A 144,179-nucleotide genomic window follows, 5' to 3' on the forward strand; every position below is an offset into this window, starting at 1 on the left:
GGAAGGGATTGGAAATGAAAGTAGAGAAATAAAGGCAAAGTTTTGGCCAACAGAAGAGAGAACAAAATATAGGGTAATCTAGTACACCAAAGTATTTAAACATATGCTTAAATTTTAATGTATGGGTAATCCCATTGACTTCAACATATGCTTAAATGCTTTGCTGGATCAGGGCTTTAATGTGTATTTGAATTAAACCGTAACATGATGATTTAGAAGTGAGCTCATTTTAGGTTTCACTGACTGAAGAGAGTTCTGCTCATCTGACATTTGGAGTAGAGATTTTTAATGAATGTCTAAGTACTTCAGAAAGCAATTAGGCTGTCACTCAGTAATGGCATTTTTTCTCAAAAAAAATTTTCCTCATTCCAGATTATTATTCAGAAAAAGCTTGCAGGACGTCGTGTTGCCGGTGCATAATTATAGTTAACTCACACACACACACATATACACACACATGTAGTTCATTTCCGGCCACTTTGTTAGCATCTAGATTCTTATCAAGAAGGTTTGAAAGTTTCTGTAATGATACATACCTCTGCTTAGTATTCCATATTAGAATATATGCAGCAAAGTTAAAGCAGACTGAACAGGAAAAAATCATCTAGAAATAAAACAGAACTAAAATTTAGACAACTGCAACAAATTACTTCATAAGAACTAAGATAGTGGCTTGTCCACTGTTTGGGATTTACCAATTGTCAAAATTCAGAGTAGTGTGGTTCACCAGATGGCATTAGTGGCATAATCTAGAGAACTTTGGCTGCAGTATTTTTACTGATCTCTATCCTTTTTGCCAGCAATTTGTTGCTGAAAGCAACTGGCTGTTTTAGCTGCATCTGGGAGCAAACCCAGACTTAATACTAAAGCCATAACGAGACCAACAAAAATAACCAGCTGGAATTCATCTATGGAAAGCTGGAGTTATTGTATCTGTTTTTATGATGCGCTGTTCAGTATTAAGCATGCTAGCCTCAGGAAGGAAAAAGTAACATGTAAGTGCACTGTCAGCAGTCTGATACACAACCAGCACACATACTGGGATAGCAGCAAGTAGACCTAATTCTCCGTCCTGAAGTGGAAATAAACCAAAGCAGATAAAATAAAAGGCTGAGCTAATGTAGGGAAACACATGGCTAGATATGTGGTTAGGCGTATTTGTTGCATTAAAACATTTTCCCCTGAGGCAGTCTTTCTGATGGCAACTGACATGACTGGTGTTTTGACAATGCTGCCTTTTCAAGAGAGTCTAATCAGTCCAGTGCTCGGTTCCTGGAGGAAAATGGATAACAGGTGCTAAATCCAGCTGGACTGTTTGAGCTAGCCTGGCTGGCAAAAGAAGCCTGTAGCCTAATGTTCAGCATGAGAGCAGTCGGGCTCCATGCCTCTGCTCAGATTGTAGTGCTGGGATCCAAACCTAGTGCTGAAGGAGGTACATAAGACTGCAGTGAAGTTTGCTATGGATCTGTGCCTACAAGATTCAATCAGAACTGAATGGAGTGAAAATAACAAGTAGCAAGAGCGTACAGTCATTTATAATATTGATCATTTCAGAAAAAAAGTCAATAAAAACTGGTGGAAAAATGGGCATTAGCAACATAATAAAACACCTTCTTCAAAACTTACATCCATTTAGAGCCCTCTGTCATTTAATTTATATACCTGTTATTTAGTTATCTTCTTAACCCCTTGATTGAAAAATGAGTAAATCATTATATCAATGTCATTTCAGGAGAAACCTTTAATCCTGTATTTGAGGATTCCTGTTCACACTTCTCCTGACAAGGGGACTTAATTTATGTTGTTTAATTTACATGTCCTGAATCCTTGTGTTTACTACATGTGAGAGTAGCAGACCACTGGGTGTTGCCATGTCCAGCGAGCTGTAGAGGAGGAAGCATTGTATGGGGTCAGCACAGAGCTCTTCCCAGCCCACTGTCACTGCTCTAGGGGACCTGTTTGGCATCTGGGGCCCCAACTATTTTCTCTGCAGAGTAATGCATCAGTGATGGACAGATAGCTTCTGGAAGGAGTTCTGTCACAGTGGTGCTGTGTGCAGCTGGATAGTGATAGCCACACTGAATCCCTAGATTCTGGTAGTGCTAATGCAGCCAGTCAGGATTGAAAAAAAAAATGTTTTGTTGGTTCTATGTTTTATATTATGTCGCATGTTGAAAGTTTAATGCTAGTCTTCTTCAGTGGCTGGACAGGATTTGCTCTTCTCTGCCTTTAGTGTATAGATCAGTTTTCTCTTTCTCAGAAGCTCTGGAGGCTGACTAACTACATTTATGCAGTGTAGACAGAGTTTACCATTGCTGCTAACACGTTATATTAATTCAGTCAATTCAGTGTACATGCCCATTGTGATTTCTAGATTCAAGACAGACTGCAGACTCTGGGGCAGGTGAGGGCTTTTTTTCTTAGTCTGATTGCCATGGGTCATGAAACAGTTTTTTTCTTTTTCATCTGACCGTGGTCACTACCTAACATCGACTGGCAACATGGTACCTTTTTTGATTTCTCCTGTTCTCTTCCTTCAAAATATTATAATTGTTACTTTTAAGTTATTCAATGCAGCTGCTGAATTTGTTGCAGGCTTCTGGTCAGTGTTATGTAGTAGTAGTATTTGAAGTAGAAATTCTCTGAACCCTGCAAAGGTAGAAACATATTTCATCACTATATATGGTTTTACAGGTCTTGACAAAATAACCAGCTGGTGCCTGTTAGTCAGACATTTATAGGTCTTTATATTTAGTGGAATTATCTACAACCTAACTTACTTATGGCTTCTCACAAGCTTAGTAAAAGGATCAAGTTCTGTTTTTCTGAGAAAATCTTGGGGCATTCAGTGGAATGCAAACAATTTTTTCTCAGTCCTTGGAAATTGTCACCAACCGAAACTACAGAGTAGTTTCTGTCTGTAAAAACAAAAATAATCTGTTTGCCTCAGTTTGTTCTGTTACTGGTGAAAAGTTAAGTAAAGGCATATTCTCAGTCCTGCCTATCAGCTGTGGCTTTGATGGTGCTATAGGCAAAGCTAGCGAGTCCCACAGTAATATCTCAGGGACCCCACAGTCCCAGAGTCCAAATATCACAGAGCAATCCTGATGGCATCAAGGTGTTGAGAAGACAATAGACACCCATCAGAAGACCCAGCTCATTGAAAAAACTGCCCACATCCCTTAACTACAAAGAGCACAGCATATCTTACCCTTAAGCCAGGGTGTAAAAGAGGAAACTGATTTGTCCAGATCTTAAAAATATTTCCATCATGTGATATACATAGAAACAAGCTATCTGAACTTTTTATTTTACCCCTGATTTACCAGATTTACCTCAAAATCTGACCAAAGCTTTGGTTTTCACTCTTTTTCCAGAATCTATGCTATATTGGTTGTAGTGATGACACACTGCCTCTTCCGTGTTGGAAAATTTGTTTCAGCTTGTATATCTTGAATAGAGGGATAATTCAGGGTGAAATAGGGACAAAAAAAGGATAATTACCTTTCAGTATCTGCCTATACCAACTAGTAATCTTAAAAAGAAAACCAATCCACAACCTCTTAAATCTTGGACTGATGACGACAGTTTCTTAGAAGTATCTATTCCTTATGGCAGAATACCCAGAAAGACTGGATATGGGTGGGAACTTGCAAGACAGGATTTTTTTTATAACAGATGTAAATATGCTTTCTTCCCTTAAATGTTAACAAATATCACAGTAAAACATGTTGACAAGTTCAACAGGACCTTATTTATACAAGGTGATAAAAATACAGCTTATCAAGTCCTATAAAGTCAGGTGCACACTTCTTTGGAGAAAAGAAAGCAAAGACAATGTGAGTCGAACTGATCAATGAGGTCTTCTTTTCAGAATCAGCTCAAAAGGAAAGGATACTGCAATAGTTTTTGTTCTCCAAGTTGGGGAACTGCCAAAATAGCATCTTTTTTTCCCCTCAATGCGTCAGCAACAGCAACATAACCATTTAAAATTACTTCAAACCATTGTTAAATCTCTACCAACATGTCCAAAATAATTTTCTCCAAACAGTTTTCAGCTTCCCTTTTGAAGTCACAGCAGCACTATAGAGGTGAAAACCTCTAACTCCTGCTTGTGCTCCTGTGAGTCACGCAATGCTTCAAGGTGTTTATTTTTCTGAGAAAGTATTTCAATTTGCCACTTACAGTTAAGACATATTTACCACCAAATTGTTGGAGCCAGAATTGAGATTCTTCAACAGCTCATGTCCCTAACAATCTAATAATGGAATTAAAACTGTCACCAATATAACAGGCTTTCATTCTGCTAAGGATTTATTCATAGAATTTGCTGTTAAAACATTGCAGAGGCGCTAGATATTTTATTGATTTTTCTTTAAAAATCACACTATGCAAACACAAAGACCTTAGTCTTAATCTTTAAAAGAAGTTATTTCAGTCATTGAATTAAAAAAGTATTTTGAGGAATGCCAGCCTTTTTTAATAACAACCCACAACCTGCAGGTCAGAAACAGCTTTATGTACTTCCTCTAAAATATCCATGCTGCCAAAAAAGGGAAAAAATGGTACTGAATGTCAATGACCATGAAAGTTAACGGTGGGATTTCTTTAAATATAACTGTCTAAAAATTCAAGGACTAGGCTAATGGACCTTTTTCTTTGTGCTTCTAGGAGGCAAGATACTTGTTTTACTGCACAGTGCAGGTAGCTCTAAATCACACGCAATGATTAGCAGTGGAGAGCCCTTAGACCATTGATGTTAAGTGGGTGACTGACTTTTCCTGCAGGACATGCATCTGTCCATGCTCTACTGACACAACACTGTTCCGGCAGTAAAACACTTTTTTTTAAATTTTGTCATAAGAGACCTGGTTGCTCCCACCCAGCTCTGTGTAAAGTCCCAGTGTACTCATGAGCAAGGCAAAGGCTGAGCACCACAGACCCCTGAGTATGGAAATGAGTTTTACATATCAGATGATACAAAATGCCTGTGGTGGCAAAAGCATTCATGTTAATCACAAGATTTTCATTGCCTACATTTCTGGAGGATGCAGATATTCACTCTCTAAGCAGTAAGATATTAAAAGGGAAGGCACTGAAGGATTCTGAAATCTATGCTTTTTCCTAACAATTTTCCTTTTCTAGAAAATCTTTTACCAATTCCATTAGCCACAAAGCAATACTTGCAACTACTGCTATTTTGATTAGTTTTTGTTAGTCAACAAGAGAATAAATAAACAACACAAGCAAATGTATTTCTCCACTTAACTTGATATGGAAGTTTTTTAGGTCACATCTGCTCCCATTGGCTTCTACCATGTTCAGATACTAAACCATCTGGGACATATTGAGAAGGATATACACAAGGGAATTCTTACAGAGAAATACCATAAAGTGGGTCATTCACTAAACCTCTTCAGTGGAAAACTAAGCAGCAATTGGCCTGTATGATAGAGGAGCATGAAATATGTTTGAATGAGTGACACTGCATCAGTGTGGATCTGAAGGTAGGAGTGTGCAGAAAGCATAGCTTGCAACCTCCTGTAAATAATTACACTGACTCAAAGACTGGTGGGCTTGTTTTCTAATTATTTCTTATATCGCATGGACTTACATTTTGAATTGTTGACTCATTCTCCACTTTCCCTTTTTTGTAGATAAAATTTGGAAGATTATTTTCCTTGCTACCTATAAGGTAGATGGATATTCACAGCAAACAAACATCTAAAACTGCCTTCCTTGTCATAGCAAACTGTTGCAGATGGAGTTGTGCACTTCCCTGCAACAGAGAAGCAACAGTAAACTTTAATGATATTAAAAAGTTCAGTGGTAAATGCAACAGTGTTTTAACAAGATTTGATGGCAATGTACACTCAATTATTTACTGCATAGACGACAGGGACAGACGAAACTCTCAGGGAGACCCTTCTATTTATTTATGAGGTTCACAAAGGACCCAATTTTTTCTAAACTACTTCTCAGAGGAGAGTTTGGGTGTGTCTGGATTCAGATTCCATTTCAGACTAGGTCAACTATTGTTTATGTTTATAAACTGTTGTTTATGTTTAAACAATTATTTATACACAATCAATCCTTTATATTGCTTGGCTAAGATTTCAGAGTTTCAGCATGCTTGGTCACAATTCACTTACTAAGTACCTGATGTGATAAGGAGTCTCTCAAACTTGAGCAGTAATCTTGAGAAGCATAGGGACCCCCTTCCCTACTCAAGGGGAGGTCAAGCTGGGCAGCCCACTGCTGTGCAGGAGAGCACACTGCCATGCCAACACTGACAATACACAAGAGATAATGCTCTTTTTATGTTCAGTAACAATGATACTGTTTAATTCCCAGGACTTCCTCAGTATTTAAGATACAAGGCAATTAAGAGTAAATAACAAATATGACAAATAAATATAAAAAGCCTGAAATTAGGGGAAAAAAGAGATAAATACTGCCTTGCCAATTTGTTCCGTGTTTTCAACAGCCATCAATCTGAAATGTCAATCTGAAATGAATTATTGGGAATCAAGCAAGAAAGACAAGCCAAATACAATTTTGAATGTGTTAGGCCTTAAACTAAAATACTGTTTTCAGTTCAAATAGTCTCATAGTAATCCTTGCTCATCCTTATTTATCATGCATATTCAATAACAGAAAACAAAAGAAGAATGTCATTATATTAGATATGAAATCTATCAGGAGATTATATCCTACTGTATTGCTGTAACAATTTAGAAAAATTGATGTCTGTAAAGTTATGTCTTATTTTTTAAAAAGCCACTGTGATATGGAGCTAGTGAGGGATATAAAAGGTGACTTTATTAACAGCAAAACTTAGGTGTAGATTATAAGGTGGGACCACTGCCACCAAGTGGAAGTAAGATCTATCTCAGTTCACATCAGAGGTCCATCACATTCTGTTTCAGGCTGTGTCATCCACTAGTCAGCATATTTCAAAAGCTAGTCCAAGTTTTAAACAACTGCAAACAGACTATCCCTTGGGGCATAGATACAGCAAAACTGTAAACAGTCTATCTCTTGGGGTATAGATATGAGATATGGATTCCCCAAAATTCTGTCAATATGGAGTTTATTTGCATAGGCAGACACATATCTATTTAGTTGTGCAAGTGTAACTGCCTTTCATTATCATACAATTAGTTTTAAAACCCTGCTCATTTCTTGTATTTTATTTCTTGCAACAATGAGTAAGCCTGATCAGATATTAAGCTTGTTAAATAATACTTTTGACCAATTTTATTCTCCTTCTCCTTAGAACTTCATCAAGTTTCATTTCTTGCATTAGGAAAATATCAACATATATTAAATTTTTCATTTCAATTTGCATTAATCACTGCATTGGTCAGGATTCAATTGCCTTTGTTAACATAGTGCCCACTCACATTGTTAGGAATGGTTTTGCTCATGCTGATCTGTAGAAATTTTGGGTTCTAGCTAGAATAACTTGGGAACATGTATATTACTGTACTGTGTTCTCCTGTAGACTCTCTTTGTCATCTTGGATGAATGACCTACTCTACTAAATTCATCACTTCTGTCAGCATTCATCCTTTATAAATTGGGAATAAAGTTTCCCCATATTAAAATGGTTGATGCCAGGATAAGACTTCTAAGTGGCAGTGAAATGTTGAGAGCCCTTTTAGTAGGCAAGAATTTGGAAAATCAGTTGAATAAAATGAATCAACTAATGAAGACAGGTATTTGGTAGAAGGATAGATGAACTCATAGACCTCAATATAATTTTCCTTTTCAAACTCATTAACTTCTTTCCCCATGAAGCCAGCACTGTAAAAATAGGACTGTTATCTAAATTAGTTTTTTAAAAAAAACCATCAGAAATTAACACGATTATGTTCAGAAGCACAGATGTATTTTCTTGCCTAAAAATAAAAAAATACTGATGTACTACTGGTACATACACAGCACATCTTGCTGAAACATTTGTATATGTCTAAGATGTGACAGTATTTTGATTCAGACCTGCTCAGGGAGTTAATTCATCCATGGCTAATCACCACTCCGTGCAGGTTGATCTACTCATTTCATGTTAAAGAGAGGGTCACTCTACAACTGCACAGCATCAATCCCTTTTTATTTCTTTCACAATCTTTTAAGAGCTGCGAATACCAGAAAGCTGAAATATTTGAGCAGATTATGCTTTTTTTACTCTTCCAAATCTTTTAAGTTGTAGTTGTAAGGAAAGCGCCTCTTTCTTTGTAGAGGCTGCAGAGGTTCTTCTACTGAGTAGAGTTGTTCTGTGAAACTTTTTCACAATTAACTCTGCATATGGACCCATCACCTTAATCATCTGAATTAGAAAAGTAAAGTGACAGAAAATATCTCCAATATGGAGTTAAAGGGGTCAAGGTGGAATAATTATCTTTGTATGCATGTCTAAACAGTTGCTTTTTTTCTGTGATTAAAAAAGACTTTAGAGATAGAAAATAAATTGAATTATTTTTCTTACTTTTCAGACATTCCTTCTAATTAGAGCTTTCCTTGGAAAGCTTATTGTTTAAAGTGAATTAATTGGCTGAATGTGAAATGAAGCCTGCCTCTAAAGCCAAGGTGTATGCACTGCTTTTCCACCCAGTGCGGGTTGACCAATTCATAGAAATTAATCATAAGTCATACAATATTTTTCCCTTATAGCCCTCCATTTTCAGGGGAACTGTAATCGCTAGAGAATTTCAGACTAAACATGGAAATATAAAAATGCAAGTCTCAAACACCACAGGCTTCAAAGAAACAAGGATGGAATATTTTTAGCTTGCATTCTAATCTAAGTCTGTGTGATAATCATTATTCTTAACAGTTTCAGATATTAGCAAAATTGGAACTGGAAATGACCCCAAGAGGTTCCACCCTTCTAATTCTGGACAGTACTAGCTATGCCTACAGCACTCCTGATGGATGTCCTTAAAAATAGGCAGTGAGGAATATTCTCTATATTCCCCTTCTCATCCAGATGAGTTTTCACTGATCTTCCCATTTAGAATTTTTTCAGTTTGATTCAGCTAGCTTAATTGCTATTATATCTTGTCTAATTTAATATTGGGCATTGTGAAAAAATTCTTCGCAGCTGACATTTTAAAGACTTGTAAACTAGCATAATTTTTCTACTTAATCTTATTTTGTCAAGACTAGAGACCCCCAGTTACTCCTGTTCCTTCTTAGAGCTAGTGTTTGTTAGATCTCAGCACATCATGGATGCTTTGTGTTTGACTCTCAGTTAACATCCATCTGGACAGAGAGCTCCAGCCGAGGTCTAACTGTGCTGGGCAGAGCAGGCTTGCAGTGTGCACTGAGCTATCTAATGTGCTTTGACTCCTATTCTATTTCTTTGCTGTCTTGACAGAACTTTGGTTCTGTTAACCCATGGCCAGTCTGTCCAGGAGAGACTAGATTTGCAAGGGTCCTTAGATCCTTTTCCTCAACACTATTTACTTGCCTAACTATTCTAATTTCTGATCTTGTCATTGATTTTTTTCCTAAAATTAGAATTTGGACCTTGTTTTCTTTGGATTGAATTATGTTGGGGTATTTTTCCATATAATTTTTTATTATTAGAATTATTATTATAGAATTATTATTAGAATATTCTGATTTCTAGTTCTGCAGCATCCTCACATCTGTTTCAGATCAGGGTCAAGGGCAGATTTCAGGAGATATTTTTCCATTCTATCTTCCAAGATATTAATGAAACATCAAGGACAGATGTCTCTGGATCCCTCCTAACCAAGCTTTTCCTCTTTTGTAGAGAGCTTGAGTACATTCCGTGGCCTCACAGCACCCAGTCTCTTGAATGGAAAGACAAACAAGAGGTATATGTTTCAGCTCAAAACTGTTAAATTTCTTACATCAATCTGTCATGTTCTTTTCCAGTTTAAAAATGCTGTCACTTAAACACAAAATGCACACTCCATATGGTTATTAAGTTCAGTATGCTTTTCCAAATTGCACATACTTCTCATCTTTGTCAGAAATGTTGGGAATTCTATTGTGTAGGCATATTTTAAATATTCTCAACATTTTCAATTTTTAGATTCACTGGAAATGGTTGACTGTTTTTCACATAGTAATAATTTCAATAATCTCTCAGCAGCCTTTTGAAAAGACACGTGTGAATATATGAACGTAACCAAATTTCCACACAATAATTTTTTTCTGACTGTACACAGATACAGTACTACATTGTGGTTTAGGATCATAAAATGCCCTTTAGTGATAAATCTCACTCCCCCTTCATTGTAAGAATTTTACTTTGTGCTAAATATCTAATTAGATTCTTTGTCATGAAAATTTAACAATTGCGAATTGCATAGTTTTCACATTGCTTTTGCATTCACCACCCTACATGCATATTTTAATTTTTCATTTTTCAGAAGGCAGTAACTATTCTATTAATATTACATTAAACATGAGTGTTCTACAAGCTTTTAGGAACACATTAGCCTTGTTCTTGGGCAATAGACTCCAGGGTCATATGCAGAAAATGATCCTGTCTTCAATATTCTTTTCCTGTTCTCATCTCAGGGAAAGCTGCAGCTTGCTAAACTAAACCTAGCACTACAACAAAAAGCCTCACTTTTGATCTTCTAACGACAGAAGACAAGTTTGTATTTCATGAAAAAGAGAGGTATTTATGTTGTACAGAGTAGGGATATGATGCTTTCAGAAATCAAACTCACAGCCCTATAGAAAGACAGAGGTTGACCATAACACATCAGTTTCTCCAGGAGGAGGCTGTGGGAAACCCTATTGAAAGCCTTGGAGAAATACAGGTAGACAATGACCACTGCTCACCCCACACTCACTGAGCAGGCTACTTTGTCACAGAAGGTAACCAGGTTTGTCAGGTATGATTTGCCTTTGGTGAACCCATGTTGTTTTTCCCAATCTTGGGCTTCATCTGACCTGTGATAGATCCCAGGAGGATTTGTTTAATAACTTTCCCAGGGACTGAAATAAGATTGATGGGTCCATAATCTCCTGGCTCATCCTTTGAGGATCCTCCATTTGTCAACCTAAAGACTAGGCGGACAAAAGTGTTCACTGGTAATCTCCTCCACATCTTCATAGGGTACTTTGAAATATGCCTAGGACTTCCTAGTCCCTTACACTGCTTAGTGGATAGCCAAACCTGACACCTGACAGTTTGCTAAATGAATTGCTTGGATTCACGGTCATGTCACTTGCAGAACATGATTTAATAGAGGTTGACAGATGACAAGTACTGAAGAGCAGCCTCTCCAAAAGATTGGTGGTATTTCTGCTTCCCTTAACTTTATCAAGTATCAGTGGTTATATCATTGCTACAAAGTGAGAAGACAGGCTCCACTCCTTATTCCTAAATTTTGTGTTGCTCAGATGGATACTGTTAACTACTGCCAGTGTTTCATTCTAGGCTGATTTTAATCCAGATGTACCATCATGGCCATGACCACTTATACCACCTAAATGGAGAGCTGTGCTCCTTTTTTCACTCTGTGTTTTGCCAGGAGATGCTGAAAAAACTGAAACTATATCTGAGAAGTCATCTGGGGAAATCAGTGATTAAAGTCAAATAGGAGAGGAACTGAAGCCAAGTCTCACCCAACCTAAGTTCTTACTTTGTCAGTAACCTCTTATTCGGTTTGCCATAGCCAGTTCCGTGAAAGTATTTGGGGTTAAGGTTGTTAAGTAAAGTCAAATATCTTTCTGTGGCCTGATTTAGTTCCTAATCATTCAGGAGAAACTAGCTGTGGAAGGCATGTACCTCCTTCTTGTTTTTGACAGAGAAACCTGAGTGTCTTAGTGTTCTAGCCTTCTTAAAGGAGATTTAAGCTGTAAGTTCTTTTTACCATTTACAGAGGTATGTATTCACAGCAGGACTACCAAGACTTGAAAATTCCAGCTATTTAGATAAGAATTATATATTCAGACATCTGCAGAATTTCTAAGTTGCTACCCTAAGTGTTGAGAACTGCGGTGTTCAGTAATAAAATACTTATGTTTTATTGACTGGGCTCTGGTGCTTCTCCATTTCATAAAAGGTCTTTTTCTATATAAAAACTGTAGCTAATTAGCTACTTTCTGGTTAAATTCATTTAATGGGAAAATGTTACTTAGTCCAGTTGCATCTTCCAGAAATATATTGTTTAACAAAAGTTGATATGGGGCAAGGCAGTTTTCCCACAGTTTCCTGGACTTCCTCAGTATCCCATACTTTCAGACAGATCTGCACTGCACTGAGATAATGGGATGATGATTTCAGTTTTCCCATTCCCAAGACATCTTCTGGTAGCCACAGGTCTCAGCAAGTTAGAGACTCATGTTAGAGACCTGGAGATCCTGATGTCCTTTCTCTACTGTTGTTACTCTGGTGTTTTTCAGAAAGACCTCCATATAGGCTCCTTCAACACCAGGGTCAAGGATCTGGCTCCAGCTATCCAGGGGTAAGGTGCCCAAGCCCCAGCATCAATGGCTTGGGTGCACATAGACATACCAGAGGTCTCAGTTGATCCACCATGGAGCCAGGATTTAACTAGAGACACAAACCACATGATCCCAGTCCACTGTTTAGTGACATCACTGTTCTTGTAAAGTTTAATTCTATAAATAGCAGAAATGGGCAACAGACAGAAATTTCAATTTCAGTGAGCATACACACACTAATAGTCATATCTGAAACAGTGTATCAGCATTTTCTGACACAAAAATTTCATTGAAATTTCTGGCTCCCAGGGAAATTAGGAAAATCTTTTGTCTAGATTATTTTCTTGTCCCGTCTATTCAGCTTAGACCAGAAGAAATTGAACAAATAAATACAACAGAAATTTTTGCCTCATTCTAGTATCATCTCCTTGAGCTTTATCTGGAGCCTAGACTCATAAAGTTTCTCAAAGCTATAAATAGAATTGACTGCTCTATTTGGATGGATATTTAATTGTATAAAACACATTCTTTAAAGGCATTCTAAAAGCCACATTACTCAGGAAATGACCGGTTTTGTTTTGCAACATTTTATACATATACATTAGAACGTTGTGTCAGTTCAAATGAGAAGTGACAGTGCAATTAAAATACAGTTTTAAAATAACTTTTCCTCATCGATAAAGAAATAATAAACCTGACCTCCCCTATTTCAAAAATACTAATTTCTAATTCTGTAGTCTTATACACATTGTTTCAAAATAATGAAAGTTGCCAGTTGCATCTTCCAGAAGAGCAAAAACATTTTTCTTCATATAGGTTGATTGTATTCACTTGAAAGAATATGAAGTGATTATATGTTCTGAAAGCCACAAATCAGAGCCAGCGTATGGAATGATGTGTCTGTGGTGAAGCAAAAATACAAATGTGCTATCATTTTTTTTGTGTTAAAAATATAACAGACCTTAAAATCAGGTTGCATTTATTAAAAAAGAAACCATATTAAAAAAGAAAATTAGTAGCTTGATTGAAAAGCATAAGTTTTCATTTTATTCTATAATGCTATTTTAAAATAATTTATTTAGCTATTTTATTTCTCAGAATGCAAACTAGATTTTTTTTATACCAAAACAAAACAGAAAATCATATCAGTTTACAGCTGTATTTTTGTAATGCCAGAAATTAAAAACTCACTAGAAAGAAAAAAATTGCCACATTTTGTACAGTGTTAGAAGGCGAGTTTGTTCGGCAGCCAAGACATTCTGCTCCCATCTACAAAAAATGTGCAGTCAAATTCTCCCCCATAAATCGTGATGAAAAGAATTATTACAATATCATGATTGAATAATAGATCTTAAAAAAATGTATTTTATAATACAAGAGTCAATTAATTATGAGGGATTTTTTCAAAATGTTGATGATCTGTCACTTTGCAGCACAAGCCTTCATTCAGGATGCTCTATTGGATATTCTTCCTTTCTGCATTGCAAGCAGAAATCAGCTGGTAATTCAGTCACTCTTCTAAAGCTTCAACAGACCAAACAGAAGGTAATTTGCCATCCCCATGGCACAGCTAACCTAAGGGAAAGTCTTTTTGACTTGAGACTTTGTTGGCGATATCAACAACTGTTGTAGTTAAACTTAATCCTGTTTATTATTTCGACTTCATAAAAAATCTAATACTTCTATTAAATTGACATTTTCTCCTGAAATTTAAACATTTTTTCAGTATTTTTGGTGTTGGAAGTCTGATGGGCTGGAACAGTGTCTGTGATATGGATGAGTATAGTCTCATTGGTTTCCCTGATCCAGTGTATCTACTTCTATTTTTTAGCTCTTATGCAATAGCTTACTTAAAAATACTTTGAAGCAGGGACCATCTTCTGCTCTGGCATTAGTACTGATCTCTAATACACTTGAGGCCATACTCAGACTCTCTTTTCCAGAGAGTGTGTTGCTGAAATTATTCTTACATCTGTTCAAAGTCTGGGAAGCTTAAGACTAGGCAGCCTGATTTGTTTAGCACTCTCTTGAACCTAAATGCCAGCACAATTGTAGATGAGCTTAACAGAGCTATTTGAAAAGGAATTAATTGAAGAGTTCATTAAGAGAATGGTACAAGGTACATTGCATCTGAAGACAATGATAACAGTAAAAAAATGCAAAATGCCTTCTTTATGTAGTATAAAATCTGTAGAATGGTATTTATTTTTAAGGAATACATGGTTTACTCTCGTTTGTTAGCTATAGAATGAGAAGATTGTTAAAATAATTTATAAGTAATTTATATATTATTTAAAGACTGAAAAACCAAAAGAGGAACTATTATCTTTTGATAACGATACCTCTTTTTCTCACTTTTTTTTTATCCTCAATTTATGGGTAAGCCTTAATGCCGTAAAAAAAATAAGCTGAAGGGAATAGATATAAGATACATTACAGCTCTAAAACTGGTGGGCTCTCAGATGGCTTGAAAGGAAATACAAAAACATACAAGGGAATTGGACATGGTATTTTTTTGATACGTTGAGCTGTGTGAAGGTTTTCCTAAGTAGATGCTATTCAGAAGAGTTACACTGAGAGTCACCGATCAGAAGAATCAGTAACATTTAGGATGCTAAATGCCTAATGCAGTATCATTCATGGCAGAAGCACTGGATCAGATCTACATTTCAATAAATCACATGAGAATCTGGTGCAATCAGAAGAAAGTGACACTCCTGAGTATATTCCACCACAGGCCTCTCTGTAAAGCAACTAAGCTTTACAGATAGGTATGCAGAAAACTTGTCACCATTCTGAAAAGCAAGCACAACTGATAGGTTCATTTTTGTGTGTCCCAAGAAGAATTCTGGAGCAGAATATGAAATCAGCATGGTTTAAAAAAATCATCTCATACTGATCCAGTGTAATGGCAACAAATTTACCCTTAGCTGAAACAGTCAATCTATTTTTTATTACTATCTCACACTGCTACTTATGTCCCAGAATTTTACTGCTGATGTTACTTTGGGGATTTTTGTTCACTTTGTGTTTGAGGTATGGCAAGTGCTGAGACACGGGGCTCAAAATTAATTCCAAATGAAATGGAAAGGATCTTAGTGTGTGTCCATTAAAAGATCTTTCAAGATTCATGGAGTGTACACCAAAACACAAGTACTAATACTAGCTCATTCAAACAGACAATTACAAACAAATCAATCCTTTAGTGTGAAGAGAGTTGCTGTGCATTATAATGAGCAGTTTCTTAGAAAGAGTAAAAACATGGAAAAATAAGAAATGAGTAATCAGTATTTAGCCCAAACAGAAAAACAGTACCATGCTGAAAGAGTAGGTAATAAATATCAAACCAATGATGAGACAAAAAAGCTGAAACACTTTGACAAGGCAAAAAAAGTAGTACAAAAACCGTGGCAGGTGTCTGTCTAGGAGATACATATTAGCCAAACCTGAGTTCCTTATATATTGTCAAGGCATAATCACCTACCAAACTAAACTGTTCATTATCTGGTTTTAGCAGCCTCATTCTGAACAAAAGAGTTTCGAGTTGTGCTGTCATTTGGAGTCAGTGCCGGTATCTGAAATGCAGCACAGGTATAATCCATGAAGAATCCTGCAGTCTTGACCCCCAGAGGCATGTTAATCCTCTCCCAGCCAGTGCTACCAGGTTTTCTTTCAAGAGGAAACAGACTATAGGAGATAGACTCTGATAGCTGAGCCTTGTCACAGCATGCATTCAGGAAATGTCCTAGGCCCCACAGATCCAACATGTCCAGTGGATAGTGAGAATGAACTTTAGGAAGCTGATCTGCATCACAGCTACAGATCTATTCAATGATGGGCACTGTAAGGATGATATGGAGTTCCTCAGACCTGTTTTTTTCTTTCTTAGTGTAATGTTTGCTGTGTTTCAAGACTTGAAATTGTGCTATCCCAAGGCAGTTCACAAAAATGTAGCCACATGTTTTCAATATCACTGTTCCTAGTCAGACACCAATACGTCTGCTAACTGTGATGATGTCCTCATGCTGGAAGTGTTCTGTTTTTCTCTACACCTTGTTTCATCTCAGATCATGGAGTGTAATAGCATTTTTGCCTTGTTTGTAGGGAAACCAATAAAGATACTTCCTCAGTGATGTGCAGCTAGACAGCACAGCAAGGGCAGCACAGAGGCCCAATACACCTGGCAGCAGTTGCAATTTCTGTTACCATGCCAGAGAGGAGAAACATGAGAAGCTTTGTCAGGAGGGAGTGAGTATTCTTCCCTTTTACCAGTTGTCTGGCAAGTGTGAAGGAACCAGACTCGTTTATTCCCACTGCCTGTGAGTACACGTGTGCGTTCTGTTGCTCAGTCATTAGACAGAGTCACAGTAAGCATAACTTACACACACTAAACATAATAAAGTATGGAACCATGCTGGAAATGCAAAAAGAAGGAATGTCCCTGACTTGAGATCAGAAAGCTACTTTCAGCAAGCCTTTCCTTGGGGGTTCAGTGTACACTTGTTTTCATTTGTTTAGATAGCTCCAAGCTGAACGTAGCATAACTTACAAGTTTGCTAGCAACAAGGCTCTCTCCTACCAGCATGTGCTGTGACATTGGAAACTCCAGACTCAATCTAAACTCCACTGGGCTATCACCAACAGGTTCTCTGGAGGAAGTGACCAGTAACTGCTAAAGCCCACAGCAGTCAATAGAGGCTGACAATAAACTAGTATCTGCACGGATGGGTGTGTATTCCTTTTCCCCAAGACTTTCATGCTGGGGCAAAGTAAAACCTACAGCTCCTAGATAACACACCTGACTATAGACCCTTTCATCACTTGCTTTTCTCTTCCAGGCCTTTTAATGCTTTTTTTCCTTTGTTTCTGGCCCAGAAAACTTGCCTAGTTAGGCAGAAAAGAAAATCTCACAAATGCTGCATTTATGCCATACAGTTTCATACAGATAGATTGCGCTATATTTAATTCCAAAGCTTTTAAAACTGACTACTATTCATTAGTGTCTACACAGGGGTACATGTCCCAGCTTGAACTGCTTAAAACCATCTCCTGAGCACAGGATTTTTTGCCGACCATCAGCATACACCTGTCATTTGTCTACTTATGCAGTGCATTCTCCTGTAATCAACTTACGGGTGAAATACTGTATATACATATCCAAATTAATTCTTTCTCAAGATTGGTCTTCAGATTCCACCATATCTGCCAAAAGCGGCTCTGCTCACTATCATTTTCCACTCGCTAATTAATTAGAGAAAGTCACAAGAAATACCAGCTAAGTATTTTTGGGGGGCTTAATGAATGAGTCTATTAATTTAAGAAGATTTAGCAATTATGCATTCTCTAATATTGATTTCCACTAAATCCTATCTAGAAATTAAGGAGATTGATAATAAAACCTTTTATTCAATTCCACTACAATATATCTAATGAATAAATTGGCTGCATGCACATCCTTAGAACTAGATTCGTTTAGTAGTAAATGGTGCAACACAAAGGAGCATTGTAATTGAAATTGAGGAGGGGGAAAAGCAGGTGTAGGCTGAACTCAGTAATATGCTAATCAAGCACAATGGAGAAAGGAATTTTTATTTCCTATATTTTTTCCTCTGGCATTCAAATAATTTAATTTTCCTACTTCTTTTCTTTTGTGTAGCCAGCTCCTGTTTCGTGGGTTCCTCAGCCTGTTGTTTCACAATGAAAAAATCTCATGTACACAGCAGGACGCTGTGAGCTGAATCCTGTTGGGCTAAAAAAAATTACAGAATTAATTTTGAAAGTTGCTGACAACACATTTCTTCTGCTTCAGATTGTTTATTTCTATTCCAAAGCCACAGAAGAGAGGGATGTTTTTCATTAATGCAGAAAATTCATCATGTTTTTTCTCATCAGAGAAAAGAAGTAGTAGATGAAAAAAACAAAACTGAAAGCAGGAAAGCTCAAATGCTCAGCCTCCATCTTCCAGAATGAACGCTATAACTGGTTCATGTAAGACTCATAGCTGTGGTCATTTAATTTCAAGTGTGGCTGTACAGTCCATTCTGATCTTTAGGGAGTGGTCAGCACCAAGAATCTCTCATAGACCAGTTGTAAATCCTTCTTTTCATTGCTCAGTAAACCTCACACATCTGAGCAGTCTTTGAGGATAGAGTTGAAACAGTATATTATCTTAACATTTCCTCTCCTAGGAAGCAGAAAACAATTTTGTTAATTATTTTGTGGCTTCTGAACCTTCAGTCAACACATCTTTTTTCTTTGAATTTTCTTTCTTTTTGATTCACTGTTCTTACGTGCCTGCTACCTCTTGACTGCACACATGAAGTAAAGTTCAAATATATAGCAGAAAAGATACTAAGGACCTGGCTTAAAATCCATACATGTTGATTCATTTAAGACTCCCACTGATATTAATAAAATTTTGATTAAGCAATGTGATTATTCAAATTAGCTTCTTAAATGTACTGTATAATGCATACTAATTTGCTTTATTGTGTTAAAATTCATCTCTTCATGCCCAAGAGAAAAAAAATGCATATAAGTGAGACTCCAGCCTTTTTAGACTGAGCTCTTCAGAAGAAAAACAATGTCAATATCAGAATCAGACATCAAACACCAGAAGTGCAAAAAAATGAAATATTGATTCCCAAATCATTCATTTCCATTATTTTTTTACTTATTATTACATTATTATTAATAGAATGGGTAATAAAAAAAACTGTCTTGACAGTAATTCATTTAATTTTAATAATAAAGATTCCAATAATACTAAATTCATAGGAACGATGTCAAAACAACTCATTGTGGCTTGACAGTGTATATACAAGGGCCACTAAAAGTTAATGATTTCATTCTCAGCAGTCACTTTGTGAAGTAAGAAAATATTACTGTCATTGTAAAGACAGCAGAAAGAAAGTAGGTCATTTTCTGGAGTACAGAGCACAGAATGATAGAGCCAAAATGAGAACTCAGAGAATTTTATAAGCTGTTCCTAGGCTTTCCCCGTATAGCCATCTAGATATATCTTTCACCATTTGATAGGCCTTAACTTTTTCAGCCCCGTATCACAATCACATATGAAGAGTTTTATCTTAAATAACTTACTAAATAAAACTACTGTAATCATAGATAACCTGCATCCTTAAATAAAATCTGAAATTTTGTCATTAACATGAGAGCTTATAACAGCAAATTATGTATGAGATGTGGAGACTATGAAGATAGACTCTTCCCCAGAAGTCACTCATCTTGTCCCTTTCTTTACAGCTTTTCTCCTTTCAGACCCATTACCATGGAAGTAGAGGCATTGACAGACATCTAAAGACAAGCTGATTGGAGAAAGAAGCAGCACAGAGGAATGGACACTGCTAAACATGGCTGCTAAGAAACCAAAGGGGTGGTGAAAAGTACACCAGAAAAGACGAAAGGCTGAGGTCTCTGCCCCAGGATGTGGAGAAGACAGAGAGTCAATAAAATCATACTTTTAGCAGTCTTATGCTCATACACACCCAGGTACTTTATCCTCAGTCTTTCCCTCCAACAACTGCAGCTCTCTCAGGGTGTGAGGAGGAGGGATAGCTCTTTCCCTTACAGTTGTTGCAGCTCTTTTAAAAGGCCTCTCAAGCACATTTAGTTTTGCATTTGCATACTCATACACCATATACGGATGTTCAGTCTCACATTTTCTGCAGCAAAGACATGAATATACAGTAATTCTGGGGGTAGTTATTTTGGTATGATGAAGTCAGCATAATACAGTTGAAAGTGAGAGAAAGCTGCCAAACTCATATCTTTGATACACCTGAAAGCAGTAATCTCAGAAGAGAAATTTCAGTGTTCTACTAAGTAGCTCAACAGCTAATAGGTTGGGTAATGTCTGCTCCCTCTGCTTGTTGTGTACCTCATCCAAAACAAAATGCATATGAAGCTCTTGGAGCAGGGAATCAATCTGACTTGCCTTTGGTGCCAGGGAATGCTCCATTAACAACCTGCAGAGTTAGGGTCCCTCTCCCTATTTCTCAGGTTCCATAAATTCTGTGTCACTTTCTGTGCAGAAATTGGCTTCAAGCAGGGGAAGGAAGCTGGAGACTTGCTTCCCTAGAGGTTACAGAATAATCTTGCAGCTAATGCGCTCTACTCCTCAAGCTGAGAACACATATTCCTAAATTTCTTCCTTAGAGTTTTGCTTATCAGGGCATGCATAATCCAATTCATGGTCCATTAGTCAGATCTGGCCCATGGCACTCTTGTGCCCAGCTTTCATTTACAGCTATGAAGTGGAGCTGCTCAGATAGTGACTTCCTCCTATAGCTGGATCATCCGTCTCCCTTGGTGAAGAAGTTCTGTTGTCACTTAGAGACAGACCTACTGCATGCCATATCCAAGGAAGATGAGGCAGGCACCAGCAGACATATGTCTTTTTATGAGTACCCACATAAAACCCGAACTGCCGCTCCCCTGGGCTCCAAGTTAACTGTGCACAAAGCTGCTCCTCCACAAACCCCTTTCAGATGAGGGCTCTGTGCTGTGAATCCTGAGTAGGAGGAGGTGTTCAGGCTAGTTGCATGTGCAGAGTGGGAGATTGAGTCTGCTGAACCACTTTGGCTCTGCGTACAGACAGCGGTGAGAGCTGGCACCTCTGAAATGAATTTCCTGAGAGTATTTGATACAGCACTTCATTGCCAATGGAGCAGTGAGTCCTGGCTCGGTATGTCACAGATAACTAAAACAGATTACAGCTGTGGAAAAGACAATTCATTAAGGAATTGAAGAACTCTGATTTATCATGAATAACTGAAAAACTAATAAATAAGTTATCTTAAATAAGGTCTCATCAGAGGAAGGAATTTTTGACTTAGAAAGAACCTATCCAGAAGTTAGTCATTCAACACAGCAAAATGTGCACCAGTTCAATTACAAAGGTGGTATTGTAACACATTTAAAAATGAATATTAATCATCTCTCACCCAGGCCCTATGAGATAAGATATATGATAAGAGCTAACACTTCATTTTAGAAAGATTTTTAACTTTTCTTTCCACATGATAGAGAAATAGCACAGATCTAAGCATCAACCATGGTGACCTTTAAGTTAATTTTTCATGGGATTTTCCACCACTGAAGAAAGAGTTCACAAACGTACAACAATACACAGATATACAAAGAATGCATATCTTCTTTAATTTTACTAAAGATCCAGAAAGACATGTGAAGTCTTTCCTTCCCCAGGACTGCCAGTTACTTTGGGCTAAGACAGTCTCCCAGAAGATGCTGGTTTTCAATCACATTAGGTGAAGGAGGGCATAGTATCTGGGACTCTCAATTGACTTCTGGCTTAGAACAAACTTCCCAAGTATATGAGTCACTGGAGTGTTGTATAGAAGGGGAAGAAACAGCAGGAAAAAACCACTGCCAACTCAATTTTTGTGGAGTCTACTGCAGTGGGTATATGACTAATGTTTCAAAGTATGAAACTAGGACTGAATCTCTCTGGAGAATGTGCAAAATTCATTGGTTTTTTTTAATCCTGAGTGGTCTTAGCTATGAACCAAGCTGTGTCAGAACTGCCTGCTCCTAACTGTGTTCCTTATTGGAATACTTTCTGTGCTTTTGGTGCTTCATCAGTGCTCTGTCAGTTGCATTCAGTATTTGAATATCCCAGACAGTATAGTCAACCTACATGTGATTGATTGTGAGAATGATTTATCATACTGCTAATGCACAGTCTGGGGCAAGCAGACTCAGGACTTAGTCTTTAATTCAGGTATTAGCAAAATAAGATAGTAATATGCAATTAACTATTCCACAAGCATATTATATGGCTTACTTGGTTAATGTTTATAAGGCACACTTTGGAAATTAAAATGCTACATGCACTGAGTATTGTACAGCAAGGAAAAATGTTCGACTGTTTAATTCAGATGGAATGCATGTAACACAAGGAAACCATGAGTCTTGGCCAGCACACTAGAAACCCTTTGCCATCTTTCATTTGATATGCAAACACTGGATTAAATTTCCTTTACTTTGGCCAAACCAGCACTCTCAGGAATCATACTGTGTCTCTCCCACAGCTGTAAAATATTCTTCTTCTTATAGAAGAATATCAGGTGGATTTTGGTAGTAAGGTGCCAATACCTGGAAATATTTTAGGTGTACTCTGGGAGCAAAAGTCTGTTCAGTTTGTTAACTGCAGAAAAATGAGAAAGAAAAATGATGTATCATACAGACTTGCAGGTAAACCCTTGAGACAGTAATGGAGAATTTTATTTTGCCATCCGTAACAGTAAAAGAAACTTAAGGTTCTCCACAGAAAAAGCAACACTCTTATCCCAGCCAACAAGCAGAGTTGAACCCCTGACACATGCCACTAATCACACAGGAATATCAGTGACATAAATGTAAAAAGAGAGAAATTTAAAAAATGTACCATATATAGATTTATGTTACTTATATACCTGGCTTGCTTTATATTTGAGGGGGTTCTCCTTTTCTTTTCTTTTCTTTTTTCTTTTTTCTTTTCTTTTTTCTTTTTTCTTTTCTTTTTTCTCTTTTCTTTTCTTTTCTTTTCTTTTCTTTTCTTTTCTTTTCTTTTCTTTTCTTTTTCTCTCTTCTCTTCTCTTCTTCTCTTCTCTTCTCTTCTCTTCTCTTCTCTTCTCTTCTCTTCTCTCTTCTCTTTCTCTTTTTTTCTTTCTCTTTTCCTTTCTCCTTCCCTTTCTTTCCTTTCTCCTTCACTTTTTCCTTCCCTTTTTCCTTTCCTTTTTCCTTTCCTATCCACTCCCTTTCCCTTTCCCTTTCCTTTTCCTTTTCCCTTTCTCTTTCCTTTTCCCTTCCCTTTCCCTTTTCCTTTCCCTTTCCCTCTCCCTCTTTTTATCTCTGATTTATGCTCTGGTCTGCCAATAGCAAGTTTTAGCTGAACATGAATCCTTAGCACTGTCGAGTCTTGTGAATGTGCATTCCTTGGTGCTCATTGGCCCTTAATATCTATTCCAATAACAGAAGAAGCAGAGCAACACAAGATGAATGCAGACAGCAACCTGTCAGCAGCCCTCTATTATCTGCTGACATAATCTATCAGAGTTTACATGGGGATTAGAACATGGGATAGAATAAAAGGGAGACAAAGAGAAGCCTGAAGGTGATAATAAAAAATTAATATGTCTCCTTGTTTTTTAGCTGCTAAAAATACACATTGACTTAATTAAGATAAAATCTTATTCTTTAGCAGTTAGAGTCTTAATCTTCCATTGTTTTATTAAAATACACCATGAATATTAAATAGTAGATGACTTCACCTCCCCACATTAAGAGCAAGCCATTTGTTTTGAACTCTTGATCCTCTTTGTTTGCTTTTTGTTTCATGTGTGTGTTTTCTCTGTTGACATTATTCATGATGCTGTGAGATATAATAGAGATGGGATTCATCCTGAGTAGTGGTGTCTGATGTCCATTTGGAACAAATTCAAACAGCCCAAACAGTCCAGGGAAAAATCCAGCTTCTCTTGTGATCACCACCTGCCAGGAAGCCAAGCCCAGCTGCAAGAGAACATCACAGTTTGGCAGATCTCCATCACAAGAAAGATATGATTTTTCTCAGATTTAGTTAACTCCTTAAAGATTCTGGCAATACAAGCAAGCAGATATGCTCCTTGGAACAGAGAAGGTTCCATATCAGCATCTAAGACCAAAGACATAATTGATGGTGTATTTTAAATTGCCTTTTGAAAAATCGGAAAGGTCAATTAGTTAAACAGTTACTTGCTTTGAAATACAGAGATGATACAGTCGAATTTTCACTAGAATTTACAAAATACTAAACTCAAATAACATGCACAGCACCACTTTCAGCCTTGATTCAGCAGACTTTTAGGTACTTATTTAATTTAATGTCTGTACTTCAGTGCAAGTGCTTTGCTGGAAAAAAGCCCTTGTGAGCATATACGGACTCTCAGAAAGTGCCTGAAGGAATCAATCTTTCTTGAAACTGAGGCAGATTTTATATCATGACTTAGTTCCTGGCTAGAGTAACTTCATATCAGAGAGCTAAAATGTTCAGTGGCTTAATGTGCTTCATTTCTACTGGCTCCTTGCAGCAGCAATGGACAATGAAAATTATAGGCTTGGTCTGATACCTGATGATTCCTTGTCCACATAGTTGTATTAGCTGCAAGCTTGGCCCAGCTGGGAGACAAAAGACAATGAAATTTAGAAAAGTGCAGTTGCTATCGGTCAGGGCTGATGTCTTCACATGACACTTGCTCACCTTTTCTTCCCCTTCCTTACCTACATAACCCATATTTCCTCTCTTGCCCATGGTCATGCTCAAAGACTAACAAATAAAAACTTTCTTTAGCCATAGATGTAATATGAATGCTTAGATGCCAACTATTGCAGCTGAGCTAAGCTTGTCAGCTGCTGCAGTTGTCTTTATATTGACATTCATTTTAATGGTTACTTATACTTTGAAGTCTAAACATTTAAGCTAATCACCTCAGTTACCTAGTAGTTGTCTGAAAATACATTTTTCATGCCTCTGGCACCTACCAATCCAGAGAGGAAAAGGTAAGCATCTTAAATTCACTTGAAATCTAATCAAAGAAATCTCAGTTTAAATGCAACTACCTCCTGTTTCAATGCTACACATGTATGGCTGACTCTCAGCTATGTTGTAAGCTCCTGCAATTGGAAAAGCAAATGTTTATTATCTGTGCAATTGGCCTTTTCTTCCATCTCTAAAACTGTGAAGTGGAAAGGGTTAGTCAGTCTTTTACCCAGATGTGACATAATCAGTGCCTTAGAGAGACAACTTCCCATGTGGACATTGCCTTCTCCTGAGATGCAGCTAATTAGTTTCTCAGAAGAAGCTATTATAGTCTATTGGATATGTACAAAGCATCTTCAGAAATTACATAACAAATTCCCAGTAGACTCCTATTTGTTGCAGTAAATTATACATATTTCTTCTCTGCTTAAAACTGAGTTGTGTGTTTATACCAAAATCTTGAACATTTTATTTTCTTTTGAGGAGTTGATAACTGTACTCATGCTCTTGATTTAAAACAAAACAAAAAATTTCATTAGTCAGGTGTGGACATACAAGTTTAGATGTCTGTAGCTGGAGCTTCAGAACCGCTTTACTCCAACATAAGGGAGAGTTGCCCATTCCATAGAAAAGCCTTCTTTCTTCCCTAATCTGAACCACAAATTCCTGCCACTCTTTTGCACCCGCACTGAATGCTAAACTGAACCAAGAAAATAATCAGGTTGAAAATCCTGAAAAGCCTGGGAAACGGAAGGAGTAATATTGGGTAATTCTTTTCATTCAGATTAGTTCCCTGAAGTAGGTCAATCCTTAAGTCCAACAGGAGGATACGGCTGGAGATGGGACAGAGGGTAGGATTGATTTTCTCATGCCATTTAGTTTGACTTAAAGTGATTACATAATTGCTGTCTTAACTAGATATTAAAAGTAGGGGGGTTTTCTGTAGCTTATGGTTTTCTTATATTCCAATTCAGCAAGATATTTAAATAAACACCTAACTTAAAGTAAAGCAATATTCTAATATTTCTGTTTCTTAGTTGACTTCCTGAAGTGTCAGATTCAGGGGAACTGTTCCTCTTTGCAACTGCTTCACTTAAAAACATTTATCTGTTTCAAAGAAAATATTTGTTGTTGCTAGGAAATATTGTTTATGACCTTTTTATTAAGCAGCAATAGCACCTCAGGGAAGAAAAAAGAGACATAAGCTTGGCAAAGAGTAAAATTCCAGGTAAGATTTGTGGTTTTGTTAGCCCCAAAAGAGTTGGGTGTGATTTAACAAAGTTGCACAATATATAAAGGACTTTGTACACAGGCCGTGGAGTATATTGGATGATAAAATTGGCTTCTTCTGCTTTTCCATTAGCGATGACACCATTGGATATACAAACTGAGACTCATATGTCTTGATGCCCAAGGAGGAATACAGCACATTAAGGAGGATGGAGGTCTCAGAAGTGCTTTCCGAGCATAATGTAAGATAGGATGCAGTTGTAATTTCCTTCTTCATCGTCAGTGGGAATACATGTGAGAGCTTAACGTGTTGTTGCAAGGAAGATATGCAGCTTCCCAAAGGACACCTCAGAAATCTTCAGAATCAGTATTTTCTAAGATGTTTTGCTTTCTTAATGGAATAGATGAATATTGCAAAGCTGAACACTGTGGGAGGTGGATAAACAAGACAGGGTCACGCCTGGACAGTTGCACACTTTGCATGATACGTAGTGCAGGGTTGTTATCCAGAAAGTAGATGAAACAGGACATATCTCCACCCATTTTTCTTTCATAAATACTTCCTAAAACAATCCTTTGAAACCAGTTGAGCAAGCAGCAGCATGGCAGAAATGGAAACTCAACGAGTCACTGCTAAGTTTGCCTTTCTAACCTTACTGGTAGCCATTTGCATGTATTTGCTGCAGGGTGGTCACATTCAACCACATTGATTTTCTCTCAAAAGATACATGCTGTGCAGATATTCCCAAAAGGTGTGCTCTATATCTCCCTTCTCCTGTTTCTCATCTCACAGATTTCACGTCATTGTTAGTGCTCTGCTCTTTTCTTGTTAAATCATCTTCTCCTATGTCTTCATCTTCACACATTTTGTTCCTTTTTTCCAAAGAAATTGCCCATGTTTATACTTATTTCTTATATTAATCATATATTATTCTATTCTTATCTGTTTAACAAATTAGACTATCCTATTTAGTACACAGGCACTAAACTATGCCCTGTCTCCCTTCCACAAGATAGTTGCTCTTTCCAACCTACAAGCACAACTGCTCCTTAACCTAGTTCTGTCAGAATGATTTGATTTGTAAAATCCTCGTAGGGAAGTGTTTTAGTAGGTTTTAAAAACCAAATTATTTTGGCAGAATCAGGCTGGGGACAGCTACGTGTGTAGTTATACCAGCAAATCTGAAGGGGGAGTGGTAACCCCTTCAGCAGGGGAAGCAGAAGGGAGAAGGGAGTGGCTGGTGATGAGCTTTGTCTCCATGCTTTATCCACATTATCCACAGATCTATCAACGGCCCTACCAACATCTGACCACACCCTGGCTAATCAAATTGCCCTAACTTTTCCTCTTTTTTCCAAAGTGACAGACCTGCAATATAAAACCACAATGCTCTCCATCCATTACACTTTCTGTCTAAACCTGCATTCTCGTTTTCTCAGCTGATTTTCCTTATTCCGTTCTTTTCCACATTCTATGGCAATTTCATTATATTTTCATACTGTCTAGTCCTTCTTTCCAAAAATGTGTGCCTTCATCTACATCTCTTCTGTAGTCCCTTTCTCAAAGCAGTTTCTCATCAAATCTTATTAGACAAGCTCTTTCTTTTGCCTTGTTCTAATTAAGTTGTGAACTCTTTGGGCCAATGAGCATGGAAGTGTGCAAAATGCTGTTAGTGTGCTGGTCTGCCCAATTTTAATAACAGCAATAGTCAACAGGGTTCTAAGTTTGAGCACAGGATAATATGTAATGCTGCAGAAAGTAAGCTGAAGAATAATTATTCTAAAAAATATAAAGGAAGAAGACATGCAGCACTGAGCAATTTAGGAGATTCAGAACAGCCAACAGTCATTGACACATGGAGAGGGCAAGGAGAAAAGACAGGTCTTGAGACAGAAGAGAAACTTCACACCCAAAGTGCCTGATGATTCAGGCAGAAAAGTATCTGCAGTTCAGGAAACTCCTAAACTGTTGTAATAGCCACAGAGCATACAGAGGAGAAAATTCCACCCTGCCTTATAGACTGAGACTATATCTATGGAAATGAGCGAGATCTGTGACAGAAAACTGGTTTTAGGAATATATTCCTAGATGGGAACTGTTGAAGACTTTGCTGGTAACTAAAAGGCCTAATCCATCTCTGAGCAAAGTAATTTCTGGTGCTGTTTTTTGAGGAGGAACAAAGTAATGGAAAATGTACTGCATGATGTTTATCTCAATACACAACCTGTGACAGACCTAGCTGGTAACCTAGAAAATGCCTTGAAGAAAAACATGGAGCAAGTGAAAAAAAAGTATGTACGAGAGAGAGGGAAAGGGACAGGAATGCTGAAACATAGAAGATTTCAAGTGAAGTACATTTTGTTTCTGCATCTGCACACATGCTATATAGGAAACAGTAGGAGCATTAATTTAGTGTTGGGGCATACTCTGAATTTGTGCATCTTTTCAAAGATACTTGAGTTTGTATAACTGCAGTGTAAATTTGTGATTTCAGTTCCCTCTCAAATTCAAATCTGAGCCCTATTTCTTCTGTCCTCCACCCTGCTTATGCACAGATACACTGTCATCTGCCAGGTGGCTTCCCAGGTGAAGAACCACAGGTTTAGACGTGGTCCTGATTCAAGCCCCAGCACCGCAACATGGAGTTTCATGGGCAGTAATAAGCAGCTGGTGCTTTGAGGCTTTTTTTTGCCTCTCACTCTTCTTTTCCCTGCTCCACTGAGAACCTCTTAAAAGCTTAAACTGTAAAGGTCCTCTACTTCTTGCTTCCTTTTGTTTTTTCACTTTTTTTTCTTTCCCAAGGATAAGTGAAAGAAGAATAAATTCAAAGAATGTGATGGGTTTAAAAAAAAAACGGCAAAAGGTTTTGCAATGAAGCTCAGCAAACAGTTGAACAATTGGCTTTGGAAGAGGATTTAGGCTACTGTGGCAAAAGAAAACTGTTGACCTGGAAAATAAAGATGCATTAGACATTTCAGGGCAGGAGAGACAAGGTTATGCAACCTGGTCAGGTGGAAAGAGACCTAGTAGTCAAGAGTTTAGTGACAAAAACAAAAAACTAAATGACTTTACTAAAATAAAAAGGAGTTTTGCAGAGAGGAATGTACAGAGAGATTTAAAAAGAAAGAACATGGCAGTCAAACCAATAAAAGTTGTATCTTTTCAAGGCTCAAATTGAATGGAAATAAATTTTTCAGCAACATAGAAATTAACTGTTTCAGACTTATTCATAGGACAGTAATCTGACAAAATATAGTGTTATCACTAAAAATTGTAAATACATTTCTTTTTACTATAGTTTATACACTCTACTTCAAAATAACAAATTAAATAAAACAACTTCTTGCATATGATGTTCTCCTTGTATTCCATGCTGCCAGCCTTGGTGGAGATCACACACAGACTGCTTGTCAGGCCTGCTAGTGATGGAGGTTCTGATTACAGGGAATACACATTCCCGAAGAGCAGGGGAGGGGAGCTGTCCAGTGAGGAGAGGGAAGGAGATTTAGTTGGTAGCTCCTTAAAAGCACCAAATTAGGAACACACTGCAACAGTGCAACATGGATAGATAACATTCTTTCCAGGGGGATTGATTGGATCAAGACATTTCTGAGTATGAAGGCTGAGATGAAAATAACTGAAAAGCAGAACTTAATACTGGCTCAAGTGGAAGAAAAAGACAGTGCCATAGATCCAAGTGTCAATAACCCTGAAAATGAGTGTGCATATTTAGTTATTCATATACTTGTGAAATCTTAGGTTCTAGCTTCACAAAAAAATAGAAGGGATGTAGATGTCAAGCTATCATCAAGGCACCTAAACCCTGCCTCAGTACCTGCTATCTAAGTAATGTTATTTAAACAAAAAACACTTACTTTGCAGCTCCTGTCCAGATGCATTGGCACTCCCAATGAGGCCCAGCAAATTAGCACCAGCTCAAAGACTGTGGACCTGTCAGGATCCACAAACATGCTTTTTGGTGCTGGGCTGAAGCACTTCAGCCACTTCAGTCAAATATGCTTCAAAATATGCAAACAGGTCCAGAAACAGCTGTAAAAAAACCTAATTCCACTCAACTCACTCCTGCTGTTGAGCCTTTCACAGTACCATGCCACCTGTGTTGGACTTGGTGAGTAATTCTACCACTATAAGCCCATCAGACTTGTACCACAAAAGTTTCCAGCTGTGTAAAAGCAGGCATTTTCAGCCAACTCTCACACTCACCTTCACCAGCCCTGGCAACAGAACCAACCAGCATTCATTTCACTGAAAACGTCCACCTATCTCTTCCTTTTGTCCACTTCTGGCCTCTTTCCAGTCTGAATTTGTAGAAAACACATGTTCAAGCCTGTTGCAGTGGGGATCCTGCAACATGCATATACCAAACCAGGAGTCCCGTGGAAAGGAAATATATATGGACAGACAGATTCTTGCTAGCTGTTTCAGAGATGTTTATTTCTCCAGCCGCATGGCCGGAGCTCTGCAGAGGAACTGTCCCAGTCACGGGACCAAGGGTCCTTCTGCCCGCGCAGGGAACACAAACCAACCAATGGGAACGAGGCTGAGCAGGGACAGGGAAGCCCCGTGTCTGTGCCCTCAGGGCCCCTCTGCCAGGGCTACACAGCGGGGGAGGGACCCCAACACCTCACCCGTTTTATTTTAATAAAAGGAGAATGAAAACAACTGGATAAACATAACAAGAACAGTTTCAAAACAAAACAAGCCACCCTCCTGAGTCTTTAAATGTCCAAACAGATTCTGTGGGACATCTTAGGGCTGACAGAAGGGAGACAGAATTCTCTGAGCATGCTTTGTGGGGAAACTGAGGCAGGAGAGGGTTTAACTTCTTCCCTCCCCCTTTTCATCCCCCACTCGGCATTGGAAAGGGATTTTTGGGGAAACAATTGGCAAAAGCATGGTTTTGTGAGGGAAACCATGGATGAAAAAACGGATTGGGAATACACTGGGGGTAATAGGACATAGGGTAAAAGGGAAAGGTGGGATTAGGAAAGGGAAACTGTAGGGGGGGCTTACAATGGAGATATTGTCTAACATGACTACGATTTTTTGCATATATACTGCCTTTTACAGAAACACCACCAGGCCCAGTGACCTGCGATGCTTGTAACCCTTTTCTCCCTAGTACAATATTAAATTCCACCACCTCTCCATCTCCCAAGCTTGGGATGCATTTTTCAGGGTTATTCTTTTTAATAGCAGTTCTATGCACGAATATGTCTTGCTGGTTGTCACACCTTGTTATAAAACCATAATTTTGCTTAACATTATACCATTTTACTATCCCTAAGGTCTTAGTTACTATGATCTTTTCCTTTTTCCGAGTGGCTGCTGTTTTCTGTCTCGCTGCGTCTTTGCTCTCTCCTTCGGTCGCTCCCATGTTGGAATTGTCAGGGCTGCTGGTGCCCGCGCGCTCTTCCCGGGGTCGCGTTCGGGGCCGCGCGGGCCGGGCCGGGCCGTGCCGCTCAGTTCTCCGTGCGTCGCCTCCTCTGGTCGCAGCTTCGCTGCCGCTGCCAGGCGCTGCACCCACGTCTCGGCCGGGCCCCCGAGCGACGACTCCCCCGCGCCCTGCTCCAGCGCGTGTTTCGGCTGGGCGCGGCTCCGCTCCACCGCCACTGCCGCCCGCCGCCGCCCGCGCGCCGCCCCTCTCGGCCGGGCGTTCACGGGGCTCGCTCCACCACACGCTGTGCTGGGCCGGGCAGGCACCGCCGGGCCCCGCCGCTCCTCGCTCCGCCACCGACACTGCGGCTCGCGTGGCTCCGCCCGCACGCGGGAACTGCCTCACTGCTGCTCGCAGAGCGCTCGGTGCACGTGGCCTGGGCCGCACGGTCCCTGCGCCAGGCTTCCCTTCGCCAGGACACAGCTGACATTGCTCAACAGTCTCGGTAACTAAATAATATTCACGAAAATATTCTTCCATCGGCATATATTTTGACTCCAGTATTAACTGTGTCCAAACGGTTTTCCAAAAGCCCTTGGTAAGAATTAAATCCCAAGAAACATAGAAAAAGTTCTTAAACAACCATGCCAGGAAGTGTTTCAGTTCTTTCTGAGCTTGAATCAAGCTAAAATTTACAAATCGTTGTTCAAGAATCATTTTAAGTTTAAGATAAATGTCCATATGCGGCTCTGAGAGCCAAGAGTCTTCCCACCGTTCCTCCATAGTTTAGATACGGAATAGCAAAGCAAAACCAAGAAGAGGAATCCAAAGTTTCCAGGGTTTACTCACACAAATCAGTTGCTTAGGGATCGGGGATCGTTCTGCTCTCAATTCTCCACCATTTGTTGCAGTGGGGATACTGCAACACGCATATATCAAACCAGGAGTCCCGTGGAAAGGAAATATATATGGACAGACAGATTCTTGATAGCTCTTTCAGAGAGATGTTTATTCCTCCAGCCGCATGGCCGGAGCTCTGCCCTGGAACTGTTCCAGTCACGGGACCAAGGGTCCTTCTGCCCGCGCAGGGAACACAAACCAACCAATGGGAACGAGGCTGAGCAGGGGCAGGGAAGCCCCGTGTCTGTGCCCTCAGGGCCCCTCTCCCAGGGCTACACGGCAGGGGAGGGACCCCAACACAAGCCTATGTGCTCTGTGGTGTAATTTGAATCTATGTATCTTTTCTCCTTTGTGTTTGAAATATTAGTCTATATAGGAGCCTGAAATGTCACATATGTAGTTGTTTGTGTTGAAGCATTAATTACAGCAATTTAAAGCAAGGGATTTTTCATGGCTAAATATTCACAGATTTCTTCTTGTTATCTCAGGTCTCTGAACCCTAAATCATCTTCCTGGCATTTTGCTGGACATGCTCCAATATGCTCATCTCCCTCTTTCACTGGGGAGTCAAGAGCTGGGCACAGCTCTCCAGGTGTGTCTCAGCAGTGCTAAGCAGAGGAGAAGGATCACCTCCCCCAGTCTGCAGGCAATGTTCTCCCTAGTGAAACCAGGGGTGCTTCTCACCTTTTGCTGTGAGGGCATATTACTGGTTCATGTTCAATTTGGCCACCAGGATCCTCAGGTCATTTCCTGTAAGGCTGTTTCCTGGTCAGCTGTCCCACAGCCTGCACTAATATAAAGGGATTTTCCACCTCAGGTGTAGAATTTAGCAATTCTCTTCACTGAACTTCGTGAGATTTCTGTTTGCTTATTTCTCCAACCATGCTGAGTGAATCATCTGAATGGCAACACAACACTGACACATCACCCACTCCTCCCAGTTTTACATTATGTCAAGCTTGGTGAGCGTGCTCTCTCATGTCGTCTAGCTCATCAATGAAGATATTAAACAGTAGAGGGCCCAGTGCTGACACCTTGGGTACAGACTTATAAACTGGCTTGCAGTGGTAGTGGGCTACTGCTGGTGACTAGTAAGTTCAAGCAGTTGAACTTCATGCTACTGTCACAACCAGTTCAATCCAGTTTTCAGTTAATCTCCCTATCTGGTCACATATCCAGCTGTTTCTCTATGAGGCTTTTATGGGATACTGCAACAAAAACCTTCTAAAATTGATATAAATAACATCAAGTATTCATCCATCATTCACCACACCAGTTATCTCATCATAGATAACAATCCCATTCATCAAACATAATTTCATCTTCATAAATCCATGCTGACTCCTCCCAATCACCTCCTTATCCTTCATATATTTGGAAAAGTTTCCCAGGATTGTTTTCTCCATCACTTTTGAAGAGATTAAGGTGAGAGTGACAAGCTATAACTTGAGAGTTACAGCTCGCCAGAACCTTGGTTTTTGACCTTCTTGAAACTAAAAGTGGCATTTTTTTTCTTCTCAGGAACCTCCCCAGAGCTCCATGACCTGTTAGAGTTAACCAAGAGTGTCTTTGCGATAACATCAACCCCCTGCTTAGCCTTATGCATCCTAATGTCAGTTATTCCTTGTTTTGTAGGTGTGAGGTCAAGCAGAACATCTGCCTTCTTCAGCTCCTTGTGCTGGTATCAATGTACTCCAGAAATGTCCTGATCGCTTTTGTCCTGCTCTTTTGTCCCTTCGGAGATATCAGGGTTGTAAAAGACTCCCCTAATAACCAGCAACAGTGACTAAAAGGCTTCTTTGAGTTAACTAGACTTCATCAACTTCATTTTATTGGCCAGGCAATCTGTAAGAGACATCCATACAACACCATACATGTTGGTCTGCCTGATAATCCCAATCCATTAACTCTCAAATGATTCATCATATATTCCCAGGCAGAGCTCCAAGCATTCCAGCTGCATTTGCATATAAAATTAAAACACTCATTAGTTGCCTAATTTCATATGCATCTGATCAAATCTGTTCTGCATTTCTTCTCTATTTTTCTCTTCTCCCCTGCTCTATGGATACTTTGATAGAAATCATATCAAAGTGAATATACGTTCACATGCAACAGAAAACCGTGTTTTCTTTTTCTATTTCTGTCCCTCTAATGCTCTATATTGAAAGTACAGAAGAGAGATGGAATGAGAGAGTTGTGTGGTTTCTCTTATGGCAAAAAGAAATTATGAAGGAATAAATTCACACTGCGAGTTTACCTCCTAGAGTGTCTGACTGTATAAAGCATTCTAGCAAAGACAGATAACTCACACAAATTTACTCCATTTTAGCTGCATGAACACCTACAGCTACAAAAATTTCCTATTGTGCTTTTGAAAACCTACTAAACTTTTTCTCCCTCACAAAGTTTAGAGGGAAAAATGTAAATTCTGGTTGAAATTTAACAGATTAAAGCTCCAGATATATCTGCATTATACAAAGCATGAAAGACATCTTCGATTAATGGTTTGCTGTATCTTAGGTAGCATTACAAATCTCGAGTGAGTAACAAGGACATTAATGTGTGGGATGAGTGTGTGGAGAATAGGATGCATACTTGGGTAACACTGCAGAATTTCTGTGGGCCATGGAGCAGAAATCTAACGATCTTCCTTTCATCAGGCATACTTTGTAAACGAATTAGTCACAGAAATACATGCAATATTTCAAAATAATTTACCTCTACTGCAGGACCCTTAATACACTGATGGCATTGCTTTGTCTCATGATGGCTTTAAAAGTACCCTTTATCTTTTTAAAGTTTTAATGTCTTATGCCTTCTTCTTAGAATGTGATGCTTTAGTTATTGGGTAAATCCACTATGGTCTCACAACACAGTTGCCAGCATTACAAAGGATATGCACAATGGCACAACTCGAGCCACAGAAAAACACCTATATAAAGATTGTTTAACCTAAATTATTTCAGTGTTCATATTTCTTTAATTGCTTTACACTTGGGGCATTATAGCTTTTGTTTTCAACTGCATCTTGAATTAGAATTAGATTTGAGGAACAGAGGCAAAGAAGCTTCATATTTAAATTAAACCATGGAAGAGTAATTGTTGAAACAATCAGCCACATAAAGAAAATACACAAAACAGGAACGAGAATTGACTGTGCAGAAATCAAAATGCAAGACAAAAGATGATTTCAAGGGACCTCAGAAAATTAAATAAAAGATAATACAAGCCTTAAAAGATATTCACAAGGAACTTAGTATCACATTGTGCATATGATATAGGAATAGTCAGTAGGTGCCACTTCACACAGAGTGTGAAAAACAGTTCTCAAATATACTGGGTAAATAAACATTCAGCCACAGAGTTTGGATCAAAGCCAGAAAACAGCATGAAACCTAGACTGGGGGTTCAAAAAATGAGTCTCTGATTTGGGCTCTCTATGGATATTTAAGTCTAAATATATGTTAACTTACTGGATATACAGAATCAGAAATCAATTTTTGACAGACTAGTCCAGGCATTTACACATCCTTTGACACACCCCACATCAGCATTTCCTAGAACCCTGGAATCTGGAGTTCACATGGCCGAATAAGATTTTATTTAAGAAATAAAATTGGGTCTTCAGTGATAATTCCCATGTTACATATTATCGCTAGGGAGTTCAAGGCAGCATGCACAGTTCCAACCCTTAAGCTCTCTGAATTCCAGATTTCTGCAGGAATTCTTCTGCTTCGCTTATATGATTATGATGAAGACTATCTCTTATGTAATGCAGTGCTTTATTTTTTTCTCAGAATTGTTGGATAGCAAGTCTAGAAATTTCACATTAGAGACAAAGAAATATCTAGCCTATTAAAACTTCATTCATACTACCATATATGTTTATTTTTGGAGTTATGGTTGTAAAATGCCCTCTTTCTTTCATGAACTGTTTTCTGTCTTAAGTGATCCCCTCTCACAGAGGCAATCTGCCTTTCACCTTGCTTTCTTTGAGTGACTTATATGAAACTTTTCCCTCAAAAGTAAACCTGATCCCTTGAAAGGTGAACTACCAGTTACTTTACACTCAAACCAAAATTGTGTTTGCAGATGGCTGGGCAACAAACCTTGCGAAGAGGAAACAAAAGGGTCTTCAGCTATCTCCATTTTTTGAATAAAGCCCACTTTGTTTTGCTGCATTATACATTCTGGCTGTAATTACTCTGTAGAATTCTTTTCCAGTCTGTCTCATAACATAGTCATACCACGCTAGTATGCTCTTTAAATTCGCCACAAAGCAAGAGTCGCCTTCTTGAAAGAATCCAAGAAAAAAGTGACCATAAAAAATCATTATGGTTTTGTTTGGTTGGGGTTTTTTTGTATCACAGAGGTAATGCTGAGACTTTTTTTTTCCTGTATTCTATCAAGCTTTTTATAGTATTGAAATCAACTGTACCATTTCTCCGGTGGAGTTTTACTGTCGGTTGGACAGGCCTCTCTGTTCCCTGAAGCTCATGTAATTCAGACTATAGTACCTCAAAATTTGCACATGCAGTCCAAAGTACTGCACCAAAACTATACTACGCATTAGAAAAGTTTATTGACACTGGTAAAAAACTCTGTTTGGTATTCCATTTAAGTACAGCTGATTTAGCTTTCACATTGCAAATAAAATGCACTTAAAATACAGTCAAATTATCCAAAAACAAGCAATCAGCTAAAGCATTGGACTCATCTCATGCATTCAGAGAAATATACCAAATCTGTTAACGATGCAATTTACCTTTGCATATCTGTTTGAGACTTGGCAGAAAACATTCCGGCAATACTAAGCTCAAAGTACTCTAGGAAGAGAGGTAACATCCATCATCAAATCTGGGAAAAATGGGAAATGGGAATGTTTTTTCACTCCTGGAATCTTAACTTGATGACAATTAAATTAGCCACAAAGGTTCCAGTGACCCTCTCTGGAACAATTAACACTGTTCTGCTAAGTCCAATACTTGATTCACTGGCACTTTTCCAAAGTCAAAATAAGGCAAATTAATTCCCCCAGTTAAATTCAACAGACACTTGAAAACTAATGACCATAAAGTTCTGAAGTAAAAATAATGCTATTGTGTCCTCAGTGATAACACTTTGTTCTGAGAAAGTGATTGGATCACTCATTGTGATAGATTTGTTTTCTCAGAGGACACAACTGAAAAAAAGTTTTAATTTACTCAATCCCTAAATCAGATCTTTCCGTGCATTACATTTTTGGCATGACAAGCAATTCCGCTTTTTTAAAAATATAACTACAATATCAATGAGAAAATTTCAATGAGTTGATAGTTCAGCAATCTTAGAAGACTATTTGTGTGTGTCTCCTACTACATGTCAGACTGTAGTATGGAAGACTCCATTTCTGAAATGCCTGAAGATAGGATTATAATTACATGCTTTAATATTCAAATAAAAATAAGCAAGTTTTATTGTTTTGATCACACTCAAGGTATTTATCATTTATGTATGAAATTAGTGGGCTGTATTGTAAAGACAGATTACATTTTTTTTAATATTAAAAATTATATCCAGAGTATGTTTTCTCTTATGCTCCCCTCCACTTAACACTGTACTAATCCTCTTTCCAACATAAGGAAATAATCCAAGTCACTGGGGGTATGAACCTATAACACTGAGATATTTCAATTTCTATTGATTTAGGGCTGCATAAACAAACTGATTCAAATAAATGAGTCTTTTAATTGCCTGAAACGGACTTACAAGCAGAGCCTTATGTGAGAGCTGAGTTTACTCAGCACCTCACAGAGTTTCACCAAAAAAAAATGGAATTATTACTGAAAAATCAAAATGCTTTCATTGGGAATGATTTATGTAATATCTTTGCAAGAAAAAAGTCACATTATGTGTGTCTGAAATGATTACTTGCTCTTTGGACTGAAAAATTTATGACATTTTCTCAAATGGCATCTAAGGTACTTTTCTCATAGACATTTAAGAATACTTGTAGGACTAAAGTTTTTAGACTTTGCTATTGTCTGCCAGAAAAAAACTGTATGAGACAGGAATAGGGATAGCAGATATATCCTTTGGACTACTCAGAATTGGTGCATTTTCCTTTCAATCTATATTTGTATGTATCTTCATGTTTTATCAATTTATTTAATTTTTTTTTAATTAATTTTTTGGGACTATATATCACGCATGGTTTTGAAACATATTTTCCATTATTTTTAGTTGTCGGTTTGCATTATCAATTCATACAAACAATATCTATTCATACAACCAACATGATGGTGGAACTAAAAAAAGCACAGATTTGCTACAAAAACAATATCAAATATGAATACATAACCATCAGAAGATCAGAAAATTCTGCACTGAATTATAGTTCTTCAAAAACAGTCAATGCAGTAATGTTTCCATTCCTATACATTCTAAAGTAAACATTATGAGACATCAGATATTCATCTTCCCTGGTGATTTCAAGTGTTTTCCTGGGTACTTTCAATTCTTTTTAATATCATACCTAAAATATTTTACAAGGCTTTTTTTGTAATCTGTCATTTCAACACAGCTCCTTTAAATTTAGCAGAGAGTTTTGACTCTAAAATATTTTTCTTAAAAGTAACCTTCTGTGTCATTTATCATCCTGTCTGACAAGTAGTGCTGTTTTCCAGCTTCCCATACTTTGGCAAAATAACTCAGAGAATCATAAAAACATAGAATTTTTTAGATCTGGAAAGACCTCTAGGATGATCAAGTCAAATTGTAAACTTATCCCTTCTAAGTCGACCACTAAACCATGTCCTAAGTGCCACATATACTTGTCCTGTAAATCCCTCCAGGCACTTGGCCGTGTTGACCCCCAAACAACTGGCTTCAGCCCATGGATCCAGCCTGTCCTGATCCCTCTGTAGTGCCTATCAACCATCAAGAAGGTCAACACTCATGCCCAGCTTGGTGTTGTCTGCAATTCATTACCATTCCTATGGAATCTTATTAAAATACTAGAAATTTGCTTTGCTATCTGAATGTGTTTAGTGCTATTTTGAGTTTTTATACCTCACATACCATTTGGGATTTTTTAAATGGAATTTTTTTGTTGTTGTCATTTTTTGTCTGTTGAACTGAAGAATTCCTATTCTGTAACATGGCTTACTTTAAAGTCACTCTCCACTCACCACCCCCTGACCAAGCTTGACCAAGAGTAGTTGACAAAGATAAGTGATCAGGTCGCTCTCATAAATACACAGACTTCTTCCTGACTCCCACAATATGGAGGGAGGGAAAGAACAAATGGAAGGAAGAGAAGAAAGGAAAGAAGCAGGCAACTCAAAGAAACTAGCAAATGTCAGGGTTATCTCAGAGCAGTGATATAAACCCTCAGCTTTCCTAATTCCTACTCCAAATATGGTCTTATTCAGTCTAAATTTGTAATGTAAATATGGTAAAATCTCAAATTGATAGGGAATTCGTGGTCATATTTTCTGAAATAAATCACTGCCCTTTGGATGAGATCAAGAAGCCCAGCGTTTTTCACAATCTGTTCCTAGTTACAAGCACAGAGCTCAACAACACTGACCACGAAAGACTGAGCTCAGAAGTATTAAGAGATTCATAGGAAATTATGTTAACCCTGACATCATGAGCCTACAAACAACCTTTGAATAAAAGATGAGGGGATTATTTTGAAGAATTAACAACCAAGTTTATTTCTGATGTGGCTGCTGAGGAAAGAGCTTGACTTTCCTTGCAAATGTGTTAAATATGTTGATATATTGTGAATTTTTTGTTGATTTGATTTTTATTTTACCAAGGCTGATATGATTTTAGAAATTCTGGCAAATTGCCATCAACATCCAGAAACACCAAGATGATTTAGAGAAACATAGCTGAAAAAAACCCAAAGGGACGATGGCCTTAGCTATAGTTTCCCACTGAAGTAATCATGTTTCCTCACAATAACACATATCTTCACTGCACCACATTCTCACTATCCTCTGTACAGCTGCATTAATTTTGAAGCTTAAAGGCCCAAGTTTCATTTTTCATGTAACACAGGGCAGAAAGGCTAAGCGAGCTGGTGCATTACCATAGCCCAATGAATCCTTGTGCAGAGGTAGGAGCTCAGGGTTCCTAAGTGACATCCCCAGGACACTGGACATCCATGTTTTTGCTATTTAGTTGTGTTGTCATGACTATGTTGCTTTCATTTCTGGAGCTTACATGATCACTGCAAGTTTGGGGTTCTTCATACTGAATTGTAGCATTAATGGTATATAGTTTGAACTGCTCTGGAAAGAAATATTTATGCATATTTCAGAATATTGCGATAATAGCCTAACTAAACTACCCATTTAAACACATATGAAGCATCTATACTTTAGGTATTTGCATAGTAGATATCAATCCACATTCAGTGTAAAATCTAGTCACATCTAATTTCTTTCATAAATGTGCACACCCTTTAACATTTTCATTTGAACTGCTATTGGCAAGGTGACCTTGGTCTGTTATGTAATACAGCAATGTGGCACTGCAACAGCTTACAGAATTTTGTCTTGTCTGAAATCTGGCAACCCCTTTCCTCCATCCCAAGCCATTAAGCTTTCTTTTCCTCTTCTTTATTTCTACGTCTCATCACAATAATACGTGGGGAAATGGAATGAATGCACAACTGAAGGTAATGAGCTGGGATTGTTGCTTCTTTAATCTGAGCTCTGACGTTAAAAATCACTGTTGCAAATTCTATCGGTTTTCACAATTAACCTTCAGAAACTACAGTGTCTATTGTGTTACTTGGCCATTAAGAGGCAATTTCAGTATTAAACACAGGTGCAATAAATGCTAAAGGAACTAAATGACCTTGATGTAGTTAAAGCAAAACATGCAGAGAAATAAAGAAACAAAGGAATATTGAAATGTATTTCCTCATGTAGTTTTAAAGAGTCTTGACTGTTTATAATAAATAGGTAGTCATACACCTGTTGGAAATGAGCTGGAAAAAGAATTCAATGTGAATTTAATACAGGAGTTTAGTGGAGGATTTATCAGAGACTGTAATCAGGAAAGGAAGCATGTTTTTGCCTTCCAAGTACAGAAGTGTTTGCCTAATTATGTAAAGCTGATTCTCCTAAATAGACTGATTCAGAATACTTCTGTGGAGGCATTCAAGCAATTCAATATGAAAACTGATGTAATTATTTAAATTTGCCTGCATACTAGTATTTTTATAGAAGTAGGTAGATTATTTCAACATCACTGCAAATAGTGATACAGCTTTATTATTATTATCATTATTATTATTATTATTATTATTATTATTATTATTATTTTAAGGGGGAAATGTTGTGTCAAAATACGTCAAATAAAGCAACAATGCCTTTTCACTAAAACTTTAAACATGGAATTTGGAGATGAATACTTCTAAGTAATCTGTAGAAATAGGAGAGCCATGAAAAGTTTTAATAAATTCTTTCAATAGACACCTAATAGATTGTATTATGTTTTTCTTATGTATGTGGGTGTCCTATATTTTTATATACCTCATTTTAAAAATCAAATATTTAAAGTTTATGTCAAATATTATTGAATTGTTAAATAAAATCCTAATACCCTAGTTAATGTCTAACTAATATCGCATCTGTATTTGATATCCAACAGCTATTAATTTCATGGGCGTATATATTATCTAAATTCCCTAAGCTGACATCTCTGCTCTAGAAATCAAGAATGTCAAGCCTATAATACATCTTTCAAAAGGTGCAGCAACCCATCACTGCAGTAGGCAGCTTGCCATAAATATTAGCAAAAGCTGGAGTGAAATTCCAGTAAATGAAGATTAAAGGAAACCACTTTGAAATTGGCTGAGCTGAGCAAAGTAAGGAATTCATGTACCTCCTAATGTTGTAAATCAACTTAAGATGTACAGTTCCTAGCTATTTAATTAACAGCTTCATATTCTGCTTGCAAAAGAAGGGTCACAAGGACAAGATATAGAATGTACAGTAATTTCACCAAGGTCTGCATTACTTCTAGGCCAAAATGCTGTTTTTTAAAATAAATGTAACTTCTGAGTTATAATCAGAAAGACTTTTCTTTTAGCTTCTTTTTTTTTGTTTACTATTTATTTAATTTCCTTTACCTCTTTATCTGTATGTTCATGTCCACTTCTCATATTCCTTCATAGTCTTAGTCCTGTGGTAGCTGATTAGGTCAGCAATTCTCCAGCTGGATGTACAAAGTGCAGTGAGGCCTGACAGCATTCAAAATGATAGTTTTTTAAGCTAAAGGCCGTCAGTTCTGTAGTTAAATGAGTATTTGCAATTGCAGCACATAAATGTAGATATTTATTCATTAGAGCTTTATGTACAAATAAGGATATGTTTCCACAGTATCAAATGTGCAATAAATCTTCATGGAAATATCAGAGGCTATTCTGAACCCCAGAAATTAAGCTGTAGTCCTTCATTCTGCGTAGAAAACAGAACTCAGAATGAAAAGTTCAGATTGTACGTAAAGCAAACCCTTTCCAGTGTATGACTTGGGAGAACTTCAACAAGGAATGCTGAGATTGCATAAAAAAAAAGGCTGACAAGAAAAACAAAAATGGGGAATAATAATAGGAAATAGTGCAGTGTTCTCACTCATAGATGGTATTTTGGGGAAATAGGGATTTGTAGATATGAATCCCTCCACCCATCTGAAGGAATTGTCTCTGCCCAAGTCTTCTAATAATAAAAATATAAAAGCAAGCATATTTTCTTCCACATATTTTCTGGGGAAAAAAAAAGTACAGAAAGAACCCCAAAAATGATCTTGTCCTATTTAGAAATGAAGTGGTGCTCTCCTGAAGTTTAAAATGAAGGACTACTTTATTGCTCTTACTGTTTTAGTGGGATCCTAATCTGAATCAAGAAGCTAGATATTAATTTAAGACAAATAAATCATACTGCATATTTGACAGAAGTTGGTTTTCCAGGAAATCCATTCTTATTATTCCTTTAGCATGCTATTATTGTTGACTGCCACATGCAGATGATGATAAAGGAAACTAAATTTTCTATAATTCAATATACTGAATTTTTATCTAAAATGGAAGTACTCTGGACTTTAACTGTTTCATGAAGGTTTTTCTACATAGTTAAAATGGATGCAAAGCTTATAGAAATAGATATAAAAATATGGCTTGCTACTAAGAAGCCATGAGAAGCACACCATCAAGCACCCATAAACTAATATACTGCCCAAATCAATGCATGAGGCTGAATACAACTGAATTAATCAATTGCTCCTACAAAATAAGATTTCTGCTTTAGACATAGTCATGTTTCTTTTTATTATTATTTCCTATTTTCTTTCAGTATTCTATAAAACATGCTTCTTGGCAGTACTGTTAGCAAAATTTTAAATTCAAACACATTTTGAGGAATATTCACAGAAATCTAACTTTAACTGGCAAGTCTGAAAATTAATTTTGCTGATTTTTATGGTCATTCAATTACCTAACATAAAGGAGATGCAAATGATCCATGCAGACCATTGAGCATAATCAAGACTGCTTACTTTTAAATAGTGATTTATAGCAAATTTCTTAGGATCACTCTACAGCTTTAGAATTATTTATAGAACCCTTCCTTACAAAAAATTTTTTTCTCAGTATTTCAAGAATATGTATGTAAAAAAATCTATGGAGAATTCTATGAGAAAATTATTAAAAGCGTAAAAGAAATAATTTTCTGTTATTTCAAAAAATAATTTCTGTATCAGATTCCTAGTCTTTAAACCAAAGTTAGACATGAATTGGCTTTCTGATTTTTATTGCTACTACAGTTGGCAACTAAGGCAACTTGCTTAAGAACAAACCAAACATCAGTAAGGCATTGGTGATGAAAACAAGGAAATTCTGAATGTTCTCAAAAGCTTGGGCAAAATGAGATCAAAGTATCCTAAAGTCTTCTTCACACTGTCTGCTCCTGGGTTTGGTATTTGTTCACACTATGCTTGTGACAGTCAGAGTTCACAGTAAAGTTCAGTGTAGCTGGAAATAATCACCTGAAAAGAAAGCTGTCTCAGGAAGAATATCTAGATACTTGCCTGCTGGCTTGCTTTCTAAATCAGTAGCAAATTATCTAATAGGATTTTACTTCAGCCCATAGTGAAAATAAGTCTGTACTTTTAGACCACCCATGACAGATATGAGGCAATATCGGTGTCCCATTACTTCTAGCCATGTATTGAAAGAAATACCCATTTCAGCAGGGGATATGAATAGATCAACGCCAATCACTTTTTCATGCTCTGACTCATGGAACATGTTGAAAGAATATAGGCCTCTTCTTCCCTGTAGAATATGTATGTATGGACATCTCTTCCCACCCTTCAGAAAGTCATTCTCTTAAACAGTATGTGAGTATATGACTAATACTTTTGGCTAGAAAGCCAAAAGACTTCAGTTCACTGACTTTTTTTTCTTTTATTAAAAAATATACTAAGCTGCAGGAATTGGAAGACAAAGAATAAAGAATTATCTGTAGGAACTGTGCCAGAAATCTTGTGTGTTTATCACTATATTTTATCATCTGTATTGGTGCATATATTTTCTAAACTGTCCCTAAGATTTACACAAGTTCTGAAGTAAAAAAGTCAGCAATAAATGTAAAAAAGTTGCTACCCATCCCCCCAATTACATCCCAGTGTAGCTATAATAAAAATCCATATGACAACCACTAAGTATATTTCTAAGTGTTACTGGAAATTAGCTCCCAATTAGTGACAACAGTAATTAAAGAAAACCAGAATTTTAAGGACTCCATCAGAAAGTCCAGCAGAGATTTTTCTGATATAGAAAAGATCTTAGCTTGTAGTTTCACAATTCAGGGCATTTATATTGAATGTGTAAGACCACCATTCACGTCATATTATGTCATTCATGTCAATATTATTCAAGGTAACAATTATGTACCACATTTCCGTGGGTTTATGGGCATGGACTTGAGTTTACCACAACCTATTAGTTTCCTAACAATCAGATCATTGATGTGCGAAGAATGATCAGTCTTCCTATGTATGTTTATCTGTACTGTTTTGTACATATTTATTTGTCCTTTATTTGTCTGTGGGTATATGTTAACAAAAAACAAACTAAAAATCACTCAAATAAACAGGTTAAAGAAATTCCCAGTCTTCAGAATAATATTTCTCAATCATGAATTAGCCCTGTGGTTTTGACAAATGGTAAGGAAACTATCTTTTCTTTTATTGATATTATTTTCTATTCTAAGTTGAAGTGAACTGTTTTATCTGGGTGTTTGTTGCTTGTGACCACTGAGCAAGTTCCCCAAGAACTTATTGATATTGACGTCATTGCAAGATGTGTTTCCATTGCAATTTCAAACATGATATGGCATCCTATTACAGCTGGAGGTGGGGTCAGTGGCTCTGACCCAGGAAGAGGTGACTGGTCCAGAGAGATGGTCCCGAAAGGAATCGCCTTCCCAAGGCCCGGTGTCTTCCCTCAGCTGCTGGCAGGAGGGCCCGTGCAGAAGCTGTCAGCTATTTAGTGATCATCAGCTCGTGATTCCAGCTCAGCTCTGCAGGGCAGCCTCCAGGCCAGACCAGACCAGAGAGAGAGATGAGAGGCTCGTGTGGCTGGTTCCGCACGGAAGATAGCTTTATTGGTCCTTACTCCAGCGAAGGGGAAAGCCAGGGACAAGAGCGCTCTCTGTCACAGGGGCAGAGGCCTTAGCTTTTATAGGGATACAGGGGATGGGTAAAGACCAATGGGTTACAGAGGATCTGGGATGGGTGAGGACCAATGGGTTACGAAGGATCTGCACAGTGTCTCCTAAAGGATTGTGGGTCTGTCTTTTCTTGCCGTGACCAACGTGTTTGCCTTTCCAGGGAGTCCTGCTGGGCGATTACGAAATCTCTTATCTCAGCAGATATCCCTCCAGGTCAGGGGCTGGGCATACCCCACAGCATCCAACATCCTCATGACCAGTATCACTTTCAGTATGCACTCTATTAAGCATGTTCTTCAATGATCTTCATTTTGTTATTTCTAATTTGAAACCTTCAAATAGATTACCTTCTAGATCCATACACAGCACACAATACATGATGTTACAAATTTCCTGCATGATGGTTACAACACGTTAACCCCATCTAGGCATTATAGCAGACTGAATATTTAACTGGGAAGTTACTCTGCATGCTGGAATGCACATGCTGACTTACTTCAAAAAGAGTAACTTCCCCACAAACATAAGTCATGAGGTGTTTAAATGACAGAATTTGTCTTCTGAGTCAGAAATTATTGGGGTACTGTGGACATTTTAAAACTCAGTTTCTGAGTGCAAAGATAGAGAAACTCAAGTATGACACCGCAATGTTTTATGGTATTTATATTTTTGTTGGTTGTGTAACCTTGACTTCACTGACCCTAATGAATTAAATTTCCCCAAAAAGGATCATAATGGCTATCCAAGTAGGATAAAAGACCACAAGTGATGAAATGCAGAGTTCATCAAAACTAGCAAGTAAATTCTGTGTGATATGTACTTCTATTTGCATTGCATAAGTATCCATAAGTAGTAAGTACATTATTCTTATGTAAAAATTTCAGTAACTGAAAGAAATAAGTAATATAAGTTTGATTGCTTTTGAACATATTTTTTATACTCTTGTTTCAGATTGCCAAGCTGGTTTCTTTCCTCAAGCTCTTCTCTTTAGTTTTCTCAGAAAAAATATTTATGCCAATACCCAGAAATTACTCCAATGAAAAAATCTGATTTCTCACTCCATCAAACTTTATTGAAGAAAGTTCCTCCTCACAAAGAAAATGGAGAAGTAGATATGAATTGCATTTAAACAGATAATCCTGAGGTGCCTTTTAATTTAAAGTGCTGGCATATCTTTTCCCAAGATATTTGTGCTTCATTGTCTGTCACGTTTTAGACTTGGAATACCATCTGACATTGGTCATCATCCAAACTGAACTCTGAGTATCATATAAATCATATAAAGGAAAGTAAAGGAAGAAAATTGGCTAATGCCAGAAGATACTTTTTGTTTCAACACATTTTTATTTTCAGATCTCTCTATTTTTCATTAAGATCCCTCCAGATTTATGTGTCTGTGTGTATGTTTCTTGAGCTTAAGTAGACTTTGCTGAACAGACTCCTGTGAATCTTTTCCAACTCAAAAACATTTTATTTCTGGAACACATGACAACTAACATACATGGTACTGAATGATTGAAAAACTTCAAATTCACATGCAGGTGCTCTAGACTAACAATGCACTTTGACTTTTAAGGGCAGGTATTTCAGAAGAGTAAAATACAATCTGTCATAGCTTACAGAGTTTGATAAAGTGTAGGAATTTTTGTTATACTGTTCTTTCATTACCTATCTCATAACAGGTCCTGTGAAAACACAGTATAAAAGGCACAGAAAAATATCAAAAGCAATGAGCATAAACGGAATGGTTTCTTCAGGACAAGTGACCCTTGGGAAATAGTAGAGAAAAGAAACAAGTTTTCAGTCTAATACCTGTTACAGTTTTGTGTATGAGCACTGAGAGCTGGGAGACTACCTGATGAACCTTCTGAATAGACCTTCTTTCCAACTTTCTTTAGATTATTCATCATCTTTTCACCCATAATTCAAAGGTATGTGTTATCTGAAACAAACTGAGTATGCTAACACTGGAAAAAATACACCAAGAGTGTGAGGACTACAGCAGGGATGGGGATTGAAGTTGTTAAGACGAGACCTCTCATGTAGGTCCTGGTGAAGAATTAATCTATTACAGGTCTTCTCAAAAAAGTTTGAATATGCAGGCAATCTACATGCAAAGGCAGCTGGTCAAAAGTTCTATTACCTTTAGTGGAAGTTTCTTCAAACTCTTCAGAAGGATTTCTGTGGCTGCTCCTGTGCCAGCCAGGTAGATCTCCCCAATCCTCAGTCCAAGTGTCATGTAGTTGTAAAGAAGACTGAATTTTATTTTCCTCCAGACTGTGTGTTTGCATCCAAACTGTCTAGTGGTGAGTTACACCTGTGACATGCTCTCCTCAAGTTGTGCCTCCTTGTGGTCTGGCACTGGCTGTCACTAGTGGAGATTACAGTGTGATACCAGTTTAGCAGCTCATGAGCCACAGCCCCGACCTGCTCTCTTAAACAGTATAGATTCAGCCTCTTTGCCAGCTGTTTTTTTGCAAAAACACTCTGTTGAAAAAATGCATTTCTCCTCTTTGTTTAATATGTTCAGGAGTGATCCTCTTATTCCCATCCTTAGCTAATGCAATCTTGTAATTTAGTCACTATTGGAAAAATATATTCTCCAAGTAGGAAGGCTGGGCCATTATCTCTTAATGAACACTTACCTTTTTACTTAGAGGCACCAGTGGGTTACCTTCCTTCCATTTCCTCAACAGCTTTGCTATTGTATCTAACTGACAAAACATCAAGGACCCATTTCAGTGGTCCAATGTGTCCATGCCATGTTTGTGCCCTTAATTCATAACTGACTTACCAACCCTTCACCACTCTCGCCATTGTTTCTAACACTGGAGACAAGGCACTTTAATTATAATTAACACACCATTTATGAAATGTCCTCCCTTTTCAACACTCAAGAGTGCTCAAATAACAAAAACCATTAATTATTTAACATTTGAGTATCAAGTATCAGGTATGATTAGTCCCTTGAAATCTGGAAATAAAAATGGAACCACAACAGGTAGATCAAACTTAAGCCAAAATCTCCAGTGTGGGTTGTCCCAAAGAATAATGCATGGAGGACTGACCTGATTCTTTTCCTTGCCCTTCATGGCTTTCCCTTTCTGGGGGAAGGAAGGGAAACTTTGTTAACACATTTTTTATTTAGTGAGTTGTATATTTTCAGTGAAGACATTTGTCAAAATAGTTGCCTAAGTGGAAGATTCCAGATCATTAAGTATTTAGAAAACCTGTGTTATACCATATGCTTCAAATTAAGATATGGTTCTCACCAGTATACATCTTTTACCAGATTAGTGGAGATAATTGTTTCTCATTGAAAGGAAATCCAGAATAGCAGTGGTCAGGCTATAAACATTTTCTGACATTGTGATTTATCTAGAGCCTCTTCATTTTATGTGAAAAAAATCAGTGAACTTCAAATCAGATGCTAATACTGCTGCAGTGAAACTGACAGAACTGCAATGTTAGTAACTGCAGTTTACCATATAATTTTCACTCCCATAAAAAAAAATGAGGAGAGTTTGAAGAGAGTAGGTCTGCTAGTCTTTAAAACAAAGCTCAATCATAAACATGTTAAAAGTGCATAACTTTCAACTTGAGCAAACAACAGAATTCACTTTGACTACAATTTCCAAAACATATTGATTAAAAAACTGCTATGATTGGGATATATTTTGGGAATGGAATGGCCTCAAAGGTGAGACAGCAGCAATACTGGTTTCTTTTCCTTATAGACAAAAACCCCATAACACTCAGCTGTTAGTTCAGCAGATATTATCTAAAATGTAATAATTTTCATCTGATGCAATTTTATCTTTTACTTCAGGGTTTCAGAGAATGGAGCTATAAATTCCAGAAGTTAGTGTAAAGTTAAAGTTCTCTAAATAAAAAATGAAATTGAGTCAAATGATATTATGAAGTCTAAGATTCATTTTAGATTCCTTATATCTAGTGTTAACAAATTCACAGTCACTGTTGTTTTGCAAAAGATGAGAGAGATTAACAATAGATTTGCACACAAATTTGGAAGCACAAATATCTTCACAAAATCACAGGATGTCTGAGCTTGAAAGAGATCACTGAAGACTGTCTGGTCCAAGCTCCTTGGTCAAGCAGGGCCACATAGCTGGTTGTCCAGGACTGTATTCCAACAGCTTTTAAATTTTTCCAAGAGTGGAAACTGTACAACTCGTCCTGGGCAACCTGTGCCAGTATGCGGTCCTCCTCAGAGTGAAAAAGTGTTTCCTTATGTTCAAAGGGAACCTGTTATGTTTCATTTTATTCCCATTGCCCTATTTTTGGATTAGAGAAATTACTTTTGAAGGAATATGATGCATATCAGATAGATCATGCCAAAAAAGGCAGAAGGACCTTAAATAGATTAGATGACCTCTGTTCTGCAGAAAGATTACCATAGAAAAAGGCCACTGACCTCTACTAGCAACATTATATTCTCCACCTTGTTTAAAATACTTTTCCCTTAGTCATAGAGGTTAGTATTATTCTGTCTCTGGATTACAAAAAAAACCTACCAATTTTGTGAAAATATGTGTTAAATAATTCAATAATAACCTTTCCTCTGACCCTTAAATACAATTATCAATAAACATGGATATTCATTTTTGTACAAAGACAGTTGTGATTTCTTACTTCAAAACATAGATCACTGTGACAGTCCCTCTGACAACCACCAAGCTTTGAAAACAGTGGGCTCCAAGGTCTGTTGCACATCATCCCTTCTAATTACAGAGTAGCTAACATTTCAGGCCTTAATTTCCAAAGGAGGTCAGTATAGTCAGCTCTTCTGCTTTATGCTTTTTTTCTCAGACATCTGTTTTCTAGCAGAGGTCAGCTTCATTTAGAATGTAGGTAAAGAAATGGTTTTATTTCACAAACATGCTCTTCCACCTTTTCTTTTCTTTTCTTAGTTTTCCTTTACAGAAAGGATGGGAAAGTACTACTCTTAAAAAAAAAAAAAAAAAAACCCAACTAATTTCAACTTCTAAAATATTTGACTCTAGTGAAAATTTTTAAAATATTAAATTCATATGCATGAAAACTAGTGCAGCAGTGGTGAGACAAATTGATGCAAATAGAAAATCCTTCTTTGTATATTCCCCCCACTGATTATGGAAAATGCCAAAACTTTCAAAAATATAATGTCACAGTACTGAACAATTTGACTAATGTTATTGATCATTCCTGGAGTCTCTAAAATAACATTAAAGTAAGTACATTGTATTATTCTAAGGCTCAGTCAAGAGGTGGAATTGAATTCAAAGGATTGCTTATTTGCAATGTGTGAATGTACCTGAGGATCTGGAGTTTAAACTTGCTTATTGTACATGACCACAATGGAGTTTTACATTGGACTTGTCCATTATGAGGTTTGGTATAATTTAATCAAACTGTTTTATGGACTAAATGAGTCTGAACATAATCAATCTGGTACATAATCAGTTACTGCCACCTTGCTGTTTTGTTCTGCTGCCCCCAGCATTGGTGGTTGCACACGATGCTGAGCTGCCAACTGGGTACTGGTGATGCTGCTTCTAAGTGTTGTCTATCTGCCTGCCATAACAGGATCATCTTCCTACAAATCAATGCAGGGCATACTTAGAAAAATTAGCAATGACTTTCAATTATCAGTGCAACTGTGAGTGCACAGAAGGTTCCCATATACTTAATACATACTTAGTATACTTTCCATTTTTTCAGGTAAAGTCCCCCAAGTTCAAGATGACAGAAACTGCCTATCACTGGCAAATTAACAAGTTTATAGCATATTGTTTATCTTATTTTTGCAAATCGTATGCAGCAGATAATTCAATGACTTCCCAACATTCCTCAAGTCCAATTTTACATAAATCATTTTACAACTGGTTTTTTCCTTCCTACCTGAGGCTGTTTCTCACTTATTCCTGCACAATGCCACGAATCTTGACTGATATCATATGTCTTAGCTGTAAAGGTGATCATTTCCTTCCCTGAGAACAATCACCATTAGAGTTGCTTATGCGACTGACCTGCTGATTTTTACCGTCTGTTTTTCTTGGGTTTAGCTTTTTATTCAATAAGCTTTCCATCTTTCTCTAGTAACATTATTTGGCAGCCTATCTCAGCTAGTGACTCTGTTAGTGTCAAAACCATTGCATATAACATGAAATAAAAAAGGCATACTGTATAATTTATATTTTCCTGTATACCTTGTAAAATAACAAAGATACAGTTTTGTTGGGGATGTAGTCAAGGCTAGAAAAAAAAAAGAGTGCTTTTAATTCTGTTTTAAATCATTCTAATCAAATAAACCCAAAAATATTCCTCTAAATCACCACATTTAAAATATTGACAATTAAGAAAATAAAATTAGAGAAGCATCTTTTAACAGTGGAAGGGATATTGCTTCAGGATTAAAAAAAAAAATCAAAGCAAAACAGTTTTACTTAAATGTTTTATTCTAAATTAAATTTTTAAAAATCAGATGAAAATTTATGAGTACTTTCCTTTTGCAATCCATGAGCCTAAATAGCTGTAAACCTAGTAGCACGTACAGATCTCAGGGTCTGGAATAGACCTTCTCTTTGTTGCCACGCTGCAGAAAAAGGAAGAAAAAATATAAGCTACAATCCTACAATCAATAACCCTTCACATCATGTATCTTTTTACTTCCCAGAAAAAAAGACAGAGACACAATTTATTGGTAGAGATGTAGTCCAGAACCATCAAGAAGGTATGCGTTCCCTGCAGAAATTCTAAATTTCTGAGTTCATACTACAATGAGAGCACGTTCTGAGTCTTTTCTGACAAGTAACTGACTCCTTTTAGCAACAGCTGGCAGAAGGAAGCTCTTAATACTTAGCACTTCTCAGTTCAACAGTTCCCAAACTAAATCCTGTCTATTTTTCATTTTCATGTGAGTAAGCACTGTACTGCTTGGAACGCACCAAATAGTAAAAAGCATTAAGCTTTTTTAATAAAATCTGGTGAACATAAATAAAATGTTTTTCTATAAAATGATATATTATTATATACAATGTGTTATGCATTTTATATTCTATTCTATGTAATATGTATAATGTATATTTTATATTCTCTATTGTGTTCTATCTGCTATGTTTTATTAGAGTGTATAAATTATTATATTGTGTATATATGTGTATATATTTATGTGTATCAAAAAATACCATCATAGAGCTAGAGGAGAATATATAATGCTAGAAATTGCTGGCTAGGAGTTTTAGAACTGCTTGAACACTTTTAGTCAGCTCCAACAACGACCTCAGTTTTGACTTAAAGCTGATGGGAGGCATTGGACAGGTCTTAAAATTCTTTATGAGACTGAGGGCCACCACCCTGCACAAGACTAACTCTCCTTTCTTGCACTTCTAAGCTGAGGAGATAGTCTGAAAACGCTGAGGCTCTGTTGGTTTGTCACCCATCTTTGGGGAGCATCTCTCTCTCTGTTATTTCAAAGAGCAATTAAATAACAGAGGTGTCAGACAGACAAAAGCATCAGGACAGAATACAGAAGAGTACCCCATGCTGCTCTGCATTGAAAGTTCTTTGCACTTTAGGTTTACAGGACCTAAATCTAAACTGCTGTAACTAGCACTGTAGAAAGGTCTAAGCTGATGAAGGGCAGAGGTGAGCAAACAGAAGGTAAATGGGTATAAAAAAGTTGTTTTGAAACTAATTAAAATATGTTCTTAGCCACTGCAGCTGCAATAGTGCTACATCAAAGGTTCCTAGGAAGACCTCACCAGACTTCTTACTATCCATCTTTCTGTGGCTTCCTCCCACTGAACCCCCAAAATCACACAGAGAGAGGAGTTTTAGCACTTAATCTAGAGATGCAACTTGCCAGTTACCCCTCTAGCACTGCAGGATTTATTCCTGCCCTACATATCTGCCCTCAACCAGAATGGCATCAGGAGAGGCCTCCTTGTTTACCCAACACACAAGGATATGACTCGTTGAAGGAACTTGAAACCTTCTTTGAAAATGCACTTAACTTTTCAGATCTTTAGTACTGTACTGGGTTAGAGAAGGCCTTGGGTTTGGAATCTGTGCATACTTGTGTTTAGTAAAACAAGGGGAATTCACACAGCCTGTCACTGAACATTTATTTAGCCTGCAATAAATACAAGCTATGCTCTATTAAAACAGGAAGAGTTAAACCTTGGTTACAAACATTTGGAGGGAAAATTACAGAAGTAAAACTTGTAAGGAACCATGTACAAAATGCACAGAAAGAGAATTACCTTAAGGTAGATCTCTCTTTGCCATCACTGGACAGTGCATAATTTTTATTATATCAACAAACTGTATGCACTGTCCTGTATGCCTTAAGGAATCTAAATTTGTGCTAGATGCTCATGTTTCGGTTATAGACTCCTACCCAAAGTGTCATGAAAATCTTATTCTAGTTGTTAGGTGCATGAACATGTATAAACATTTTATATGTGTGATTCTTGTATGAAGGAACTCTGTGTATGTAATATTTATATCATAAGAAAAATGCGAAAACATTCTATAAATACTACAGCACATACCTAAACAGAAGAACACTAAGCACATTTCTCTGAGAATACACTGACAGATTGTATGTGACATTGCTTAGAATGAGAAATGCACTTTTCCATTATAAAGGACTTGAGAATGTTCGTCTGTATCAGCGTGAATTGCATAACTTCAGACAATAGACAGAAAGGTGACAGGTAATTTAATACACCTAGATTTTATAATTTCTAAGTCATCAGTAATCTCACTCATCACTGACTGACAGTGGAAAAAGTGGACCTCTGAAGCTACACTGTCTGATCCACTTAGTTACATGAATTATCAGAGCAGCCATGGTAGAGTTGAACACTAAATATCAGAGAATCAAGGGTTAAAGATGATGACAGTAACAGAGACACAAAAGGAGATGCAATGTACCAGGCTGCTGGGGCAATTTAGCCAATAAAACTGTCTTTCTTATCTAAACAAGCAAAATTATCTGTCAGTATTAATCACTGTGGTAGGATCTAGACTAATGGAATCCTATATTGTAGCTTTTGACCCCTATAGCTCCATCTTGTTCAAAATGTATGTATATCTTCGCCCCCATTATAGACGAATGCTGTCAAGCTCTAGATTTAGTTTTGTAAGAACTCATGCACTTTTCAGGGACGAGGTCACTAATAAGCCTTTCTAAAATTTTTACGTTTACTTCCAATTAAAACAATTTTGGTCTAGGATTTAAATATATTCCTGCCATGTTTGGGCCTAATTATTGTAGTGTTGTTACACTGTGGTTGGAGAAACTTGTGCCAACCTCCTGCAGATTATTCAGGAGTGACACCGACCCATGTGTTTTATTTGTCCTTGATGAGAAAGATACAAGACAAACAAATGATTATTAACAGTGAGAGATAATTTGGGTTTAAAAATCCACTTATTTATAACATCTGGAGCTGTTGCATCACATAAAAAGAAACATATTCTAACAGAAGTTTTTTTTTACCTTGCCATTGTCCTTTTAAACAATGTTATGGTGGTAGCATAGCAATGCTCAAGCTCACTTTTTCTCTGTCAGCAAGAAAATGTAGAATCACTGTTAAATAGACTGCAAGTTCATCTTTTTACAAGAAACAGTCCTGCAAGTGATAGGAAAAAGCATGTAGGGCAGGTAAGAGAATGCATGTGGTATGAGAATTGTGATTGTCTTCAGTCCTTGCCCTGGTGTGGTCTGCCCTTGTTGCCTCTGTTGGGTCCTGTATGGTGAGGACACGCTTCAGACTGTAGGGTGGTCACAAGAAATCAACTGCCCCCATTCATGCAAGGAGAGGCTGCAACATGGAAGGGGAGCTCATGAAAAGATAAAAATACAGTGCCACTGTCAGAGCAGAGCACAATCAGAACATCACTGTTCAGGCTCATGAATACTGAGTTTATAAGTACTAAATGATGAGCATTGTCATTTTTTGGACACCTGCACTTAGTTTATTAAAAATATTTAATCAGCCTTACCCTCAGAAGTTGCCTCGTAACCTTCAGCAGAGCAAGCCCTTGGGCATATACTCCTTTAACCAGGAAAGAACATACTATACGAGCAGTTTCTGTAGTCTCGTGTAGTTTGGGAGGCTTCATGGAAGTCTTCGGAGTGGTAATTGTCACAAATACATGAATAATTTATTTCATTACATTTTGAACAGGTTGAGAAAGAAAACAAGAATGTGTCTCTTGGCTTAAAAGTTCTATTAGAAGGCACGTTTCTTCATTTTATCTGTCCCAATAACCTGTTATCTACAGATATCTGTTATCTTATTTTCCTCAAATAAATAGCTTGTCCTATTGAAATGCTGTTTAAGATGAGTCATTTTGAGGTTTGGGGTAACTGCTTTATATACAGTAGTTTATTATTCATGTGAGTGACTTGTGTGAGGAGCTGCACAAAGGAATAATTAATTAAACTATTTAAAAATCAAACAATGATTTTTATTTTTTTTTTTTTTTTTAATTCCTGTCATTCACTAAAGTGTCATTTGGGATTTAGGAGCTTTTGAATTCTGTCTTCTTAAATCACAATATCCAAAGGGGGTCATGATGAGATTTGTTCTTATTAAAATACCAGATGAGGGACTCCTAGAAATTGAAATATTATCTTAACTAAAAAACCCCATAAACATCCCAGTTATTTTAAATACCATTTAATTTTCTAAACCCAGGAAAAGGAATCTTTGCAGTAAATCCAGAAAAGAGAACAGGATTTTTCCTGTCTCTGAAATATGGGGGGAATTGCCTACCAAGCATATATTTCAGAAGAAAGCAATGTTTGTGGGATGAAATAATTTGGAATCAACTATCAAGTTTGCCTTGAATTTCCTATTCATTTGTTCAAAACTCTGAATTATAAAACTGTAATATGATTTAGGTAGGAAAGGACCTCTGCAAGTCCCTAATCCAACCCCCAAATAAGGTTAACTTCAGCTAAAGGAGGTTGCTCAGAGCCATGTCCAACTGAGGTTTGAAAGTCTCTAGGATGAAAATTTCACCACCTTATGTTCTATATTTGTTTGTTTGTTTGTTTGTTTTTAACTTGTATCTAAATGGAGTTTCACTTGTGGCAACCTGTGTCATTTACCTCTTGATGTTTCACTGTGCACCTCAGAGAGGCAGCTGGGTCCATCTTCCCTAGGACTTCTCTAAGTATTGGTGAGTTGTGATTCAACATCCTCCAAGCCCTCTCTTCTCCTGGCTAGTCTGCCCCAGCTGCCCCACTGACACTGACCGTGCCTTAATTACACCTCCCCTGATGGGGAAGAATTTTAGAGTCTTTGCCATGAGTCTGAGAGACGAATGGGACTATCAGTCTTCTCTGCTTTCAGATAGTTGTTTATTAAATCTTATCAGAGAAATAGAGCCACTTAACGTGACCCAGACATAGCACAGAGCAGAGAATGCAGGAGAATGCCAAATTATCAAGATTACACAGCCTTTTTAAAGGTAAATTAACCAATGGTCACTAAAAGCGTACATTATTTTTACTTTTCCACCAATGTATAATAAATCATCTAGTCACGTAGACAGGAACTGCGGAATTCTTTATCCAGTCATCCCAAACTACTTCTACTGCAGAATATGGAGTAGTAGAAGAAGAAAGTCTGGAGAACAACAATCCTCCATTTTGAAGTTTTTTGCTTTTATCTATTTACTATATTAACGAACCCAAATCCTCTAAATTTTTCACCCTGTGACAATCTTACATAATATTCTATCACCTAGTTCACACCAGTGTAGATTCTAATTCTTCCCAGAGGGTAGGCAATTTTCTCCAAGGACAAAGGTCAAAAACAGTGTTGTCCAGGGGGGTAGAACCCTTCAAAACAGTCAGAGAAATAGTCTCTGCACTCTGGGTTCCTCCACCCCACAGGACACAGGCTTAAGGCCCTTTGCCACCTAAGTGACCCTCCCTGGCCTCTCTCCAGTTTAGTGATGTCACTTTTGTTACAGAGAGTGGGTAATATTGGGCACTATATCCTGGATATTCCAGTCCTCACAAGGGATGAGCAGAGGGATCCTGTCACCATCCTAGGAGGTCTGCAAGCCTAGACTGGGTAAGGCCCTGAGCACCCTGGTCTGACCTCACAGCTAACCTTCCACCCTGAGTTTTCCTGTGTCCCTGTAAGTAGTGACCTCCCTTAAAATGCTGACTGCACCTCTGCTGGGGCAGCCCAGTGGAAAATTAGCCTTGGTCACCCCAGAGGCACATGTCTGACTCGTGCCTCTGCTGCTCTTGAGAAGCTAACAGGAGGTATAATATGCCCCAGACTCATTTGGGGTATATTCATTGTGTAGTGACACACTTAAATCTATGAACAGACACAGGGTTAGCTAAGGGTTGAACATTTAAAAATAACTGGACTGTGCAGCTTAAATATGACATATGCAATGAGGTTATTTATTTCTCATTAAAAAAATTCCTATTTTATTTTCCTGTCAACACTTATTAAAGCAAAGACAGCTTATGAGTGACAGTTTATTTGTGTAAAACAATACTGCTCTCATTCCCCTTCCACTTTCTTTTTTCTTACACGAAAAGCAAATCAAATTTTTTCAAGTGTCTGACCTCTCTGTGACCCTGTATTTACTTGCCAAACACATGTTAAGGCAGAGTGAAATTGCATTTATTTCTGATATAAAACGACACACTCTGTGGCCAAGTACTTTGCTAAGAAACAATACCTTGTCCATTTTTCACTTTTGTAAAAAGAAAAGAGAATCAGTTCATTTTACAGAAATGAAAAGTGGACTAGGCATTATTCATAACATCTGCCAAAATCTGGCCAGGCGAGCACCTCTAGCAGCTCTGGAGCAAGGATAGTGTTGGCTGCATTTTCTCAACTCCTCTGTGTACACATGAAGAAATTTCTAAATATACTGATGGCTTTTTGCATATCAGTAATAAAGAACAAGAGAACAAAATGGCAATTAATAATGTTATGTAGCCATGCGTTATTACAAGGCCACTAAAAATTTCACTGAGTGATTAATCAGCTGAATGGTTCATTTTCCTCGGGAGTCTAACAAACAATTAACATTGATTAATGAACCAATTTATTTCCTTTTGTAAAAATATAAATTGAAATGAACAAAGTTGTTGTGTGTCTGTCACCAGATTGTCCTAGTGAAACTAATGAAAAATACAAGCCAAAACTGGGGGAAAAAAGATGAAGATCAATGTAAGATACAGACACAGAAATTTTAGCAGCTCCTTCTGCCTAAAATCTATTACTATTTTAAAAAAAATCTTTATATTTCAAGTTTCTAAGCAGAAGACAGACATACAATACCTTGCTGACAACAGTGGATCCACAATGACCATAAAAATGTTAATGCACTCCCTTGCTCTATGACTTGAAGAATTTCTACTCTTACAGCAACATCCTAGAAAACTGTGAAACATCCTCAAAGCTGAAAGACAGTAAAGAAACTGCTCTGAAGTCTACAGAAGAGATGGACACCAGGATGCCTTCTATTTGATCACATCCTGTACAACCCTGGAGCAATAATATTAAACTCCAGACTGTCCTTCAACACACTCAGCTTTCTCACTATTTTTGTTTGAGAACCATAATAGTTAAAAGGCCAAATTACTGCTACTTTTATATAGAGCAGTGGGTAGATCCTGATTTAATTAAATCCCTCTTGAATTGACTCCCTTCTCCCACAATAAGGGACTCAATTCCAGTTCCCCAGTGTGAAACAACGTTCAGCCTAGGAATGACACAAGGAACCACTGAATATATAGGTAGATGCCAATCATCTGACCTCTGGACTCTAAGGGCATGATTTCTTCTTAGGGGGATGGCAGATTTTGGGTGGAACTCTCAGAGAAAAAGCAGAGAGATCAAATAATTGTTGCACAGCTCTATAACTTGGACTACTGCAAGTAATAAATATGCATTTTATTTGGAGAATACATTTCCTGTCCTTTTAAGAGTTTACCATGTTCCCGTGGCAGAACATTTACTTAAGTCTTACCACATACTTACTTTGCTGCAAATATCTATCCAAACCATGCAAAGATGATAATTATACTAGCATTTCTTGCCCTCTGGAAGAAAAAATAAGGCAAGATGCTTTAAAAACACCTTATAGAATAGTAATTTCATGCTGCTACTACATGAGAAAATACAGGCTAATGAGAAAAACTTGGAGACAGAAATAATTTAGGAAGAACAGCTCATTGACTGGTTGTAGTGGTTTGGTTCAAAATATCCATTACTTATTTTCCTTCTGTGAGATAAGAATTAGGGGAAAGCAAAGCAGGCACAAAACTTAAAAGAATATAAATAAGTTTATTAACAGACCTAAAAGAAGGAAAAAAAGTCAGACTAAACCTTCAGAACACTTCTCTTCCCCCACCTTTCTCCCTTCTCCCACTGACAACATAAAAAGACAACCCTTGAAATTTTCAGTTTACCACCTCTATAATAATCTTTTTCAGTTCACTTCGGGAGAGGAGTCTCTCTTGCTCATGCTATGGAGACATCTCCACAAGAAACAGTTCTCTCATGGCTTCAGTATAACGGCGAGACAGCCTCCCGGATTGGTTGCTTACATGTGAAAGTCCCTTCCCTTATCTTACAGCTTTCCCCACAACTGCTTTTGAGGGTTCAATCTTGAGCTAATGGGGTACGATTTTAAGGTTGAGCTTTTCAGAAGCAAAGGTTCTCTTCACCTATCTCTGGGAGCATCTTCATCTCTAGGAACAGAGGTCTTCTTCTTCCCTGGGAGCAAGGGTCTTCATCACTTTCATCTCTCTCTGTTCAAGCTTCTCATCAAATCACTGCTACTTCAACATTTGCTTGTTTCAGCACAGGTGCTTTTGCTCACAATTGCAGTTCGAACGCTCCACCCCCCGTGCTTTCATGAAATTACAACAGGTACTCTGATGTATCATAGTCCATCACCATAACTTTACAATAGAATTTCAGATTCTTGGTTTGAAGCATCTCCTCTTTCTCCTCCCTCAGGGTTTCAGCTCTTCCTTCTTCACTGACTTTCGTGTCTTTACGGTGTTTTCTTCATGTTCCTTCACCTTTCCTCTTCCTCTGACTTGGGAGAGGACTGACGTCTGCAGGCTTCATCTGTTCTGGAGAATCTTACAGCACTAAGAGAGTTAATCTCACCTTGGCCTTGCAGCTGGAATTCACCTTTTGCTGTTGATCACCTAATTTCTGCCGGGTGGCGGCCAGAGCTCGTTTTGGTGTAGCATTTTATTTGAGCTGCTGCACTGGGCGAGGGCCAGCCTGGCCAAGCCAAGCCATGCCATGGGGCTGCCTGCACAGAGCAGGGCTGTGGGTGGAACAGGGCCACTCGGCTCCAGGGTGGCTGTCTCCTGGCTGGCCCGGCCCGCACTGAGGGGGCTGTGCTGGGTGTCCAGCGAGCAGAACCAGCTGAGATCTCAGCCAAGCCACGCTGCGCTGGGGCCGACCCAGCCGGGCCGCGCCGAGCAGGGCCCAGCCCAGCCCCACTGGGCCACCTGCAGGCCCCCCCAGTTACCTGTCCAAAAGCTGGAAGCAAGAGAGCATTCCCAGGGTTTGTTTGTTCTTAAATGTGGATCACAGAAGTGTGTCAAGTTTCTTAAGTGGCTTAGACAAGTTGCCAATATTCAAACTAGCCAGTTGATTGGTTCTATTGTGTCTAGAGGAAGCTGTAAGCACCTCTTTGCAAAGAATCACTTCTGTGGCTGATGGAGCCCTCTTTAACTAAAAACCCAAACTATCCTAAACCATGACACTGGTGAAGATTTTAGTGTTCTTCAAACCAAATGCTGTCACTTGTTACACATACGAGATTTGGTCTGCCTATGCAGAGCCCAACTCTGAACTCATTAGAGAGCTTAACAAAACTCATCTTCTTTTATGGTGATTGCCTTTAAAGACACTTGGGCATGACAAAGCACAACAACAGTAGTAGGTAAATAAAGAGAACTAGGAAAAGTAAATAGGAAGAGGAGATGAAAAGGTGCTTTCTCCTGCTGTATGCAATTAAAGTTGGAATATAAGGGCTTCAGCAGCTGGAGCAAAGCATAAAACATCAGGGCTTTCTTTTTTCTTTTAACTCTACAGTCCAGGCCTTTGTCCTCCCCCCAGCTCCACAGCTGACTTCATCAGTGTTCAGAAGTAGCTGTGCCCCTTTCAGGTTTCAGTTCTTGAGAAAAGGTCAACAAGAGGCAGGAGAAAACATTAAAAAACTCCTTATTTAGCTTTTCTCATTAAATATAAAGCTAACAGTCTCCTGGTACCCACAAATTTCTGGAGACTGCAAATGCTGGGCAGAGGAGCAGGAGGTCTTAGAGGTAGTTAGAGAAGCTGATAAAGAAAAACAAATAGCTACACCAAAGAGTCAGGTGAAAGCTCAAGTGCAGTATGTTTATCATAATCTTTTTTTCTAAATTCTAGTTTGGCATACTATTTGCCAATTACTTTTTGTTCCTTTTTCAACAAAATAGTCACAAAAACAAAGGCTGAGACAATGAAATATAATAGAGGGCTTTTGTTAAAGAAGACCTGTCATAGGTTAGCAAGCATAGTCCCGGAAGGGATGTCCTTGCTAAGGGGTGCTTACAGTTTCCTCTGGGAACTGATAGAACCTATCAGCTGGCCAGTTTGAATATGGACAATTCCCTAAGCCACTTAAAGTTGTGACCACCTCTGTGATCCACATTTAAGAATAGGCAAACTCCCCCACCAAGCTCTCTCTCGTTTCCGGCGCTGGGACAGGTGGCTGCGGGCCCCGAGTGGGGGCCAGCGGGCCCGGCCAGGCCCTGCTTGGGCCAGGCCGGGCCGGGCCACGGCCATCCTGAAGCCATGGACCTGTTCCAGCCGTGGAACCCCCCCACTGCCTTGCCGTGGGCAGCCGGAGCGGCTCGGCTCTCCCCCCTCTCCACTGCAATAAGAAAAATTCAACATTCCAGCTGCAAAGCTGCAAGGCTGAGGTGAGATTAACCCTTTTATTGCTGTGAAGAGCTGAAACCCTGAGGGAAGAGAGAGAGGAGATGCTTAAAGCTGAAATTCTGTTGTGAAGCTATGATATATCAGAGTATCCTGTTGTAATTTCATGAAGATATGGGGGGTGGAGCGTTCAACTTGTACTTGTGAGCAAAAGCACCTGCGCTGAGATAGGCAGATGCTGACGCAGCTGTAATTTCATGAGAAGTTTGGACAGGGAGAGATGGACCAGATGAGGACTTTTGCTCCAAACGGGAAAGGAGAAAACCTCAGTCCCTAGAGATGAACCAGATGAGGACTTTTGCTCCAAACGGGAAAGGAGAAAACCTCAGTTCCTAGAGATGCTCCCAGAGATAGTCCTAACGATGAAGATGATGAAGACCCTTTGCTCCCAGGGAAGGAGAAGGGCCTCTGTTTTTGTTTCTGAACGGCTCAACCTTAAAATTGTACCCCAAAAAACTTCAAGAGTGGACCCTCGAAAGCAGTTGCGGGAAAAGCTGCAAGTCGGGGGAAGGGGCTCGCATGCGAGCAGAGAGACTCCTCTTCCTAAATGGACTGAACAATATTTGGAAGTGGGCGGCTGTCTCGTTGTGATAATGTTTTCATAGCACAAGCAAGAAGAGACTTCTCTTTCTAAATGGACTGAACAAGGTTATTATGGAAGTGGCAAACAGACTGAACATCTTAAGGGTTGTCTTTTTACATTGTCAGTGGGAGAAGGGAGGAAGGTGGGGGGAGGAGGAGAGTTCTGAAGGTGGTATAATTTTTTTTCCTCTTTTAGGTTTGTTAATAAACTTCTTTATATTCTTTCAAGTTTGGTGCCTGCTTTGCATTTCTCCTAATTCTTATCTCACAGCAGATAAACAGTAATGAGTATTTTGGGCCAAACCACTACACTAAATTGGTGTTTCTGCCTGGTTACAAACCCAACCCACGACAAGACCAAAACTTTCTGTTTGCACTAGTAAGAGAATTGATTTTGCTTCTCTGCTATTAACACACCCAGTACTGTGGGACAATTAGTATATTTGTACTGGCTTCATATGCAGGTTTTAAACCCCTCATCATCCAGCCGGCTACATCCACCTGGCTCAAATCTGGTACATCTTTTTGGGATGAGAAACACAATGTCACAGTGAAGAGGATATGCAGAATGGCACCACCAGCTCACACCTCTGTGATCCAGGGACTTGGGCCCCATCTTAAGCAGGCCCTGCTTACCAAAGGTGGTACAGATGAAGCCCAGGAGTCTCCGGTGAGATGTGACTGGAAGCAACCTTCTGATTGGAAGTGGCCACCACATGTTCCCTTCCAGAGCTTCTTCCCATTACTTCTGCCCAGACCCTCATTGGAGACGTCAGCCCCCAGGCATGGTCTCTGCCTTGCTGTCTCCTCTTACTTACGTCACAAAGTTGTGGCTGTTGCCTTCAGCCTGTCACACCAGCAGCACTGCAGAGAGGGTTGCAGGGACACCCTGGGTAGTTGTCCCTTTTCAGCCAGGGCAGGGAGGCAAAAGTAAATTAAGTGTCTCCTTCTCCTGAGGTAAGGGGATAGATGGGCTTCCCTTTCCATGCCTCTTCTCAAGGTTTGAGAACAGGGAGATATGATCAAAAATTTTTCAGAACTATTTTGAAGTGTGTCCTATTTCTTGAATATTCATGTGGGTTTTGGGAAGACTTTTGTTCATTGTTGGATATTTATGTCTGTCCTCACAAAAGTCATGGCAAAATATTTATTTCCTTGCAACTTCTTTATCTGGTAGTTAATAATGGTTTTTGGCATCTGTTCATTTTCCCTGTTTGGAAGTACTAAAGCAAATAATTACATAATTAATATGCTATCTTGGTAAGTAACTTATTTTTGTCACTCTTTTAAGTCCCACAGTCCTCCTCAGGCTACTTTCTTCCCTTAATATTTCTGAATCCATTCCCATTTTTAAAGAAAGCTCAAGTACATCCTTCTTTTCATCCCTGCAGTTTGATTTTTTTTTGCTTTGTTTTACAGTCTGAAATTTGCTCTCAACTCTTTTGTTTTTCCTCCATAGCTGAGTAATTTCCTGCATGAATCATACAGATTATGAGCTAGGCTGAATGCTACAAAATGTAGGAATACAAGATTCCTCTATAAATAAGGTCTGCTGCAGGTCTGTAGTTTTAAACTAGCATGCCTGAATCACAAAAATATTGGCTATCAAGAGTTTATATAAAAATGATGCCACAGAAAATATGCATGGGCCTCTTCAAATTTCAAGGAAAGTCCACAATACCTGAATGACTCAGGAGAAGTTAAACCTCAGTTTTTCTGACTCTTATGGTCCAAGGATGCATTGTCTGTGAATTAGTTTGAAAACAGTGTATTTGAAGAGATACCAGTCTTTTTGCTGACACTGCACTGCTCTTAAAGGAGATAAGCACTGAATTTTGCTGTTGTATAAGGAAAAGTAGCCATTCGTAACCTCACAGTTATTCTTTCCATTCTCAGAATTCTCATTTAAAATCATCACATCCCAGCAGAAATGATGGGAGATATATTTCATTGTATTTGAAACTGGGAGAGAATAAATTTCTAAGCTTTCATTTTTAAGAGGTTTTATGTTAAAAAAAGTTTGCTGTCCCAAATTTATTATCTTTTATCAAATCTAAATCAAGAATACAGGTACAAAACCACAATATAATTAAATAAATAAGAAAGAGCAGTCAGAATATTTATGGTCACTGACTTCTTTCTTCTTCCCTCTTTCCAGTTCTGCACAGTAGTTTCTCCCATGATTCCTACTAATGGCATGAGCTTATTTTATCCATGAGGGAAAAAACCTTCTGATCTTTTGACAGTTGCTCCTGATTTATTTGAGAGAAAGTCAAATACCAGCTACTCCTCTGCTTCCAATTCATGATTTTTCATATTTGCTTTGCATCACAGCTAGGTACAATGGTTCCCATTTCTAGAATTTCTTCCATGCTTCCTGACATCAGAAATTTGTTGCTGTTCTTAAGAGGACTGGAAGGTTTGCCATGTTAAGTCCTGTCTTCAGATTTTGTTGGCCTGAAGTCTTTCACGTAAATGCCCTTGGTATTTCAGACATAAAGAAAATTAATAACCAAGAGGAGGCTTTTTAACCTGCTCCACTCTGCATGGAGCAGTGAGAGACAAGATCTGAGCAACCTGGTCTAATGGAAGGGGGTTTGAACTGGATTATCTTTAAGGTCACTTCCAACCCAAACTATTCTATGATTCTAAGAGGCCAACAACTGCAAACAGACCTTGAATATAGAAGAAACAAATTACTGATAATTACACAAATATTTTAAAACAATCTTAAATACTGTAGGAAAACAGCAGATGACACTTTAGCTTATGACCCTCATCCTTGAGAGCTCTAGTGTTTCCTAACACTCCCCTAACAGTACCTTCGGTGAGCATCACCACAGCAACAATTCAGGGGTGAAAGACAGTAGGAGAACTGGTGTTCAGAAGTATATTTAGTGACACAGTGAACTGTTGTCATAAAGAAAATCAAATGAGTGATCAGAAGAATGTAGGGACTTCCAAGATATCTGTTTCAACACAAAAAAAAAAAAATTCTGTGAAGCTTCACTGAGCAGTCTCTGTTAAAATAAGTAAAACAGCGGGTAGCATTGTATTAGGTTGTGTTATCTGAAACATCTTTCTAAATTATGAAAAATAGTGCAAGATTATGGTAGTGGGATTTTACACCTCCTGACAGGAGGTGGGAGGATTCTTCCTATTGTTGCTGGTACCTTTGGTAGCATCTGCAACAACTAAAATTTAAAGGGATACAAAAAAATGACTTTACATCGTCAATCTGCCATGGGCATAAAATGGATTATGTAGAGAAGATACAAGCAAGTAGATATAAGTGTTTTAAAGACAAAAAGAATTCTGCAAGAGTTCATACTAAGAAAAACCAGTGGGCATAAGGAACATCTGTAATACAGCAGCAGGAAATAACTCCATTTGAGCAAGAACATTAACCCCATAAAATGAGGCAACAAATCTGACAAACGGATATGTGGGTGCATATCCACTCCCAGTTGGGAGGTAGGAACTCTCAGGTTACAGTACTAGCTGAAAAACACACAGGTACAGTCTCTATGGATTTAGAGAACTAAGAAGAGGAATGCATCATCTTTGCCTCAGAGAAAGATTTAGATTTACTGACCTTTGTCTTGTACTGTCAGGAGAGCCCAGAGATGGCATAGCTGGCTACCATCCCTCCCTCCTTCCCTCCCTCCCTTCCTCCCCCCAGTGCTCTGGGGGGAGGAAGGGTTCAGGGCACTGGGAATGCATGTCAATAAGAAGCTGTAATTCAGAGTTACACTTGAAAGAAAGGGCATAGGGAGCCACAGAAAGAGTGAGAAACTGCTACGCAACTCTCGGTGCTGCCAGCACTGAAAATATACCTTAGGGTCCTTTATTCTTGAGTGCTTGCACTGTGAAAGTCTATCTTTCACAGAATAGGTTCTCACTGGTTTTCAAAAGTCAGGTCCTTTGATATGCATGAAAATAAACAGTATTTTGAGGCATTTAAAGTACCAAGTTGCTTCTGAAAAAGATTATTAACCCTTTGTCTCCATATATACGCACTTAGAAAACTTGGACTTTGGCTACAAAAATGATTACAAAAGCCTTAAGCACTTTTAAAGCCCTGACTATCAGTGACTGGAAAGTTTATAACTTCTTTTGAGCCTTGTCGGTAGAAACGTAATGAAATACTGCCCTGTTGCACAGCTGACATTTTCAGACGTGGATCTTGAGTTTCTCCACATCCTTGATTTCTACAAATAGAAAAATCTTGCTGAAAATACTTGTAAAATTTTCTATTAACCCTTTTATAGTCTGCAACAGTAGCTACTGCTGTTGGATTTTCTTCATTTTCTTTGAGGAAGGGGTATCAGCTTAGAGCCTTACCCTGGGCTCTTTGCCTGCAGTTGGATTCACAATACAAAGTTGCCCTTATTGCATTGTGGCATGCATGACTCAGTGTTTTTGGTGAATTAAAGTCATGGGACTAACAAATTAGCATGGAGAAAAGGCACAGTAGTGATACTATGCAACAACAAAAATGAAGAACTCTTTCAGGTATATGAACATCTCCATGTAAATTGGGAATGAGGAGGGAAACAACAGCAAAGGAATGTACTGAAGCAGACTGGATAGCTCAATACTTTGTAGAGTGATGTTGGTTGAAATAGTCCTCCTTTATCACAAGACATTAAAGAACAGCCATGCAGGTTCTGAGCAAAATACTCTGGGGTATGTATTGTTTTCTAAAAATGCATCAAGCCCAGCATGCCTGGAGCAGTTGCATGAGCAACAGCTAAACTACCAGCAACAGAAGGGCATGGTAAAATCCAATTGTTTACTCAACTCTATTCTGCTTTGTTTTGCTGTAAGCCCTGTTGAAAACTGCCTGTAATGCAACATGAGAGACCTACATAAACTTGGATATAATTCTCATGAAAGGAGTTAAGAATACTCATTTCAGTTTAGCAAAGACAAAGCAGTCACTCATTCTTCCTCATCTCACTGGTTTAACACCTGTAATAGTCCCAAATAATAGACATGCATTGTGTTCATGCAATTAAAGCAATGTTGTAAAGATGGCCAGAGTTTAGTGACTAAGCAATGTTATTTTAATTATGCATTCCATTACTGTCCATTGTTAAACAGGAAGTATCATTCAGTCATTGAACAGGAACAGAACATTTCAGGTGCAAGGCAATACTTTTTAGAAATGACAGGATGAAACTGCAAGGGCATAGAAACACTGTGAATTGTTTCCCTGAGATACTGACATAATCAAGGGATTAATATTCCCTGAAATTATGTGAAGTGCAGGCAGATATCTGTGAAGTGGCAAAGAGAGGACCGTGTCATTCACAGATCTGAGATTCTGGAAAATGTGTGTTTAGGAAAGTCACTTTTACATGCCCAGAAAGTGCACAGGAAAGGAGGATGTAGATTAGAGTCTGAATATTTTTATAATTTCTTGTTTTTCCACTCTCTCATTACCATTCCCCTTCAAAGCAAGGTAGAGGAGAAGTTTGAGTGATAGTTCTACATCCTCCCTTCCTCTCTTTCTAACCAGACCATTTGAAATCCTGATGGGTGAGGTACTTGCAGCTTGGAATGGGCCACTTGAGTCATATTTCACTGAGATGAGTTAGGAAATTCATCAGACTTCTAAAACACAGCAGAGCCTGCATGGCCAAAATGCAGTAGCCACATTAAGCCAGTTAAGAATCTTATAGACCTACGTGTCAACAGAAGGAGGAAGTAAAGTAAGGTGAAGATCTGAACAGCAACTCTGGAAAAAAGAAAATATTTTAGAAAATATGAGTAAGATGTAGGCAAGAAGTTTATATGTGCAAAATGATCACCAAATAAGGTACCGAGTAGGGAAAATGCCTCAAAAATATAAGATGTAAAAGAACCCATAAGAAAACATTCAAATTATATATTACCCCATTGGGAAGCAGTGCAACATACAGAGCAAATAAAGTTTCATCTGCTATAGGAAGAGATGTGCTTGAAAATAACCATTTCAAGGTGCAAGTCATTCATGCCTCCAAAAAAATAAGCCATAAAAAGGGATAGACTCTCCCAAGTTGTCAGACCACCACCTCTTCTGAACTCTACCCTTCAAAGAGAGCTTTCCTTCTCCAAAGAGTGACATATTCTGCTGCTGTAAAGCCGTTTCACTGGAATCATTTATGGGAGGAAAACAAAGAAGTATTGAAGAGAACTAGAACACAAAAGAAAATACTTGCCCCTAAAAATTCTGTGCATCTTGGACAACTTCATCCCTTCCATTTTATAAAAAAAAGACAATAGTGGATTTATGGAAAATCCAATCCATTTGTCCTTCCAAATTTGACAGGTGCTTTCACATTGCTTTTCCAGATGAGAATATTCTAAGAAAATATAGTTATGAAAAAATAAATTTAAAAAATAATGTAAGAAAATGTGAATATACAGAGTAGCCTCATCTGTATGACTAAACACAGACCTGAGATCTCCTACACCCCTGTGAAAGTTTGGATGATGAACAAACATCTCAGACACATGATGGGGAACTTGTTTGCCCAACCAGTGGGTCAGGACTCTCACCCTCCTACACGTCTTTGAATTTCTCCCAACAGGCAACATAACAGAAATGTTAAAGTTCTGGTGGCCTTCTCTGCATCCAGTAACTCATATTTATTTCATTATGGATGAAGGTAGAAATAACAAGTTAGGGGGGAAAGAGAATGGCTCAGCAGTGTAGTCTAAGGTCTATATCAATCCCTCTGCTTTTAAATAGCTTTGTTCTCATTTTTGAGTAAGAGACTCAGTCTAGAATAGGAGTTCCTTTCATGTCTCTTGCTCTGATCCAGTGATTTGCCCTCAGTAGGTGTTTCTATGTCAGGGAAGTTTCAGCAATCATGCTGAACTGATTTGTCACTAGAATTAGATTTGTCTGTTTTCTACCAGACTGCCCAGAACATCTGTTATCATGCGCTACTTTTATCCGGCATCCAGTGTTTCCCAACAAAGAAGTGCCTGCATTTTCACTGAGGCAAAGATTATGTCCAAATAGTATTATTTTGCAGTTCCAAGACACAAATTTCTAATAAAAGCACTTATTGCAAAGCTAGTCACACCAAAGGAGGTATTTCCCGGTTTCAGAGGTCTGTGAGGCAGTTCAAGGTTTGAATCCAAGATCTTTCACAGTGGTAAATGCAATTTAATTTCTCATTTTATACAAGAAGGCCACTTGCAAAATCTAGTTCCAGCTTAGATCGTACTTTCTACATAGTTTTAAGATCTTTGATTTCATACTTTAAATGAATCTATATATGGATCTTAAACATTACTAAAAAAGAAGCTACTGACTCTCAAAATTGCACAAACCCTTTTGAAACCTTAAATTATCATAACGAACATGAGCAGTTGTTACTATCTTTCCAAGAGGAAAAAGTCACTTGGATATTTCATGATAGAATTACATTATGTTTACTTATGCTACTGTCGCCTTCTTTCAAGGACATTTGCTTGTTATTTTAAAAATATTTACATATTTTATTAGCTCTGTTTGAAAAATTATCATCATGTCTGGCAGGTAACTCCCACAATAATGTTACAATAGAAGATAACATTTGTAAAACAAGGATTTAAAGCCTTGAGTGCTTTCAAAGATTAATCTAATTACTTTCATTTGGTTTTTTCCCACAGTTTGAGATAACTTCAGCCTTTAACTGCAGTCTAGCAAAGCCATGTGACTTTAACAACTCACTTCTGCTAGCAAATAATCTGCAACAAGAATTTAAACCTACATTTTTTAAAAAAAATTCATTCTTCTATGTGTTTACTCCTGGTGTAAATAGAAGTTCTCCAGAGTTTATTCTGCAAAGCTGTCCATGAATTTTCCCACAAAAATGACCACAGCCTTCTGGTATGCAAAATTCACAGATTTTTGAGGGACTGTCAGAAGTTCAGGCTTTCCTTAAGGAAACTCCTTGTACTCTTCCTGCCAAAGATCCTTCCATTTTTCTGGCACACAGCAGCCAGTAAAGACTTCCTTTCCTGCTTAGAACTGGCAGGAGAAGGTAAAATCCTGCAGTGAGTCAAGGTCCTCCTAATCTGAGGAATAGACAAAGTACAGATAAAGAGTAGTTCTGGCTCCACAGATTATCAATAGATATCCCCCATCCATGCAAAATCATCCAGAAAAAGATAGAAAGCCCCAGCCACAGCACTCTTAAATGAGTTACATGCTATGTCACTCTAGACGTGTACAAGCAAGCCAAAAGCATCACAAAATAAAACTCTGCCACAGCATGCGCATAAAGCTTGTAAAAAGCAAGATTGGCCTTCCATTTACAGTAAAACACTTTTAGCTAAACTTGGGAATCAAAAAAGGTATTTGGACCTCAAATGTGAAATTTCTATATGATGGAATGTGCAAGATTCAGTTATATCCTTTCATGATAAAATGCTGGCAGGCTCTTCGTTTTATGGTGGCATCACCAAGTAGCAATGTTAGCAGGTGGTTTTGGAGCTCAGGACAAGTGATAAAAAGCTCCTTTCGCGTCTTTTTCTTGTGTTTCTGAAACATATGATGTGCCCTGACCAATATTCTGTTACTTCAAGGAAGCCAGAGGTTCTTTGGGATTTAGTTTTCTTTTACAGGACCTCACATTTTGAGATGAAAGCACACCTCAGTATTTTGGGTGAGCAACTATTAAGACGAAGCACTGGAGAGCTAGAAATGCTGAACTGCCCCCAGCCACAAGGGCAATTCATGAAATGTGTAGTATGACCATACATTGTAGTCAAACCAAAGGTTCTCCAAGACCACTGTTGTCAGACCACTTAATAGGCACAATTTTGGTAAATGACCTCTCACTGTAAAGCATCAAGCCCATTGCTCACTTTCCCAAATGTCTGACATGATTGAAATAGCAAAGATGTAAAGCAAATATCTGTAACAGAGCTGATGTACTACCTTATTAATGCTACCATAGGAAATCTTTTCATCAATCTGCATTTTGGTTAGATTGCTCTTGACCAGTATCTCTTCTAACAGTCATGTGCTTGTGCAACTGAAAAAGGTATCAGTGTTCTCAGACAGGATAGAAAGGATTGGATTAGTCAGAGAGACTTAGAAAGTGAATTATTAAACGTGACTAATTTTATTTTTAACAACCAATCATTGCTGCCTCCTATTTACAATTTTAAAAAACTACTTGAACGCATAAATTCTGATTTTACATATTTCCCTGCATCTCACAAGCACAAGTGACTCTATCCCCTTTCTAAGAGCAACTCCAGATCATCAGATAAATATTAAAATATACTCTGAAACACATCTTTCTCTCATTTAATTTTCCTAGGAAATTTATCAAAGCTGTGGTCAGATGTTTGCTATATGGTATTCCTGCTAAGCACTAACATGTGATGCACTGTGATGCTAATGAGCAATCTGAAAATATGGATTACAACAGAGTACACACACTGTTACTCCAGTGAATGAAACTGATAGTAGAATGCCATGTTATCAGATTTCCATTTTTATAGTTGAACTTCACACTAATACTGCAGTAGGTATTACTGCTGCTAATTCAGAAGTTTTTTGGTGCTTCCTCCTGTATATTTTTGCTGAGCTAAACAATTATCCAACAGAAAGATACATCTTTTTTTGTTTTATAACATCGAAAGAAAATGTTTCTCTGAATTTCCTTTACTTTCCTGGAAGCTGATATTGACACATTTTGTGTTTATGTGCAGTGAAACCTTACTAACTGTGGACACTGGTTCACTAGCCTTCATTCAGATAAGTAAAAATTAGCATTTGCATTGCTTCAGTATCATCTTCTGCAAGTACATATTTTCACATTAAAACTTGAGGGCTTTTCACAAAAAAAAATTTAACAAAAGAAGTAACAAAAGAAACAACTATTTTCAGGTAAGACTTAAGCACAAAAAATGTAGTCACAGCCATGTTACTATAAGAAGAGCAGAAGGAAAAGATTGAGGGGTTAAGCAATTGGTTTGGATTAGGAGTTCCCAGAAAACTGAAAACTGAAGTTTCAAAATCACAGCTAAATGGGCCTTTTCCCCTCTCAAGTTTTAGGAAGCAAAATGTTCGGAGTTTGCTGAAACCTTCTAAGCTGACTGAGGGCCCTCTGTAGGTGGAAAAACTTCCCCTCTGAATGCCACTCTGCCCTTAGGAGTACAGGATGACTGATGGTGTTGGCTTTTATCTCATCTTGGCTGTAAACCAGGGGCAACCCCTGGATTTCAGTTCCAAATAACTTTTCACTCACAGTACTGTACCCTCAAGAAGTCTTCGTTATGGCCCTGAAAGCATTGCTCCCTCTGTATTTTTCCAGTGCTTTCTCTTTTCTTGGCTTACAAGAGATGACATGGACAAAAATTGCAGAAAAACACATTTCTTCTTCCTGAAAGACAGCAGAAGTGATTCCACATAAGCAACTACACACTGAGTGATGGAGATGGGGATTTGCCAATAGGTGAAAAGAGCTGAGGGGCATTGATTTTGAGTGACAGATTCAGACAGGGCAAGGACTGAGAGTTGAATGAGTTATCTTCACGCTAGGAGATCAGCCATTTGCCACAGTGTTATTGCTCCTTGGAGGAGATGACAGCTTTGAAAAGATCAGTAATATATCTGTTCAGTTATGAGAAAAGGTTAAAAGACCTGTAACGCAAAAAAATCAAAATTTTGTGGTTTATATTGATAGTATCCTGAGTAGATTTTTTTTAAGATTTGGAAAAAAAATAGATCTTCCCCTTCTGTCTTTACTGATTAGAATGAGGGAGAAATTAAAGCACCAGAAATACAATATATGGCATTGGATTTTCTCTTCTCCAAGGGAAAAGTGAAACTTCAATGTTTATGTCCGTCATGCTCTGGATGACTATATAGCAGCATAAAAATTATTTGATAAACAAACAAAAAACCCTCTTCATAGATTAGATAAACTTGGATATCAAAGGGCCTGAAAAGGATAGGATCCAGCTGAGTACACTATGGGGCCAGTCTGTGTTCAGCTTCCTGCACAGGCAGCATGAGAAACCTTCTACACCCAAAATTCACCAGATTGGAGGCACATATACTTACTATTTGTGCAATGCACCTACAATCCACTGCTCTCCAAGCTGCTGGACTCACTACAGATGTCCACTCAAACATTTAGCTTTTCCAGAGAAAAATATGTGATCACATACTTAAGCAAATTAGTTCATTAGTACCCACAGGGAAGTATCTGTGCATTCACTAAAGATGCCATGAATCTACATAAGAAAGCTGCAGTGGAAAATATAGGGAATGGAGCTCCTGCCTCCCACAGTTCTTAATTCCATGAGATTGACAAGATAAATCTCACAAGGTCTTTTTTATTTCATTGTCTTCATCTTCTTAACAAGAATTGGCTAAGAAGGAGAGGAAATTTGAACATTCATTTCATCAGTGATTCAGAGAATCACTAATGAAAGTAAATGTCTGAAGCCAATAGAAAATGTCGCAGCAAATACAGAAACACATATATTAAATACATGTATGTGGTGCCACAAAGACTTTTCTCTCATAAACTTGCACTTTCCCCATTAAGAACAAAATTTAATTTCATGCACAAAGTCTGTGCGCGCCTCTTTCTTCTCTTCTGGCTTTGACATCATCCTGCAGCTCTAGTTATTACTGTGTAATTGTCTTGAAATGTAGTTATTGTTAGGAATCGTTGCAGATGTTCCCTGTGTAATTCAAACTAAATGAATATAGAATTAAATTACCAGTGCAAAGCTTTACCAGTGCAAGTTGCAGCAAAAATGGTAAATTATTTGCTCTCTTTAGAGGAAGCTATCCAAAAATGTAATGGGAAGTTAAATAAGCAGTATTTCTTGCTCGGAAATCCAGAAAGATTGAAAACGGTATGTCAGAGTTAGTGGTGAATAGCTTAATATATTGTTGCTATGCAAGACATGTGATATTGAAGTACCATAGCTCTGTGACTCTGATTAGGGAGAAGTCAATAAAAATGCACCAGCAGCTGTCTTAAATTTTAGTGGGACCTGGATTACTTCCATGGACCAGAGGAGTTTGTGGTTATTTTATATTATATTCCATGGCACCTAGTACTTTCAGTTCTCTTTGGGAAAGCTTAAAATGTGCTAAAGATCCTGTTGACTGTGAGTACTTCCCTGGCCATCAGACCACAAAGAGGTAACAAGTATCAAATACCTCATTTTGAAGAAAGGATTTGAGTCCCCAGATCTATAAATCAGACCAGACACACTGTCTACAATGGAGGAGGTGCATATTAATATGCAAGTTATGTACAATGATGTGGGAAAAATCAGCATTTCAAGGTGCATTTCCGAGCTGGTGGTTCCCTTAGCTCCCTTAGCTCCCCATCATGAGTGATACTTCTATTCTGTAACTATTCAAAGGCCAGCACAGAAATTAAAAGAGCGTTTTATGGCCTTAAAGGAGGTACAAACCCAAAACTGAGGGTTCAGTAGACAAAGTTGATCTGCCAACAGCTTTCAGACAAATGCATGTGGATAACAGTACTCAGAGAGAATCAGTGATGATTCCACAGCTGTATAGAATGAACAGACCATGAATGACCTAGCACCACTTTATTTCTCTTTGCAAAATAGACAGAGGCCATTCAATTCTTAATTTTCTGAAAATGAAGTGCCATTAACATTTAGCACAACTTTGGACCCTGACTGGGGCCAAATAGCCTGTGTGTGGGAAGTTCAATGAATACACCAGATGAAAAATGTGAAGTTACATGGATCTGAATGAACCTTAGGTTGTTTCAAAAAGGCTGGGGTTTTTCTTGTTTTGTTGTTTCCCATAACTATTCTGCATTTAGAATATTTACACCATGCTAGAACTGACACTTGCAAATAGGTTTTTACTTTGTGAACATAGCTAATACAATCCATAAAACCTGGATTTTTTCCAATGTACTCTTTTTATTCCCACAGAAGTCAGTGATGGCTGTAACAGCTTTCCAGACTTCCCCTGAAGTCAGTGAAAAAAATCTCGTCAGCTTAAAAGTATGGAGGTTTTCCTTCTTAGTGAAAGTGGATGCTATTTGGGTTTTCTTTGTTGTTTTTCTTTTTAATATGCATCATTCTGCAAAATCTGGATTCTACATGAATTGCTAACTCCTTTTAGTAAAAGTATGATGAGTTTTGTATCTGAACTGGGATTTATGGCCAAAGCAGAAACAAAAGTGCTTCCATTTCCAAATCAAGTCAGCAAACATTATAGAGGACACCTTACAAGTACATTCATTGAATTATTGACTTGCACAGACTGACTATTTATGTAAAGGAGAAGCGAAATAGCCACAAAGTTTGCCTTGAGTTAGGTCATTAATTCCACCATTAATCCTTTGTATCAGTCAGTCTACAGGGACAGAAACCACATGTTCAGGTCATGAGCTTGGATGATCCACTTTGCCTCTCAAGTTCTTCCCCTCAAGCCACAGAAGATATGCAGAGCACTAACTTCCAAAGCTGCCCTTTAGCACTTAACCTGTTCTTTTAAGATCTCAGCCTTGTACATCCTTGCCTTTTAAGCAATGCAGAAAAATGTCTTCTGAAAACATCAGCATGCTATTTCGCAATACCTTATTAAAGCTAAATGTTGGGTTTCTCCAAAATCAATTTATTTAACTAAATGTATAGGTTATAAATAAAAATGTAACAATAAATAGGATAAGTAAACAGATTGCAATGGGTAAAAGTAACTTTCTTTTCACTGAATTTTACTTATGCCATTTTAATTAAATCAGCTGTTATTGAATAATATTTTTAAAGTAGCATATGTAGAAGATAATAAATGTTATTCTAGTCCATGAGCCCATAAAACATTCCGCATAGATGCACTAACCCTCCTGCCCAGCACAGGCTGAGTGGAAAGTGCAGTATGGACCTCCAACAACCTATAGGGCCATTTTCTTGTGTAGTTTCAATCTACAGTATGCTGTTGAACCAAATCACCTCACACCTATTCCGTTTATTAAGCTGTCTGAAAACGTATTTTGGTATTAGTATTTTGCATCTTATATCTATCTCTTTCCAGATTGCAACAGTATGTACAACTTCCTTGTTTTCACAGAGGGTTTTGTCAAACTTGCAAAAGTGTTCATGTTTTCCTGAAGAAATCTTTTGATGAAAGTCTGTGCTGTTATATCACCGACAAATTTCTTTATTGTCTGTTGTTCTTTAATTTTTTTTTCATTCCTTTTTATAAGCGTCATCCTCTTTGCCATTAAGATCTAAAATACAAGTGGTAATCTTTGACTTTTTCCTTCTTCTCTACCACTGCATCCAAATCTTATCAGTTATTTCCATCAAATATTAAAGTCTTCAATCTCTTGTGTAAGTCTTAATAATCAGTAACTAGCAAGATTTTAGTTGTGTCTGCCTTGATGACTCTAGACTTCAAGTATATCATCTGTGGTGGTTTGTTGGCTTGGGTTTGGTTAGGTTTTTTCCAAACGCTGCCAAAGTAATCTTTCCTTTGCCTAATTCTGATCTTATCTTTTAAACACACAGTCTGAACTTTCAAACATTGGTCTCTTTCTGATCATTTCTTCCTACTCTATACCACCTTTCCTGACGACCACACCAATTAAAAACATTACTTTTAGGAAGTCCTCAGGAAATTATTCAGGGTGAGAGAAACCAATGATGAGTAAGATTCAGTTCAAGGGAATTAAAAGCATAACTGCATAGACAACTTTCAGTAACTAGTGTTTACATTAAGGCATGAAATTTGATATCTAGCTGAATCAGAATCCAGCTAAATGTAATTTTATCTCTTTGTGCAATACATCAGATTAGCATTTCTAGACTGCCAAGATCATTGTTTGTGTTAAACAAATAACACTAAGCCAGACTGCTACAAATTTTTACTGTGATACTTTGCACTTAGAATATCATCTGTCAAAAGATTGCTCTCAAAGCACTTTACAGACATTAACTAATTGGGCCTAATGACACTTCTCTGGAAACAATGAAGCGTAATTAATTCCCCTTTGTGAAAAGGGAATTTAAGGCATGGAGAGAGCAAACGATTTTTCCAAGGTCACGGAGAATATTGCAGAAGATATGGGAACAGAACCCAAATTGTCCAATCCTCCAAGACTGTGATCTAGGCACAGGAACAGAGCTATCAGCTGTGGGAGGAGGACAGCTCTTCCTTTCCTTTCTTTGTTATTACAGAAGTATGGGAAATTAATTGCTTTCATTAATCCCACTCTAATGGCCTGTGAATTAATATTCCATTAGGAAGCAAGCTCTTTGCTTTTCCAAATTCTGTGTGTAAACAGCACTGAAGAAACTGTGTGTTTCCAAGTTATCACTCTGCCCAGGACCATGTATTGTTCATGTTATTCATTTTTATTGATAATGTCATTTACTATTTATTGTTGAGTTGTGTTTTTAATCCTGTGCATTTGTATTCCTCAGAGTTAAATCTTACAGTGACAAGAAACAGGCCTCAGAACTTCCATTTATGTGTAAGAGGTTATCTCAAGGACTTTTGTAGTTATGTAAATTCATGTCTTAGCTTCATTATAAATTTTGAGGATTTTTTTTTTTAGCTTAAGCTTTAAAGTCAGAGTTTTCCCAGCCTTCACTGAACACGTAGAAGAGGCAGGTAGTTTCCCATTTGCAAATAACAGGTTTGGGGAAAAAATTGCAAAAAATAATTGAAAAGAAAGTAATTAAAGGGAAATTTAAAAGGAAGAATGAGAACTAAACATTCTGCTTTAGGAGTCAGCTTCCCAATGTTCTCTATTTAAATCTCCAATGGACTCCTCTAATTAGAGTTATTATATACATATTCTATTATACACTTATTATAAACAAAATAAGTGTATGTGGTCAGACTTTAAAAAGTGATTAGATACCGAACTGTGTTGGCAAGTCCTTGGGAGGTCTTGATATGAGCAAAGGCACCCAAGTCCCACTGGATGGAGAACAGACAGGGAATGGGTAGTTCCACAGAGGCACGTCCTTTCATTGCACTCAAACTGTCTTCACATATCACTTCTTTAATGGTCTTTGTGCCTTGGTACTTTGGTAGTCTTTTTTAACCCATTCTCCGTAACATTGATAAAATGAAGTATAAAACAAAAATAAAGGAAGTTGCTGAGCAGGACCCCTCTGCCTATCTCTGTATCTGCTTTATTCAAAGGTTAAGAAAATGGGAACTTAACCTTTGAAGCTTTGCTGATGGAAATTGACTGCCTGTAGGTCTTTTTTTACATACTTATTAGTGGTTTTTGATTGTTAACTGGCTTGCTGGATAGACTTTTCTTGTAGTTCTTGTAGCTAAAACAGACAAACAAGAGTCTCTTTGCCGCTCTCATAAAACCTCATAGGAATTCGCACCTCACTTTGCACTGATCAAAATGTGTAGCAGTGAACAAAGAAAGTAGCAACTGGGATAGCCACAAACTAATATAAATAATTAAATCCAGACTCTGCAGAACGTTTTTTTGTTTGTTTTAAATAGCCACTTTTTTTGTTGTTGTTGTATTAACCACAATGGATTTAGCAGCTAAATCAGACAACAAAGAGTATATGAACCAAAAGACAGTTTATAAAAGGTTTCACATCTGTACAGAATTTTTATTTTCTATAAAACAAGATTTTTTTATTATTTTATAAATTGCAGCTCTCAAACTGTTCATTGAGAAATCATCTATAACATAACTGTAGTGTTTTTAAAGACTACAAAGAAATGTTTCATTTTAAGTGCATACCATTGATATTCCTCTGCACTGACTTCTCTTCTGACAATTATTTTCCATAGATGCTGTACCTATTAGCAGTGTGGTAGTGCTTGGAACTTGAGATCAAGGTACATTACATTTGCTTCTGCTGTTGTTGTAAAGCTTTGCTGTCCTCAGTTTGAACCTAGGTGAGCGAAAATGGCTATTTCGGAAAACTAGAGATAAAATCTGCAGGATTCCAGATATCTAGCAAAGCTATTACAGCCTAATATTTTAGTATCTAATTCCAAGAGCATCCAGTAACAGGCAGGACTCAAAACAACTCCCAGCTGGCTGTGCTTCTAAAAGAAACCAGACATTGTTTTAACTGGGTTCCAAATTTACAGATGTAATTGTGTACTGATGGCCATGTGGCTTCTTAAAACATAACATTTAAATAATGGGCATTTAGCATGAACTGATAAAACCTTAAGGTTGTAACGTTAGCTCCTTTCTCTCTTCTTGCACCAGAGCCCTCAAGTCCTGATCCAAATAATGATGTGTTTGGCTATCTTTTCACATAGACCAGGTCTCAGAAACATCGATGATTACTTTGTCTAGATGTATTATGTTCTCAGTTTCTCACAAGGTCTAGTACATCCCATACCCACTTTATTTTCTCAGCTTGGACCTTGACCACACAACTGGTCATCCCTGCCCTGCAATAAGCTTAAATATATGAGAAAGCACCACTGCAGGCCCTTCTTCCTCTGCTCCTTTCTTCCCAGACTGTCCACATGATCAAAACCCTCCTAGTTGAGGCCAGCAGTCCTGCTACCATGGTCATTGCTGAGCCTATACCTTTTTCAGGACAAGCCTTGATGCTCCACTGGTACAGATATATCAGCTCCTTCACCATTCCCACCTTGTACAAAGCAGGACAGTTTGCCTATTGGGAACCTAGAAAGATGGAGGGAAAGTATCTTGCTGATCATTCGGAAGATCTAGAAGACACTCAAAGGGCCTGAGGAAAAAATTCCCTTCTGCTGTTCCCTGAGAGTAGGCATTCCTCTGCTATACACAGAGTTTCATTTATAAGAAAAAAAAAAAGCCTTGCTCATGGGAATAGGAAACCACAGCCTTTGGTCCAGCGGTTGTATCCATCTGCCAGATTTCGGCCCCCAGACATTTCATTGCAGGACTAAAATCCTTCATTCTTGGAAAACAATTTTTTTTCCCCATTATTAGTATTAGTCCACAACATGTTCTAGACAGTCTGAACAGTTTGTGTAAAATCCAGAGACCAATGGGTTAAATATCAACTCAGAAATGTGCAACCTGAAAGCAGAGGCTTAGGAGACAGTTTGTCAGCAGTCTCTCCACTTCCTCTCACTAATAATATTGTGTTATACTACTCATAGCACAAACTCTTGTAATGACATTACTGGAATTGCTGTAGAGGCATAATATATCCTAAGGTATATTTATTATAATGCTAAAATTTTTGATATCCACACATTTGTCTGTCAAAATTTTCATGATGATCCTATTTTTCTCCTAGCATGTGAAAGAAAACTGGTAATTTGCTGGGTTTATGTTTGTGTTACCATATCTCAGAAACAGATTAAATTTCACTCTAATACTGTAAAATTTGAATTAATGTTTGAGCCCTTAATTTACCTTTCCCATGTGTAAAATGGAAATATTTATCTATGATGCATTTAATATCTGTCTTTCAAAAATGCTGCTGTAACAATGTACAACAATTTGGAAAAAGAAAACATAAAAGGCTCCAAACTGTATTTCGATTAGAGGATTATGCCAAAACACATAATACCATATCACTAACAGAGCTGCACTAAAAAAAATTAGATTAACTGCAAAACCAGATAAAAAATTACTTCACTGGCCCATACTGCTGTGCCTGATTTGGATGGCATTCAAAAATCATGTTTGGTAAATGACGGAATAATACAAAAAACTTCTTTGTCCGTATGGAACTGTATTTTAATCAATCTTCTAGAAAACCAGAGACCACACAAAAATGGTGATAAATGGATATTAAAGAAAACGTGAATTGAATGCTTTAAATGACTGATAGTTCTGTGTGTTGATAGATACACCTCATCTGGCTTCAGATTACTCAGTTATTCTGAGCCCGTGTAACTCTGGTACCACCAGGCTGCTCTTTACCTCCCTTATTTTAGACAAATACCTTGTGTTGGGCTGAGCTGCCTTTGAGACTCACAAGGAGAGAACCTAACAAAGTAGTTTGGAGTAGTTTACACCCATGCTTAAAGTGGAGAGAATAAATTAACTGTATTTAAAGGCCTGTACATGTAATACAGCTGGGAGTTTTGTCAGTAAAGTCTAGGGGAACCTGACCATCCCAGTGTGGTATGACCAAATCAGGGAACTTGTGGGAAAGGAGACTGGTCTAAATTTGAGAATAATTTTTCATTATGAGGTAAAATTCCTCTAGTTCTCAAAGTGACGACTGCAGCCAGGAGTGATTTTTAGCTTTCAAATTATATCCAGCAAGATCTTTGCCCAGATCTCAGCTAATTATACAGTGAATGTTTAAAGGCAGTTTTTAATTCCATAATGGACCCACCACAAGAGGGTTTTTTTCTATGAAAAGTGCTGAATATAGAGTACCTGCCACTTTTCCAGAGAGATGAGTGTAGAAAAGTCTATAGGTGTCACATAGCATCTCAGTTTTATCCAAAGTAATAACTAGCCAAATTTATCTGCAGTAAGATTTTTTTCAGAAGTGCTAATAAATTTAGAGGGACCATGGGGCAGCAAAAGCAGTTCTTTTAGTCCTAAAAGGCCTTTCTCTCTGCGAAACCATCTGCATCAAGGGAAGGGGAATGAGAAAGCATACAGATAAGGACAGCTATTTGGCTACGTCTGTACTTTTCTTTTTTAGATCTTGCTCCTCTCAGAAAGCTATATTATATTTGTACACAATGGAAAAAATGTCTTTATTTACATTGCTGCCACATCAGATTGATGGCTATCTATTTGCCCCTTTTCATGTCATCTGAAGTTAGGTGTCCCTCAGCCACTTGCTGTCAACACCGTCCTTTGCAGAGCTTGTGCTGGGTCCTGGTGATCTTTATGAACCATCCACCCTGCTGTCTAAGATGTTCCCTCAAACAGGCCCATAGGGAGCCTGTGCTGATTTGGAAACCTGGAAGTTTCTGTAAAAGAAGTCTATACTTTAATTACATCCATATTAATTAAATCTATCTGATGCAGTTCCTGAGCCAAGTCCTCATTTTCTCACACAAAAAGGGGTGGAAAAAGTTTTCAGAGTGGAAGTCATGAAGCTCTCCCTTTCACTGTCAGGGTCTGAGAGATGCCCAGAAGCCTCTATGAGTCACTCTACTATCATAAATCAGTGGGCTGTCATGGTATTTTCAGATGCCTGCTGTCAAGAAATGTATCCTGCCTGCAAGCCCGGAGAATAATTCAGGAAATGAATACTGCATTTGTGGAGAGTAGAAAATGTTGTAGAGTCAAAATATTCATTTCCAGCAAAACTTTAACATTCATACCAGGAACTAGCATGCACATCCAAGCTATTCATACATATTTTCTATTTTCGGTACAGTTCCACCAAAAATAGCCTGGTTCCTCTTTCCATTGCTGAACCTATGACAGAGAACATGCCATTCCCTTTGACAGCTATTGGGAACCAAGGATACTTCCTTCATGTTAAGGTGATCATTAAAAAGAATACACCTTAAATAAATGAATGCCATGAGAGATGGGAGCTTCCTTTAGGGAAACATTATTATAATGGCACTGTATACACCTAAACTTAAAAATTACATGACATAGGCACAAAAAGAAGATTTTCTTGAATAGATGTTCAGGTAGTCAGTGGACTACTTCCAAAATGACACATTTAGGACTCCTAGACAATCCAGAATATGTATGCACTTTCCTTTCTTATGTGATAGAAATGCATAATCAGAACACAAAAGAACAATTTCACTTCCTTAACTTGCCTAATGTAGTTATTTGGAAACAGTTTCAGCTGACAATGCAAATGGCTCCAACCACTTTGTCTCCTGAGGAAAACTCACACAACCAGCTGTGGTGTCAGACACCCAAGTTTAGCATGTAACTTTCAGTCATGGTGAGAACCCATGAGTCCTTTGTTCTGTCTTTTGCATGTTTTCTCCCAACTGGTCAATGTTTTCCCTCTTTTATGTATGAAGTTATGTATATTCATTTCCCCGTCTTTAATATGTATCAGTTCTAGACAGTTCTTTGTTCCTCAATGCCCCATTGGATCCTTCCCTAAGTCCCTCCTATGTAATGTTCCCATTGGTTTCCTTGCTGTCAACCCTGCCTACTTGCCCCTATCCCATTGGCTGAGTCCCTTTCCCCACCTATTCTGTACCCAGTATAGGATCCCTGGACCCTCCTACCAATTTGGCTCTTCATCCCTGTCTTTTCTCTGGAATAAACCTACATGGGGCATATATAGAGAGCCCCCTCTCTTTACTTCTTTGCCTCTGCTACTTCACGCTTACTCAACCAGCGTAGAGGGAAGCTCCCTCGGGTGAGGAGCTCAACTCCATCAGCCTGCTTTACTTGTGGATGTGTGACTGCCGTAGCGTGGACGGGACCAAGGCTAGACCTCCGGGCCCCTTTTAAGCTAGCACGCAGCTCCCCATCAGTTTCATTCATCTGTAATCTTTTTAGAGGACATCATGAAATATAATTCAAAACAATATATCAGTCTAGGATTTGTAACTCCATGAAAATTAAAGTCTTTTGCTGAGCATGGAGCAGCAGGTTTTAAACTCAGAGACATTTCATAAATTCTTTACAAAGGTGCATAGGATGTGATCCAAGCAGAGTCCTCCTGCAACTTCCTGAGCAAAGTCTATAGAAATGAAGACATAATACAATATATGCCACATAGTTCCATATGTTTTCCTCTGACAAGATCTCTGCTGCACTTCTAGTCTCAGAAACCAGACATACAATATGGATTTTCTCTTCCTGTAAGAAGTAGGAAAAAATGTCCCTTGACTCACAGGTTCCATGCAGTGGTCTCCTTTGTCTGGAGCTTGGGAAAAGCAACACTATCACATCTACTGAAGTTACTGGGAATTTTGAGCCTAACATCACTGTTCTCTATCTTGTGTCTACGGTCAGATTGATTTCATGGCCTAGGCTAGGTCATGAAGTTTAGAAGCCTTTTAAGCCAACCATATTCAAATGTGTTTGTATCCTTAGCATACATAGTTGTAAAATTCAGTGTTTATGTAGAGAGATGACTCATCATACACCTGTAGGGCTAATATGTGGGTTCAAATTTTGCATTTAATCTTAAGAAGCTTTCTGTGGAGCTATTATCATTATAGGTGTTATTAACACCAGTAGGGGCTCCCTACAGCTACATGGGAATTAATTTGCTGCTTCTGGCAGAGCAGACACTATAAATACGTATATCAAGTATAGTCAGTGTTTTCAGGAACTACATTGATTCTTCTGAGCAGGGTTTTGCTTGCTTTTTCTTTGCTTCTCCTTGTATCTTTACCCCCTGCTGCATCCTGTAGTTTTCTTTTCTATACTCTTTCCTTCCTTCTAGTTTAATTAAATGAATTGATGTGAACATACAAAGCCTCACACACTTGTAAATTGCCATTTACTATACCAAGCTCTCCACATCCATGGAAATTGCTTTTTCCATCCTTGATTTGCAGGCAGCATGTAATAGGAGTGTAAGCATGGTCTGTCCTATGGGATTATTAGGCAGATGAAAAATGAGGTGCAATAATAGTGGAATAAATACAACAACAGTGCAGTGTTTGGCAACAACAGGCCAAAGAAAATTATTTTAATCTTCCATATATGGATCAGAAAATGCAGAAAAAATGTATATAATTCTGTCATTAGTGTACAAAGAATTCTTAGTAAGGCAGTGGTTGAAGAAAAGATGTAGATGGGGGCCTGTTCAACTGACAAAGGGTCAACAAAGATGTATAGTTGTGTTATAAGGAAGATTTGAAGCAATATCTGCACAACCAGACAATCCAGTAAGATGGAAGCTTAAAGAACCATGAGTGTTGTGTGGGTCTGTCCTTAGGAATAGACAGTACCAGTCTGGGACCTTGCATGGTCCTCTGTCTGCTGCTGAGGTGCAGCATTCACAGGCAGTGGCTTCAGAGCCATGGTTGTCTTGAAATGTCCGGTGAGAAATGACAGAGACTTGAAAGTCTCCAAAGCAGGTCAAAATGTGACTGGCCTGAAAATAAAGGGGCTACATTTATCCAATGAATATTTATTAGACCCAGACAGCTCCTTTCTCATAAATTGGTTAGGAAAGATAAACTGGAAAAAAGACCTGATAAAGCAAAATTAAATGATCTCATAGACATCTCAGTTGCCCTCCTGATTTTAACTAAGGACAGGAATTTGTCTTGAAGAACTTAACCTCTAGAACTGAAGAGTTCAGCAATCTGAAAAGGAGAAAAAAGATGATTAGTGATGAATTTTGGTAAAACGTAAATACATTTGAATTGGAATAGCAGAGGTTCTTTGAAGAAAAACTAGTGGAAAAAAAAAAAAGGTGAGAAGCTGGTAAAAACAACCTGTGAATTAGATAATCTTCAGCACAGTACATAAAAGATGGCCTTAAATGATACCAACAATTTGAGCTCACGTCGTACATTTCCAAACTGCAACATCTCAAGGTGACCTATACAACAGCTTGAACGGTGATGATGGGGAGTTCATTTTGACTTGGGACTTAATAACAGCATTTACACATTTACATTATTATTATTCGGTGACAAAGAAAATAAGGATCACTGAAAGAAAAGCTATAAGGTAAGAGTTGTTTTTTAACAGCTTTTTATTTGTTTAAAATGGAAGTCACCTTAAAAACCTTCCTTTGAAAGAAAATACGTATTTGATAGAAAAGTAGCAAAAATTTACTGTCTATGGTATTACTACATCTGATAGATTCCAGAAAAAATGCTAGGATAGGAGGTGAAACAATGATTTTGGTCTTAGAAAATACTCTGAGAAACAATCAATAGGTTGTGGACATGAGCATCAATGAATCATCATAACTTGCGATGGAAGTGTCCTTCCACATGAAACTGCATTTCAACTCAAATGACTTGAAAGGGCATTGCTGGTTCCTCAGCAGAAAGAGAATGATTTTGGAAAAATAAAGCTTGCAAAACCTGAAGGCCAAAAATGTATTTTCATGCCTGACATAATAAAAGCTTTATTTAGTTTATGTTGTGTGATCTGCTCTACTCCTGCAGACAATAAAATAATAATATTGTGGAAGAGCCAACAAGAATTAAAAGCCATCTAGAGTCATAATTTTGATGCCATTTGCTGGTATTTCAGTAAACTCTTCTAAGGCACTATGAAACTATTTACTGATGTCTGAAGTCTGTTTCTGAGACCATTATCGTCCTTTCAAAATGTTATCTTGGTTTCAAGAACCACTGAAAAGCATAAGTAATCTTGTTTTTTCACTTTAATCTTTTGACATTGTCTTCTCACTCTCATCTATGACAACTTTGAGCTGTTACCTTTTATAAAATAAGAAATTTTAATCATATCTCTTTGGAATTCCTACTGACAATCTCTTCCTCACATTTATCAACACTTACTATTTCAGTCAGTTCTGCATCTGCTTAGTTTCTAAGGCAAAATGTGGTGCATCCATTCATTAAATCTCAGGAATCTCATCACTATTTAGAAACTGACAATATCAATGCAGGGATCCTATTGTGAGACATTTATTTCTTCCAAGTTGGATTATGGTAATTTTTATTAAATAGATTTCTTAAAGCTGTCTGGGTTTAAGGATGAGGATGCTCTGGTCATATGTGAGCACTTGAAAACCATACTATCTTTCCAAGGTTTCCACACTTGTTTCAATCTTTCACTGTTTTCCAGCTACTGGTCTGGCTCCTTGTCCCCGTATCTCAGCTCTGCCTTACATTCCTTTGTTTTGCTCAAGTTCAAGTCTTCTTCTTCTGCTAAGTCACCAGGTTCATAACACCTCACCATTCATAACACTTCAATCCTAAAGTCTCTTCTGAATATATCAGCCTTGATGCTGATACTGTTAAGGTCTAGCAAATACTGCTGGGAGACTGCAGAGCGAGTCTGAAACATGACCTTTGACTAGATCTACATTAGAAAGGAGTCTGGTCCAACAGAAGCAAATTTTTTTTGGCAAAAGAAGCTGCATTGAAGCCTTCTTATGGAGGAGTTGAGAGGCCAGCCTCCAAGGTGATAGGAAGATACACTTGGAAATGGCTGGATCCTTTTCAGCTGGCAATTCTTTTGTTTGCTTATAATCATTCATAGGAAACTCTTGTCCCTGGAAACTCTTCAAAACAGTGCTGTAAGGAAAGCTTCCTGGTTGTCCCTGTTGCCAGGTGTGGTCTATGAGAGACTTCCACCTCTGCAGGTTCCGTCATATTTTTCTTGGCTGTTACCCTGCATAAAAGTGTCAGCAGAATTTTTTTCTTTGAAAGATGCCAAATAGGACATTAAGCTGGTGTGGAAAGAGGTTCTGTGTTACACAGAATACAGCAGGTATCTCTATCCTTGTAGGACAACATACCAAGTGTTCCAGCTTTACTCTGTGGAGAGGGCTTCAAACTGCTTTCCTGTGAACCTGCCACTTGTGTCAGAATTGTTGCTGTACATTTTTAGTTTTTTACAGCAAATAGCTGTACTTCTGTGAGGCTCTGAGTTGGCTTCATAAATCACAATGACAGGGTGGATACTTCTTAGCATCCAGAAGTAGGAACACCAGGTCTTGCCATGGAGTCACTTACGTCAAAAGGAACTTGTGAAGAGGAAATACACTGTGAAGGTGCCATGTTTGGATAGGCAGATGTGCAGGTTTACTTTCTCATTTGCACCTGGTGTTGCAGCCCTGCTGTGCTTGTCACTCACTTTTCTCAGTGTGTAGACTGGTCTAAGAGCAGAAACATCTATTTCACTGTTCTGTAATATGCAAATCTGATGGTGTTTACTGGGGCATTTTCTAACACTGGTTAATTTCTGCTTTAGCTCAACTGAGAATAGTACTTACCAGATTAATTTCTGAATTATAGATGTAACCAATGTAATACCCATGTAATTGTACCAGAAATTAACTTGGCCTGTTATGTTTAAATATTTATGTGAACATAGTCTCCCTTCCCCCTCATTTAAATATTTCCTTCTTGTTTAGATATACAAGATCTGAGGCTGAAAACAACGTGATTGTCATTGTACTGGAGTACAGTATCAATAACACTTAGGCCCGCACAGAGAGGAAATCAGCCAGGGTAGGGGGTTCTTTTTCCAAATTAGATTTCTTGGAATAGAGAAAATGGAAAAATCCATTATTTCAAACATCTGTCTGCATTAGAAAGCCTCCACCAAAATCACAGGATGTGTCATAATTAAATGGCTTGGAAATAATTTCTTGAGAGCAGAAATTTTATATTCAGTCATGCATAGCAGAACAGAGGAGGTTTTCCCCTCAAAAAGCTTCCTTGCAGTAAACTATTATACTTTCAAGAATGCAGGATCTGTTATGAATCCAAAACAGAATTAAAACTTTTAAGCATACAAAGATCTCATTTATGAAGATGGAGTTAACCAATCTATAAATTCCGGGGTTCTGACCCCTGAGGGTTCTTTTCCTCCATACTAATGGTTCAGTCACTCATTAATAAAATGCTTGCTGGTCACCTGAGTAATGGAACAAAGACAATTTTGAGAGATAAGAGTTTGCTACTGCTCAGATGCTCCTGAGCAAGGATTTCTTCTATGTGAAGAACAAGACCATGACTTCTCTTATGTATCCTCACCCAACACTGCCAGAGGTGGTTGCAGAGAAAGTAGGTCAAAAAGCATTCCTGATACGAATTTATATTCAGGGATGTGAGTCAAGAGCCAGACATACATGTTTTGCAGGCAAGGCATGAGAACCTGAATGTCTGACACTTATGTAAGTGATGGTCTCACAGTTATAATAGCACAGTGCACCCTCAAGGTAAAAACTTGCATTTATGTGAATTCCTATGAAAAGTAATATTTCTTTGCAATATCTAGACCTAAAACCAGAGGTGAGGGAGTCAGGGGAGCCAGGCAAAATGCCATTTCAAACAGTAATTTCTTGAAGTTGCAGTTTACAGTGTTTATAGGTGGAGATTAACTAAGTATCTGGGCAGAATGACTCTCAGTCTATTTAAAAGAAGACGCAACCCTTTTGTGGGTAAGTGGGAATATCATATCACAACTGTGCAACAACATACTTAGACTAAGCACTGAAATTTCCTTCTGTTCCAAAGAGATATTAATCACAGCAGGAAAAAGGAATCTGTCATCCTTAGAGAAAAGTGCTAAAATGTATAAAATTTCAATAAACAGCTTCACATTACATCAACACCGTTCAGCTGAAAACCTTCAGATCTTTCAGTCCTGTATAAAAAGACATCAATTTTTGAAATGTACATACTAAAAGAAATGCAGGGCCATGATGGTAGTGAATATAGAAAACTATTTGTACACAATCAAGTTAGGTAATGGTGCAAAAAATTGCTCTATAAATCAATCTGCCCTTTATACTTGTTTCATTAAGGGATAATATAACTCTGATATCATTTCACTAAAGTTGGCTAAGCTTCCCATATTTGATTTCCATCCAATTTTTTTAGCAGAACTCAGCATTTTAGAAACAAAGGAAAGAAAAAATCCTGTGCAGATGTACATTTTCCTGATGTTTAATGCAGAACAGCAAGGTTGCAGTACATCAGTCATCGTGGCAAACAGCCGATATGGAATATTAACTGAACTTTGAAGAAAAACTGTATTTGTTCTAAATGCCTATACTGGTGTTTGTAGAACATTTGAATATTCCTAAGTGGGTGTGAGAGTTATCAGTAAGTGAGGGCTTTCTGGGATAACATCTCCCTACAGGCAAATTTTGCAGCTCTAACTGATGGTAACATGTAGCCGTACAATCAGACCTTAAGTCAGTTTTTGCCTTGTATTGCCATCTAGATTTGTACAAGTTTATTCTGAACTGGTTTGTACAGAATGAGAAAAACAGCCACTGATATTTCCTGGAAACACTTCATTCCTGATTTACCTCCTGCACATTCTTCACTCGATCCTGTTAACAACCCTCTACTCTTAGAAAAGGTGCTAAGCTCCCTCTGTTGCCGTTTAGTTCAATGGGGTGACAGGAGATTTTGACCAAATGTGTGATCATGTCACATGCACATCTCACTTAGTTTTTGAGTGAGATGAGACCATGTGGCTCCTTAAAATCAGCTTGTATCAAGTTTGAAGGGATCCATATAACATTTCATGCATGCAATCATTAGTCATCTGATATATCAAAAATAAACACACCTTCAAAAATATCAGCTTGCCCCCAGTCCTCTTCTTTGATGATGTAAAATAAAATTAATCAGATTTATTACTTTGGAGGTTTTATTCTAAAGGGTAAGCCACAGTATCTGTTCTCAAGTGTTCAGAAATCATACTCATACATAATGGATAATTTCCATTTCAACTCTTAGACACATGAAAAATCATGAAAATAAGCAATTAGCATGATTTTTCTTTTGGTGCTGAACAAGTTAACATTTGTAAAATAATTTTTGGCACTGATGCCATGTTATTTTGTAAGCTGAAGTAATAAGATAAGTAAATGCTTATTTTTAAACATTTTTCTTGGTGTAATCATTTTCACTCTGTTACTGATCTTTTATGTCTGTTTCTTTAATCCATTTCAACAACACAGTTTTATATATTTTCATTTTCTTAATTCTTATACGTTTATTCACTTGCATTTTTACTTACCTTTTTTCTCATGCTGTGATATGTTTCTCCCTCTCTCTACATCATGATAAATTTTTCCTCACTGATCTGCTGATCTGGGCATAGGACCTTCTCTGTCTTGGCCTATCCTTATTTTAGCCCACAAATAATTAGGTTCTGCCTAGTTCTGAGGAAGGTGTATCTTACCTCAGAAGGAAGTTCTCCAAGTAGCAAATAGATTACACAAGAGTTAGCAAGGTACACCCTGTGTAGCAGAAACTTCTGAACCCCTCCATGCTCTCCGCCACATGGCTATCTTCACTCATCATGGGCCCATCTCCTGCAAAGACCAATGTTATTGGTGTTTCATGTGTTTGTACATGTGCCAAACACTCACATCCAGATTCCTGGGTCTGTGTCCACACTGCCTGGTTCACATGGCACTCTCAGACTTACTATCTACCCCATAAATTCTTTCAGCCCTTTGAAGTCTATGGCCCTGATCCTCAGACTTCAAAGCATATTCCAATCTGAATAAACACATACTGCCTAAATCAATCTCACTGCACCCTGCAGTTTTACTGTAATGAATTGGTTTGATTTTTTCTTTCTTTTTTTTCCTTTTTCCCTTCCCTTAGTGGAAAGCTTAGAAGCAGGTGTTTTTCTGATGAGAAAAGACATTCCAATTCCACCCCCCCCTCTGCACTAGGTCAACAATTATCAGAGTTCAGCGAGCAGAATCATAAGTGCTAATGCATCTACAGAACTGCAGTGAAATACATCCTTGGTTAATAAGACAGGAGAAGGTTGGTGTTCAGATGTAGACATGGCTCATAGGCAAATAAGTCAAAAGAAGTGTAAAGCAGTAGTTGTAAAATAAGGCAGCAGAAGTGGAACAGCTGACAACAGAACACAGACAATGAAAGTGAAAAAGGAAGGGAAGACTGAATCTATAAATCTGTTGAGTTAGAGTGGAATAACGTTTTCTTCACACCTTAACCAAGTAGAAATATTTTTGAATAGGAGGTGCACTGTGCCTTTCTCATACTAGGAAAAGTGGTAGAACTCTAATCTAATCAGCTGTTTGGATAGGTGCTGCCCTGTGTTTAGGCAGAAGCAGCTGGAGTGAAGATTAGATTGGTTCAAACCAGAACAGGGACAGCTTGTAATTATTCCAGTCTTCCGAGCCCAGATTTTACTTTCCATGGGCAGCTGCAGGATAACTGGACAGCTGCTATCTACCATTAACAGAGAGGTAAGTGATTTTTTCAATCCATTTCCAAAATCAGATTCATGTTAGATTGACAAACATCCAAAATTTTCTGTATCATCCTAGCTGTGTCTAAAAGGGAGAGCAATAAAGTTGATTCATTAAAAAAATGGTATCTGTGATATATGTAACCCAGAAAAATATTAAATATTCTGATTTCCAGCAAGGTAATTTTACTTCAGGCTGAAGACACTAGCACCCAGAGAGGACTGACAGCATGAGTGAGTGCTTGAAAAGGAAAGAACACATAATGCAGGTCTACCATTTAAATATTTTTCCAGGGCAACCTTTGAATCAAGATGGCAACAGATTGATCTTATAGACTAACAACAGATAAAAAAGTTTGAAATATTCCATGAAGAGAAGAAGCAGTTTAGGGCCTCTTGGTAAAAGAGAAGAACTAACAACCTACTGGGATCAAAAAGGATTGACTTTGCCAAAGCAGTTTCAGGTTGGGATGAAAAGAGTAATTGAAAGAGTCTTAATTTCCTTTTATGGTTCAACAGCCAGAGTTCATACAGACAAAATAGATAAGGACTTTAATGGTTAGAGAAAAAGGTGCTGAGTTTGTAAATGAAGTCAGTGTGGAAACCATTTCTTCCTATACATTTTTTAAAAAGTGAACGGACAGAGAACAGGATAAATGTGTTTTACAAATGCTAGAAACATATGTAACAAGATTCTTGAATTAGAAACATATGTTGAAGGAAAATTATGATTATATTGGAATGACAAAGACTTGCTTAAATCAAGCTATCATCTGGGAGATAAAATTACCAACATATAAAGTTTGCAGATGGGTGAGGTAAAACAAAAGTAATGAGAGAGGGAGAAATTTGCACACAGGGAGAATACTGAACAAACAGAAAAAAATGACACCAGAATTTTGGCTGACAGAATAGGGACTATTTGAAGTAAAGTGAAGAATGAGATATGGAAAAAGTTAGTCCTTGGATATTGCCAGAGAACGTCAGAAGAGAATGAGAAAGCATTATCAGGAAATGTTTTTACAGATGAAGGAAGTCTGTATCAAACTTGGTGTAATGGTTGTGTTAGGAGTTCAATTGACTAGACATTTCCTAGGAAAATATTAGTGGGGAAAAGGTAGGAAGGAAGCATGATTTTGAAAGTAATACAAGATTGCTTCCTGTACAGGAAAAGGGTAATGTGCATGTAAGGACTAGAAATAAAGCAGATACAATGAATACAATCAAAGACAGGGAGAATAATACATTAATTGGTGTAATATCCAGACTGAAATGCCAGAAAGACTGTAAAAAGGTAAATAGGAATTGTATTTTAGTAAAATCAAACTCTGAACGGCTATTAATAATTTAAAATTAGCCTGAAAATATCCAGCTCTGCCAAAGGAAATTCAGAAACCCATCTGAGATATATTTCAGAAAGATATATTCAAAATACAAATAATATATCGTGAATGAAGACAGAACAAGCACTAAAGTTGTTTCAGGGAAGAGTAATGCAGTATCTGCTTCCAGTCTAAGAACAAGTATAGAATTATTTTGATGCCAGTAGTGAAAGTTTCCAACAGCTTAAGTGACCTATAAGCTTGCCCCATCCATACTGTTCCCACTGCTGAAAGAAAAGCAGGGGAAGGAACTGGAGTCAAAGAGAAGAGGTTGGAAGTGAACAGGGAAATGATAAATGTCTAAATGTATCCTCACACATTTTCCTGCATCTTGGGGAGGAGCTTCACAAATGAGCTTGGGTGCCATGCACAGGGCCCAGGGGTGATCCTCCAGTGCACATTACTCATTTCAGATGTGGAGAGCCTGGCTCGAGACCATAATTTGTCTAATAGAGGAGGGCTCAGTTCTCAAAAGGAAACTACTTTTTCATGAACAAATAGGTAGCCTGGGGCAAGCTGCTTTTATCTTTTCATTCTGAAGATGATACAGTTGTACTACTGATACAGCATTTGCTGTTTGTTGAGTGTTGGCTGTTAAAAGGGTTGTAGGTGACTGTCTGAGGAGCTCCAGGACAGCATTTCAGTGCATGGCATAATTTCACCCAGAACTGTTCAGGCAGTCCTAAATTTCCCATTGCCCTCCAGCTAGTGCCTGTATTCTGCTCTGGAGACAAGAATATGAGTTCAAGGTGCTATTCCAAAAAAATGAAGCAATGTGAAGCTGTACCTGCCACCCCTTGGTTATGCTCCTCAGCCTTCCACAAAACCTTCCTACTTCACCTTTATCACTGGTTCAAAAGGGCCATTGCTGAACCTCATTCTTTGTTTATAGCTCTAATTTTATTTAAAATAACAAATGCATTGCAAATATCACTGAAAATAGGTCTGGTTTTAAATTATCTGTGGTATGTTAATTTAATATGTACAAGAGTCTTTTGTTTCACTTTGTCCCAGATTACTTCTTTTCCCTCAGAATTGCCACAAAATAATAAAATGGACAGAAATTATTTCCACTCTCCTGACTGTCGTCACCTTTATGGAAAGAAAATACTTTTTCCCATTTTTGGACAATGTTTGCAGCCAATGCACTCATGCTGATCAGTTCAGCCAAAATCACTTTACATTCCTGTCTAGACACAGGACTAGATTCTGTCTGGGGCAACCATTTCTAAAGCCACAAGGAATCCAGAGGAGACCTCTTGGATTTACCTAACAGAGAGGTGGACAGATACTCTAATGATTTCCCCTGTGCAAGGAGGACACTTCTCCCTCAAAAATACAAACAGGACTCCTGTTTAGGAGATAAAATTCTCCTAAAAATTTGTTCACTTTGTGAAATGCAACAACTTAGTTACCAGGAAGATTCGGTACACAAGAATATTCACACTTGCAAGGAGTAAAAATCGGGTTGAATCTTGATTAGGCAACAGTCTTAGTGTAGGAACTAAGACCATATATCTCAAAATTCTTTATGTGTTTATTCCTATTAACTTTATTCCATGGCTCAGTAGTTACCTGTTCTCCAGTCCTGTACAGTTGGCCTCTTGGCAGCTGACCATTTGCACTATTTGTAAAACTGACCATTATATAGATGTTTAACAAAAATTTGTATGCTACTTGTATTGATCCATTAAGTCAGCTTCCAGTTTCATCCCCACATCTACTTTGGATCAGTAAATTTTGCACGTCCACTTAACTTCCATCTCAGCACTCTTCAGTTGAAATCTGTTATAAACATTTGGCTTCCTATGCAACTTCCAAAGGACTGAAGCTGACCGTTAGATTGAGTACTCAATACTATACAAAGTCTGCACAAATACTGCAGAAAAAGGAGTACACAACTGCTTCCCTTTAAGAAAAAACTATCCTGGGGAAAAACAGAAAGGAGAAGAGATACACAGATTAGTGTCATGGGTCACAGTATGACCACCCAGATTGCTGCATTTGTGTGGTGTAAAGTGTGAGTACATGTGCTCTGTCTTTCTTCACGCAGCAAAAGGCTCAGGCTTTCTTTTCCTGGAAGAAGAAATAGGAGTATCAGTAATTTTCTTGTACTGAGATGATTTGAACCAATGGTCAAGTTGGAAAACCCACTGCTCTAAGGATTAAAGCATACTTTTAACATTTGGTGTGTTTCTTGACATTTATGGATCAATGTTATAAGGTTGATCTCACAGCTGTTTTCCTCTGAGTTTCTGATAATTCCACACATTTCTCCTTTCATTCATAGCAGCCTCACACTCACATGCAACAGACTGGTAGTAGCAAGCACAGGTCCCTGCTGTATAATTATCAAGACAGGAAAGATCTAAGAAGCATTTTAAATGGATACAGCTGAGTTTTGTAATTATTGTAAGAAAATAGGGATAGAAACATTTAAGATGGTACCTGTAAGGGAAAATGATTAGTCCCTGTTTCAAGCACCTCTTAGCAGTGTGCCAAAGCATTAAGAAAGAAAAAACCACACGACTTCCAGGTATATTTCTGAGGATCTGAATAACTCATTATGTCTAGTTATTTTATCACTATAAGGCAGTGTAATCATTCACTCACCTCCAGCAATGAGAAAGAAAAATGGCAAAAATGGTGGAAAATAATATCTGTAAAGCATGACCTTTGTTGGGGTAGTTGTCTGGTCTTGTGCCTGAAAACCATCAAATCTCAAAATACAGTCTTTTTTAAAGCTTTATTCCTTACACCCAAGGAAATACAAAATAGCGACACAGGCACTCCTCAGCTCTGAACACAAGCAGTGTTTGAGTTTTAACAGTGTTTGAGTCACAGCAGCACAGTGCAGTCTGCCTGAGTAGACCTGTTCTCCCACATGGACCCTAGCAAAAATAACAGGACTCCAAACATCTGCAAAAAGTACATGAGAACATCAGAACCTTGATTATTCCAACCACTGCCATATATTTATATTCTGGAGTCAAAATGAGAACTTCATTTTCTGCTTACGCTTAGCTGTGGAAATTAATCATTTGGGATTGTAATTATACCTATGATGCTCAGGGAAATTATAATAACATTCAAGGCACCACATCTTTAGCCTGCATTTTGTCTTAGACATGTTAGAGAATGCTTAATGAAGCATTTTACATCCCATTAAAACTTTATAGCACACACTACCTCCTACTAAAATTCCTTAGTCAATACCTAAGTGCAGCTTAAAATCAGATACACTTATAAAATATAAACATATTGTATAAATTTCCTGCATGTTAGAGTTAACACAACTTAGTAGAGAAGGATAGAGCTCCATGTATTTGGTGCAGTACTCACAGAAATAACGGCTAGTGGTAATAGATGCTAGCTGGAGATCAGGTTGCATTTGTGTACTGTTACATGGCAGTTACCCAAATCTTGATATACAACTGAAAATTAATATACTTAAATTCAATATTTCTTTAGTATAAATCACCTAGTTGTAATTTATACTAAATGATTGTGATGGGTTGACCCTGACTGGACACAAGGTGCCCACCAAAACCACTCTATCACTCCCCTCTGCAGCTAAACAGGGAACAGAAAATATAACAAAAGGCTCATGGGTCAAGGTCAAGACAGAGAGGCATCACTCACAAGTTATCATTACAGCCAAAACAGGCTTGACTTGGGACAAAAGAGAATTTAATTTATTGCAAATCGGAGCAGAATAGTGAGGAATAAAACCAAATCTTAAAACCACCTTCTACATTCCCCCCCAGCATTCCTAGGCTCAACTTCACTCACAATTTTCTCTCCCTCCTCCCCTCCAGGAGCACAGGGGGAGGAGGAATGGGGAATAGGGCTGTGGTCAGTTAAATACACATTGTCTCTGCCATTCATTCCACCTGAGAGAGAGGACTCCTCACACTCTGCCCCTGCTCCAGCCTGCGGTCCCTCCCATGGGAGGCAGCCCTCCATTAACCTCCCCAAAGTGAGTCCTTCTCGTGGGTTGCAGTTCTTTTATGAACAACAACAGCATTATATCAAGCAACTGTGTAATGATCACTGAAGAATAGGACAGATATCAAATCTGGACCAAACATTTTTGAGCGCTTAGCTACATCTCACTGATGTTTGTACAGCAACATAATTCACTCCAGGTAAAGGTGAACCTAAAAAGACAGGAGGGAGGGAGAAATTTGTAGAGAAGAGGGGATAGGCACGTCAGATTCCATATATTAAAAAAAAAGGAGTATTTTTGTCGTGGCATAATTTTCCATTTCTGTTTTAAAATTTACAATGAGATACAATTTCAGTTTAATTTTGTGAGTCATCTGACCCAAATGATTCCTTCCAAAGGTATGATCAGCACATGTGATTTGATCAAATTTGAACTAACACTGATGAAAGAGGTAAGAGCACCACCCTCAACATCAGAGAAATCCACTGCTGAATTCCAAGTATTTGCTTCAGCACTGGTTTTGTAGGAGCACAGCTGGGAACAGTTCAAACCTAGGCACAGTTTTTCTACATCTATTCTTTCAAATATTACAGACTAAATAATTAAAATTATAAACAACTACAAGATTCATATAGTATGGTGATAAACATGGATATTGTGACACTATGTGTCTATGCTGCTAGAAGAAATAAAATATAAAGGTTTACTACTATCCTTGTCACAATTGCAGTAATAAATGGCAGAAATTCCCACCTCGCCATCAGAAAATTCTCTTGATAAAACTCTCCAGCCATACTGATGGGACCTCCTGCCCAAATTAAAAGTGAATATACTTGCTATTGAATGTTTCCAATTAGATCAAGTAGTTTCATGTCTATTTTAGGCATCACTTAAAGTAAATTGTCATTTCCTGTGATAAGGCAGTGTTCTTAACAAGCTGACTTTTAACCAAATCAAAAAATATTGTTTTCCTTTTGATTTATCCTTAGTCAAGAAGAACATTCCCCAAACTTGTCTTTTAAGGTAGCTTTTAATTTTTCTTTTTTTACTAGAGTGATTAAAGTACAGTTCAGGCAGAGACAAAGAGCTGTCCCAAGGCTCTGTACCATTTAAGGCCTATACTGAACTGACAAACTGTAATACCCTCTCGCTGGTTTTACTCATAGAAGTAAATTCCAGCTTTGTCAACAACTTGAACCAGAGACCTTAAACCAAGGATTTGAACCAGTTCTGCTTAAAAATCCTGAAAGCTGAACCTGTCCATTCACAACAATAAATTATTATGGAATGAAACCTGCAAAAGTAGAGCTCAAAAGAGAGATTATTTTATAACTAAAATGTCACTAAAATACTGAAATAAATAGAATTTGTGTGTTTCTTGGGCACACTATGGTTTTCAAATGTGGGAGTGAGCATCTCCTGGGCCATCAAGAGTGAAGGCATCTCCTGTGCCTTGAAGAGACACATGAAAGCAACTGCAATGTAGGCACTGCCCTAAAACCACAGTCAAACTATTGATTCATCCAGTCTCATATCTTCTCTCCAGCACCTACTGCAGCAGAGGAAGATATAAACTTCCAGAGTGTTTAATGATGATCCTAATGAGGTTCACCTGTCACAGCTGGCAGCAGCAGTCTCAAACCAAAAAAGTGTTGTAACAGGGCTCTTAATGAAGACAGAAGGATGCTGGTTTTATGTTTAATTTCTTAGTCAGAAATAATATCTGCTTCAGACTTCCTACTTGTATGAGTCTTTCAGCACTTAGACTACAGACTTAATTTAATTGTGTCTACCACCTGTACTTTTGAACTCCTGATCGTCTTCAGTGTGTTCATCTGCAGTGACTGCCATCAAACTGAAGAAAAAAACACAACGGAGCGCTTACATGTAAAGTTCAGGAATCAGAGCTTCAGGCTGATGGAAGAGATTCACTTGGCTGCCTCTCATTATGTTCTCAAAAAAAGAGACAATTCTGGGTTAGCAAGGTCAGGTTATGGTAGCGGGGACTGCTGGGATGTCTTCTGTGAGGATCTGCTGGAAGCTTCCTCCACGTTCAACAGAGCCAATGCCAGCTGGCTCCAAGACGGACGTACCACTGACCAAAGCCAAGTTCACCAGCAAGGCCAGTAGTGCCTCTGGGATAATGCATGTAAGAAGTGGAAAAAAGTTACTGTGTAGGAGCAGTTACCACCAGAGCAGAGCAGAGTTAGAATATGTGAGAGCAACAATTCCAAGGCCAGTGAAGGACGGGGAGGAGGTGCTTCAGGTGCCAGAGCTGAGATTCCCCTGAAGCCCCTGTTGAAGACCATGATGAGGCAGGTTGTTGCCCTGCAGCCCATGGAGGTCCACGGTTGACTCCCTGCATCCCCTGGAGGACCCCATGCTGGAGCAGGTGGATGCCTGAAGAATGCTGTGATCCTGTGGGAAGCCCGCAATGGAGCAGCCTGTTCCTGAAGGACTGCATCCCATGGAAGGAACCCATGCTACAGCAGTTCACAAAGAACTGCAGCCTGGTGGGACGGACTCACAGTGGAGAACTTCACAGAGAACAGTCTGCTGTGGGAGGAACACCATGCTGGAGCAGGGGCAAGAGAGAGAGGACTCCTCCCTCTCAGGAGGAGGGAGCAGCAGAGACAAGGTGTGATGAACTGACTGCAACAACCTCTCCCTGTGCCTCTGGAGGGGAGGAGGGAGAGAACCCAGGAGTGAAGGTGAACCTAGGAAGAAGGGAGGGGTGGTGGGAAGGTAATTTTAACATTTGGGTTTTTTCTCATTATCTTGCTCTGATTTGATCGTCAATAAATTAAATTCATTTTTGGCCCAAGCTGAATCTGTCCTGCCCATGACTGATGACTGAGCTCTCCCTGTCCTTTTCTCAGCCCACAAGACTTTTTGTTATATTCTCCCCTTCCATGCCCAGCTGTGGAGGGGAGGGATAGAGTAGCTTTGGTGGGCACCTGACATTGAGCTAGAATCAACTCACCACAGAGAGTTGTTATGTTTTGTTTATTCTTTCAACAGTAGAATTAAAAAAGAAAAAATGCTCCAATCGTCAATATTTTCATTCCAGGAAGAAAACACAGCAATTTATGTCAATGCATATTCAATCATCATCATAATAGTACATATCAGCTTGAGCAGATAAGAACTGAAGGATAAAAATGTATTTTGCCTAGATAAAGGATTTGTTAAAGGATAGGAGTTTTTTAATACATGTACAGAAAACAGGAGGGAAAAGGCATGGAAAAAGAGATCTCAGTAAGAAGAACTGGTCTTCTGGTCAGAAAAGAGGAAGAGGAAGAACAATGGATTTTGGTTCCCAGTTCTGATGATGTCCTGGTATACACAAGAAATGTAAAAATGTATGAAACCTTATGATCTTGATTGAAGTGGATATAGACAACTACCACCCTCTTAAGGTACACACAGTCCAGTCAATAGGTCATTTTGTTGTCTGCTTACATTACCTGAAATACCTTCTCATTTAGCCTAAAAGTTTCCTGAGCTGTTATACCAAAAGTGCTTTGGGACAATTGGTCTTTCTTTCATCTACAACTATGTAAGTAAAAGCAAAGAGATCCTAGCTAATATTCAGCCCATTTCCCATGGCATGATCTGCAGCTGTAGGAGAATTGAAGATACTGCCCACTTCCATGTGACCATCCTACCAGCAGGATTGCATTCTGTATGAACCACTTCTCAAGGATCCCACAGAGGCACTGCAGTTTGCACGAGGGAAAAAAGCTCAGCTGAAGCTGAACCACTGTGCCAGCAATGTCAGGGATATGGAGGCACCCAGGAGAACTGCAAGGGGAAGCTTCAATCCAGCATAACAGCAGTTGTCATTGTCTGGAAAATGTAGAGACCAAGGTATTAAAGATCCATGACGTTAAAAGGATCTACAGTATGTTCACAAAAATGCACTTTGTGACTCCAGTCTCTGGCTTAGGATTGTGCTTTATCAGACCCTCTGATCGCATTAGTGGTGTTTATCTCATGTTAGTTCAAACATTTGACAAATTAGTATCAAACTTTTCCCACTACTTTCGTTGAAAGAACAAGATGTTGATCTCAATAAATGTTATAGTATGATACATTTCTAAAACTAAATCTGCAGTTTCCCTCATTCTTTTGTGCCAAGTACCTAGTAGATCATTATTTTGAAAAATATGATGAAATAGCCCCATGTCTATTAGTGACTCCATTACAATACAATAAAATGAAATACAAACTGTTGTTTTGCTGGGTTTTTATATCTATTTATTCTACATTAAACAAAATCCTCACAGATCATCACAGTTCCAGCTATGGCTGAATTAAATGAGGCCTAGTTTCCAGTCAATCCCTAACACAAATAGCCACTCTTAACAAAGCTGTAGAATAACACAGAATTCCTGATAACTTTTCATCTACTAAATTATCTCTTACACAATTATCAGAGTAAATAAAACTAATGAACTGCTTAAAAAGAAATGAAATATGACTTATAATTTTGTTTTGATTCAGTAAAATTAGTGACAAGCATGATGTTTATATTTAGACTGTGGAGTTCCTTTTACAAGTTAGAGGGCATTTGGAGCCAGGGTTTTTGATTCCGATCCTAGTGTTAATTAATATATTTTATTATTAATCCCTACTACTAAAAGACTTTGACTAATCATTATGTTTATCCATATTGTAAAAACTGGTAATATAAGCAAATTGCTTCACTTTCTGGGAGACATCTGTCAGTTTTGGTCAGAAGCACTTACATTATTGAAAGGGAAAAAATACTTTTTCAAAATTGGCAGCAGATAAGCTTTTGCTTGCCTGAGTCATATATCTAGACCATTTATATTTCATTTATGAATTGCAAGAGCTGAGCTGTATCATACTTTTCATGGTGGTCTATAGAGCTGGTTGGATAGAGGCTAGTGGAAAAATTTTTATAAAAATCAAAATTTCAGGAAAAGAAAGCAAGTTTCTCAAATTTAATGTTAATGTTCCCCTCTCCTCTCCTCTCCTCTCATCTCATCTCATCCCAGAGATACCAAAGTATCTAATTTCATAGGCAAATCTTATTTTTACAAGATCACAGAGAAGCTTCTAGTCAAGGTAACCTTCTTCATGACCATTAATAGTTCATTTTCATACCTTCCACTAGCATTTTTTATCCCTTACCTTTTCAGCACCACCCATACAGTTGCCCTTTAAATATAAACATAAAACTTGGCCAAAAAGAAGAACTTAGGATATTGGAAAGGATAAACTGGGAGATAATAGTGATTGCAAAGTCTCCATTCACAAAATTTGTCTCATGATCACATTTTCAGAATGTTGCTTGCCTTTGAATTTTTTTTAACTTCAAAATTTAAACTCTTTAATCTTACAGGTTTTGCTGAAAGATTAAGTCACAGCTTCATCATACTTCTGTGCAATGAGCCTGTTCTAAGGAAGACAGACTTTCCTCCTCCTTAGCTGGAAGTCTGAAGGAGATAAAGATGGGTGTGAACCAAGCAGGTTGGTTCTTCAAGATAGATTTACTCAGGAACAAATGCATTCTCATGATTGACTCATTTTGTGTGTCTATGCTAAGAGCCTCATCTTCCTCAGCTCCTGACAACAATGTGTTTGTTACCTTTATCTATGTTGCTCTTATTTTCTGTTTCATTGGGTTCAGTGAGGAGAGAGACATCGCTCAAAATTTTCAATCAAACTGCAGCATGTGCTGGCATCCCAGTATTTTGTGTCCCTATATTATACTGGGCTTGCTGAGCTCTAGAAACAAGTTTCATTATGAGCCTAACTCAAAATCAGTCAGCTCTGATCATCATTTTAGGTAATTTTTGTGATATTGGTTTTTTTTAAGTTTCTACATCACATTACTTTTTCTTTCCAATGCTGCCTTCATCAGAATTTCTTCTTTTCATTCAATAATCTTCTCATCCTTTACTCTGTGTTTTGAAGAGGAATGAATCATCAATATACCATCTTTCACCAACATTAGTACTCCTCCTTTCATACTAACAAGGAGTCAGTTATTGTTAAATTTCTAGAGTTGTTAAGGTCAAAATTTGCCTACACTTTTATCTTTATCCTGGTTCAGTTGTTAAAAATGCTAAAATGAGTATTATACCCTGAATCATGTGTTTCAGAAAGGGTTTTATTTTTGTTCTTATTTTTACCTCTTGTTCACAAAATGAAAGAGAATGAGAATCTCTTAACACTTTCCATATCTTCTTCTGCAAAATATAGAAATTGAGGTAAAAATCTTACCCCACTCAGTGCTGATGGGATTGAGATGGGCATTAACTTTGAGGATTAGTTCTGGCAGAGTATTTACAATCCCAGATTTTTGAGGCAGTCTTGAATTACCTCTTCAAATAATGATAATATGACAGAAGAATTATCAAAATGTGGCTCAGCATTTCAGGGAGATCTTACTGTGGTTCCTCATTTTTGTGAAGTGAATATAATTTACATTTTTGTCAGGAACTGCAATTTTCAATTTTCTCTGCTTTTATTGAGTGAAGATTAGAAGCTTTATTAGAAAACATATAATACTTAGAGAAACACATTTCACTCACTGCAAATGGTCTTTCTGCTCATTTCACTCAAGCCATTTATGTACAACAACCACTGTGTAAAAAATTTATATAATCATTTATGGATAGAGAAAAGCATATGTAAGTTATAGACTTCTGGTCTCTCTCTCTGAAGAGAAGTGGTAAGGTAGAATATGTAGAGAAAGCTCAAACTGCCCTCTGTCATTTACAGATTAACAATGTAATTCATCTGTGTTACTTTAGTCAGTCAGATTCCTCTCACACTTTTCACAGTGTAAAAAATTGTCTGCAGATGCTCAGAGACAGAAATAAAATGACCCCAAAATACTTGAAATTAAAATCTGGTCAGCTCAGCACTTTCCCATAAGCACAGTGAGGAGCAGCTCTTTTCCCCTACTCTTTTCATATGTGCACACATACATGGACACAGGTATGAATTAGCTATGCTCATGGAGTGAGATCTGGAGAGCAGAATTTTTCAAATGTAACAATCTCAATTGGACTGTCTTCTCAGTTATACATTTGTAGGTCATAAAATAACACTTACAGAATCATAGAACTAATTGGGTTAGAAGAGACCAACCCCCCTGCCATGGTCAGGGACATCTTCTACTAGATCAGGTTGCTCAAAGCCTCATCAAACCTGGCCTTCCTTTCCAGGGATGGGGCATCACAATTTCCCTGGGCAACCTGTGCCAGTGCCTCACTGCCTTCCAAGTAAAGTTCTTCCCAACATCTTATCAAAACTTCTCTTTTAGTTTAAAACTGTTCCTCCTTGTCTTATCACAATTGTTGGATCCCTGAGTTCAGAGAACTTCAGTCTTTTCACTGCTGACAGGCAATGATCCTCAAAAGCACTGCATTTGACCTGAGGCCTTGGGAAAAGCTTCCCAAATTATGTCATTGCACTGAGATTGTTGCTATGTAATTAAAGTTATATCACTGGGTGGAATATGTAGAGATGTAGAAAATTTAGGTTTCTGGGATAATGTAACAAGATGGAGGATTTTGGGTGTAGGTTAGTTCTTCTTCTTTCTTCTTCCTTCTTCTCCACAAGCCTGGGTGATCTGGTATTGGTTAAAAAAATCCTCAGTGCAGAACATGAATGATTAGTTACTGGATTATAAGTAAAAATAAATTAGCTGGCATTCTATAATTGGATAGTTTGGGCCTTAAAAGACCTTGAAAGGTAGAACTCGGGGGCCATTTTCACCTTGTTAACTTAGAGGCACATTCTGTGCAGCTGTGCCATGGATAAGAAATAATAAACATCTGAGACCGAAGAAAAAACTCCACATCTCCTGCATTGCAATCCGAACTCTGAGTAAAAGAACTCACAAAACAGAGGCAGAGAAAGAAGAAAAGAACACAGCATTTTAATAGCTATCTGTCCACATTAAGTTTTTGCATAAAAGCCCTCTTTTTCATAAGCCCCCTTTAAGAACTGAAAGGCCACAATGATGTCTCCCCAGAGCCTTCTTTTCTCCAGGCTGAACAACCCCAGCTCTCTCAGCCTGTGGTAACAGGAGAGGTGCTCCATTCCTCTGACCATCTTTGTGGTCCTCTTCAGAACCTGCTCTAACAACCTCTCTGTCTCTCTTGTCCTGAGGACCCCAAAGCTGGGGTACTCCAAGTGGAGTCTCACAGGAGCAGAGTAGAGGGGTAAAATCATGACGCCTCTTTTGATGCAGCCCAGGATATGATTGGACCTTTTGGGCTAGAAACACACTGTTGGCTCATGTCCAGCTTTTCATCCAGCAGAACTCCCAAGCACTTCTCTGTAGGGCTGCTCTCAGTGAGTTCTCTCAGTCTAACTGCTCCAACCCAGGTGCAACACCTTGCACTTGGACTTGTAAAGTAATCTCATCTTCCTCATTCTGTCTCATCACTCTCATCTTCATCCTGCATAGTCATCAAACCCATCTCTCTGGAATATCCTCTATTCTATGTGCTCTGCTCTTAACTGGTAGCTGTGCTTACATGTGCACGGCTTAACAACTGTGTGCCTTCACAAGAGAGCCAAGCAAACCAAACCCAATTTTTGTTTAAGTCAATTAGATCTACTCATTTGCTTTAGCACTCTGTCTCCTTCCATGGTTTTGTTATTCCTCTGAAGGTAAATAATGGTTTTGACCTGTGTAAAGAAAGGCTTGTCAAGTGAAATGGCCTCTTCTGTTAGGCCAGAAATTGTGGATCACTGCAAAGAAGTCAAACAGGATATGCCTGGGAGACCTGAATGTAATTCAACGTTTTGTTCAAACACAGACCAACAAAACAAAAGGATTAACAAAAAGCTGATATATCAGGTAGGATGAAAAATTAATGCACTGATGACATGGTTTCAATGTCATATGTTACCATTTCTTGAGACCAGATACAGTAGTGATATAATTGGGATAAATTGTTCAGCATAGCTGGAAATAAAAGGTCAAGGAGAAATGTATTTTCCTGAATTAAATGGTATTATTAGAAGGAGAAACAGGAAGGAACAGAACTGCCAGTAAAGAGAAGCATTTATAATCTTTTTTTTCTGTTCAAAACATTCTCATTTTTTTGCATAGTGATTCTAGACACTTTTACCATTTATGTCTATGTAACAGCTCTGCTTAACACACACTATCAAGAAACTATTTTAATAATAATTAAGCTAGTTTTGCTTTTATTCTGAAAGCTATCTGCAGTTTAATTTAGATGCAGTTTTTTGGACAAACCAAGTATTTAAATTAACACAGCCAACACCTTTTGAGAAATCAGTGAAAGCAATAATTTCACACTTATAATGCCTTCAATTACATTTCACACAGCTATGAATGACAGTTTCTGGTTTGTGACTGATTAAGAAAGACATGACCCCAGAACTTCTTTATCACATTATCAAAATCACACGTATTAGCTTAAATCATAGAATAATAAAATAATTGAGTTTGGAAAGAACTTCCAGACATTATCTAGACCAACCTGTTATTCATGTCTTAACCCACTAGCTATTCCAACAGTCTGTATTACTTCTTTCAAGGAAACTGGTTTTAGACCTTATTGGAATTTTTATGAGAGAATAGGAACACACTGAAGCACAGGAGGTTCCCTCTGAACATCAGGAAATGCTTTTTAACTGTGAGGGTTGCCAAGCAGTGACATAGGTTTTCCTGTGGTTGTGGAATCTTCATCCTTGGAGATACACAAAAACCATTTTCATACAGTGCTGGCAACTGTTTTTAGGTGGTCCTGCTTGAGTGGATGGTTGGACCAGTTGAACTCTAGAGAGCTCTTCCATCCTCAGTTATCCCGTGACTCGATTCTGTGATTCTGTGATTCTACAGTCCTGGAAGACTAGAAAACAACTTTGCAGACTGGTGGTTTTAAGCAGAAGATCAGCCCACATGACCTCCATAGAGCTGTTTCAAAGTAAATTTCTCTGTTTCTATCACAAAACCTTCAAAGAATAGGCCGAAATATTTCCATTAGTTTTCTACTCTTTTATTGAGGAATGTCAGCAATTACAACTCAAGAATAATTACTGTGTAAGTACCCAAGGTGAAACTTCAAGGAAAGACTTATAGAGTTGTAACATGTAAAATGGACAAGAGCAAGGCATCATACTGGTTTGAGAACAGACCTTGGCATGCCTTTGACCTATGCCAACTAGCACACATTCCCAGATTATTCCTGGGCATATCAGATAAACTATCATAAGCAGGAGACCATTCCCAAAGGTAGTCCATGTGCAACCAATCTGTTATGGAAGGTAGGGGAGTTTAAGAGTACAGATAAGGTAAGAATACAGATTCATTCATCTCGCAAGGAGTTTTCCTCATGAAGAAACTATGCAAAAGTACAAAGGGGGAACCACATATCCACTATGTGGGTGGTGTTACATCGGTTTTGCTCTGTCTAATCATCAGACATCAGAGGGTATTCAGAAAATAATTAAGAAGAAAAGCCACCTAGAATACAGACATCCATCCATCCTTGTTGTCAGGTAGTTACCCATACAGCTCAGTTTGAGCAAAATGGGAGTGATTTCTTCTCTGTTCCTGGTTCTTCCTGACAAACATAAGCAGCAACTTTCTACCCCAGTCAATCATTTTGCTGAGACTGTGCAGATTGCTTTGGATACAAGATTTTACTTTCCCAAAGAGTGACATGATCTGGTAACACCTCAGTCCTGTGCTGAGGTGGGACATTTTCTAGGTCTTGTATTTCACAACTCCGTTCTCCCTTGCCTATGCAAACAGTACTCTATCCCATCCCCTTCTCCCTTCTTCTCAGCTTTGCAGCCTTACCCCCTGCCTTTGACCTGCTCTGGCCTATGTCAGGTCCTTCGTAGATCACTTTAATTCATTAACAGGGAAAAAATCATAGCTTTCTAGTTTTGCTTTCTGCAGCTTTACCATGTGGAAGTGTTTCACAGAGGGATCTGGCACATGTTAAGGTCAGTACAAAATAAGCAGCAGAACTGCATGTGTGGAAGTGACATAGGGAAGAAGAGAGAAGAAAAAAAGATGCCTCTTTCAGCACAATTCTTGTTGCTGGTGTCTGACTTTTTAACACTGTCTGAGAAAATTAATTGTGCTTTGCTGATGGCTGTTCAAGTTGCTACTAGTGCACCGTCTGTTCCTAGTTTTCAAGTGAAGATGACCTTTGTATAGTGAAAATAAAAGAAGTATATTCGTCTGCCACCATCCTCCACGGAGAAAGTTTGCTGTTGTAGTTTACCCTCAAAAGAGAATAAAAAATTCAATACATCTCTTCTTGCTTCTGCTGGTTTGCTTTACTTTTTTGTCCTTTATTTGCTTTTACTCTACCTGGTTTACTTCATTCATTCAGAGCATGCAGTCTGAAAAGTTCCACGAAGTAGACAAACAGATTAAATCTCTCTGTTGATTGAGAAGACTCAGTGGTTATTCATATTCATTTCCCTTCCTCATTCACCCCTCTTTACCTTCCAATACTCTCAGACATGGGATTTAATTCAGGTGCTTTCTATTTTATGCTTTGGAATGCATTATTCATAGTAGTGCCTAGGTGACACTGTTATATGAGAATTAGTCATCTCTTATGCATTGGTTTGCCAGTAATTTGTCTGACTCTCAGACTGATTTAATAAAGTATCTAATTATGCAAGGAAAATTTCTTTGAAAACATATAAATGTATTTTTCAGTTCATTAAAACTCTACCATGATTTCTTTATAGATATTTTTTCCAATAGGTAATTGCAATCTATATTTAAATAATGTAGATCTTTACCGTTTGCTAGAACTTTATCCTTCCTCCGGAAATGGCTGAATAGACCGCAGGGATTTTCACAGAAGCTAATTTTGGTTTACTAAGGGTCATCTTTTCCAAATGTCTTCAAAGTCAATGGAGAGGTAGGCTTTCAAGGACAAGAGTAGGAGGCTTCCTTAGATGGTCTGATCACCCACTACATTAGAAGTCTGTTATGTCTGCTCTTTCTTTGATAAGATCAGACACTTAAGGGGGCTGACTCAGACTTTTATCCTACAGAGCAGTTTAACTACAATCTCTTGCAGTTTACTGGGTCTGGGCGAGTAGGTATCTTATATCTGAGGTGTCCTATGTCATGTGTGGATACATAATCTCATACCTTGTACATGAAAAGTCACTGGGCAAGTTACTAACATATAGAGAAATATCTGGGTCAGTATGTTTTGTCCTCACTGTCATTTTACTATCTTCTGTGGCTGACAGGATAGTGAGACCTATAGCACTCTTTGAATCATAAGAAAATTTATGAGGGAATTCAGAAAGTTCAGAGCCTTACTCTGGAAGGTGATCTAACCCCAGAGAGTTCTGTCATGCTAGGAATAGGTACCAGTCAAAAGGCAACAGGTATGACAGTCTGAAAAGGTGATCTCATTGACAATATACTAGAAAAGTAGATAACAAATTTGAGGTTGTGTTCCCAAAAGATGCAGGTTCAGACAGCATGACGTACTCAGATCTAAAATAAGAATTGTTGGACAAGAACAGTCAAAACAAGCCCTTAAGAGAACATTCTTTCCCAAAAAGTAAAAATAAACCAAAGGCGGGAAAAAAGTCCCCTGCTATTGACATGCAACACTGGACATCAGATTTTGGACTGCAGAAAGCAAGGGCAAAACAAGATATTGGTCTCAGTCCTCTGTGTCTTGGCATGTGTACTGAGAGGAACAAGAAAGTCAGTAAGCAAGGCAAGAAAACATGCAGAAGTACGGTATGGCAATCAATGAACACAGAGTAACTATTTCCAAACAGGAAGGCTGAATCGATGGTGTTCATGGGAGACATAGAGCCCCACCGACAGGGGGGGAATGGAGCAAGACTTAAAGCAGTTAATCAGCAGGGGCATAAACCAGGGTCCCTTTCCGGGCAGATAAAAACGGCTCTTTGCCAGGTTTATTCCTGAGGGTGAAATGTGGAAAACCGAAATTTGAGGAATTGAAAAACATTTGCTATCCAAATGGTGCAGAGACACCACCAGCTGCAAACTGGGACTCTGCTGCCCTTGCTGAATGGATGTGAGTGGCTTTCTGTATTTATACCTGCTTCATCTAGATGTATTGAAGAGCAGCCAGGTTCCAGTTAGTGCCCTTGTCTGGAATGTTGTCTTCCTACTCTCTCTTCTTGTCAGGAAAAAAAAATATCTATCTATCTAGCTATCTCTGTTAGAAAGCCCTATGAGCCATGTGCCACCAGTTGCTTGCCAAACACTTGCTGTCTCAGTAGCTTTGCACAAAGACCACAGAGGGCTATCCCCTCTAAGGAGTTCATGGTAGCTTAGTGTCAGAGATTCTATGCCTGTCCAGCAGCCAAATACATGAGGGGATGTCAGATCCTTGATCTTCCAGAAAACTTTAAAAATAGCAATTCAGATCAATGCTTTCATATTAACTTGCACTTAAGAATAAGCAAAGTATATTAAAAACCTGTCAGAATGAGGCACTTGATCTATTCATTCTTGGGGCTCATTGAAAGTTCTTTAAAGACCGTGTAAAAATCTGGGGGTTTCTTGTTAGGAAGTATTATTTTTCATTCAGATCTATGTCTTTTTATTTTTACTGCTCAGCTGCTTGGAAATAAATCATGTTATTGCTGAAAACCGAAAACAAGGTTTATCTCACTAGGGTATAATAAATCTTGATTAAAATACAGATTTATTTTTTTTAATGTAATGACTCTATGTTTGAAAAATGTTAAGGTTGTGACAAAAATCAACAAAAGCCAGGAAATTTAAAGTTAATTTTGAACTGTGTCCATAAAGCACCTCATTAAGCCCACTCATTGTATCCTGTGTGGAATCCTGCAGTTTCCAGAGACATCTGTAATTGTTCATAATAAAAGGGCATATTAAGGACAGAATTAGAGGATGTCACTGATCCAGCAATAAAATAATCCTAGTGTTCATATGCTCTGTAATCCATGAAGGGTGGTTCTATCTGGATTTAAGCAACAAAACACTCTGCTTAGGGTAATCTGGGGGAAAAAAAGGCCCCAATGAAAGAAACAAAGCTTTAAATTAGGTGTCAAGCAAGGCACATGGGAAACAGGGAGACAGCTCCATAGCTTTCATCTAATCACAATTTTATAAAATCACTTGCTGATTTAGCATCAGAATTATTTGCATGCTTTTTGCTGAGTTCCTTAATTAAAAATTACAGTTCATCAAAAATTATCTCTTGTAGCAAGATCTCAATCGTCAAGCATTTCACTGATGCATAAGCAAGTAATGACTGAAGCCCTCCAAGTTTTCCTGCAGGATCACCATAGGGTTGACAAGAATCACAATGCTTCCAGAGCTTGTAGCTTTGAAGCAAACCCACTATATGTACTCCCAAGCCATTTCACTAGACTTGATAGATCTCTTTGAAGAGAAAATTTCAAAAATCACCAGGACAAGTCTTATAGTTGTTTGGATTTTTCTGAAAAATCAGATCTTATTTTTTCAGGGCAAAGAAAATAGGAAGATTTGAAACACAAATGTTCTACAATTTCCTACCATATACCATGTCTCAAATACATATAATTTGGGATTAAAATTTCTTTTTATTTTTGTCTTTGCAAGAGTTAAACCAGGGGAAAAAAACACCCATGTTTTCTTTGTTTATGAAACACATGCAAATGCTGCATGGCTCTTCTGATGTCCCTGGGAGTGGAATAACAGTGTGCCAGCTCAGCAGAGAGGTACATGTTTTTTGTTATGCAAAAGGGCAGTATAAAATGGTTTTATTTTCCAAACCTCATTTACCCTGCCATGTGCAGTATGTGGGGAGCCTAAAGATCAAAAAGTGTGCAGGGATCTCAGTAGCAAACAGGTGGGTGATGCTCCTGAGTCCTGCTGATGGGCAGAGTGTTGAGTGTTGGCTGATGCTGGGCTGGGAGGAAAGAATGTGGGGTCATGGGGCAAAGTCATAGCCCCAACATGGGAGTCAAGAGGAGCTGTTCTTCCTTATGGAGATGCAGGACTTACTGGTTTGAGCCTGAGAAGGCAGGGTAGAAACATACCTCCATATGCTGAGCTGGAGCCAAAGCTCCTTCTGGCAGTCTGTCCCTTGAGGGCAAGGCTGCTGGGACATCATCTCAGCTGCCAGGGAAGACAAATCATTGGAGGCATGCACTGGCCTGGCAGAAATCCCAGGAGAGAAGGCAGCATCAAGGGAAAACAGGGTATGCTATTGGCACAAAGGAACTAACTGAATGGCTTCAGGAGGACATGGGCAGGACCTCTGTGGGAGGAGGAATCCTCTGTTCCAGCCCTACAGCATGGGATGGAACAGCAAAGGCGTAATTTATATGTACATACCTGAATGCTTGAGTGTATTCCAATATAACACAAAAAGCAGCCAGGCAGAAACAGCTCAGTGTTGTCACTGGAGGAGATAATGCTCATACCATGCTGGGAGAATGTAGGTAATCAAACCACACTGAATGCTCTGAGAGACCAAGGAACTTCAAGCATAGTGGGTTAGAGAGCTTTGAACTTGATGTCTGTTGAAAAAAAAAAAGAAAAACATAATATTTTTATTGCAAGGTCTCTGAAAACCTGAGCTCCTACCAATCTCTTTCTAAAATCTGGGAACATGGAATATTCAAACTTCTACCAAAATTGTCTCTGGTTAGATCCTGCCTGCTTAAACATGGATTTAGAGATGTTTATAAGACTCTGTGTGAGGATTCAAACAATATGCTGAGCAACTGCACTCTGGTTATCAAGATCCTTTAAGATGTCTCAAATCAAGAGCCCCAAAATTGAAATATCAAAAATCATCTGTCACTTTGAAAATTTAGGTCAGCTTTTTCCTGTCTTTTCTCTTTCTCAGCCAGAGCTCTCTTTGATCTACAGTCCTTTTACATTTTTCTCCTCAGCTAAGTGAGATTAAGCTGCAAGAGAAACGTCAAAGCTGATTTACCTGTCACTCAGAATCAGCAGCTTCAGGGCTACAAAGTGTGCAAACCTCCTTTGAATTGACTGTCGCAAAGGCATTTTTAGGTGGATATGTTTGTTACCTCAATGTTCTCAAAGAATACCATCAAGGCACAAGCTTTATTTTGGATCTAGGGTATCCATAAACTAGCCTAACTAGCAGAGAAACACTCCAGGTATTTTAATCCTGTTATCTGCTTAATTTTCATTTCAAGAAAGCAGTTTTACATTTTTTTAATTTATTCCACTAAAAAAAGGTCAGAAACAGAGTCTCTGGGCACCTGTATATAGTCTGCCTTGGCCAGAATTAAAATCATTCTCCTTACACTTGGAGCCTGTTGACACAACCTTATAAATTGATTAGTAGTAGCAGGCCAATTAACATGTTTGGTGCTGAGATTCTGCTTCAATTCAAAGCTCATTCGCCACCACTCTTAACATCTATTTAGACATGCTATGACCCCATATTAAATCTCTTTTGACTTACAGGCATAAAGCAAGGTTTAAGCTGAGTTTAGGCACCTAGTAAAGAAAATTTGTTCACCTATTAAGGCACTGCAGAGCTGTGAGAGTTTCGTCCTTAAGATTAAATATTTCCTTCTTTTCCCTCAGAAGGGCCTTAGATGCAATTATTTGGTACTTTGGTCTTACTAAGGCTTCACTGAGATCTGGAAGCTCAGCACACAAGATCCCCAGGACTACATCCATAACATGGCTGCAGAGCAAACCGGGACCAAACTCCAGTCTTTGGACAGGGTACACCCACAAACCCAAATTCTCCCCTTTCCTCCCCACAGCAGGATGTCAACATCTAAACTGCCTTTTGGGCACAGTCTCTGATGAATGCCATTCCTCTGGAAAAATCAAAAACTGTGCCAAGGAACATGTTAATAATTAAACAGCTCACTTGACGGCAAGCAAGTGCCTCTGTCATTAAGTGGTACAGATGCAGCCTTAGACACTACTGCAAGAGGGCAGATAGGTGTTTAGGTGCTTAGCTTGTCAATGAACACTTTTTTGTTCAAGGAAACCATTTAATACTGTTTCTGAAGAGTAAAGCAAAGAATGTACTTTCAAATCTGGTGGACTGTAGAAGTCACTTAAATTGACTTGTAACCATCCAGTGTCATCATTTTCTGGTGTGTTAACTCCACAGCTCTCTCTGAAGAATTTTTTCATATAGGCATACATCTTCATTCTGTTCTGTTCATTCTGTTATTGGATAGCTCAAGCTCCTTTACTCATTCCTGTTATGGACAGCATGTTTGGAAATAATCTAGTTTTTATTTCAGAGACTAAACAGTTGTCGTGGTTTAACCACAGCCAGCAGCCAAGCTCCAGCCAGATGCTCACTCAATCCCCCACCAGCAGGATCAGGGAGAGAATCAGGAAGGCCAAAGGTAGAAAATTCATGGATTGAGTTGAAAACAGTTTAACAGGGAAAGCAAAAGCCATGCACACAAGTAAAGCAAACCAAGGAATTAATTCACTGTTTCCCATGGGCTGACAGGCGTTCAGCCACCTCCAGGAGAGCAGGGCCCCATCACGTATTATTTGGGAAGACAGACATCATCACTCTAAACATCCCCCCTTGCTCCTTCTTCCCTCTACTTTATGTACTGAGCATAATATCATCCAGTGTGGAATATCCCTTTGGTCAGTTGGAGTCACCTGCCCTAACTGTGTCCCGTCCCACCATGCACTCCAGCCTCCTTGCCAACGTGGCAGTATGAAAAGCAGAAAAGGCCTTGGCTCCATGTAAGTCCTGCTCAGTAATAACAAAATCTCTGTTATCATCACTGTGTTCAGCACAAATCTGTAACGTAGCCACAGACCAGCCACTGTGAAGAAAATTACCTCAGCCAAAACCATCACATAGCAAACAAACCCTTAACTTCAGCCACATGGATTTAAATATTTTGATCTGGATTTGAATATTTTGATCACTGCTGTCTGTCTTGACAAGTTATTGATAATAACACCATCCTGCAGAAGTAGGAAAATGACAAATAAGCTGCTTTTTTCATGTCAGTGCCAAAGTATTGATTCTTTAGTAGGAAGTACTGAGCTAATTATAGCTATGTTTAATTTGTATTAGCTTAATCTGAGACTTAAATTTTATTGTATTTTAAAGAATGTTCCATTGTGCTTTAGCAACATCAGGTAATTAAGAGCATAATCTAATTGAATAGAAAGGTACTAGAAAAGGTTTTGCAAGCATGAATGATTTGGAAGATTTCAAAGTGTATAAAAATGTCTTTGTCCTTTTAATGTGATCTCATATCTTGTCATTACTGTACTCTGTGACTACAAAAGCATATCTAGAGAAAGGAGTATGTTGCTCACTTAAAATACCAGCAAAACAAAAATGTTCTAAATTTTGCAGGTATTATCATTGCTCTCTTACCTAAACTGCTGTATAGACCTCTGCATCCTGAAGCTGTATTCCACCTCAAAAGCAGTTGCAGTTTGATGATGGATGAAACAAGCCATTCAAGTTCAGTGTGTTAAAGTGCTATGACACCCTTTGGGAGAAGGTATTATATATATGTTCCAGAGGTACTATTTCAAGGCAGAAACTCTGCCAAATGTTAAACTGAGACTGAAGCCTTACAGCTGAGTTGTTAACCTCTGGAAACAGGAGTTTAAACTGCGAATGCTGAGCTAACTTTACCTCTGGGGGAGCAAATGATAATAATGAAAAATTATGCAGCTTTCACCTCCTCTCTAAAGGCAAAACAAACATTTTAAGCTTCATTTTATACTTTTTTTCTGTAGTTAATTTAAACAAGCTTGTTGGCAAAATAATAATTCCTGTGCTTAGTAAGTAGTATTTCAACCTTCTGAATCCCATTCAGCAGGAAAATCACAAGGGTAGGTTGTTTTCATCCTTGGTTTGTAAGGAAGGTGAATTCTGCTCTCTGCCTTTTTGGTGCCTCCATCAGAAAATAAAACATACAAGGTAAATGTGCCAGATACTCAGTGGATCCCAATACGTAAAATCACAGGAACAAGCAAGCTGAGGGGAAAATGGAGGTGAAAGATGACAGGAAAAGTATTATCACAGATGTACCATCTTTGGTTGTTATGTTTAAAAAAAAGAAAAAAGAGAGAAAATACTCTGCAGTTGTGCGGAAGGTGGTAATAGAAAGTAAAAACGTTCTCCTTTGGGCAGGCAGGGAGGAAGGAACAGCCTCTTCTGCTCCACTCAGAACAAATCTTTGCAAACTCCTGGAGATAAATGCCACAAAGCAGCCTTAAGTGGCAGGACTGTACTTATTCATGGAAAGTGTTTTTCATTGCATGTGATAAATTCTTTATTTATTCCCTAAGTACAGCCGCAGGCAGGGAAAGCTGGGGTAGGACTTCAACTTCTAGCTGTGGGGAGAGAGGAGATACAGCTCTTGGAGGGAAGGTTGCAAGGTGAGAAGAAAATCCCGAAACAGAAATTTAAAACACATAATCCCTAGCAGAATACTTGATATTTGGGATGCAGAGGTTTGAACTTGGCCAAATACTCATTTACCATTGTTTACTTATCACATATAATCGTACAATCATAGAACATTTGGGGTTAAAAGGACCCTAAAAATCATCTAGTTCCAACCCCCCAACACCTTCCACTAGAACAGGTTGCTCAAAGACCCTTCCAACTTGGCCGTAAACTCTTCCAGGGGTAGGACATCCACAACTTCTCTGGGCAAAAAGTGCCTTACCATACTCACAGTACAGAATTTCTTCCTAATATTTAACCAAAGCCTAATGTCTTTCAGTTTGAAGACATTCCCCCTTGTCCTGTTACTACATGCCCTTGTAAAAAATCCCCCTGACTTTGTCATAGACCCCTTTAGGTACTGGAAGGCTCCCTAGAGCCTTCTCCTCTCCAGGCCAAGAAGGCAATTTCCCTGGCTAAGGAAAGCATGCCCTTTCTACCAGTTTGTGGCAACAAGTGGGCAAGAGAAGGCAAGGTCAGCCTCAGAGGCTGGTTGACACGGCCAACACCTTAATTGTGTCTCCCCTGATGAGGGAGACTTTTTAGAGTCTTTGCCAGGAGTCAGAGATGAACGAGACTTTTGGCCTTCTCTCTCTTCTGCAGTTGTTTATTAAGTCTTATCAGAAAAGTACAAGCCACTGACTTGACCCAGACATAGCATGAAGCAGAGAATGCAGGAAAAAGCCAAATTATCAAGACTGCACAGCCTTTTTAAAGGTAAATTAGCCAATGAAAACTTAAAACGCAAGGTATTTTTACTTTTCTACCAATACCTAATAAATCATCTAGTCACACAGGCAGAAACTGCGGAATTCTTTATCCAATCATCCCAAACTACTTCTACTGCAGAATATGGAGTAGATGAAGAAGAAGGTCTGGAGAACAACAATAATCCTCCATTTTGATGTTTTTTTGCTTTTATCTACTTACTATATTACTAAACACAAAAACTCTTAAATTTTTCACCCTGTGACAATCTTACATAATATTCTATCACCTAGTTCACACCAGTATAGATTCTAATTCTTCCCAGAGGGTAGGCAATTTTCTCCATGGACGAAGGTCAAAACCAGTGTTGTCCAGGGGGATAGAACCCTTCAAAACAGGCAGAGAAGTATTCTCAGTATTCTGGGTTCCCACAGCTGGTTGGCATTTTCCATCACCAGTCCTTGGGTATGGATGTCTCTAAGATGCCCATACCCATGTATGGAAGTTGTGGAAGCAAATTGTTGGCTGCAAACTTGTAGTGCCTTGAGAGGCTCAAGTAAATAAGACCAGGCACATTGTCCCTGGAAAAATGGGACCTTGGAACAATGCATTGTATGCATTTTCTTTTCTGCACCCCTATTACTTACCTGCACTGTATTTTCTCCTGGCCCCCAAGAGTCTGCAGATTGCAGGAATACAGGTTATGTTGTGATCCCAGAAAACAAGTGTGGCACCAATCTACCAAACACCAGTCCGTTGAAATGTCAGTTATAACTCTGTATCATTATATTTCACGCAGCTTTTGCCATTTTTGTGTTCCCATAACTGAGGGTACACTCAACACTAAATACTAAACTAAGGTTATCTTTCCAGTGATTAGGAGACGTACTGTACCCCATTGTTGTTATTAAACTGTTTCATAAACCAGTTTGGTCTATAGGATGAATGGACATTCTTATCCTTCTAGGACAAGGAGACAAAAGGACAAAAATTCTAATGACCTTTCAAAATCTCAGATACAAAGTTTGAATAAAGTTTAGATTTTTGCAAATATTTTACTGTTGTACCATACTGCATCAATACAAACTGTTTTATCAAATTGTCCATTATTATATTTAAATGAAGGCATTAGTATAACAGTATGTTGGCTTAAACAAATTGTTCATTTATAACCCCTAACCTCAGGCACAGGCTGCCATGACAAAATTGCATTACTATGTGACAGTTCTTCAAAACACTGATAATCTCAGATAAATGCTCTCGATTTTGATGTAATGATTTAATTAATTCTTGTCCTTCCAGAATAAAATACTTCTGGGTCATTTCCAGATTACACAAAACAGTTGATTTACTCTAACACTTGATTGCTTCAAGTAACCAGCAAACAATCTCTATTCTCCTTTCTGTTCTTTTGATCTTTTCCCCTGCCAAGTAAATCCCATTTTTAAAAGAGCATAGTGTTATTCTTTTTTGTTTTGTTGGTTTTGAACAGATCAAAACTGCAAAGATTTATGGGCGATGTCAATTCTGAATATCTACTTTTGGGGGTTTTTGGGGTTTTTTTAGTAAATAATTGTATACAGCAGAACAATTCATAATGTGCACTCTGCTCATTACCTTGCCACTCATTGGCCTGCCTTTTCCCAGTAATTCTATTTCTACCCACATGACACAGGTAAGCACAAAAGGGACTGCTTCAGCACCCAGAGCTCCCAGCCTCTGTGGAGCCTCCTCTCTGCACAAAATGCTAATGCTTATTTATCATATACAAGATACACGTGTAGGAAACAGAGAGCATGCCAATGCACTATTAAATATTTTACACTTTTGATTCTGGTATTTAATCTTACCTACAAGTGGTGACTGTACAAGTTTTAGGTGATGTTACTGGATTTTCAATAAGTTCTGTATATTCCACTATGTTTACAATTAAAAAAAAAAAAAATTAAAAAAAAAAAATAAACTGACCTATTTTCAGTGACCAAGCTGAAAAAATAGAAAACACAGAAAAAAAATAGACAAGATATAAAACAATAGACAAAATATAAAATAGTTTAAAGGGAAATAATAGAAAAAAGTTTAAAACTCATTTAATTTTTATACTTTTTTCTGTTTTACTGATCTAGGTTACTGTTGTCTGGAAACATAACTTAAGAAATGGTAAAAAAAAGACCATTATCTAGGGTGATATATTTTCATATATGCTTATCTAGTCATTGCCCTGAACATCATGGAAAGTCATCTATCTTGACAATATGTCTATATTAACATCTCTGCTAAGGCAGGAGACCAGAAGCAGATTTTCTTTACATATCACAGTTATGAACCTGCTTTACTGGAATAAGATACTTTAAAACCCAGTTGTTAGCAAAATGCAGAACCTTAAAATATTTGCTCTTCCGAGACAGATTACTACCTATACTGGTCTTCAGGTCAGTAAGATTGTAATTAAAAAATCTGTACTCAAGGAGAGCAAGAAAAACATCTTATGAAATCAGAGATGTTCTATGCTTGAAGAATATTTTTTTTATTTTTGTTGCTATTATTATGTGTTTTTAATTGGTGCTGAAGGAAAACATTGAGTTGATTTTATTATAACAGTTCATTGCAGCTGCTCACAAGCTGGATCATCAGGGGTATACATGGCAATAAAACAGTAGAGATTATTAAGCATATCTAATTTGGACAAAATCAATACATATTTCCCATTTTTTAAGGAGGAAAACACCATCACTTTAGGATAACAAACATATCAGAGCCACAGTATTTAAAATGTGCCAGAAAGTATAAAATCCTTTTTAGGAGTCATTCCTTGCTAAGGATCTGTGATCAGGAAGATTTCTTCCCTTCTCTTTGCTACTCAATTCTTTTAACTGTTTCCCACAATAGAACTCATTAAGTAAATTCAGAAATACCAGGAACGGAATTTTTAAAAGGCAGTAACATCTTTATTAATTTTGTTACCATCACAAAGCTTTTCTTTGCTTTGAAAGGCCACTGTGTACCTGTTGGCTTCATGAAGAGAAAAGAAATGGAAAAAAATCTGCTTGCAGAAGCATCCTCAGGAAAGACATACATTGTACAGATCCCAGAAAAAAAATTCCACTTATACAAGATTTAATCAAGCATTGCCTGCTATGGACATAGGTGTCTGGGGGATCTCTAGCAACTTGACTTGGACCCTTGGTAGCTGCTAAGCTCAAGAGCTCAGTAAGATGCTCAAAACATAAAGTGTTTCAAGTACTGTAAAGAAGTTGAACAGAATGAAAATAAATTGCTTTTTCTCTCCGACTTCATATGAACTAATGTTTTGATACTGATGTGTTCTGCAATCACTCAGTTAGAGCTGTTTGACTCTTCAGGCAGTCCAGTCCTACTGCTGGAGACCTACAGTATGGCATCAAAGTGATCACTGGTAAAACGGGCAATAAGTTGTAAATATCAACCTTTCATGCAGGTTTTACACTTTGATAAGAGCTGAGATAGTGCACTGAAATAAAATGTCTCCTTCTACACTACAGCATTTTCAGTTTGGAAAACACTATTACATTTCAGGTCATACAGCTTGCTCCCTAAAGTGAGATATTTACTAATTTAGAAGGTGCTATCAAAAATAGCAAGAAATAGGAAATGAAAGAGAGCAAAATAGTGATACCCTTCCTGGCACAATAATCTCTGGGGCTTTGACCCAGCAAAAAATCCTCTTTGCTTAATCTAGAATGTGCTGGCAAAAGTTCCAAATAAGATATCAGGAAAGACAGATAGATTTCTGTGGTGGAGGGGATTGTATTAACCTATCACCTTTACTGAAATGATTACTTTATTTGGAATGATTCTTCCTTAAAAGCCATAGTGGTTTTATGTACTAACTACAGAGGGAGACAGAACATCAAACTCATTAATATCTTGGCAAACATTTTCATCTGACAGATATGACATGGTTCAGGATTCTACTTTCATTTTCCTTTGGTGTAAGATTCACCTATTAATCATCTTGGATGCAAATAAATTTATTTAATAATATTTAGAAAAAAAATAATGTTGTACTATGTAAGCACTCAGCTGTGAAAGCACTCAGCTAGTTTATGTGAGGTATTTTGAGATCCCCAGAAAAAAACCCAAACAATATCACAAACAACAACAACAACAACATATTTCAAAAAGATTTAATAATCTCTTATAGGGAAGACATTTTTTCACAGAAATGCTAACTCCTTTGTGCTCCCACACATAGTATTCAAATAAAATATGCAGATTTTTACAACAAAATTTTGCAATTTTTAAAGAGTCTTCTTGATTTTAGACATTTTGCTGATTACAGTTGATATGAGCTTTCTTTTTCTGTTTTTTCTGCTTAGTTGTTAACAGATGTTAGAGTGCTGTAATTAAAAAAAAATAAATAAAAGGTTTCTGTATGGCTACGTATAATGTTAAATATGGGTGTATTCCTTATTTGTGTAAAGTAATCTTGAATTGAATGTACTAACCCAGAAGGCAGATTTCATGCAGATTCTGAATGCAGACAAGAATAGATAACTGTCAGTGACCAGCAGCATCTGAACATGACTAAGAATATTAAATCCAAACCACTTTTTTTTCTAAAGAAATTTTCTTTTATCAGATGTGTGTTAAAATACATTCTAACTTACTATTTTAGCTAATAGAAAATAAAGTCCTCAGAGCTATATTGAGTTTACCATGGAAGAACTGAGGTACTGAGGTACCTTTTCCTTTAAAAATATCATTAACAAGAATTCTACATAATTAGAAATCTTGTCTAAGTTCATGTAGTTTCACTCTTCACACTAAAGTCTGTTTTCTACCTTAGCTTTTTTTTTCTCAAATAATTAAAATATGCTGACATTCTCGAAGCTGAAACAATTGCTTTTTTTCTTAATTTAGAAACTGTAGGATCAGCTGCCTGAAAACGAACCCATTAAGTGGTAACGTCTTTATTTCAAGCACTTAAGCTCCCATGTGCATATAGGTTCATCAGAGATTCTACAAAATGAAGGAAATCCTGGAACAGCTACTGGTCCATCGCGACAATATCCACTTTCTAAAACAAGAATGGAGATCTCTGGGGACTCTTATGTGAATTAAAAAGCATTGTTACCCTTTGTTAGTAACATTTGATATGCATATATACACTTATACCTTGACAAACCTTTAGCTCTCCTGTCCCAAAGATGGTTGATTGCTGTGCTTTCTGCTCATCATTCTCCAAATCTTGGGTCTGCCTTTCATCTTGATGCAGTCCACAGATCCCTGAAGGACTTAGCTACACTGACTGCTAGGGGACAGCTGGTCTCTGCAGCTATCTGACTTATCATTCATTATCTCCATTCCCAACACTTTAGGCTCACCATAGAGACTCAAAGACCTCTTGCTACATGCATGGTGTTTTCTTTAACATTTTTCTCTATTAAAAAGGAAAGAATTTTAATCAGACTATGGAAAACATCCCTTCCTAAGAGTGAGACACTACACCAGAAACGAAGAAAATCTCAAGGAACCAGTGAATCTCAGGGTCCCACCTTGAGTCATTTGGCCATTGCCAAGTTACAGGAGCCAAGTGTTTGAGCTCCTCTAGCTTAGAGATGTTTCTGGCCTTCAGCTCTGGCCCTGTAGATTTGGGACCAAACATCCTCTGCCAGTTCTACTTGCCATTTTCTTAAAAACATCAGCAATGTTTGGGTAATGCATCTCTATTTTATATAAGGTATACCTAGAGAGAGAATATATAATAAACTATTGTGCTGAGGCATTTATCTTTGCAAAACTGAGAGGGGCAACTTGGGAGCAATGTATAGTAGACATGAAGATAAATAACGCTGCAGGGCATAGTATCATTTATAAAATATTCCCGTCACTCTAGGTTCCATTTCATTATTAGATTTTATAAAAGAACCGTTTTCTTGGTTAGTTTCCAGAGCTAGCAGCCACAGTGGCTAATTTCAAATTGCTTGAGGCCTTGGAAACAAAGATGTATTTGTGCAAACACTGCCTTAAATGCCAATAAAAAATGTGATCAGGACCCACTCAGCCTTGTAAGTGAATTATACACAAGACAGTTTTTCTCATCACAAAACCGCATTTCCCCCAGATTTTTCTGTCATGCACTAGTATTTACAGGACAGATTTCAAAGAGACAAAACTATTGGACAGGGAAAAGGATAGCTAACTTGAATGGCTAACTTATATAGCTATTCAACACAGAAATAGCTTTCTGTGGTGAACACTTTATTTTGGTCAGTGTGTGAAGTCCTTCCTCTTTACCTATCTCCACTGAGTTCTCTCCTGGACTATATTCAAGAAGGATGTGGGACAAAAGCAGGAAGTCCGAGGCAGATCAGCAGGAATGGTTAAGTGCTTAGGTGTCAAGGCTTGAAAGAATTTGGGTCGTTCAGCCTAAAGAAAAAAAATCTGGAGGGAGAGCATGGCAGTTACTGGTATACAAATCACTAAAAAAATCTGCAGCAAGAGACAGAATTAAATATTCTTCATGTCCACAGTAAATACAAGAATCTTAAAAGACAGTGGGGGAAGTCGAGTTTAGATACCAGGGAAACCTTTGCAATGTAAAGGTAGAAAAGCAACAGGATGGGATACTGAAAATGCTGTGAAATTTTCCCCACTGGCAGTCTGATGTGAGTGTTTATCCAGAGATAAAACAAGTTCAATTAACATTGCTTTGGATCTGGGAGATAGACCGTGTAACCTAAAATCCTTTCAGACCAAAGATTCTGTGATGTGTTAAAAAATGCTACATAATAAATATATGCCTAAATGCTAGCGATAAAGCAGTACAAATATGAAATTAATCATAATCATTCAGCAGTGCATCTTATCCCAGAACTGTTAGCTTTTTTTTTAGGTAATGGCACCATTTAGCAAGAGCATGATAAATTATTTATCCTAACAAATGAGTTTAGTTAGCTTAGACAAATGAGTTATTTTATGGTTAATTCAGTATGTAAACTTTAGACCTGGTGGAGTAGAGTTTAAGCTCATTTTGAAACAGATTCTACTACTTGAGGTGATCACTTGCTTTCCTGCATCTTAGTTTTTCAGATGTAAAAGGAGGATAACGTTTTCTTCAGACTTTAATTAGTTACTGCAGGAACATGTAGAATAAAAATGGAAACCAACTGTGTCCAGGGGTGGCCATACGCTTTCTTTATATAAACAAATTCCCTGGAAAAGGTAGAAAAAAACTCAATTAATGTTTTAAGACTAAAGTCCTCACTGGCTACCAAATTATGCCTTTTTTTTTTTTTTTTTTTGGTGGAATTGGTGGCACTGGCTGTTCCTTTCAAGTGTATCTTTTGTATTTCTAACATCATGTAATTATGAGATTGTAGCAATGAAACCAGGGCTTATTCCAGATAATAAAATTTGAGTATCTTTTATCTTCCAACAGGTGAAATAAATGATGTCCATTAGTGTAGTAGTAGACCACTTCTTTTAATCAAGCAGCATAAGATGAAGCTGAAATGATCTGTACACAGCATCAAGCATCATGAATAAATGGCCAGCATTGGCATAGGTATCATTTTATCACTGTTTAATAATTTTCCTAAACAACCCAAAAGTTAAGGTTTCATTTTATGGTTAGCATTTTAATGAAAATTAGTTCTTTCATATTTCAGGAGAGTTCATATGGCAGATATAAAGTTATTGAACCTTAAAAGTGTTTCTTGGACCAAATTACTCTAATGGCTATCAATTTGTTGTGAATAATTGTTTTCAGTCAGATATATTTGAGTTTATGCAACATATGTAAACAAAGTTTATATGAACTTTTCCAGAGAGGTGGATGGGAATTGAAGACCAGCATGGAATAAAAATAAAGAAAGCTTTCATGCCTCTAAGGAAAACTCCTCCTGAAAAGGTCAGAACCACATCCTAAAAGTTGCAAACTGGCTCTTCACTAGGCACACAAGCCTGAGAAACTAAGTACAAGCCTTCCACCAGCACTAGACTCCCACTACCTAAAGACTGTAACAACCTATTAATTATTCAAGTTCATTCACCTGAAAAGTGCTGGATCTCTCTCCCTGGGAGGAGGCTGTACCAGGGACTCAGCTCAGACTGTATTTGATCTTACCTGCAAGGTGACAGAAGTGCAGCACTCTGCACAGGTGAGTGTTGTCTCTGTACCTCCTCCCTTGGCTCTCCTGTGCACAGCAGACTCTGACAGAATTTCTCTATTTAGTTTGTGGTCCTATGAGCTGAAATTGGCCCTTCTTTTTCTTTTGGTAGTGTTAAATGTCAGTTATTTGAGGATTTGTAGTCATAATGCGTTTTTTAGACTGTTGCTTTTTCTCACTTATGTTAGAGGGAGTGGCATATGTATTTTTAACTAGGAGCTATAAAACATAAAAAGATACAAAGCTTAATGTTTTAGCTGAAATGCAGTGAAAAAAATAATGTCTTAAGACCCTAAGAGCTCTATCTATTTTTCTAATATAAGATTCCTAATGAAGTGTTCCTGTTTGTGAAGTGTCATTCAAAATAAAAGCATACTGTTTTTAATAACTACATTTGTCTCATGGAATCCTTCCCTCAAACTAGCAGACTCTTTTCCCAGAATTTGCAAGAAATAAAAAATGAAACACTTCTATTTGACTGAAAGATTTATAACTCATTTTGGTTTTGATGGACTTGCCATTTATGGCTTTCACATTAAGTTTAACACATTTCAGCATGTCACTATGAGTCTGACATACAGAACAGATATAATAACATTTCTTCCCTGATGTTCAGTCTTGGAGCATATTCAGTGACTGCTGTCATAGCTGGACCCGTGGTGTGAGGTAGATCATTTTGCATGTGTCACAAACACGCACTCATGCCTGCATATGTGCAGAATCCAAGATTGTAGAGAAGGCTGGATGACTCACCTCCAGTGCTTCTCATTTTTTTTGTCAGCTAGGTTGGATACAGGGCCGTCTTTTTGTGCAAAGACTTCCAGGATCATCCTCCACATTCTCTCTTTCTCACAATCTCTTTACTTTTTTCCCCTATATATAAATCCTTTTATGTAGTTCATAAGTCCTGGTTTTGTTTCAGTCATGTTGTTTTTCATGCCACCCTCAAGGTATATGAAAACAATGTTCATACATAAATTGATTAAAAAGTCTTTTGGTAAAGTGAGATAAAGAAGCTTGGTTCACTGATGCTGTGCATGTGACAATACCAGAAGATCCAGATATTCTTCAGAGACAGGACAATCTGTCAAGGGAAAAGCAAAAAAAATCAACAAACCAACAAAAAAATAACACCCCAAACTGCACTTAAAAGCCAGATATGAAACTTTACATAATGTAGTCTATTCCCAATATATCTGCAAGAATTTATTACTAGAAAAAATTGTATTTTTTCTTGACAAAAATAAGGAAGAAAGTTGTTCCTATTTTACAGGTTGAGGCTAAGACCCAAAATCTGATTTGATGGATACTCTTTTTTTCTGTAAGTCATTGCACTGAAACCCATTCAATCAGAAAACAAATGGTAGGATAACATGCATGCATATTCCAGAACCAGGAACACAACATATGCACATAATCTTCACTTCCAAGCCATGATTTTGTTCAGACAGACCACATGCATCCATATAGCTTTTGTGCTTCTCAAAACTAATTTCATATTCTTATAGAGAAATATAATAATATGTTTTCACAGTTGAACCTCCAGAAGACCTAATTTTATAACCTTTTGAATGAGCATGTAAGTTTAATTGTCTTTCTTTTTGCTTAGTCATTGTCAAGAAATCTTTTGGTAGGTGTCCCATGACATATTACAAATACTTTGCTACAACATTAAATATCTTTTGTGTTCCCTGAATATTAGTGGTGAAATTATTTTTTTTTGTGTGTGTACACTCTTCTGTTTCTCACAGTGCTTCAATACAGCTTAATTGGCTTAGCTTTTTCTGCAGAATGTCACCAACATGTGCATTTAAGAAATCTTTTGAAAAGTAAGATTAAAAGGGTATGGTTTTTTGTGTTTTCATTTGCACTGAGGACATTAGTACCACCAAAGAAAATCATGAAATAAATAAAAATGGTCATCTGATGGCCTAGAGAAGAATCAACTGAAAGGTGTATGAAGGCAAGGTAAATTGTGCATCGGAATTTAGAGAGTGCCACAAGTTTCACCAAGTCCCTGGCAGTAGAACTATGATCTTTTCCAGGACTTGATATGCGGACACATCAAAAAGTTCAGGGAAGTCAAGGATACAAAGAATATTTAGAATTCAGCAGAGCTGCTAGTGGAAAGTCAGAAAAAAGGAGATTGTGTCTCTCTAGAAAATACTCTTTAGAAAAGACTTAATCAACCTGGGGAAAAATGCACTTACTGACTTAAAGAATGAAAATGTTTCTGCCTGAAATACAGCTTCTTGAATAAGCTTTCAGACCTTAAACTGCCAGACAGAATCAGCACATGATATTGGAGTAATGATGACACCATGAACTCTATCATGTTACTCTGAAATCAGTTTAACAAAGGACTTATTTTTTAGGGGCAGGTTGTCAATCACATCTTAGGCAAGATGAGCTACTTGTGGGCAAACTTCAGAGTCTCTAAGACAGACTTCTGTAGATGAGTATCTGCTGGATTACAATGAGCAGTCAGCTGCTCAGACCTGATGCTGCTTCAGGAACAGGAGAGCCTCTTGCAGTCCTCTACAGTCTTTGATGTTGTGCCTCACGTGAGGCTGTGGAGACCACTTTTTAGAAAACTTTTTTGATAAACAGTTCTCCCTCTGTCTTCAGATGAGTATCTATTTCCTCATTCATTCTTCCTGCCTTCTGGTATTACAGCTTCCAAAACTGTGAGAGTCTTTAAATGAGGAATTTTGAAAAGCAAAGTTACTGAAGGGCTGCCCTACAATACTGGGTTGCAACTGATAGCAACAAGCAAAGGTGTGGTCCAAGACTTCTTTTAACTGAGCTTGGAAATGGAAAAATTCTTTACAGAAACATCTGGAGCTGTACATCTCAGTGGTGGACCATCCAGCCTGCCTCATCATAGACTTCAGGGCAATGTCTGCTCCAGTGATTGGAGCACCTCCTTCCCCTCCTTCTTCATTGGTCTTGGTGTCTGCAGAGTTGTTGCTTTCACATATTCTCAGTTTTCTTTTGGCTGCAATTGTGCAGGTTATTTTCCCCTTCTTTCATTCATTATCCCAGGGGCACTACCATCATCACTGATGGGCTCAGCCTTGGCCAGCAGCAGGTCCATCTTGGAGCTGTCTGACACTGACTCTGTTGAACATGGGAGAAGCTTCTAGTTACCCCTGAAAGCCTCCACTTCCAAAATGGCCATTAAAACCTAATTCAGGACTCCTAATCACAAGTTCAATAAGTTCTTCTTTGAAGGCTATGGAGCCAAAGTTAAAATCTAAGCACTTGAATTCAAATTTCTACCACAGAGCCTTGCCAAAGATGAAGTTTTGATGTTTCTCCAAGCATTTTTCTTCTACTAAGCTTGATGTCTCAGGTGAAAAACTACATTAACACAGATGGCATAGCTGTAAAACTATGTGAGTAAAAAGAGCCCTAGAAACAAAGTAAATTTAAATGCTAAATAAAAATAGAAAAAAAAATACAAAAATCCCCTAAACTACACTATAGAAAGGTTTGAGCAGTGCCCTAAGTAACAAGTCAAGCTAGTGGTGGCGAGGAACTAAGACTAAGCAGGAATGTGTAGGGGTGGACAGAAGTGGGTAAGGGATGCCACCATACTCTCTGGTTGGGGTAGAACACAGAACACTGAGCACCCACCACTGAATATATTCCCACACTCTGGGAATCTACCTACAGACAGTAACTTAGGGGAGAAATCTTAACTATAACAGGGTATTATACTCTGGCAGGTGTATCACTTGACTGAAGCACTGTCTGTCTCTACAGCCACAGCAAATCATGAAAGCAAGTATGTGAGTTAGTTGTACTTTAGAAAGGTACTTCAAATTCCTCTCCTTGAAACATAGCTATAGGTGTTTGATTTTTTAACACAAAAGGTAATCACATCCCAAAACGAAGATGAATGTGTCTCCATATTTCTCACATGCAGGTGCTGAAATATTTCTTTCTCAGTGTAAACACACATAGTGCCTGAAGTACAGCTAGTTGCAGAAAGTTGATGGGCATCAAGAAACACAAAGCAGTAATTCGTCAGCATTGCAGAGCTGCAGACTCGAGGCAGAGCAGCAGCTGCAAACAGGTGCCTTATTTTATACACCATTATTTGTGTTCAACCCTTCCCATTCATTGCTGAGGAATGGAAAATTTGACGTTACCACTCCCTAAAAACTTTTCACACTTTAAATTTCTATAACAGTTCCATTACACTCAGTGTATGTTGGACTAGAAAGTACAACACAGAAACACAGGTGTGGTATTTGCTAAAGTAAGGCAAAAAAGAGACAGAAAGTTATACAAGCTATGAGGTAGGTGTGGTTCATCTGTCACAATGTGGACAGGTCAATGTTTAACAGAAAAAGAAAGTTGTGGTTTCACATGGCCAGGGGTGACTCACTGTCTGAAAACACAGACTCTAATGGGGTTTTCTGTGAAAAGGAGCAGACACGAACCTGCCTTTGCCACTGGCTCTGCACTAAAAGCACAAGGTGAAATGTAGACGTTACCATACACTGCTGCAGGTTTCAGCAAGCCTATTCCTCTGTAAATGAAATAGCAGCAACACTTTTTAATCAACCCAACCTTATTTTTGACTTAAAAATATCTGCCTCTGCAATGGTGTTAACTTTCAAGTAAAAACAACACGAGAGACTAAACTTATCAAAGAACCAAGGAGGACTATAACAAGGAGAACATTTTATTGTGGGTTTGTTTGTAGTTTGGTTTGGGGTTTTCTTTTTCTGGTTTCAGATATGTTATTAAGCCTTAATTTTTTTCAAAGTGACATACAATTTCGGAAAGCAAAAAAAAGCGGTCACTAAGAAGCACTAGACTCTAATGTAATAGCAAGCAAATGCCATGGTAAGCATAAAACTCTGTCAATTCATAGCTAAACAGCAATATCAGCTATAAATCTGATCTAGCTTATTCCAACCAAATCTCGTTATCTCAAAATCTTTAAGCCCCATGTTGGGCACCAAGACGATCATCATGGTTTAACCTCAGCCAGTAACTAGGCACCACACAGCCACTGGCTCACTCCCCCTGCAGTGGCATGGGGGAGTGAATGGGAAGAGCAAAAGTGAGAAAGTTTGTGGATTGCAATAAAGACAGTTTAATAGGTAAAGCAAAGCAGAAGAAGGAACTGATTTGTCACTTCCCATCGGCAGGCAGGTATTCAGCCATCTCTAGGAAAGCAGGGTTCCATCATGTCTAATGGTTACTTGGGAAGACAAAAGTCATGTTTTCAAACGTTCCCCCCTTTCTTCTTCCTCAGCTTTATAGACTGAGCATGACCTTGTATGGCCCCTTTGGTCAACTGGGGTCAGTTGAGTCCCCACCCAAATCCATGTGCACCCCCAGCCTCATGACTGGTGGGGTGGTGTGAAATGCAGAAAAGGCCTTGGTGCTGTGTAAGCCCTGAACATCCTGCAAAAGTCAGGAGTGAAAAAAAGAAAGAGATCATTAAGGTAAGTAGGAAAAAGCTGCATGTACAAGCAGTATAAAGTGACCCTCATAAATACAAAAAAGATTAAGCATAAGGTTTCTAAAATGATTTGGTTCTAGAAAAAGAACTATAAATTAATTTGTATACCATTGGAAGAAAATTTATCTTCAAAAGCACAGACATAAGGCCAATCAAATGAATGTATTAAGTCAACAAGTTTTTCATTCAGGTTAACAATAGCTATTTTTCCAAACAAAACTACTCATAACTATAAGCAATATTAGAACACAGAACAAAAAACCTCCACCAAGATGGCCATCACTGAACAATTATAATTTTACCAAAGCTTTTTATTTTTTCTTTCTTGTCAGAAACTTTGAAGATTCACAGTAACAAAGTGTCTGACCACAAAACAAAATACCTTAAATAAATTCACAATAACATGAATGGCCTTATGTCCCCCAAAAGGACACATTTGGAATGAACTTGCTTTCTATGTTTTCTTGCTATTCTGTTTAGGACATCATTATCTCTTAGGACTCAACATTTTATTTATAATGCAATTAAGATGTAAAATCTTCATAAATAATTTAATTAATTAGTTAATGTTAGCTATGTAAGCTTTACTGTGAACACCTAGCTAGACATCACCAAAGTCCCTTCCTATCCAAGACTAGAATTTTCCATTCCTGGAAAGAAAGAGACATTTCCTGTGGACAAAATATTTTATTTAAGTCTTTGAATATCTGAGTTCAGTTCTCAGATTCTCAGGTGCATAGATCTTTACTGGAGATTTATCAGTTATTCAGTTTACCAGTTTCAGTATAGACTTCCTCAAATGACAGCTACCTTTGCACAAAAGTAAGCTGAAGTATTCTAGGAATTGTTTTCCAAGAGATTACTAGAGTCTTTCTTTGTGCTTCCTATAATCCCCTGTTGGAACTATTGGATTCTCACGGAAGCCTACAGGCATTAAAGTGGCATTTCAGTGCTTGTGTTAGTGCTTCATTTGTCATTAGCCTATACTACTAAAGAGTCAACTATTTTGAATTAAAAACACCACGTTGCTTGAGGGAATAGATGTGCTTGTGGGCATAGGATCCTGGACTGGATATGAACTCTTCTCAGTGGAACAAACTTAACAGTAGCCTCAGGCAATTACTTAACCTACTAAACTCCACTAACTCCATCTGAGGACTGGAAATGGTTATTTCTCTCCTCCACACTTTATATGCCTGAGCTATACCAAATTCTTGTAAGACCAAAAATTCAGCTGGTGTAAATGCAAGAAATTTTCCAATTCACTTCAGCATCTTTTAGATCAGGTTCTGAGACACAGACTCGTGTGTGAGACATTCAGACCTGGATATTGACTTGATGTGTAGGAGCTTATGCATTGAGGACAGTAAATCATCTTCAAAGAGAGACACAAAAAACATTTTCTAAGTATTCTTTATCTTTTTTTCCTATACAAATATGGCTGTTTCCCTTTGTCCAGGTAACAGGAACCACCATGTAAGTTTTATCAATGCTCTGTTGAAACTATGAAAATGAAAGGGACTTGATTTGGCATAGAAATCTGCTGCTATACAAGGTGTGCTACAAGAAGGCAAACTTGGTAGTGTCAGTTCAGTATTTATGCAACTGAAAAACTGCAGGTAGGAATGAGCAAGCACTGCCTAAGTGAAACAGATATAAATATTTTAGTCCTATTTGACTCTGGATATTGGAAAAGACAATGCTCTCACCCTCTGAAAATTTTGCAAACTCAAGTAAATAAGAATGCTTTTTCTAGCCTTGCATCTCTATCTGCCATGCAACAAGAACATTGTCAGGTAAGGGCAATCAGAGGTGAAAAGAGAGATCCAAATTCAGATTGTACATATGTTCATTGTTAGTGGTTATTTATTCATTTGTTGATAAAATGGCTGTAGTTTGCATGATTTTGCCAAAGCTACAATACACATGTAGTGAATACCCCTCAATCCTACTGTTTCTCTTCTTTTCACACAATTGCATTTGAGCTATTTATATGTAGAGCTGATGATGGTTTTCATGTCGATATTACTCAGCTCTTCACCTGTGTTGATAACACATGCTGATAATTAGAGTTACTAATGATGGATAAACATCTCATTGGTGTCCATGCAAGATTTGGTGTTGACAAAAACATCAGATTTTTCATTCTTCCACCAAAGAGAGTTAATGAACACTAGCCTACACAAGATACTGCCCTTATTAGACTCCAAGGGCTTTGTGTTCATTTACTTTTGGGGACATATCAAGATTATCTTTAATCTCTGTTCTTTCATTATTGTGTAGTGGACTCACGCCTTCCTGTGTTCTTTTTATTTATACAGCTGAATAACCTTTTGCTATTTGTTTAATTTCCTTCACAAAGTCTGGCCCAAACAGGCTTTTGGCATGTCTCACATTATCCCCATACTACTTGATTTTGACTTAGGTCATGTCAGTGAAAGAGGTCATATTAACCACCCTTGGATACCCATAGTACTATGACTACTTTGCATGCTCACCCTCCCATGCATCAGAGTTATCATGGAGGTGGCTGGTTCCTTTTCAGCCTACAGCTGCTTCCTGACCTCTCTAACACAAATCTTAAGTGTAATAAGTGCTGCTCCCTTTTGATGATGCCATTTTTCCTGAGCAGTCTCACCTGTTCTTGGTTTGATAAATGTCTCCTTCACCTATTCACACTCCCTTTTCAGGCTTGCACATGCAGAAGTCTTTATTTTTTGTATGTGGAGGGTCCAGTAATTGCCAGCTGCCCCCCTGGCTCATTTCCATGCTCCCTGACACTACTTTAACACCAGTTAACATTCTTTTGGCAGCTCCCACTGACATGCATATTGGTGAATCCCTCTCACTCCCAGGAAACAGTCAGCCCAGAAATTATCTCAGCCACAGCCAAAACGACATGCAGAGCAGCGAGGAGTGAATTGGCCCTTGATTGTTTTAGACCCCACTCAATGTGTGTGAGTTGATGCTTAGAAAATGGACTGCACAGTGGGCAGTATGGTGAGGGGCACGGGAATGACAGGAGCTGTTCATTTAGGAGGGATAAGTACCAGAGGCTTCACAGTATGAGGGGCCACAGTGAAGGTAGGTGTTTAGATGGACTGAGGGAGTTCACATGCTCTGTTAATTAATGTGGAGGGATATAACTACTATGATGAAGAATTAGGCTGGTATGAGGAGTAGCAGTGGTCAGGCATGCAAACCTCATTTCTACAACCATTCTATACCTGCAAGGATGTCTTGATTTCTCCAAATAAATGAGACAAGTCTGCAAACAGATAGCAAGGCTTCACTCTGCAAGAGAATGGTGGAAAGAACAGCTGGAGAGATGTCCATGGCACCAAAAGAAAAATTTTGCAAAGTATTTTTAAGAACTTTTCTAGCAATGTATGCTGCTGCTTGGCGAAAGTACTGAAAAAATCTTACAGCCAAACTTTGTTAAAATGTCATCATCTTTAATGCAAAAACGTTTGCTTAGTACACAACCTCACAAGAAGTGCAAAGGTGAATTACTGGCTCAGAAAATAAAACCATTAAGCTTTGAAATGCAGAAAAAACATTAAAAAGAAAAAAAAACCTCTGTGAAAATTTCACTAGGAGAAGTACCTTCTCAAAATGTAAATATTTTTGAAAGTAAGTACTGCAAAGCTTTCATTATCAATGCCATTCTTATTGTTTGTGCTGTATAAAGACATCTGAGATTAGAAAGTACATGAAAACTACTCAGTGAACCCATTAAAACAGCAACATTATCTGTAAAGCAAATTCTAATAACACATAAATTTAAATCTCATAATAATCCCATAATAGGAGAAGAAGAACTATTATTTCAGCATAGGCAGTGCTGGTATGGGGTGTAATTTAACTTGAATCTCACAGCTCTGTCCTGGGTGCCTTGATAAACTACAAGGAGCAGATGCATAAGATAACTCAGACAGCTTGCTAAAGTTTCATCTGCCTGTGGGACCCACTTGGTACAGCCAGAGCCCTTTGCCAAGTCTACTTTCTCACTCTGTATAGATGGCACTGCTCCAGTAGCAGCTCTGATCTTCTATCTGGCTGCTACACACAACCTCAGACAGAGAGATTTTATTATGCATTAGTTACAAAGGCCTACAAAGAACAATGAGACCTACCCACTACTCCTTAGCAGGTGGTCCAGCATTTTTAAAACCCCATTTTTAAAAGCCCTAGAGGTGACAAAACTCAGCTTCCAGAAATGGTTCAGGGTGAAGCAGACCTTGAGCCCAAAAGAATGTGAGAGCTCAACATCAGAAACCAGGCTTGGGATTTATTAAGTTCTAAAATTTTAATAGAAAACTCTGACACTGTAGAAGTAGTGAATTTCTTATGTGTAGCTCCTGAAACCATTGGGCTCCCCAGATATGATATTGCAGTTCCCTTTAGAAGGTTTCTTTCTACGTGTACATTTCCACTGCAGAGGTTTAACTCCTCACTTGAATTGCTCCACTAAAGCTTGCCTAACCTTGAGGGATCCATGCTCTGAGGGGTCATCTGAGCTTCAAGTGAGTCAGAACTGCTGTCCTTGGTCGTGAATAACTGTGCAATTCCTAGAAAGTTCATTCCACGGTTCTTTGCACTGCAGCAAGCCATGTTATTCTATCACGTCTTTGCTGAAATATAGTAGCAGAACTTTTTTTTATGTTTCTAGAGGGTATTCTAGCTTCCAGGTTTAGCCTGGAGAAAAGAAGTCTCTGGGGAGACCTTAGTGCAGCCTTTTGATATTTAAAGGAGGCTTATAAAAAAGATGAAGAAAGATTTTTTATCTGGTCCTGAAGTGACAGTATAAGAGGCAACAATTTTAAACTGAAAGAGGATATATAAAAGGATATAAGAAATAAATTCTTTACAATGAGTGTGGTGAGACACTGGAACAAGTTGCTCAGGCAAGCTGTCAATGTCCAGTGCCTGGAAGTGTTCAAGGTCAGGTTGGATGAGGCTTTGAGCAACCTGATCTAGTGGAAGGTGTTCCTGCCTGTGTCAGGTCCCTTCCAACCCAACCCATTCTATGATTCTGTGATCCTCTGAGTGTGTGAAGAGGCACAAAGAACTAGCAACACAAAAATACCAGCTTGACCAAAACAACTGCATAACTATGCTAGAAGTATTTACATTAAGATTTTAAATCCTCTTTTCCTTAATGTCAGCTGTTGCACAAACACTCAGTGTTGCTTAGAAAACAAATTCATAGGGTCTTCATATAGGGTAGCACTCACACGGGGAATAAAACCCCTCAAAAAAGGACAGTTAGTCACCTAAATGGTGACTAAATCTTTCTTGCAAGGGTCCTTGCAATGGCCCATTCACCAAACTATTGTGCTGATGAATTCTTATGATCCAGTGGTTTTTTCTGTGTGGTGCAGTGAACAGCCTCTTGGTGTTTGTGGTGTGATGACCTCATTCTGCACATTTCTTACCAGATCCCATACCTATTTATTATGATTCCTCCAATTTGATATATCCCAAAATTGTCCTTCACACTTGACCGTCCCATGTTCCAAAAATTTGCAGATTCTTTTGGTATATTTTATGTAAAGGCTGCATATCTTGCATGTTTTAATATTTCCTCATTAATCCTCAGATTATTTATGGAGAAAACATTCATCATTCCATTAGTTTGGAGGTTCTTTTTTATTGAAAACAAAACAAATAATTTCTTTTTATTGAAAATAAAAGAAATAATTGTGTAAGCACTTATAGATCCTGATTATTCAGAGACATCGTTAATTTCTAGGAAGTAACAGAAATTCTTTTGGTATTTTATATTAGTTAACAATCCTCTCTCTCTTACTTTGGCTACCAACCCCTTGTAAGTAGTATAATTGTGAAATGGACTCTTTAGATGCAAAGCATTAACCCCCAATAACAGATTTTTACTTAAGTAATGACAATGTATCCAAATACTCCACGTTTCTTAATGCAGCAAATCAGCACTGTCCACACACTCAAACTGAGGATTATACATGCATGTGTGCTTCTGGTAGGCATCCAAAAAAAAAACCAACTTGAATTTCAGTTAAGGGGTACTCTATTGCCTTAGCTGGCTGCTGCCATACTTTGGGGGTTCGGTTTTGTGAAGCTGAGATGTGATAAACTGAATATAAACTGGCTCCCTCATGTAGATCATTATTAAGGCAGGGATTTTTTTTTTTTTTTTTTTTTTTTTTTGGTGCAATGTGATTTCTATCCTAAGATGAAAGACAGTGCTCTGATGAATTTAGTGAAAATTTCAGTTCTGTAGTGAGCATGGAGTCAAGATTTCTGGATTATGGTCTTGGACACTACTAAATTTAAATTATCATAACATTTTATGGTTTCTTTTCCCCATTACTATACTAGATTATCATAAAAATTAATGATTTTCCTACCAGATCCTTCAAATCAAATACTGTTCAACAAGTCAAAACTGAGATAACTTTCAAACCGTATAGCCTCTTTAAACATCTATCAACAGACTCCAGAATAACAAGTTCTAGAACTTGAATATCCATGAAGAAAAAGTTCAGAAACAGATTGGGAAAAATGTTTTAGCATAGGATTTTTTCAGCAAAAAACCAGACATGTCAATGACATTTTTATGTCCTTTTCATAGTAAGATGCAGAATGAAGCCAACCAATCTGCAAAAATTGTACATGTACCGTAAGTCAGCAAATATTCCTCCTGTTGCCTGGGCTGTTTGATCTCACAGTCTAGAAGAGAAGCAGAACTATATTTAATGACTCTTGCAGCCAGAATTTCAATTTAAAAAACCATCCCTGAGCTCTATAGTCCTTTGAAATACAAAACCCTCCTCTCGTTTTCCTGTTCAGAGAGCTTGAAACAGATGACGGCAGGATCCTTCCAGTAAATTGCTGACAGGTAGCTGTCTGCCAGGATTCCAGCCGGAAGCCAAATTCGCAGGGGTCAAGGGCTGAGGTGAACGTTATGCATCCACAGACAAGTCTTAGAACAGCCAAGCACAGAAGAGAAGGCTTTTGAGAACCTGCACCAGGATATCAGAAGCAGTGTTTAGGGAATGGGGAAGATATGCTTCAGTCCCTTACACTTGCATGGTAGCTGATGAAGTCTATAACTGAATGAGGTGTAAGGACACTGTTATGTGACAGAAATACTGGAGATATTTTGTCAGTATCTGGATTACCAGGTCCACAAATATATATTATTCGTGGGTTGCTCTGGTGCTACGTCAACATCCCAAAACAGTTTGTTAGTACTGGCTTTACTATTTCATTTCTTGGGCTGAATAGCAGATTCTTCTCTGCCATGGAAATATTCGCACTTTCTGTTTAAAAGAGAAGCTGGGGTTCATCCCTGTAATGCAAGCAGCATAAATACTAATTCTTCTGGAGTTTTGTCTTTACCTTTGAAGAGGAAAATAGGAGTCTCCATGTAATACCTATGTTATGTTAGGGGGGGTAAGATAACACAGAAGCCAAAGCCCCTTCAGGTGCTTTTACCAAAGGAAAGTTTTACACAGGTTAATGTGGGACAGATGGTAATGACAGACTCTGCAGAGCTGTCAAGAAAATAAGAGAATTGAAGCTAGAACGAGAGTACTGCCAACAAAGAAAATGTAAAAATTAATAGTTTGTAGGCACTAAATGCAGCATTAGGAATGTGGATATTTATTAGAACAAAGCAGAGATAAGAGTAAAAACTTCCACCAATATTCTCTGCACAACAGTGATATTCATGTTGGGGTGGAGCACAGAAACACTGATAATAAGTAGTTTGCCTGTATTTCCTATTTGGCATTCCTCCCTATTTTCCTCTGCCTCATGTTTGTGTGCTTAGAAAGATAGGTGGCACCAATTCACACCAGCTTGAACTTATTCCTGCTTTATCTACTCTGCAAGTAGCTTATTTAACTTGAAATGCAAAACCATTTTACATTCCAGGACTTAAATGCAGACAGTGTAAGGAGCAAGCCCTTTGCAGTTTGGATGATGGGTTGTGTTTCTATAAGCATTTAGTGACAGGAAAGAGTTTGTATATATTCCTCTCCTAGTCAGGCATCTTAACTAAACTTAAAATTTCAGTCATAATATCCTTTAAGTGTGGCCATCTCTGTTTTATAAAGATAAACTTTATTTCCTGACAGTCCAAGGTGAAGCATTGTGCTTTTGTGAGTGAGGTAAGTATCTTGATTACATTTTGCAAACTGGTATTTCTGTCTCTGTCATGCTGTAACATAAATCACATACCATGTATGAGTGCATCATTTAGAGTCACATAGGTTTATGGCATACTGTGACAGTTCTTTCTCTCAAGAGTCTTCTGGCAGTTTGATAATGGTCTCAGACCTTGACATCAGTGCCTTTTGGCAATTGACCTACACGAGACATGTACCAGCAAATGATGCTGACTGTAGATAAGGGATAAAAAATACATGATGAAGATAAATCTTCCTTCCTTACTAACAGGAAAAAAAAAGTGGTGAAAGTGTGTCCTTGATTACTGATATACAGAGAACCTGAAGAACCAAAGGCTGTTTACAGTGAAATGGCAAAGTGCTGATGGAAAATCTCTTTAGCAGCATGTGAGGAAATGGGGGAGTGAACAAAAGACAAAAGAAACAGTCCATGTAACACTTCCTGTCTGCATAAAAAATTCCTGTATCAACCTTCCTAGCTCTATAGAAATTGCAAGTTAAATGTTTTATTCCTCAGATTTATTACTTTTAAGTGCCCAAAAAACATTTATAAAGTGTTTCCAGAATTGAGTGGTCATTTATGCTAAAAGGCTCACAGCATGATGCTAATATGACATAGGGAATTGTAGAAGTGCCATTGCATCAAGTCACTGCTAGAGGTGTCGCTTGGAATACTGTGTGCTGGGCTGGTCATCTACGTTCAAAAAAGATAAAAGTGAACTGGAAAAGAAGCAGAAACAATCTGTAGAAATTATTAAGTAAAGAGAAAGACTTACAGTGAGACCTTGTAGAGGTTGTTTAGCCAAGCAAAAAAAGAAATGGAAGAGGATAAATGAGGGCTCTAGAAATATGTCTTTGGAGGAATAGAATGGCTTAAGCTAAATATATGCACTAACATAAAATCAAATTACTGTAAATTGATCATGAACAAATCTATTCTGAAAATTCCTAGTATATGAGGAGCAAAATTTTAAGTGTCCACACAGGCTCTGGGAGAAAGTGAAGCTAAATTTGTTTTAAGATGAACTTCAGTTGATGTGTAGGGAGAGCTATATAACAGAGTAAGAAAATGTCTGGGACTTGGACATTGGTGGCTCACTTCAGTCCCCTAGACAGCAGCAAGTAGTGCCATGTCCTCGAGCACTGCTCCTGGCCTCCAGCTGCTAGTCCAGAAAAGTTCTTCTACAAGGTCTGACTAGTATTTGCCAGACTTATGTAGATTTTTCAGCTAAGTTATAGTGTCTCAAATGGCATGGGGTGACACCTTTAAGCTTCTGAGTCAGGCTGTGGGCATGGGCAATCAGACTTCAGATATGTCATAGGCAGCGACATACCCTAAGTACCTGGAAATTTATGAGCTTGTATTGAATTTATAACGTGTTCTCAAGACATTTTACTTGTCACATATGGAGGCCAGGGAGGATTTCCCCAGGTGGATGCTCTAGTTTCTGGGGGAGGCAGATTCTGCTTTCAGTTTTGAAACTGAAAAGTATTCACCATAACTGCAGGGAGGAAGTTTACAAGATACATTTGAGGGTCACAGTGCATGATACAGCTTCAGGCTGATGTTAAGGGTTAAAAAAGTTATTGATCAAGAGACGGGGTCTTCTCCCAAGTTCTACTTTAAAGGACTTTTTTCTCTTGCCTTTCTATATAGAGAAGAAAGTGATTAGTCCTTGAGTGAGTTTTGTTTAACATACACTATGCTAGTAGAGAGACATCCTCAGTTTCTCAGTCATGATTCCCATGGCACAGCTGTGACACTTAGCCCATGTAAAACTATAAATTCAGCACAGGGTGATGGACATGCTTTGCAGTCTTGGGTATTAGTTACTTGTGGAGTGTCTACAGCCTTTGGAACTAGAGAGTTTTCCTTGGTGGCCCACAGCTCTGGGTGTTCTGACCTACATGAACCAGACTGTCTACTAGATCATGACCTAGACTGTCTCTTCCAACCACATGCTCCTATTTTTATGGCCATATTAGCATAATAATCAATGCTGAATTCTAGGAGAACTTGCATTATGCTGCCCTGAATTTTCTGTGAAGGCTAGCAGTATGTATTTTTACACTGATTTGCTAGCTCCTGGACATGGTTTTCCATATGTCAGAATAAATAGATGCTGTTTTATTTTAGATGTTCAGTGTCTTTGCTGTAGTCTCTCTCTTTTCCAGAATCATCTCAATGGATTTTTAGAGGATTGGGTTGGTTTTTGGTTTTTTTTGTGGGGGTTTTTTTGTTTTTTTTTTGGGGGGGGGGAGGGGTTGGTGTGGTTGTTGCTGTTGTTGTTTCGGGGTTTTTTGTTTTGTTTTGTTTTGTGTTTTTAATAGGTCTCATACATATTGGATATACTTGAAAAATTCACAGGAAGGTGCATATAAAATACTCTTAGTATAAAATAACATTATGCACAGAGAACCTAACCTATACTATATTAAGCTGTGAGCATTGTATGTGCCATCTGAGTTTTCAGTTGTTTTACCTGAGGCTGCTATGTGGTTATGAGGAGGTGAGTATAACTGGCCAGGTAGAAATTAAAAGCAAGAAATAAAACATTTAGTGATATAATGTGGCTGTAAAAAAAAAAAACCTTCAGCATAATAGATGGGAGATTAATGGAAAAATGTTTAACCAACTTACTCCTCCCAAGAAAACAAAATCTGGTGTCTCAAGATCTCAGTCCTTATATTCAAAAGCCCTCTTGGAAGAAAAATAACAAAACTACCTCCTGAGACAGCAGTTGCTTCAGGAGGGGGCTGGGTGAGAATCTGAGTTGTCACAGGAATGCAATGCTGAGTCAGAGTATTCTTGTGTGAAATGCCCCAGTTTAGGATGCATGTGAGTTTACCAGGGAAAGTGAGCCAGCACGTAAGCTGTGACACTGATCTACCACCCTCCTGGCCTGGGCATGAGCAAGCAAATCAGGATCCTGGTGTAGAGAGCTGTAGTTACTCTTTCCAGTATCTCAGTCATTAGTCACAGCTGTCACCTGAGACCTGGTAGCTGACTCCAGGCCAAAATCAACAGGCTGGCTACAATCACTGAATGTAAGAATATATTAAAGGAAGCAGGAATTACACTAGGTATCATGTATCATATTTTAGCTCCTTGCCCTGTCACTGGAAATAGAGGCTGCTGGAGCTGAAACCAGAGTACACAGGTACAAGTCACAGAATCACTGAATCACAGAATAAATTAGGTTGAAAAATACCTCTGAGATCATTGAGATCCAGCCTGTGACCAAACACCACCATGTCAAGTAGACCCCGG

This window comes from Corvus cornix, chromosome 2 (genome assembly GCF_000738735.6).
Source record: "Corvus cornix cornix isolate S_Up_H32 chromosome 2, ASM73873v5, whole genome shotgun sequence".
Lineage (NCBI taxonomy): Eukaryota > Metazoa > Chordata > Aves > Passeriformes > Corvidae > Corvus > Corvus cornix.